Raw genomic sequence first — 144,179 nt, forward strand, 5'->3', positions numbered from 1 at the left:
GACAGGCCTGTGGCTGCCAGATCTGAAACTTCCCAAGAATCCAAAAGTCCAGATTTTAAGCATTTAAGCTCTAACACGTCCTCGTTTAAAATGCTGGTATCCACCTGTTCTGAAAACACCGCATGGACCCAATCTGACCCACTGACCAGGGTACAACCTCTAGGCCATGCATCAGAGACTCCCTTTCATGATGGGCAGTGTACACACCCTTATTTATTCTCAATTAAAGGATGACACAGACACACTCTTTCCATGGAAAAACCCTCTTGTTTATTTGATTAAACAAAAATAAAATAAGCTGCATAGGAACAATTTTAAAGTCCAAAGAGACACCAACTTTGTTTTAAGGCTGCAGTAGCTGATACAGCATCTCCTTGCTACCTTCTCCAGCCTTCTCTGTGGACCAGAGCGATACATTCAGAAGCCTGTTAGCTAACACAGGAGTTTTTGAACACTTTTCCACTGGTTCTTCACCTGCTCATTGCCTGTCATGCCTGAGGCCTGCAGTATATCACTTAAGATTTAAAAGTAAAAATCCAGAGGGTAGGAGAAAAAAAAAAAAAACCCACCCCAAACAAAAACCTACCTTAAAGGTTTGGGGGAAAAACCTTTGTTTCCCCATTCTCCACTTAATTGACGGGATCCGCACCACCACCACGATGCCCATTTTTAAAAGTGTCAAGAGGCAGTCAGCACCCAGGTGGGCTTGCAGCATGGTTCCTGTGGCCCGGGCAGTTAGTCTGGTGGTGCATATCCCTTACATGTCTGCCTTGGACAAATTAAAAAAAAAAACAACTCTGACCTTAGTCATTCTAACATGAAGGCAACATGCCCATGTTAATTTCTCCAATTTTTGCATTTACTTTTCTCACAAAAACAAAAAACCCTCAACCAAGCCATGTATTCTACGCTTTAAAATTAACATTTTGCTGACCGGGCATGACAGCTAATGGACAGTATTAAGCAAGATTCATTTAAAAAAATACAAACGACCTTCCCACCCACCCGAATATACCTAACATGCTAGTTAAAAACAACAGCCCTTACCCTCCCACCCTCTCACCTGCATTGAATTTAGGGGAAAAGAAGAAAAGAAATCTTACTGTCCTAGAAACAAGAACACCCCAGAAATGTGAAAAATCCTCCTCTGAAAAGACAACTACACAGACTGCTAGAAACACAAAGAACTATTCCAGAGCTGGTTATTTAAAGAAAGTAAACACTTTGCTACACACATTAACATTCAGTCAGTGTGCTCTGAGATAGAGCCTTAAGAAAAATACTACCTGAGCTTGTAAGTTAATACAATCATTAAAAGGAGGTCTACGACCATGTGGATACACAAAACTTTTAGAACCATTACTGGTTAAATGATGATGGAAAACATCCCACCAGGCTGGCTTGTTAACCCGTAAGATCGGTTTTTAAAATAGGCATCATTGAGGTATTTCTTCACCATGACATTTATAAACCAAATTCACAATAATGACAGTGGTCTTATGGATGCTCTCTTCCAACCAAAACAAAAATTAAGCGAGGGGGGAAGAGAGGTGGAGAGGCAATACAGTATATCATGGTAATGTGCTTCTCAACTTTATCAAGTATTTAATAAACAAGCAAAGGAAAAGAATAACCCGTCAAAGAACATGTTACCTTTGGTAGGGGAAAAAAAAAAAATCAAACACAAAAGAGCAACACACACACTTCACCATCACTGCTCAGTAAGACAGTGATTGCTGCAATGCCATGGTGAGGGACATCCTGCTGGGTCCAGAAAGGGTACAAATACAATCACGAGGTCTCAAGGATGTTCATTCCTTTCCAATAGGTGATGTTCCCAACTAGACCCTTAGAATTGCTCCTAAAAGGGTGTATTTTCAGACATTCAAAATACAGATATTTTTTCTCTTGAAGAGAAAAAAAAAAAGACCTAAAGGTCTTTATTTGCAGATAAGTCCTCAAAAAGGTCAGATGAACCCGTGGTTTCAGAACACTGAACAACGTGGTAACGGTGTGCATAACTCCTGGTGGGGGGAAAAAGCCAGATTGGTAAGAAATACTTGGATTTATGACTACATTTGTCTGTATAGGACTATTTGGTTTCAAAGTTTCTTTTCCAAGGTCAATCAAACGCTTCTCCTGTGAGAAGTCAGTTCTGAATTTATGAAAACATTTTCTTCTCGAGGTAGCTCTCCACTCCTACCCACTCCCCGGTGGATTAATACTATTCAGAGACCCGTCAGATACTAACATGAGGTAGATGACTTTCACCAAAAGTGAGGTAGAAACTAAACAAAAGCAGATGGTGTGGGATGGAGTGGTTGGTGTGTGTGTCCTGTGCCCTGGCCCACAGGCAGCCCAGCCCAGGGAGGCCAGAGCGCCTCAAGAGGGCCAGGCTCCACGATTCCATCACACGCAAGTACAAGACTATGACTTTTATACAGCCCCAGACTGTTGGAAACTCAGTAAGAGTGATGTTTTAAATAAATACTTTTTGGCACCATTGGATTTCTTCTTTTTTTAAACAGAAAAACAAGCCTATAACTTTGGCATATCTTTCACTATCTACCAGAACACAGCAATCTTAGAATCTTCCAAAGAGGAAGACGACACACATACAACAGTATTCTGCTGCTTCAAGCCCAGAAGACCTCCTGCCTCCGATCATTAAGCTTTGGCTTAACTAGAATAAAGCAGACTGAGCCAATCTCATGCTATTCTCTTACAGCCCCATTACAAAGTGCCTTCCATCTGGCAACTTTTTTTTGGCCCAGCGCGTAATTTAGATTCTGTTTATGGTACCCTTGTAGGTGTTTCCCCGACTCCCCAAATAAGTTAGACTTAAAAGGGCATCCATCAATCAAAGAGTTAGTGCACTTGGGGGTACCGTTTGGGCCACTGGGCTCCAGCCAACTTGCATGCCACCTGCCAGCCACCACACAGCACAGGTTCTCAGACAGCATTGCTTCTCGTGACCAATTTCACAGAGGAATTATTTCAAAAACAAAAACAAAACCACCATAACGAAAAACAGTAACACTTCTGAAACGTTAAGTTGGTATCAACCAAAAGTGGCTTGTATCTGTGGGTTATTTAGATTTCCTTTAGCCATCTCAATATCCAAACCTATACATCCAAATCCAATTGGCATCTCAAACCATATACTGACCTTACACCTCACCCCACCCCCTGACCAGATCAGACATACCTGGGGACTATTGTCTCAATATCACATTTCCTCAAGAGAAACATTTTATCCTCCTCCCTCACAGCACCCAGGACCTTATCTTTTCACCACGTTAAAGACACCCTCTTTGACCCAATTCCTGCTACCTAGCATCACCCCATAATGGGCAGGAGATACGCATTGATAAACACTTGTTATCTCTCACACTAGGGAGGTCCAAATGCTGGCTTTTCTCATCTCTCTTCCACACTGTACAAGAAGCACACTCTGGAGGTGCTTTGCACCAATCCCTGTGGGTCAGGAGTCAATCTGGGGCAGCCACAGATGGCAGTATTTTAAAAACAAAAGCTTCCCAAGTGTGACCATGTTTCTCAAATGGCAGCGATGCACAACTTTGGGTGCAGAAAATGTAAGAAGACGTACCTTTTACAGAGAGTAAAGCGGCAGTTATCACCCAGAGACACGTTCATTTCAAGGAGGGGACCTGGTTGCCTTAAGCAGGCAAATTGAATACTCTATTAAGCCCTAATCATTTTAGCCACATGTGGAAACCCTGGCTTTACAACCAGATCCACAAAAAAATGTTAAATAAGCAGCTCTGGTTGCTGCTACTCACCAAGGAAATTTCTCACTCAGGTTCCAATATTTCCCCACATACGGGGAAACTGGGAAGGAAAGGTTAAGAGTGAAGATGATGAAAATGAAGACAGAATAATCAAAGGTATTGACTACTGGAAATAGCTTAGCCATAATCATGACCTGAGTTTCTGAGAACATTTTAAAGAATTTAAGATACTTTTTTTTTCAATTAAAAAAATTTTTAATCATTTAAAACCAGTTGTCTTTGGTGTTTAAAGGGGGATTATTTAGGGGGCAGGGGGATTGAGAGGAGGAGGTTCAGCACCAAGTTATTCCAAAATAAAAAACAATTAAAAATGTTTAATTACGTGATCTCTTTACCAGTCAAAGAACTTCGAACTTAGGGGCAACATAAAAGGCAACTGAATAGGAATTAGAGATGGATTCACTATTAGAGAGGGAATGACTATTAAATTCTTCAATAAAAGAAGAAATGCTTTTCCATAACAAGATCCCCTGACACCTTCCCACCCTGAAACACAGCAGCTGGGCAACAGCAGTTTGAAACTACTTTCCAGTTTTTGGATCCTTTATTGCATGTGGTTCTCCTTTATGCAACAAGGTTTCCCCCATCTTGGTCACTCAGAAACCCCAGAACTAAAGCAATGGGAAGACACAGGGGACCATGAAGTGGTAAATTAAATGTCCAAAAGAGCTGGATGGGAAAAGCAGTTTGATTGGCTTGCTACACTGGTCCCCATCATCTCCTTCTTTTTTTGGGGGGGGATGACAAAAACAATCTATCCACTTGTTAGTCTGTTCGTTAAAAACTCTATCCATATTGCAAGAGGAATTTCTCTTAAATACAGGGATAGAAACTGATCTGTTAGTCTTCCAGTTTAAACAAGAAGTGTCCTGGAAGCCACTGCCATCTGAGAGCACCTCTTTCTCCTGTGGTGCTCTGGAATTTGGTTCTCATTTCAGTATTTGAAAGACAGTTAACGCCCAGAAGCACAAGGTTCTGCACCCAAGTCCAGCTTACGACAAACCCACCCTGTAAAGTGACGGATGCCATCCCATGTTTCTGCAGTGGGAGCCTGGCTTAATAAATTTTCATTCTTTGGTACCGAGATACAGGTTGAACAAGAGGTTTCAGTTCCTATACGTTTTTCCAGTTGGGGCAACGTGGTTTACAAATCCTTTACATTCAAAGGCCTTTAGGGGGAAAATTCACGTTTACCGTGCTCCGTGGCTTGGGAGCAGACCACTCTGTAAAAGTGACCCGAGAAGAGGGTGTGGGGATGGGCTGTTCCCATAAACTTGACTTTAAAACATTCTATTTCCCTGAACTTCCAAAGCAGGAAAAAATTGTGCTTTTAAAACAAAAGTTCATTCCTTTGCCTACTCTTCTTAGGAAAAGAAATGCCTAACATTAACAGAACAACATTCAACTGCAGTCTGGGGGTCCCTTGCCTGTGTCTCATGCTCTCTGCTGACCAACTCAGCACACGCGTGCCCATCCACCCACTCAATGTCCACACGCCACATGCCTGAAAATCCTCTTTCTGAGAAGGAGGGTAATTTTCTTCTTCTACTTAATTCTTTATAACCAACAGCAAACTAAAAACACAACTTCTGAGAATACTTTTAATCAAAAATCCTGAACTACATCTATTTTTCAGAAACCAAAGTGTGAAAAGAAAAAGTTCTTTGGGAGGTGGTATAGCATTTTTACTATTTTGGTGTAAGGTGGCTTCACACCCACACATACATACACACACACGCACGCACACACACACCCTCCCTTAGAAGAAACAAAGATTGCATACCCTAAGATAGGAATGGTCTGCTTTTCTTGGCTAGCAAGCCACAGCCACTTCTTCTAGGAATAAGAAAAGATACTGATGTTGAACAGGCTGAGAAACACACTGAGGTATAAAAGAACACAGGAAGTTCACTGTTGCAGCATTAAAAAAAAAAAAAAAGATTTTTCCCAAAAAGATCAAGATCACCACACAGCCTAACCCCATAAACACAGTATTCTCAAGAACACAAATACTCTACAATTAAGCATCTTAAATCCCATTTTTCCACGTGTTATAGTTTTTTTTCTTTTTAACTTAGTAGTTTTCTCGTGTTTGCTTGGCTCAATCTACAGAATGCACCCCACCGCACACATCCAGCACCCTCCCAGCCACAGAGATGCTAGGCTTGTGCGTGTCACGCCCCACGGAGGGGAGAGGAAACGTGAACTCCACTGAGCGAGGGTGGGAGGGCAGAGGGCCTGTTGGAGAAGGAAATGTAAAGGTTTCTGAGGTAGATAGAGATCATCACTTCACAGGCTCAATCCCTGCAGAAAAGATACGTACATTCATCTGTAAAAAAATAAAGATGAGGTAGGACATAAGCAATGTTGTACTTTTCTTGTTGTCTTTAAACAAAATTAAAAAAAAAAAAAAAAAAGGAATTTCCCTGAGACGGTTTCTTCTTTGAATTTCAAAAGGGGGAGAGAGAGAGAGACGTACACACGCGCACCCCAAACACAGAAGCCTAGGAATGTGATTAGAAGATGAGGATTCGATTGTTGCCAAAGTCCACCACGACAATCATCCCATCCGGCGTGACAGCGATGCCGGAGGGCCGGTCCATCTGCCCAAAGCCACTGCCCTGAGCGCCAAACTTGCACAGGAAGCTGCCATTGGACTCGAACATCTGCACCCGGTGGTTCCTGGAATCGGCCACGATGATGCGCCCCTCCTGGTCCACGGCCACGCCCTGTGGGCGCAGGAATTGCCCATTGGCGGTGCCCTCTGAGCCCAGGAAGCGGGCCGACTGGCAGTCTGGGTGAATGACCAGGAGCCGGTGGTTGTTGAAGTCGGTGACCACCAAGTGGCCCTCGTGGTTGAAAGCCACCCCCCTCGGGGAGTCAAAGTGCTTCCAGAGAGCCCCCTCGAAGCCATACTTATTCAGGAAGACCCCATCGGGCCCGAACAGCTGGATCCGGTGGTTCCGCGTGTCGGAGACCAGGATCTTGCCCTCGGAATTCACCGCCACATCCCAAGGGTAGTTAAATTGCCCGTTTTTGGTGCCCTTCTCACCGAACTTGAGGAGGAACTGGCCCTCAAAGGTGAAGATCTGGATGCGATGATTGTCCTTGTCGGCCACCACGATCCTGCGGGAGGTGTCACAGGCTACGCCGGCAGGCCGGTCAAACTGCCCGGGCCGGGAGCCCAGAGTGCCGAACTTGTGGTGGAAGGCGCCGCAGGGCTTGAACACCTGGATGCGATTGTTGCTGCGGTCAGCGACCACGATGTAGCCCTCCTTGTCCACGCTCACGCCCCAGGGCCGGCACAGCTTGCCATCGCTGTCGCCCTCACTGCCGAAGCTCAGGCCCGGGAGCCCGATGCCCACGTAGCTGCGGCCGGACTTGACCACCACCTTGAAGGGGCTGTTCTCGATGTGCTGGTTGCACAGGGTGACCGATACCAGGTGCTCGCCCTCCAGCTGCGGCCGGTAGCTCACGACGTATGTCCCGTTCTGCTGGTCGCTCACCTCCGCACCAAACAGGTTGCCGTCAGGGCCCAGGACCACAGCCGACATGAGGTCGCCTCCTGAGAGGCGGGGCTCCCCGTCATGGTCGTAGCCGATGACAGTGAAGGAGGCCACCTTGCCCTGGAGGGCCCGCTTGAGGCCGTCGCCCGTGGCCTTGGTGAGCGGCGCGAAGGCCCCGCTGCTGACAAAGCCGAAGGACTTGATGGCGAGGTAGAGGGCCTGGTCAGGGGGTGTGAACATGACCCGGTCGTCCTCCTGGGGCTGCAGGAGGCTGCGCACGGTCTTGAGCTCCTGCACCTGCGCCAGCATGCGGTCTCGGGCCAGCAGGATGTCCAGCGCCCGCCCCTCCTCCAGGACCTGCTGCACGGCGCTGATGGTGCTCTCCAGCTTGTTGAGGTTTTGCCGCAGCTTCTCCACCTGCAGGTACAGGGACTTGGCTTTCACCTGGCGGATTTTCTCTACCTGGAGGGAAAGGTGAGAGCCGGGAGAGAGGACACAGAGGCTTAGAACCAAGACAGAAAACAACACATTGGCTGACATACTCATAACTGAGGGAAACCTCACACCGAGGGAGGGTCTGCAGAAACGTCTGGTCTGCATTCCCCCAAAGTGGCAAAATCCAAAGACAGAGGAGGCTGGGGAACTGTCCCTGATCACAGGAGATGACTACAGAGACCTGACAACTAAACGCCAACAACTGATCCTGGATTGGGAGGACACTGCCATTAAACACACTATTGGTGGGATGTCCCTGATGGTCCAGTGGTTAGGACTCTGTGCTTCCACTGCAGGGGGTGTGGGTTCGATCCCTGGTCAGGGAACCAAGATCTTACAAGCCGTGCATGGCCAAAAAAAACTCAAAGCAAACCAAACCAAAGCAAACCAAACCAACCAACCAACCAAACAAACAAAAACACCAACCCACTATTGGTGAAATGTGACTACAGACTCAGGATTAGGTACTGGTGTTGTATCAAGATTCGACTTCCTGGTTTTGGTTAACTGTGATTAAGAGAATATCCTTGCTCAGAGGAAATAAACTGAAACATTTAGGTGTAAAGGGGCAGTGTCTCCAACACTCCAACTTACTGTCAAATCACACACACACACTCACCTATTGAAAGAGAATGATGAAAATGGGACAAGATGTAAATAATCAGTGAATCTGGGTAAAGGATACAAGGGGCTCTTTTATTATTCCTGCAAATTTTCTCTCAGTTAGAAATTAAATAGAAGTTAGAAACAGCCGTGTAACAAAGAAACGTTTACTGAGCACCTATACTGTGCCAGGTGCTGGAGATACATGTGGCCCATAGAAAACATGGGCCCCGCCCCACTGAGCTTAGAGTTTAAAGCAACAGATACTAAGCAAGCAAAGAAATACTGCAAGACAATTTCAGACAGTGCTGGGGTTAGAGGGTAGAAAAAGAGTGTGACCCTGATTTAGACAGAGGGTTGTCAGGGACAGGTGGCCTTGAATGTGGAGAGAAAAGTGGCAGAAAGGGGACCAGAGGAAGGATAGACCAACGGACTGTACTACAAGGCTGGTCATGCACTCCCAACACACTGAATCGAAAATGCTCCTACGTACAGAGGGCCTAAAGTCTCCTGAAGGATATTTCTCTCTCAGCCTCTCTCTCAGCATAAACACACACACACACACACACACACACACACACACACACACACACACACACACACGATCAGAGACAGAAAGCCTGTGTGTGGAGAGAATAAAATGAAGGATTTGGCGAGGATCACAAACCCGGCTCTTTCCTTGTCCCGTTTTCTCTCTTCACAGGGGTTAGAAATCTTCATCAGGGAGCCTGAGAGGTCCCACCCCCCAAATTTGGAGACACCAACTTTTTAGCAACTGTTGGCCTGTATTATTTCCAAAGGGGCCTCTAAATCTAAAACACCGTGTATGTAGACACGGGTTCTGACCTGCTTCGGACTCAGATCACACTATTAGGGAACGTGGGATTTCTGTCTGCCTGATCAGTCAGTTCTCCATTCTTTTGCAGGAAATAACTCAGTCCTCTAAGTTTAAGTGGTTTCCTCTGAAAAGAACAGATCAGTCGCCCAGCCAGCGCGTGCTGTTTTGCAGAGAGGACCATGACTTCTGAGCGCTTGACCGATCTGAAAGCCACAGAAAGTCTACTTCAGAATAAGGGTCCACTGTTGGAAGGGCTGGATTTTAATCCGATTTTCCCGTGGGGGGTGGATAACATGATTTTGGACCTGATTCATGTGTATTCATCTGTCCACTCTGGAAGGACGTGTGTGTGTGCAGAGAAGCCCATGTGGGGACAGATCAAAGAGAAGCTCTGTCGTTTGGTTTTGCACTGGGCCAAAACTCTCGGCCTCGATTCTGATCCCTCAACCGGATAGTTGCAGCTACCCGCCAAGAGGCAGCCGTGTCCACTGGAAATGCACAAGCTACAAGAAAGGACATGCATCCAGATACCTATAACTAGGTCACCCAGCACTCAAGTTATCTCCAATAACCAGGATGCAAGAAAAAAAACAACACCACTGTGTAACAAGGAGGTGCCCAGACAGAGCCAGGCAAGAGGGAGCAGAAAAATCAGTGATTAGTGAAGAAGAAGGGGGACTCCCACAGGATCTGGGGCGTGGTACCCCAGCAAAAAAAGCAAGCACAAATGGGACTGAGGCGTGTCCAGAATGAGCAGGCTGATTTTGGATTTATCCAAGAATGAGTTTTTAGGCAAGTAAAAACGAAATTGATAACATGAATAAGAGACTGACTGTCCTTCCCAATTTGCTTCTCCTACGGTAAAAAAAAAACGTGCTCTCTATTCCTCCTGAAAGAGAACTGCCTTGAGAGAGGTCCTCAGCCCCACCGGAGGGAGGGTAACTAAGGTGAGATCTGCAGAAACCCCTGCACACAAAGGCCTTTTCATCAGCAGATCCAGCAGAGCAAGTTTGTGGCAGAGTTCACCACAGAGCTCTCAGGTTGCAAGGAGGGGGCCCCTTTCAGTTATAATTAACATTCGTGGGTGGCATGGGACTGGCAGACCTTGGGGACATCGGAGGGTCTGAAAACTGTGTCAGGCCCACAAAGGTGCCTGAACAAATCATGTGAATTAAATCTTGGACTGTTTCCATCCAAGGACTCTTCTCTTCTGTCAAAAGGCAGTAGAGAGTCAGAAGAAGCAGAAAGCAGCTAGATACAGAGCTAACTCAAAGGAAGAGGCAATGCAAAAGCCCACACAGCCTTCCCAAAGGCCAATACAATTTACTCTTTTAGGGGACAGGAAATTGGCGAGGATCACTTTCAGAAATCGACATGCAGTCCCCACCATCATATAGTTTGCAGTGAGCCAAACAAGCACCACACACTCAAACACACCCGTTCACATCAGCTCTGTATAGTCTTGCTTCTGGGTTCAGAGAAGGTGATCCCAGTTGAACTGGCATGAGGTACTGGCCCCTCTTAGGCACGCTGCCCTCTTCTACCTGAGTGAGAGCTCAAGATCAGAGAAGAAAATGCTGCAGGGGACGTGGGCGGGGCGAGTCATCCCTCCAGCTGATTTTATCTAAACAGCACACCAGCTCAGCGCTCTTTCCGGCTCCAACAGGAAGAAAGGGCACTCGCTCACTGCCCCCACAAGTGGAAAACTGGTTTTCCACAAGGGGTCAGGAAGTCCAAACAGCCGGGACACCAAAACTAAGGACGTGTGTTAGCAGCCTGCTTTCCTAACAGCAGTCTCCATTGTACTCCCTTCTTTCTGCTTCCACCTGAGTGCCTGCAATAGAAAACTTGAGACTCTGTCCAGTCTCGGGGACCTGACCGCTTCTGAAAAGGCTTCTTGTCGTCTTACTGCTCGGAGGGGGACCCCTGCATCTTTCTGCAGACAAACTTAGGAGAAAACTACCAAGTGTTCTAAACTCAGAGCCGGGATCCAGGGTGTGACATCAGCATGCTGTCACCCTGCTGTGGTTCAGAGGCCGTGCCGGCCACCGAGGAGCCCAAGGGTGGGGTGGGCGTGCAACCCCCCCTGCCACGTTACCTTCCACAGCAGCTCACACTCCCGCTCCTCCAAGGCCTTCTTGTGTCTCGCAGTCACGGCTTTGACCTCCGACTGTACCACTTTTGCCTTCATCTCCACCTGCTCTGCCACCGTCTGGGCCTGCTCGATGCTCAGCTGGAAAACCAAAAACAATCTCAGAGCAAGAGAAGTACCTTCCCTCCTCACACGCAGCACTTAAGGCTGCTTTCTTCAGCCCCGAAAAACTAACGCCTTAGGCCCCCAGCCCAGACCTCGAGGTCCACGTCCTTGGAAAGAAAGCAGGCACTGGGGGAGAGAAGGGCATCTGTTTGACATGTAACTGAAGGAGCTGCTTGGCAAGGGCTGCATTTCTTTGTATAAGAAATGGCACCTACAAAGTGAATGTCAGGACTATTAAGAGATAGTCTGACACAGTGAAACCAGTGTAGCTGGGTCACAGCCCAAAACAGACTGGGGATCAGATGTGAAATGTTCTACTGCAGATGCACGAGCAACTTTCCACAGACTTTCCGGCCAGGCTCCCCACCTGGGGGAAATCTCGCAGGCTGGGCACATCCCTCGGGAGAAGGTGTGCAACAGGCTGCAGCCCAGCTCAGAACCAACACCAAGTGCAAACTGGGAAACAGTGTCTGATGCACCTGAGAAGCCCTGCCTATGGCCAGAGACCACCTCTGCACCCCCAGGCCCCAACCCTGTACCATCAGCCCCCGTAAATCAGCCCGTTTAATCAGACGTATGATTGTTCATAAAAAATTAATCCAGACAGAGGCCTGGTGTTTTCATGAATATTACATGATGTGCCTTGAAAAGCCACAAGGATTGGAGACACTGAGGTATTAAATCAGGGAGTTCAAACTGATTGCTAATGCTGCAACAGGCTTCAGAGCAGGTGTCCCAGATCAGGAGGGACCCAGGGAAGCCTCAAGGGTTTAGAACCTGCCTGGGTTCAGGAATCAGCTACAGGTGACCAGTCTTCTGTGTGCCCTGCAGAGAACGGTTTCTGGGACACAAGACACATCTAAAGCGGGCACAGTCCTGGACAAGCCAGGCCGGATGGTCATCCTAGGGCTCAGGAAACCCAGGTTCAAATCCTAGCTCCACCTCCTACCAGTTCAGACAAGCTCCTGCCCTTCTCCAACTTCGGAGTGAAAGTGAGAAAAATGCAGGACAATATATGGGAAGAGCCGAGTCCAGCCCCTGGTCATCCCCTCCCCTCATCCTACTTAGCTCGCATCATACAGATAGGCCTATTCGCACTTCCTACCTTGTTTTGTTTTTAAATTGTAGTAATAAAATACAGGCAGCATAAAATGTCCCACGAGTGACATTCAGCACATGCAATGTGGTGCAGTCACCACCACTATCTGGCTCCAGAACACCTTCTCTACCCAAAACGTAGCTTCCCACGCCTGTGGAGCAGTCATTCTCCATCTCCCCTCCCTCTCCCCCACGGCATGCATAACCTACAGTCTCTACAGACTTGTCCATCCTGTATATTTCACACAAATGGAATCAAACAATACATGACCAGCCTTATTTTCATGAATATGCTCCCGGCTAATCAACTATGACTCATTCAGTCACTTACAACTGGGACCCCTAACTGACCACCTTTCTCGCTCTCAGTCTGATGACACCTGCTCACTGCACTCCCTGCCCCCATCCCCGTGAGGCCTAAGGATCCACTGAGCGGATAGGAGCTGGCACCTGGCCGATCTGGGTGGCTCACAGTTTGGCCTGGGATGCTTTCTCTTCCAAAGTCACCCTAAAACCTCAAAACCTAGCTCAGATGCCACTTCTTCTCAAAAATCGGAAGTAAAGGACACCTATCCACAGTGTTTCCGTTCCATCTTTACTATCCTGTCCCAAGTGTCATTACAGACTGAACTAAGGTGGGCCAGGTACACAGTGCACGGTACTTAGCACTGGGTTCTAGCAGGAACAATCTATACATTTTATACTTGCTCGTGTCTACGGCCATAAACCGTGTCCTATCAAAGCACTACATAACTGCACTGGGTTAAATATCGTCCTGCCAAACTTCAGGCGTGCCTGCAACTTCAGAACGTGGTTAAGATGAGGTCATATTGGACTAGGGTAAGTCCTAAATGCAGTGACTGATATCCCATAGGGCCATGTGAGGATGGAGGCAGAAAATGGAAGTAAGGCAAGTACAAGCCAAGACGTGCAGACCACGACCTGCAAGAAGCAGCAAGGAAAGGTTCTTCCTTAGAGGCTTCACATGGAGCACAGCCCTGCTGACACCTTGATTTCTGACTTCTATCCTCCAGAATCGTGAGAAAACAAATTCCTATTGTTTTAAGTTACCCAGTTTATAGCAGCCCTAGGAAACTAATACAGTAGCCAACAAGTTGAAATAGATGGCTGTATCCAAATTACCCGAAACACAAAAAGTTAGACTGACGGGCTTCCCTGGTGGCGCAGTGGTGGAAAGCCTGCCTGCCGATGCAGGGGACACAGGTTCGTGCCCCGGAGCGGCTGGGCCCGTGAGCCATGGCCGCTGAGCCTGTGCGTCCGGAGCCTGTGCTCCGCAACGGGAGAGGCCACGACAGTGAGAGGCCCGTATACCGCAAAAAAAAAAAAAAAGTTAGACTGACGGATCAAATAAGTGTGCATGTAAGCAGATACCATAACAGGGTGTCTCGGGCTGTCTGTCAGGATTAATTCAGAAGAAGAGAAACCTCACTAGACATTTAAGCAGAGACGATTTAATACAGGGAATTTGGTTAAACGGGAAGCGGGGAACTGCTAATGCAAAGGGCACACTGATGATTAAGACAGACTGCAGTAACTGCAGTCAGTAGCTACCACCCCTTGGGCTCACAGAACAAAGAAAGTAGGGGTTACCAGCACCCAGAAGTATGGGGGAGGGGCACCCCAGGCCCAGCTCATTCTGGGAGTGGCAAAAGCTAGAAACTGGAACCAACTTCTGCTGCCAGGGTAAAAAAATACTGCTGATAAGAACAGGAAGTCAAAAGGAAGAAGCAAGTCCCTTCTCCCCACTTCCAGGCACGTGGTTTGAAGTGAACACTGCAGCCCCAGCCTCACACGGCACGACTGTGAAAGGGTAGGTTGGTAGGTTATTAACCGGTACACCCTGTTTTCAGATGTGTTGGTTATTAATTAGCACAGAGCTGGTATCCACATCAATGTCTGACTGAGGCAACCAAGCCTATGGCCACAACATTTCTTTAGCGCTTCCTCGATGGAAAGCAAAGGCCACAAACTGCCTTCTATTTATATTAACATCATATTACTTAACCAAACTGAATTTCCATTAAAATCAGAAGATATGGAAATAACAGGTACACATTCCTACAGGGCAAGAACTGGCCGGAGAGCAATGACCATCCCTCTGCATTCACAGCCAGTGTCTGCTCGCCGCCTACCCTCCTAGCCAGGCTGCTACTGTTTGCTACTGTTTCCTCCTAGGTCCCTAGCAGGCCCTTGTGTTAACTCCCATCCTATGACAGGAACTATTTCTTCCATTTTCCAAATAGGTCAAAGGGGAGCAAAGCTCTGGCTATAATTTGAGTCATTCCCATTCCTAGAGTCATAGAAGTCCTATGTGAAGAGACCAAATGGAGCTTTCCTCTCCAAATCCTACACAACAGCCCGGCAAGCACTGCATTCCAAGACGTGCAGACCAGGACCTGCTTAACTAGTTCCCATTATCTAAGCAGGGCATTTGAAGGATGCCAAGAGGCAGGTGGGTTGGGGGAAAACGGCAGTGGGTAAAAGGGCTGGGGAAACTCTGAAAACAGAAACATTTGCAAGAAAGAAAGAGAAGGAAAGAAAGGAAGGAAAAAGGGAGGAAGGGAGGGTGGGTCACCTAACAAGCATGGGGGCTTGAGAAAAAATGTTAACTTCAAATGTTAACAGATTCAATCAAACACTCAAAGTTGAGGCAAGTCAGTGATGCCATGTGACTGCTGAGTGGTGGCCACTTAGTACTGAGGAGGAGTCTGAGGCCAAATCTGGGTTTCACAGGGAAGGGTGCAGAAAGTGATTAGTGATGTCTGCCATGGAGAACAATGGTGGCCTGATGACAGGTATTTAAAGTGTCCTGATAGAAGATACTAGAGAATGCAAGTGTCACCCATAAGCTCAAAGGCCACCATACCAGTACCAGATGGGGGAATTACTGTAGTTCACTCTAAAATGTAATTTTTATCACATTTAATATCTTTGAAACTGTGATTCATCTTAACACTGTCAGTGGGCTTTTTCCCTTTGTTAGCTGTATATAAAATAAATGTGCATATCTTACAGTTAATGGCATCTTAAATGTGATGAAAGAAATACAAGTAACGAATCAAGGCTGTCTTACATGGAGAGCAACTATATTCCTGACCCAAACTCTGGATGTCCCCCGGGGAATCTGTGCACCTTTATGAAATCCTCTAATTACATAAGTGACCAAAATGTTGTATTTTCGTCAAGAGTGAAAGTGACTTGGTATCAGATTACTTGACTCATCAGAAAGATCACTTCAGTATCACACATAGGAATGCTGATAGCTGCTGAGAAACTTATTAAAATCCTAAACCACCTGCCCACCCTAGAACACACGATTGATTCTTTACCATTTCCAAGAAGTCTTATGTTAAAAATAATTCATGTATTCAAATACTCGTTCTAAACAGTTTCCTACTCGATTACTTTTTAAAATATTTTTCTATCTATCTATCTATTTATGGCTGTGTTGGATCTTCGTTGCTGTGCGCAGGCTTTCTCTAGTTGTGGCGAGTGGGGGCTATACTTCCTTGCAGTGCGCAGGCTTCTCATTGCAGTGACTTCTCTTTTTGCGGAGCACGGGCTTCAGCAGTTGTGGCACGTGGGCTCAGTAGTTGTGGCTTGCGGGCTCAGTTGCTCCACAGCATGTGGGATCTTCCCGGACCAGGGATCGAACCCGTGTCCCCTATACTGGCAGGAGGATTCTTAACTACCGCACCACCAGGGAAGTCCTCCTATTCAATTGCCACTCGAAGATTAGCAATGTTTCTTTTTTTCCCCCATAAATTTATTTATTTATTATTGGCTGTGGTGGGTTTTCAATGCTGTGCGCGGGCTTTCTCTAGTTGCAGAGAGCAGGGGCTACTCTTGACTGTGGTGTGCGGGCTTCTCATTGCAGTGGCTTCTCTTGTTGCAGAGCACAGGCTCTAGGTGTGCAGACTTCAGTAGTTGTGGCTCGCAGGCTCTAGAGCGCAGGCTCAGTAGTTATGATGCACGGGCTTAGCTGTTCTGCGGCATGTGGGATCTTCCCGGACCAGGGCTTGAACCCGTGTCCCCTGTACTGGCAGGTGGATTCTTAACCATTGCACCACCAGGGAAGTCCTAGCAATGTTTCTTGACTTTCAAGCTTATCCTACCAGATGAGGGAAACAACCTATGATTTTTTTGTCTTCCTAAAACCTTGTCACCTGGATCAGGCAAGAAGATTCAAAAATTAAGGCACACTATTACCTGCCTATGTAAGAGAACTTCACTATATCTCAGAGTTACACGTGTCCCTTCCTAGCCCCAAAGGGATGGGAATTCAACAGAAACAAGGGTCTAAATCACCAGGACGTCTAATGCTTCCAATAGAATAGAATAAAATAGCATGGCATAGCACAGCAATAGCTAATGCTTCCAATAAAATTAAATTAAAAATAAATAAGTAAATAACCATGGCATGACCTTTATATATCACCCAAGAAAGAGTCTGAGATTCAACCTTAAATAAAATTTCCCATGCTCACTTATTTCTCACCTATAAACAAATCTGAGTAGCAAGGTGAGCACCCAGTCTTTCTAGAGTCCTGACTGAACACCCTAATATCCACCTGAATTTGGGGAGGCGGCTGGATGGCAAACAGGCAGCTGATGTGAAGGGGTCCAGCCAGGGTATCTGGAAGAAGCCCTGACCAGCCAGTAACTCCAGCCACATCACTGTCATCTTCACCACACTGTGAGGTCTCCGTGCACTGCCCACCCCCATGTGACTGCTGCTGCGTGGGTGTCACATGGGCTCATGTGGTGATGAGTCCCATGGCCTCCAGACACTGGACTCTGCCCAATAATCTACACATGCCATCTGAAAGGGAGTGGTGGTAAAGGTTTTATATGCAAGAAAGAACCAGGGAAACAGGTGAAGGGTGGGGAGGGACTGACCTGGATGGCCTGGCGGCCCTGCTGGGCATCAGCCAGCAGCTGGATGGTGAGCGCCCGTGAGTCCTGCAGCGCCTCCTGGAGGTAGACGAAGCTGTGGCCGCCGTGCCGGCCCACAGTACACTCTCGGCAGATGGGCACTGAGCACGTGTCACAGTACAGGTGCAGCACCTGGGGACCAGAGAGGGCCAGGTGTTAATGACAAGGGGGTGGGTGGCGGGGTGCTCTGGATCTCAGGACCCCACAATAAACAAGCACACCGCATAGGGAGCGGGATACCCGCAGGCGACTGTGAGGACAACTTGCTCCCCCCATCCCCACCCAAAGAAAAACAACCCACACCCTCGTTCTACTCCAGTTCCATTCACAACCACAACTGAGACACCGCAAAGGCAAAGGTGAAACAAAATGATCCTCCAAGGACTTCCCTGGGGGTCCAGTGCTTAAGACTCTGCGCTTCCACTACAGGGGGCACGGGTTCGATCCCTGCTTGGGGAGCTAAGATTCCGCATGCCGCTCAGTGTGGCCGAAAAAAATAGATTAAAAAAATAAAATGTGCTGCTCATCAATTGACCTTAGTAAATGACAATAATTATACAGTCATACAAATAAAACTATTTAAAACAAAAGAAAACAATCATCCTCCATAAGAGATTTCCCTGTATCTGAGATTAATTACCCAGAAAGGTTCCAAGATTGTGTCCCTGGTCTGAGATTGGTGGCCGGAATGAAAGGATAAATCGACAAGTTCCTCTTGCCACCCCACGCTCTGGGGTGGAAACCAGGCTGGGGGCCAGGATCAATCCCCCTCACACGGCAGTTGGCTGCCACCGTCCCCCCATCAAGGACACGAGCACACCCAAGGCACTCAAGCAAGGTGCGGGCTTAAGCTTCTGGAACAGAGGCCAAAGGCTAATGGTAAAGTCAGCCAGCTTCTTGTCTTTCTTCTTCCTGCCAAGTTGTTCCAAGGAGCTGACCGTGGGAGGCAGCCGGTGCTGACAGCGCTGTTTATATGATGCTCTGTGCCTCCCTGGGGCCCTGCGTGCTGGTGGGGGGGAGCGGCTTGGCACCTCTTCCACCTGCTGATAAACCTGCCTGAGAGCCGAGCTCTCAGGAGCCAAAGCTCCTTGGCACAGAACGGGGCCAGTCCCGTTGCATCCCTCCCCAGAGCCGGCGCGTAGGGCCGCTGTCTATAAATGTTTGCTGGCTTGCTTTCAAGAGCAGAGCTTCAGTTTGCCTCTGGTACACCTGGGGTGAAGGAAAGCGAGCCAACACTCAACAGGCAGGGAAGGGGGCATGTGTGTGTGTGTAGGGGGGGGTGTCTTTCACATACACAAGCACTGAATCTCCAGGGGAGGAGGCTGCACAGGGAACAAGGGCTGGTCCCAACACACGGAAGATGGTTACCCTGTCCAAAGCACAAAGCACAGAGACCCAGAAAGTTCCTATTAGGCTGAAAGTCCCACACAGAAAGGGCCTGGGGCAGAGCGAGAACGCGGCTCCTCTCATTCTCCAGGTTATTTATTTTATTCCAACCAAAGTCTCGGCGTAGTGCGTGTCCACGAGGAAATGACTGTCAGCCAAACAGGCTGCTCCACGTAGGGGGTGTGTGATCCAGCAGGGGTTAGGTTGCTTCTCTGGGAACTCTGGGATCCAGGAATGGAAAAAGGAAAGACTTAGGATATCACGTTCCTACTTTGAAGAAATGGTTGTGATACGGCAAGTTTTCTGGACCCTCTTTTACAGGAGGGAAACGTGATCGGGTTTGTAACTTTAGTGCCGATTTTTGTCCCGTGCTGTACCGTGGGAGACGGAACCCAGGAGGCATCTGCCTTTCTTTGTGAAGGCTAATCACTTTTTGAAGAAGGTCCACCATTTAGAGACTATCTAATCTTTCTCATTTGATAAATCTAAAGTTCCCAAGCCAGCCTTAGATACTAACCGAAAAATGCTAAACTGGGTAAATGTGGGGAAATGCCCGACACTCTCATTTTACGACATGGTGCTAAAGCAATTCTGCGGCCAGTTTCCACGACTCAACCACATCCCTCCCCTCTGCTCCCTCCATTTGTCACGGGAATAAAGGGATCACTCCTGCTAATGTGAAGTGTGAAAATCTCCTGCCACAAGGCTCCCTGTTCTTACCAAACAGCTAAGCAATCTTCTCTTTACCTCTGCTCAGGAGCTACCTTTTCTTGGACAACTATGTGGACTGACTAGTGTCCCCCTGCTTTAGGAGTCTGTGGGGCTCCTGCGAGTGGGGAAGAACCTTAGGCTGCAGGCACCCGCATGTCCAGCCTTGAGAGCCCAGGTACCTCTAAAATGGGCAAACGGGGGTGCTGGGATGTGACCCCACCTGACAGTGTTTCACGTGGGATTGACACAGCTCTAATCGCCTAGAACACCCTGTGATCTTGGAAGCGCCACTGCTTCTGCAGTTCCAGGCTGACTGTAGGACCACGGGTTGGGGCTGGGGGTGACAGTATAAGTGGGTAAAAGCAGAGCCTCAGTGGTGCTTTTAATTAACTGTTTGATTTTTTTAGAAAAAGAACACACTGTCTAAAACCTGAAAATGCGATCACATTTTGTAAAAAAAATTTTTTGGCCACACCATTCAGCATGTGGGACTTTAGTTTCCCCGACCAGGGATCAAACCTGGGCCCCTTGCAGTGGAAGCATGGAGTTTTAACCACTGGACCACCAGGGAAGTCCCACATTTTGGAAACTTTCTAGTGAAATATCAGAGTAAAACTTTGGGAAGATGTCACACTCCATTTAGAAGCTCCACATCTCACTCACCTGGCAATTTCTAAGGTCAAAAACTTACAATTTTATAGCTTATGAAACTCAGTGAATAGGCAAAGGTGCACACGGGTGTGCATGGGTGCAACTCTCTCTGAACCAGCTTACTTAAGGTTACTTTAAAAGAATAAACTGGATGACTGTTCAGAGGGCCCACTGCCAGAAAGAAATGTGGCAGAGGCCATGAACTGTGGCTCTGGGAAGGAGCAGTCCTCTGGCGGCAGGAATTCCAAGGCCTGAGCTGCCTGTTTGGGGCTTCCCGGGCAGATGTGTGGACACGCCCCCTCCCCCCCCCACATGGCGACAATCTGGCTGCCCAGCTGAATGGGGCAGGCCTGACCTCTGACCTTGCAAGTGACCACCCTCTCCCCTGCCCCCAGCTTCCAGAACACGCCCCACCCACTGCCTTCCTCTCCCAAAATTTCTAAAATACCAGCGGAGACAAAGACCTAGGAATGTGAGCCCAGCAGGAGAGGAATGGGGGTGGGGGGGGGCGGGGGTTGGAGGAAATAAATAAATAAATAAAAATACCAAGCAGGCAGGTTTACCTTAGCCAGGGCTTAAATAAAGTGCTCTGTTAATGAACAAGAATGTTCTACATTTTATATTACTGATACATGTGATCCAACAAGGAACACACACACACACACACACACACACACACACACACACACACACACACTCTCTCTCACTCACTCACTCACGTTGGAGCACCAGGTTAAAATACAACTATCCACATCAGTGAGAAGTGTAAACAGAAAAGTATGGAGGGGGCCTCTCATTGTCAAGATCCCCCAACTGAGATAATAAATATTAACTGCTATAAACTTACTTTTTGAGGTTTCTTTGACATCCCTTAAAATGACTGGGGACATGCGGCCTCCCACAAACTCACGCCTAGACACAAGGAGGTCTCCACCCACCACTACAGACACGAAGGGGAGGTGGGCTGGTGACAACCAGAAGCCTTATCTGTATGTAACACTCGGCAGGCTCTCCTATTAAAAAATGGTAAATCAAATTCAAGGAGTAAAGTCCAGCCACACAACTAAGTCTATCCAACAACACCAAAACCAAGCTTTACTTGATTTAGGGAAAATACATTGAATGCCAGTGTTCTCAAACTCGCAGAAGCCCTCCTACATCTCTGGCCAGAGCTGTGGTCTTGGGGGGCCTGCGAAGAGGTGAAAGAAAGGAATCTGGACCCTCCTTCTTACACAATCACCACCAGCTCAAGACAGCAGAGTCCAGCTGTGGACAAGTTACTTCTTTCTGGGGGAAAGGAGTCGGAAACCTTTTAAGACAAGTTAGGGAACACATGCATTTTTAATGCAAGAAGATACACAGGTGCAAGTCGTTTTTTAAAAATCTGCCCCAGGGACTTCCCTGGTGGCACAGTGGTCAAGAATCCGCCTGCCAATGCAGGGGACACAGGTTCTATCCCTGGTCCAGAAAGATCCCACATGCCTCGGAGCAACTAAGCCCGTGCGCCACAACTACTGAGCCCAGGTGCTGCAACTACTGAAGCCCCTGTGCCTAGAGCCCATGCTCCGCAACAAGAGAGGCTACGGCAACGAGAAGCCCGCGGAAGAGTAGCCCCCACTCGCCGCAACTAGACAAAGACCGTGCGCAGCAACAAACACCCAACGCAGCCATAAATAAATTTTTAAAAAATCTGACCCAATTTTTCAGTTGTTTCTACTTTTTTACATAATCATCCAAAAATATGCTATATTCTATGCATAGGTGAACTTTTTAAAGACACAAATAGGAGAGCATTATACTAGACCTTTTCACTTAATTATATTAACTGGGAGAATGTTTTGAGTTGGGCTGCCTGTTTTATGAATGGCTGCATGGTATGTCGCCTGCAGATGATAGGATTTTAGTGTCGTTTCCTGATTTTTGAAAACTCACAAGCAATGCCACAGTGAATATCCTTTTATATTGTTCTTTACAAAGCCCAGAATTGTCAATTTGATAATATATTCAACTGCTACATCATTTGACAAATCAGAAGAAAAAAATCTACTTGCATGTGTGGACAGTAAGGCTTCTCAAATTTAATAACTTGATGTCAGGTCAACCTCCATTCATGTGAAGAACAAAGGTTGTCAAGTGCCAATTTCTGTTCCCAAACAAGATCAGACCTACACGAAAGGCCGGCATGGGGACACCAGGGAGCCGGGCAATGTGGGACTGGGAGTCCAGGTCCACTCTGCTTGGCTGGAAGGTGGAAGGTGGAGGCTGAGACTGAAAAGAAGCCCCAGAGGAGCAGCAAGAAAGCAAGGCTTGTGTTTTGTGTGCTCGGGATTGGCTGCTAGATTTTCCAAAACACAAGGGTAGAGGCGAGTGGGGCTGCTTGTTGGGATGATTCCCGAGGTGGGCAGTGAGGGTGGTCTCAGGCAGTGTAAAGGAAGAGGGCAGTCCCAGTGGGTATCATTCAAACACCCGGTGAAACAAACATGGGTAGCCCCATACAAGCCCAGAACCCCCTTCTGCAATCCCCAAATTCAACAGATCTGGAAAGCAAAAGTTTTTACACAAGCTGTTTGGCAGCAAAACCTAAACTGGTGTGAAAATGATCTCAGATTTTTATCTATACCATTTAGTGTGAGTTCTCATATATTTCACTGAAGAACTGCTAATATTCATTACTTTGTGGTGCTGTTTCACAGTATAAACTTTCCAAAATCATAAACGTTGAATGTCAAGGCACATCTAATCCCAAGGGCTAGGGTAAAAGACCTGCCAGGCCAGCTAGCTGAACAAGAGTCATTCCTGGGCTCAACAGGCAAGAGAAGGAGTTAAGACTACCAGGTGGTAGAGTGGGATGGGGGTGTACAAGTGGGGTCAGAGCAGTTCTAGGCCAAATTTTTTGGCTCCTGTGGACAAGGCAAATTTGAAAAGGAAGGGTTGGAAACAGGAATGCCATCAGCTCGAACAACTTTTCTTGTTTTTGGCTGCGCTGCACCGCGCGGCTTGCAGGATTTTAGTTCCCCGACCAGGGATCGATCCTGGGCCACAGCAGTGACAGCGCCGAGTCCTAACCACTGGACCGCCAGGGAACTCCCAGCTCTTAACAACTTTAGACTCAATGTGGTTGCTGGTACCAAGGGAAGGCATAGTTCAATGATGACTGAACGTCCCATGCTGTTCCCCGGAGGTTTTTGTGCCACTGCAAAAGCCACATCATGATCCCTTTCCTATTTTTCAGAAGAAAATTTTCACACTCCCAATGACCACTGCTTCCCAACACCGACCAACCACCACGTACCACCCAGCAAGACCCAGCTCCTCCAGTGCCTCAACCCATGAGGCTTTCTCCAGGCTCCTGTTCCTCCCTATCACCTGCTCCCCTGCTTGTGGGACCAGGTCCCAACACCCCAGAGCCAGGCACACGGGATCCCCACTTTATATTTCAGCAGTATTTATATCTTATACTTTATATTCCCTGTCTCAGGGCCCTCCTCCAGGAAGAACCCTCCCTGGGCACACAGCTTCTAATATTAACATGTGCAAAAAGCAGAACCATTGCCTTTTTATAAAAAGCCACAGGTAATTGAAGGAGTAAGTTCTGTTTCTACAGTTAAATGACTGAATTTGGCTGAGCTCACTTGCAGATTTGGTAAAAAAAAAAAAAGAGAGAGAAAGAAAAAAAACACCTCCATTTTTGGCTCAGAAAACTGTCAGAATTATTAAAAAGCATGAAAATGAGTTCATCCTAGAAAGGAAACCACTTCCCCTGTAGCACTGAAGCCCCACAGAACAATGACACACACCGCCTTCCTCCAGTGTTGCCAGAGTCATAGACAAAAGAGCCTTACAAATATTTCTTACCTAAAACTGAGGCTGCAGCAGTAAATCTGACTCAAATAGGGCCTTTAGGAGGCGAGGAAGGACATATAACCGTGGTGTGTGTGTTTTTCTGGGATCCTGACGACACTCGGGAACTGTGCAGCTGGGTTTTCGGGGCAGGAGAATCCTCCAAGGGAGCTCTAAGGGCAGAGGTCGAGGTGACAAGGAGGGTAAGAAAAAAAGCAGGCAGAAGACAGCGCTTCCCACGTGGAGCTACAGTCAGCACTTCTTAGAGCCTTTGTAAAGTCCCCCAAAGAAGCATGTTTTATAAAGGTATAATCAGGATGTCACAAAATACTCAGTGGGGGACAATACACATGGGAACTCCAGAGACGAGCTATGCCTCTGTCCCTTCACTTCGAGTACCCGGAGTGCCCTCCCTATGCCAGCCCAGCTATACTCAGGCCCCCGGCAGCTGCGCTGGTATCACTGAGAGCCTCCTCGTGGGCCTGTATCCATTCTGCTTCCTCCCCAGATGCTGATAAACAAGTTCTCCATCCAAACCTCTGGGGGGACCCAACCTGCAAGAGCTCCTTCGCTCTTTGGACTATTCATTTGCCTGCTGGTCGGACTCTGGTTTTCAGGCTGGAGTCTTGGTATCTTTGCCCAACCACACAGCTTTGAGGCACAGTCATGGCTGGCCGCCACCACCAAGGCCAGCAGGGTTGACTGCCCACAGCCTGCAGTCTCTCTCCTTCCTGGAAGGCTTTAACAATGGCCCACACAAAAGAGCAGGTGACACCCCTGTGCTGGGGGGTTTCCTCCAACAGATCCAAGTTACATGACATTCAGTGACACTCTGGAACATACCAGAACTGTGTTTGGGGTTACTGCCTACCAAACGGTTTTTCACAAATAAACTTGTTGACTTAAATAATATGTGGGTGTTTAAAAATTCTTCCAGGGGGCTTCCCTGGTGGCGCAGTGGTTGAGAGTCCGCCTGCCGATGCAGGGGACACAGGTTCATGCCCCGGTCCAAGAAGATCCCACATGCCGCGGAGCGGCTGGGCCTGTGAGCCATGGCCACTGAGCCTGCGCGTCGCAACGGGAGAGGCCACAACAGTGAGAGGCCCGCGGACGGGGGGCGGGGGGGTGGGGGGAATTCTTCCAGTTCAAAAATAAAAACCAAACTTCCCTATCAACAGAGAAACAGACAGGTATATGTCCACACAGTAGAATACTTTTAGCAATGAGAACGAATTACTGATTTTGTGCCATCACACAGATGCCTGATGGAAAAATAAGAATCAAAAAAACATATACTGCATAATTCTATTTCTATGAAGGCAAAACTAAGGTGAGAAAAATCAAAGAAGTTGCAAGTGGAAACAGGTGTGACTGGAAGGAACTCAAGGGAGATGTTCTGGAGCCATGGATGTGTCGTTATGTTGTCTTGGTAGAAGGAGTAGGTACACAAGTGTATAGAATTGTCAAAATGGGGAACTCCCTGGTGGTCCAGTGGTTAAGACTCAGCGCTTCCATGGCGGCAGCAGGGATCTCAGGTTCGATCCCTGGTGGGGGAACCAAGATCCCGCAAGATGTGCAGCGTGACCAAAAAATTTAAAAAGAACTGTCAAAATGTATACTTTTTATTTATGTAAATTATACCTAAAAAATAGTAAGTGAGGGGGAAACCCTCCCAGCGACCACCTAGCGGTGGTGGGGTGAAGCTTGGAGCCCAGCCTCAGCATGGGCTCCTCACAGCTAAAGACCTAATAAATACTCTTTGAGCCCATAAATGAGTTACTCCAATGGCCCCACATAATTTACTTCTAATAGGTCACTACCATTCTTCCCACAATGTTCCCATTAGGTATTATTTTTCCTTTGCCCTCCACTATAAATATTATCTTAAGTTTAATCTCACAAGAGGCAAGTCGGACTAACTCCCTGGAGGTTTTGATAAAAATTAGAACCCCGAGTCCGATTTACAGCCCCACAGGCGGCCAGCGGTCACACAAAGCCCTACGAAATCATTAGTGTGCCAGCCGCCGCCCAGGCTTGCACCTGACCTCTGATGTACTAATGAGTGGTCCAGGCAGCTTCCAGCAGCAAATAAAAGAGATTTGTTCCAACACGGAGATCACCGCCCACGTAAATTATAGACTTTCAAATCAGGCACGAAAAGATGGATTTTGACACAGATACACAGTTTTCCTGTTTCCTGTCGCAAAAGCAAGGCCCAGTTTTAATCTGTTGTGTTCTAGACCAGAATCAGTGGTACTGGGAGGCTGACTGTAAAAAATGGCCAGACTGTAGGTGGCCACGTAACTCAGTCCTCACCTCTTAAACAGTGGGCGACGCCATGCACCCGAAACCTTTCACCACAACTCCCCTGAAGTAGCAAAAAGGGTCTCAATGGCCTGCATGGCTGAGATCATGTGGACAGGTGGATGCAAAGCAAGGGAAAGCACTCACCTCGAGAAGGGAAGCAGAAATAAAGACTCAGGTAAGAAAAGAAAATTCATAACAAAAAAGGTTTTTAAGTATTACTAGCCATATCTTATCCCTCCAATAAGGGATAACAACCCAATATAACTGTTCCTTTCTCTCCCCAATTCGGCAAGTTCTATAATCCGGAGTAGCTGGGCGCCTGTTACTCAGTTGTCCGCTGCCTTGGGCAACACAGGTCCAACATTGGCCTTCCCGACGGCCCCGTGTGACACTGTCACCCCGGTGACAATTTTAAGAGCCAGCTAACTTTACACCAAGCACTGCCTCCAAATCAGGAGGTTAGGGCTTCCCTGGTGGCGCAGTGGTTGAGAGTCTGCCTGCCGATGCAGGAGACACGGGTTCATGCCCCGGTCTGGGAAGATCCCACATGCCGCGGAGCGGCTAGGCCCGTGAGCCATGGCCGCTGAGCCTGCACTTCTGGAGCCTGTGCTCCGCAACGGCAGAGGCCACAACAGTGAGAGGCCCGCGTACGGGGGGGGGGGGGGGAGAATCAGGAGGTTAACCGAATATTTAATGCTGTAGGAATCTTATTCACAGGCAGGAATGATTTAAATTGGGGAGGGGGGCCCCATCAAGAAAGCAGTAGATGGACTCTGTGAATTCTCTCAATGCCAGTAAGGGCCGCCCCTCGACGCGGGGCTGGGGCGAGGGCTCCCCGTGTGTCCGTGGAGCCCTAAGCCTAGGCTCTTTAGCGGCACTCCTCAAAACTGCTCCCATCAAGGAAAGCATCAAATAGAGAGCAGACAGACACACTCCTCTATCCCCTCTGACACCTCAGGAATCACCAGAGGCTTTCTCAACAGTTCCTCTGTGACCAAGAGCAGAGGGGCCTCAAACCACAGCTCCAGTGCAGCAGCTGAGGGTGAAAGGAAAAGCCTCAGTCTTATCAAGAAATGGATTTCTTTTTAAAACCCTTTTCAAGTTAGCACTTTGTTAGGCAATTAATTTAAATCACACCCTCCTTCAACTCCAACAACAGGAAACTTAATCCCTCAGACACCCCTACAAATGAAACAGAGCCAGGCCAGGCCGGGAGACCAGCTTTATTTAAAGAGTCACCTGTCACCCATGCTGGGCTGGGCGACACGGGGAGGAATAGGAGCCCCGGGGCCGGTTCTGTGGTCCAGGCAGTCTACAGGGTGGGTCTTAATCCCTCCCCCATCGCAAGGGGAAAAAATCCAAACTGCAGCGAGCAGTGGAGACCTCAGGCTAGCAATGAAGCCCTGAACCCTTGGAGTTCACCCACCCCTCTTCCCACCAGTGTGCACAGATCCTGATAGCTCGGTCCTAAAGCACTAATTACAGCAGGATTTGGCAAGGAGTCAGGGAACCCCAACACCAGGCCAGCAGCGCGATTTCAGGCAGGGAAATGCCAACTAACCAGGAATAAGATACAATCTGAAAAAAGATCAACATCTGGGGACACTACAGGTAAAACCACTGGAGTCAAACTCCTGTTTAGAGAAGCCTGAATTCCCAGGACCACTCATCATGCATGAACGAAGTTGTAATGAGAAAATAATGGTAATGAGAAAAAATTCAGGTCTCAGATACGGATGGAGCTTCGTCAGAAATCCCACTTCATTCCAACGAAGGAAGCCTGAGCTTCACCTCTTTGCACTGCACCTGGGTGCTGTTCAATAGAACTTGACAGCCCGCTGACCCTGACCCAGCAGGTAATGCAACCAGGAGACACAGGAGGGGAGGGGCAGAACCTCCCCAGCACCCCCCAAGGATAAACTCCAGTTCAAAGGCTAGACCTGACTGGGTGGGGAAAGAAAATCCCCACCTGAGCTGGGAAACAATCAGGTGGAGTGTTATGTAAGCTAAAGTTCAAGGCGGATGATAAAGGAACAGCCCTTAAATTGGTCTCTCCTTGGGTTTTTTAACTTCTGACCTGCTTCGTTTGGCTCTCTGTGGGAGAGCGAGCGGGGAGTCGCCCTTAACTTTGGCTGGCACCTAACCAGGAATGGTGAGACGCAAGGCCAGGGAGATGCAGACGTTTGTCTGTGATGGATCCTCAAATTGCTGTATTTTGAAGTTCTGGCCCCAGGTGGCTCTTCCTCAGCCCTTCTACGCAGGAACCCACTGCTCCTCGAACTCCAAGGGCCTTCCCCAAACAAGAGGCCCACTGGGAGTCTCGGGCTGGCCTGTCCACTTCTGGGTCAGCCGTGGGGAGCCTCCTGGCTCTCCCAACCTTTGCCTCCTGGATGTTAACTTCATCTATTTTAGAGACAGCTTTAATACAGGTTGTGGTCTCTGAGGCCATGATGTCCCTAACAAGTATGCGGTGTTTGCAGATTTTTTGAACAACATTTTCCTTTATTTTCAGAAACTTGTTTTCCTTAGGCACTTGTAGATCTATTGATAAAACATAGAGAATAAACCATAATGGAAAAGAATATAAAAAAAGAATGTATATATGTGTATAACCGAGTCACTTTGCTGCACAGCAGAAATCAGCATAAAACTGTAAATCAACCACACTTCAACAACAAAACCAACATAGAGGGAAAGCTGTCCTAGTAAAGATACATTGCAACATTTGCTGATTTTTTTTAAACCATTTACACTGGACTCAAGGCTTTCAGCTAAGAGCCTTGGGAGGTTTAAAAAACAACTCAAGTTTCCAATCTCCTACAAGTCTTGGGTGGTCAGTTTGGGGAAGTCCAGTCTTGTTTGTGTTGTCTAAGCATAATTATTAACAACACCCTCCTTCACTCTCAAAAATGACCCAGTTTGGAAACCCACTGGACAGGATCAGTAAGACAAATGGGGAACTAACCAAAATACATGAGGGCAGATAGGAAAAACTGCCACCCAGAGAAGTACCAAATCCCTTCATAGGACTTACTGTGGTTGCATGGCCTGGGGGTGGGGCAGACAAGTCAGAAATGGCTTCTTAGAAAGAATGGGATAACGGGATTTTTTTTTTTTTTTTTAAAGGATGGGATGGAAGATTTACAAGTCCAAACAAAAGGAACACCTCCAGCAGAGAAGCACACTGTTCTTGGTCCAAGTGCAGGGAAGAATCTGGAGTAGACTGGAGGGGAAAGTTAGCTGGGAGCTCAAGGGCGGGGGAGGGGGAGGTGAGGGAGTTGGGGGTAGGTGGCCTCGCGGGGACGACATGGAAGGAGGCCAGGGCACAGCCTGGGGTCACCTTTTTTGTTAAGTCAAAAAACCTGGGTTCACATATTGATGTGGTCCTTCCTTCTCCAGCTCTTTTGGTTAAGTGGGCTCACTGAGCTGTTTCCACCCATAAAATGGGGAGAATACACTCCATCTCGTGGGCGGTGGTGAAGAATTCATAAGAGAAGTGCGTGACATGCAAATGCTGACCGGCAGTTCCAGCAGCAAAGAGCAGGGTGGCGGCCTGCCTGTGAGGGCTCCAGCTTGGTAAGTGGCCAGGCAAGTTAAATCAACTCCAGGAACCTGTTTGCAGGGCTGGATATGTTTGCAAGGCAGGACTGATAAGGGCTGTAAAGCCACTCCAGTGGCCTTTGGGGCCGTTGTTCACCAGAGCTGTGACTTTCTTTGCCCACTGAATGGAATGTTGAGAGATTCCATAAATACGCTTGGAAAAGGCATACTGAAAGACCGCCTCTGACTTGCACATGTCTCCAACTTCCTATGCAGCCACCCTGCCTGCTCCTCCACTCTCATCATTCAGATCAGCCTCTTTCAGGCCCTCCCAACAGATGTCATATGTTCAACATGAATCCCCGAGGCAGGCACATTTCCTTACTGCACCCGCTCTGGGCACCAGGCCCTTCCCCTCTAAGAGGTGACAGTCCACCAGGAGGGATGATGAGTAAGGCCAACAAGTTCAGGGCTGAGGGAAGAAAGCTAACACTGGAGCTTCCATGTAAATCTCAGCACATTTCCTGGAGGAAGGGAAGCCCGAGTTTAGTCTAAAAGTGCAAACAGGAATGGGTGGGATAAAAGGTCCAGACAAGGAAGACTCTGGCAGGGAAACGCAAGACACCTTCTCACTCTGCCTGAGATTCCACCGTCGCTGCCCTACAGTCTCTTCTCCACGGGGAGAGCACCTTTTAAAGTCAGAGACAGCACCCCCTCCTTGAAGCCCTCCAGTGGCTCCCATCGTGCCACTGTTTGGATGGGTCATCCTGGACGCCACCTATCCTGGACTCCACCTGCTGTTCCCTCTGCCTGAGAACTGTGCCCACCACCACCACCCCGCCGCCCATCCATATAAGGTTCCCTTCCCCAGTTCATTCAAGTCTCAGTATCACTTCCTCAGGAAGACACTTCCCCTGACCACTGGCTTCCCCTGCTGAATTTTCTTTGTAGCACTTTTCACTACCTGAAAGTATCTATTCACTGGTTCATGGTCTGTCTCCTCACTGGAATTTACGCACTGCAAACGCTGCGAATTCTGTCTTGTTCAACACTTCCTTCCCAGTCCCTACATGTCTGGCACATGGATGCTCAGTGAACAATCGAGTAACTCTACTTAGGTGAGGGGTTGGCACTATATCCACCAGAACACACAGAAAAGGGGTGACGGCCAGCACTTCTGCAGCAGGTCCCCAGATAAACTGAGATGTTCTGGCCACCTGTTTGACCTTGTTTAGCCATCTCACTAACTGCTGATGAAAAACACCTCACTTCAAAACAAAAACAAAGCAAAAAACAAGGAAAGTGGAAGGGGAAGGAGACGGTGGGAGATTTGTTCCAAGGTGTGCAGGTCTAAAATGTGAACAGAAATCTAGGTTATGATAGGGAAATCCAGCTCCCATCACTAGCAGGTAGTATCTGGGTGAATTTATGAACTTTTCCAGGAAAAGCCACTCGTGTGCAACTGCAGATGGTTGCACATATTTTGCTACACCTCTCATCAAAATATAAAATCTACTTCCCCTCTGCTTGAATTGGGGCTGGTCTTGCAACTTCCCTTGCCCAGTCAAAGGCGTGGTGGTCACGCTATAAGCCTTGATGTGCTTGGTTGGAGCACTCACTCTCAGAGCCCAGCAGCCGTGCCCTGAGAAACCCAGGCCACAGGGAGAAACCCAGGCACCCCAGGCTGCCAGCCCTAGCGGACCACCAGCCAGGGGAGCCAGCCCCCGCAGACCTTTCAGACCAGCTGACTTTCCACCTTCAATAACAAGGCCAAAAGGCACACTGCGGAGTCATGAGAAACAATCAATAATCAAAACACCATTTCAATCTTATCCATGAGAAAAGATAGAACAGTTTTTCACTGAAAATAACGCCTTCTTCCCTTCTCGAGTAAGGCCTAGGGTTAGAATAAGATAGTCAAGGTTCTTTCCCAGCTCTGCCCACAGCTAATTCCATCAAAATTCAATTCGTGGGTTCCACCGCAGACCCTGATCAGGCAGCAACCACAGAGGGAGAGCCTGAGGAAAATGCAGATTCTTAAAACCCCAAGAGCTGGTCACAACCTCTCAGAGCCACAACAGCCTACTAAGCCCACCCATAAGCATCTTTCCATGTCTGAGACCAGGTCTATGAACAGGTCGTTCTCCAGAAATAACTACCCAGAACGTGGTAGAAAACCATTAAAGTGGGGGAAAGGAGAGTGTAAATCCCCAGTAAGCTTCCAAAATGATGTTTTTCCAGGGGTCATCCCTAAGCCACTGTCTCCCACACACTTCTGGCAAAACCAAACTCCAGATCTGACACTCCTGTGGGTCTAGAGCTATAGTCCTATTTCTCAACCCCAGCCCACTGTGGATCTCAGGAAAAGCCTTAATCTCCATTTCTTCTCAGGAAAAAGAGAGGGCATACTTATCACTCCTCCAGCAATAAGAACCTTTACAAGCTTTATATTCAAGCCATCCAGCTAGGAATTCGGCACTTCCTTGAAAAAAAGATGATTTATAGCACCATGTTTGTGATTGGAAGCAAGCTAAATGTCCACCAATAGGAGACTAATTAAACAACTGTTAAATAGACTGATTACTGGGGCAACCATGAAAAAGAATATGACCCATGGAATGAACTCCAAAATACACTACTGAGGAGAAAATAAGGAAGGAGTAGTGTGCTGCTATTCGAGCAAAGGTAGAAAATAGGTTCAAGAATTCAGGAGTACCTGAATGTGCTTAGATGCCATAGGATACTATTGTGTAGTATTTTTCACCCCACGCCCAACTGCAGTGTGTTGATGTAGTTATTTATTTTTAATTAATTAATTTATTTTTGGCAGCGTTGGATCTTCGTTGTCGCACGTGGGCTTTCTCTAGTTGCAGTGAGCGGGGGCTACTCTTCGATGCAGTGCACAGGCTTCTCATTGCGGTGGCTTCTCTTGTTGCAGAGCACTGGGTCTAGGCACGCAGGCTTCCGTAGCCTGTGGCATGCAGGGTCACTAGCTGTGGCACACAGGCTTAGTTGCTCAGCGGCATGTGGAATCTTCCCGGACCAGGGCTTGAACCTGTGTCCCCTGCATTGGCAGGTGGACGCTTAACCACTGTGCCACCAGGGAAGTCCCAATGTAGTTATTTAGAACCTAATGAAATTGTAAATACTTTTTGCTATTCCCTCACATTCCTAAAATATTTGCTGAGATAAGCTACATGTTTAATTACTGTTTACACTAAATAACTAACTAATATCAGATATTAACATGACATAATGTGAAGTGAAAAACAGAATACAAATCGTATGCACAGTATGATCTTCATAGGGGAATGGAGGGGTGCCCACTTTCTTTTAAGCCATGAAATCAAGAATGATATAAACCAGGGTATTCCCTAGTGGTCCAGTGGTGAAGACTGTCACCGCCGTGGGCCTGGGTTCAATCCCTGGTCAGGGAACTAAGATCCCACAAGCCACACGGCATGGCAGAAAAAGAATGATATAAACCAAACTGCTAACTATGGGTTAGGATGACCAGCCACTCAGTTTACTATATTTTTTCGTTTCCACATAGGGCATCTATTAGGGGGCTCGAATGAAGCATAGGGCTCCTCCCCTGAGGTTCATTTACCCAAGCACCGTCAGAGCCAGAAGGAATTTAATAATGGCAAACACGTCTCGAAGTGTTTACTGGGGTCAGTCCCTAGACCAGATGCTGTACACACATAAACTTGTTTAAGCCTCATCACAGCCGTATTGGTTAGCGAGTATTATTAGTATCCATTTTACAGATGAAGAAACTGAGGCGTAGATAGTGACTTGCCCAAGGACACAAGTAGAAAGTGGCAGAGCCTGGCTCCAGAGTCAATGTAGAAACCACAGGGGTTTGCCGCCTCTATTAACGGCGACAACACTCCCTCCCCCACAGCCTTGGAAAACTCACCTCTGTAATCTCCCACCACCCATCTAGGGTTTAGTAATACTGTGGCACAGGCAACCTGCGTGCCAACAACCACTGCTAACATCAATCCTCCGACTCAATTTTTTTTTTTTCATGAATCCCCAACTCAACAAAACCCTCGATGGCTCCACACTGCCTATGGGTCAAGAATAAACTCAAGTTGAAAACGTCTTACTTTAAGAGCATATTCCCCAGGCACCCTAAAATGAACTCAGGATGATGAAACCTCTCTGGGCAGAGGTTTTTGTCTTGCTTTGGCCTCTGCTCCTAACCGCTCGCCTCTGGGTAATGGAGCCCCTTACCCTCTACAGAGGGTTTATCCCAACCACTCATCAAATTTCTACACAACCCCCCCCCGCCACGCATAACCTAGTGAACAGGCGGCAGAGCTGGAAGAACCTATTTATCTATCTCCCAGCCCTCACAGCCCTGTGGTCCGAGGGAAGGAGCACGGCTCAACGTCCTTCTCCAGGATGTGCCCCAGGGCTCCAGTTCAGGCCACAACACTGCCCCTAATTTCACTCAGGCCCCACAATACAAAAGGCTACCCGCCCCCCAAGGGGATCTGTGATCAATTTGGTCCAAGGCTTACGGCCAATCATAAAATAGCTGGGTCCAAGATGGCGGCTGGTCCAATACGGAGCCTTTGTTCCTAGCGACTCCCTCCGCGTCACAATCTCCCTCCCGCCCTGCAAGAGGGAAGTTGACAGAAAATTCCTTCCCCACCTCCCCCCCCAAGAGACAGTTGTTTATGCCTGGATGGTGAAACGAGGTTTCCTTTCTTTCTCTTTTGCAACTTCAGTACTTGCCACCCTGAAATCGTTAAGCTCCAAAAAGGGAATTTCTAGGATTGTCCCACAGGAGGTAATTACTTTTAAACCCGAATCGCCCCATCCCTCTCAAAGCTGCCAGCTCTAACATCATTACCAGTCAGAAGAAAAGGTGTAGGTAAGAGCGACTAAGAGAATTCAAACAACTCTCTGCTGGCCGAGTGAATTCAGTTGAGGAGGAGGAAGGCCTACAAAGTCAACTCTGCACACGCTTCTTATTTATGGACTCAGCTCTTCTGCTAATTGTTTGCATTCAACTTAGTACCGACTGCGTTCACCTATCAACTGAATTCACTTTCTTTGCTCACTGTAGGCTGAAATTTAAATTTCAGGATTTGGGAATTTTTTTTAAAGTAGGAGCGGGGGTGGGGATGGAATTAAAACCAACGCCTATCAAAAAGAGAACACACTTTTCCCAATTCCCCTGAAGAAACACTGTCAAACAGGTTTTAAAATGCAATAGTTGAATTAGGGACGTTTCCAGTCACATTTCGGGAAAGGGAGCTTTTTTAATGGCCTGTTCATGAAAGTCCTAAAACAACAGGAAGGTGGAGAAGGTTGTTTTAAAAAACTAATAATGTTTTTCTCATCTTGTGTATTTTGACAAGTAACTTTTTCTACTCAAACCCCTCCCCCTCTCTCCCCCTCAGGTTTTCTAATGTGAATGGGGTTGCTGGTGGGGGTGGAGAAATGACTTGAGATTTCGGGATTTGATCAATGCAACATGTTAGGGGCAGAGCACAAGGTCAAAAGGAAATGATTAATCCCACAAGAGAAACAGGCGGATGGGGCAGGGAATGGCTCCCCTACAAAAGCCTCACTAATAAATAGGTCAAAAGATTAAAAAAAAAAAAAAAAAAAAACCTCTGGTGAGCAAGGTTTCCTCCCCAACCCAGACTCAGCAGTTCATCCTAAAATAGTTTCTAGAATCCAAAGAACATTAGTCGACACAAGCCAGTTTTCCTTCGGGTTATTTTTATTGGCTGATTACATTCCAGCTGTTGCCAAAGGGGGTCCAGAATCGGGGGAGAATAACCCCAGTCATCTGGATGACTAGACACTCTATGACAATTTCCATTACTGGAGAGAACCATGCTGTCATTAATGGAGACGGGGATATTTCAGGCCTACTTAAAAGAAGTTAGCAGTCCAGACATACAATATCCCTTTGAAATGCTATGACATCAACACTCTGAAAGTACATAAATAGGTCAAACCCAAGGAGTGGGGAGGGAAATGCCTTACAAAAATCCTCTGGGAGACAATTTTCCTCTTAGCTTTTTTCACCCTCCCTAATGCTTTTTTGCTTTTAGAGCATCACATGCAAAAATTCATATTTCTAATTAATGATGCACATTTTCCCGCTCTAATCACCACATTCTCCTGTTCAAACAAACCCCAGATTGGCCACAGGGCTGGCACTGTAAACAAGCTCAGTCTGGCCTCAACACCCTTCTGCTCCCTTTACCTACCTCATCCCCCAAAGAACCCAGAGACTGGAAGGCTTCCTCACCAAGGGCCTCAGGGGCTCAATCCTGACACTGTCCAGGCTGGGTGGGGTTCTGTTCCACTTTTAAAATTTCATGGTAACAGATGACTATCTCGATTGAAAGGCACTCAAGACATCCGCCAAGAATGCTTTGAGCCACAAAATCTTTTTTTTTTTTTTTTGGTTTGTTTTGTTTTGTTTCTGGCCGCGTGGCATGTGGGATCTTAGTTCCCCGACTAGGGATCGAACCCTCACCCCCTGCATTGGCAGCACAGAGTCTTAACCACTGGACCACCAGGGAAGTCCCTGAGCCACAAAATCTTACACATTACAGGGGAGGAGCCCTCAATTTGCGTCCACAATTGTGAGGGTGCATGGGTGTCAGATTCTCAGAAGTCCCCGACTATTAAAAAGAAAAAGGTAGGATTCCCCTGGTGGCGCAGTGGTTAATTAAGAATCGGCCTGCCAACACAGGGGGCACGCACTCGAGCCCTGATCTGGGAAGATCATATATGCAGCGGAGCAACTAAGCCCGTGCACCACAACTACTGAGCCTGCGAGCCACAACTACTGAGCCCTCGTGCCACAACTACTAGAGCCCATGCTCCACAACACGAGAAGCCACCGCAATGAGAAGCCTGCGCACCGCAATGAAGAGTAGCCCCCGCTCGCTGCAACTAGAGAAAGCCCGTGCGCAGCAACAAAGACCCAATGCAGCCAAAAATATAAATAAATTTATAGAAAAAGGTAAAGAATCCAGTTAATGCGCTCAACTCTGCCCCTTCCATGAGACAAAAAAAGCGGAGTGGAAGGAGGCTTGTTTATCCAGGTAAACAAGCATGGCTAATATAGGAATAAGGATCAGAACTCGGTCCTCCAGGGCCCGCGATCCAGGCTCCTTTCTCTAGCCAGGATGTTTACAAATCCGTCCTAGTAGGGGATCCCAATGCCAGGTTTATAGTCCAAAGCCAACCAGAGGACTCAGCTCTACCTTCCCTCAGCCCCACAAGAAAAGATCTGCTTGCTCCCTTCTGACCTTATCCGTCCAAACTGAGGCCCATTTCCCAAAGCACAGCTTTTAACTTTAAATTGCAGTCACTGTGCCCATCCCCCCAGCTCTCTGCTTAAGGTCCCCCCTGACCTCCCAGGGCCAGGATCCCCAGGATCCCATTTCCTAAAACAAGAGAATCCTTGAAATTTTTAAAAGTGTCTTAACCCTCCCCCAACCCCAGACACCGAGGCTGCAGGGAGCCCGCTGGCCGAGGTGGAGGTGGGGGGCGTTGGGGGGTGTGGGTCCCGGGTGGCAGGGCCCGGAGGGAGGTCGGCCAGGGTCAGGGAAGGAACAGCAACCCATCCACCAATGCGAGCTGCAGCCACAGGAGGCTTTGCTTGGCTTCCTGGGTCTTCCTGCCACCTTGGGTCCCAGCTGCTCCTCCACTGGCTCCACCGCAGCCTGGCTACTGGCCCAGGCTTCAGCCAGCTGCCAGGACTGGTGGCCAAAGGGTAAAAATGAAGAACACACAGCATTGTTTAAATGCCCGGCAAAGGGAAAGTAACCTCATACTCCTGTTCACGGACGCAGTGTAGTGTGTTTCTGAGCCTCATTTCCCAGAAGGAGCACGAAAAGAAGCAATCCTTAGGAATATGAAATGATGAAGAGGGGGCAAAGCATCAGCAAAAACCACCTCCGTGTGTCTTCAGAGACATTTCCAACAATCCGATGCCCCGATGACTCAGGGCCCCATGCCCCCCCGGGGCAGAGGGGTAGTACCAGGATAGCAGTGAGGAAACCAGCTGACTTCTGCAGAAACGTAACAGCAGATGGGCCAGACCTGTGAACTCCCTTGGCAGGATTCCTCGCCCTGTAAGACCAAGAGGGCAGAGAGAAATGCACCCTACCCCGAGGTGCACAACTGTCAAAACTCAAACATTTCGGAGTGTGCATATAGGAATGCACCTACCCTGATCCCTACTCAACAAATAAGGAAACCGGGGCAAAAGGAGAGAGGAACGACCCTGCACAAGGTCACACAGTTGTAGGTGGCGCATAAAGGACACCCCAACACATTCCTTTCACAATGTGTCCTATCACAACGAAAACGAAAAGACCAGAGCCCCATATGGAGAGCCACCTGAGCTGAGACTCAAGAGGCTGTGGGGAAGGGGCAGACCCTAAGTCAGATCTGTCTGGTTATTAAAACATTCCTCTGGGGCTTCCCTGGTGGCGCAGTGGTTAAGAATCCGCCTGCCAATGCAGGGCACACGGGTTTGAGCCCTGGTCTGGGAAGATCCCACATGCTGCGGAGCAACTAAGCCCGTTCGCCACAACTACTGAGCCCGCGCACCTAGAGCCTGTGCTCCGCAACAAGAGAAGCCACCGCAATGAGAAGCCCGAGCACCGCAACGAAGAGTAGCCCCCACTCTACGCAGCTAAAAAAAAAAGCCCACGTGCAGCAACGAAGACCCAACGCAGCCAAAAATAAATAAATAAATAAATTTATTAAAAAAAAAAAAAAACATTCCTCTGCCACATGAGGAAGGGGCTGCATTTAACAGAGCACAGATACTCGGTGGATACTTGCCAATTCGATGGACATAGTAAGTCAGGCTCTGGGCTGGATGCTGCCCTGCCTCAACAGGTTTAAAAAGCACAACTCAAAAAAAAAAAAAGCACAACTCATGAACCATAGCCCCATCTCCATTTTACAGATGGTGGAAACTGACGTTTGGCCCGGGTCAGAGGGCTGGTACACGATGTGACCCAGAAATTGCATGAAAGACACCAAGGGGCTTTATTTTTATTCCCTCACGGGGCTAGGCACGTTAATATTATTAATCCACAATGTGCACAACTGGTTTGTGATGGCATGTAAAGCTCAAGTTACCTAGTGCCCACTGCTTCAAGGTCTGTATGTCTATCCCTAAACAAGTGCCTACAACACTGCTAGAGTGCGCCAGAGGCACAAATATCGGTCTATAAAAGAGCTAACTGCTTTGTAGGCAAGACTTAAAGAGAAAGGAATGATGAAATGAAGGAAGGAGGGAGGGAGGGAGGGAGGGAGGAAGCCACCCCTGGAGTAGTAGCAGGAGCTGCTCAGCCAGATGAAGGACATGGGGACGGAAAACTAGCTGTGAGCAGAGCAGCCAGCAGCTGCATTCTTCCATCCTCTGTGCCCCTAGGGAATCCCAGGTTTTTCGCAAGGTCTTTGTAGGTCTAGTTCTGTATCAGGAGCAGGGTATGGGCCACTATCTCCGAGTCTCCACCCAAGCAGTGGAATTCACCGTGGGCAATAAATGGCAGCCCTGGGGGCGGGTCTGGGGGACACATCCACAAGCTCACTGTTTCAGCCTTGTCTTAAAAATCACTGTACCCCCTCCATGACATAGCGGTGGCTGCTTTAATACAATCTTCAAATGAAAGGGACACTTGGGGAAGATGTGTCCTGTTTGGCACATTCCTCCCTGCACTCGTCTAAGACTCCTCTCCTGGGGGTGGGCGGCAGTGGATGAATTCAAGGTGGCCTTCGCCACTGTAAAGAGTCTGGATGGAACAACTAGACAGAAGAGGGAAAAAAGAGAAAGAGCTTTACTTACTGACTTAGTCTTTCAACGAAACATGGAATTTTTAAAAATTGGGATATAGTATAATATTAACAGATCAATTTCCCAAGGAAGAGCAGTGCAGCTCTAAAAGAATGATTATTTCTTAACCCAAAATGAAAGCTGAATGTGCAGCACCCCCCGCAAGGGGGGCGGGGAGGGGGGAGGCCCGGGCTTCCTCGGAGCTGCTACATGGTCTCCCCGACTGGGCATGGTGTGATGGCCCTTACTCTCTCTGACAAGCCACCCTGAGATGCTCCTGCGGCCTCCTCGCAGTCTAAGTGCCTGCCAGGCCCCGCGGGCCCCGTGCCTGTCAGACAGGTACCTGGAAGGCCTCCAGGTGGCTCCCATGTGGCTCTATTTAGACAGAGGAGGTGCCAACTGGCAGCAGGAGCAGCAGCTGAAGACCTGGCAACAGACGCAGCCTCACCCCGGACAGCTGCGCGGACACCGGGACTCTGGCCCTGGCGCCCCGTCCCAGAGGGGCTAACCTAGTTCCAGCTGCTTTTGTCCGTAGCAGTTCCGCAGTTCTGCGGGCAGCAACTGTGGGGCATTTCACTCCAACACAGGCCAAAGCACTTCGTTAACCTGCTGAAATTGGATTTTCATCCCGATGTCAGTATACTGGAGAACTTTGGGGATATGAAGTAACGGACCCCTTGACCCTCTTTTCAAAAGTGGCTCAGAGGAGGGGACAATAATCTTATAGCTTGAAGTGAAACACCAAATAGTATGTTAAAGCATCATTTTTATCAAGGACTGCTGAAATCAGGGCATCCTTTGATTAACAGGTGTATTGACAATTGGGGTTAAAATGCTAATGCAAAAAACAAAAGTGTGCCTGGGGCTCTGCTGTGACCTTAAATCTCCTCTCCTAGGGCACCACTTAAAACCTCTCTCTCAAAGGGGCCACCTGCATTAGAACCCCAAGGTGCTAGCTAAAAATGCAAATTGGAACCCCACCCCAGTTTTAAAGAATCAGAATCTCTGTGGGGTAGGTAGGGAGCCCTGGGGTTAATCAACTCCAGTCGTTGTTAAACTAGAAAAGGCTGATTTAAACAAGAATGAAATGAAAAATATAAGCGAGTTCATAGTAGGCACTCACTAAAAATGCTCTTTGCATAAAATATTTTAATTCTTCTGCTCCAATAGTTTAGGACACTTTATTTCACCTCCAGGCACCTTAACAGAAAAAGTACATTATCTGATGTTATTTGCATAACATTAAATCCAGGAGCTCCTCCACAAAGGAGGGCTGGTGTTCTGTGTTACTGTGGGCAGAGTCCACACCCTGGTTGCTTTCTGGTTTGGCTCTGCACCTTCCCAGGAGGGAGCAAGACAGTTTTCAGGGAGGTTCTAACCGCCCTTGGGAAAAAGGAGTCCTTCCCTGAATGTTACTTGTCCTTGGCTAGGCTGGAACAGAAAATCCAGCAGGTAACAGAATAAACATGCAGGCGGTAGCCTGCTTCCCGGGGAAGTTTAAACACAGTTAATTAAAACCCTGCAGAATGGGAGGCAGGGGATTAGGGAGGCAGGGGATTAGTTCGTAGGGGGAAAGGGGGGGGCCTGCTAGCAGGAGAGGTGATGCCTGCCTACCCAGAGCTCTCTCCCTAATCAAGATCCAATGTGCACCCCACCAGCCATCACTCCATTTGACAAGACCCCAGCATCCCCTACTTAAGGGCCACTCTGTAAAGCCTGTCCCAAGAGCTGGGCAACCTCAAATGCCTTCTTCATCAAAAATGAAGCTTACTGAGGAGTTTACTGCTTTATCTTAAAATGCGGAAGAATGAAAATAAGGGAGGGAACTAGGTGAGGAAGGATCCTCTGAAGGGCAATAATCACTCAGCCCTTCCCATCTCTCCCCGCCCCACCCTGTCCCGCCCACCAGGATTCCCCTGCTGTCCCGGCCAGTCACAGCTAGCTCCAGCACCCAGGGGGCCCTTGCTCGGTCACAAACTTTCCAGCCCAGGCCCCGCTGGGAAGGGCTCAAGCCACCACCCCAGTAATCCTAAAAGGTTCTCCACTCCACCTCCCAATTACAGAAAACCAAGGGCATCACCATCAATTAAGCACCTAACTGCCTAAAGCCCGGGCAAAGATGCACAGGAGCCTGGCCCCTGCCCTGGGAGAGGGTCATTTATGAGCATTAAGCCCAGAGTAAGGCAGGCTCCCAGAGGCCCGTAAAACTCCCAGGGGAGGAAGTGGGGATTAACCACTTCCTCCCAACCCTCAAGAAGGGGTTCCAAGCTCTACCAAATTGCAGAATAGAAGGGTTCCCAGGGCAGGAGAAACGGGGGACGTGGGTCAAAAGATCCCATAGCCGGGCCACGGCCTCTACCAGGGGACACCACTAACCCTGGGGTCTCTCAAGTTGCTTTGATTTTTACAGATGAGGGCGTCTGGGGTCCTGTTGCCCCTGCAGTTCAGTGGGGCACATTCTAGCAAGTCTCCTCACCGCCCCTGGCACGGGTCTGGACTCTGTCCAGGGAGGGACAGGGCGTACACGAGGATTACATGTTTATTTGACAAGTACTATGCTGGTACAATGGCTTAATTCTTTTACATATACATCAGCCAGATTTATTGGGTTGAAAACTGTCCCTATCCTGGGCAGTTTACAACCCCCTCATCTTTCACTCAATTTTTATTGAAACTTATTTCAGCAGCTCTTACCCAAATCTAAGAAGAGCAGCTTACAAAGAAAGCCAACAACATGCAGAACCAAGCTTGAGTCAGCAAAGGAGAAGCATGTCGATGAGCCGTCCTGGACTGAAACCAGGAGTTTGGCTCTGAGCTTCCTGGCAGTCAGAGCAAAACGGGCAATACGCCACAACTATGTCATTGTCATACCATCCGCTTGAGAGGGCCAATAGTTCTCCTGGCAGCAGATTCAGACACAGCAGCGAACCTGTAAATCCCCTCCTCCGGGAAACACTTTAAGGTCTGTACGTGAAACAAATACACAGCTGGAAACACACTCCTGTAACCTGCTCTCTGGGCTTCCCTTCCCGAGTTACAGAAATCCCTGCTGAAATCCTCCAGGGACAGTCTTTCTTTTTCTTGCTAGAGAAAAGTAGGTACAGGAGAGCTTCCCCAAAAATCCTCTTCTAGAAATCTCAAAAACTACTCTTCCCAAACTACTGCCCTAACCCTTCAAACAGCAGTGCAATCTACCCCACCCCCATGAGGGCCTAGGGGGGCGGTCACTGACCCCAGAGTGTTTGGCAGCAATGGACCAGGAGTGCGGGAAAGAGCTAAGCTTTTTCCCACCTCTGAGCTGGCATTTGGTTTCCAAGCTAACTTTCCATCTCCAGGACCCCCTTCCTTTGCCAGAACCTGCAGTGATTGGGGTGGGGGTGAGGAGGTCAGAGGGGTCCTGTTCTAGGTATTCTGTCCTGTGAAAAACTAGTCACCTACGAGGAACTCTGCAACAAAAGGGTCTGTAGGACCCAAATGCAGAGTGGGGGAGGGGTGGATCCTGCAGGGGGTGGGGGGAGCCTTTCAGGTTGGGGATTTCAGCCCGTCCAATAGCTTTAAGGAGTGGCAGGAGAACTGCCATATATACTACAGCACTACAGCCCAGTTAAATTTTAAATTCTAACAGACAATTTTTTGTATAAGTGTGTCCCAAATATTGTATGAGACATACTTGTACTAAAAAATTGCTTACTGTTTATGAACTAGGCATCCTGTGGGGGGGTCTAGGAGGGAGCTAGAGCTGGCAATCCTGGTCAGGAGGCTTCCTGCTGAGTTATGGGGGGGGTTTCCAGTGGAGTGAGGCAAATCTCTTGCCAGAACTTTTGAGATTACTCCTCATTGGCTTTGTGACAAGGTTTGTTGGTTTGTTTTTATTTTATTTTATTTTTTAATGAGGGGAGGGGTCTTTAGTGTGACTGTGGTCAGGACTAAAGCTGGGGCACTTAATCCAGCCCAGGGGTGACTAAGCTGGGAGATGCAAACCTCACCCCACCCCACCCCCCGCCCAAGAGCAGAGAAAGAGGCTTCAATGGTGCTGGCCACTCAGCCAAAGCATCAACATTCCAGGAGGCAGCATTCCCGCCCTTCAGGAGGAACAAAGGGCCTGGGGAGGAATTCCTGCTGCCCCAAGCATGGGGGTGGGGTAGTATCCAAAGAAAACTGGGCAGAAAAGAGTACCCCCAGCAAGAGGCGCTAGGAAGAAGCCCATTCCCTCCAAGAGGAATGAGAAGGTCCAAGGAAAGCCTCCAGCACGGATATTAAAATTCAGCCCTACAAACACGAAATGCAATCTGGGGGCTAAGTCTCTATCCGCGATGGAGTAAAGTTCAAGAGAGAAAAAAATCTAAAGGAAACAGGCCAAAAGTTCCGAATTTAATCATTAACTTTACCTTGAGGGTCTTCTTTGTATTCTTGCTACCGGCTGGCTTTTACTTAAAGTAACCAATGCGAACATTTCACTGTCCTTCAGAGAGGGTGGGATTCGCGGGCTTGTTTTTTAAACTACAGCTCCCGCGTCACCACAGATGATCTCCCAGGCAGATTCTAATCGCAGATCCCCAGCACAAAGGAACTTCGGAAGGAGGGGAGCAGGTGCGGGTGAGAACTGGGGGAATCAGCCTTGTCTCTGACCCACGTACGGGGGGCACCCACCTCTGGGGACCCCAGTGGACAGAATCTTCAAACAGCTTGAGGGGAGATGAGAGACTTGGGCACTCCAGGGCCTCGGTAACGAAGTCTGAGGACAGACTGACGACTGCGAGGTTCTCTTTTGCTTTGAGGGCAGAGGTTTTCCAAGGGTGACACCGCTCCCGTGGAAGTCCCCTTTCACCATCCCCAACCACAGGTTTTAAAGGGGGCCCAACAGCTCCCTGGAGCCTGTCTGAATTAACTCCGTAAACATTGGTTGAACATTTGCTTTGCAGATAAAGTTGTAATCACCAAGGGGTCCTCAGCAAAGTGCTTTCCAGTTTTTCAGATGCCCTCAAACGCTCCCAGGCCTTTCTTCCTGGAGACCACGACCAGTCCTTGCCCTCCACCTGAGTCCCCTCCCCACCCTCACTTCACTCTCGCTGCAAAAAAAAAAAAAAAAATCATTTTCACGCCTTGTAGCCGGTTCTCGCAGTATCCTATCCTTACTCCGTCCCAGCTCGGCAACCTACTACTTCCTTCAGCAGCCCAGTTCTCACTGGGGGCAGACGCCAAACACCAGGAAAGAGGAGGAAGAGGGCAGAAACCAACTCTGGATCCTGACAGAGTCAGGGCAGTTGAGGACCCCTCCCCCCACAGCAGCACTCAACGATCAAAGGACTCAACAGTTCTGCACACGGGATACAGCCTTAAAACCAGGGGAAGGTGGTTCTGAATGACACTTAAAACAGCTGGTTCAGGGCAAGGAACTGCCCCCACCCCTAACCCCTAAGTGAAGCATCCTCTGGTAACAACTCAAAAGTTTCTAAGAAGCTCAAAACCAAAATTTTCTGAAAAGGAAGGGTCTTTGGGAATGGAAGCCACCAACCTGTCACCTCCAGTTGAGTTGGCAGACCTGGGAAGCCATGAAGTTTCTCAGAAACGCTCAGGACCACAAGCCTAGACTCAAGGATAAGAACCCCCTGAAGGACACCCAGGACGCTGGCACTCTGCTCGTAGGACTTCACTCCTCTACCGAGTTACCCTTTCCTGAGCCCTGGAAATTTTTTTTTTTTTTACACATAAGCATGTAATACCTAATCAAAAACAATTTAGTACTTTACATGTACATCATTCACCAGAATACCCCCAAATCCCCGGGCACTCTATTTCCCTGTATAGTGATGTAAGGGTCCCCAGAAGGCAACCTCTGTTCTGGTCCTTTGTGTCCTCAAACACCCGGAGAGAGCAGGCACATGGCCGGTGTTCAATGAGAAGTGTGTTGATTGAACGGAATTCACTTCCACATTTTCCGAGCAATCCTTGAGGAATTTGCCTCCCAGCAGGCAAGTGCTTGCTGGAAAACAATGTTCCCTGACCATTTGCATTGTGGCCCTGAAACAGCAAATGTTTAAAACAGGAAAAGAAAGGGGGGGGGGGCTGGTGAAATCTGGGCCTTTGCAGAGGCCAAAATGCCTCAAAGGTAAAGATTTTAGGGCGTTTTACAGCTACCTCCACCTCAGCAATAAACCAGGACATCAGACATGGCAACTTTCCGTCATCAGAGACTCATTCACATCCAAAGGCCCATGTCTCACTCTAGTTTCCATAAATCCTCCCCAACACCCATGACCAGAGCAGCAGACCAAATTCTCCAGAGATTAGCACTGAAAGGTACTACTGCAAGGGAACTTTCTAGGGTGTCTTGATTATGATGGTGGTAGTATAGATGTATAACTTTGTCAGAAGTCACCATCAAAATGCATGCATAAAAATGAGTGCATTTGGTTGTGCCTACACTACACTGCAATAAAGATGATAATGAATGAACAAACTGTATATTGTCATGCAAGGATGTGCTAGACTATTAGATCTAAAAAAACAAAGCAAGATGTAGAACTACAGATGCAGTATACAAATATTTTCCCAACAAGTTCATTAACATCAGTGTGTGCACAATTAAAGATTAAATAATAGGGACTTCCCTGGTGGTCCAGTGGCTAAGACTCCGCGCTCCCAATGCAGGGGACCTGGGTCCAATCCCTGGTCAGGGAACTAGATCCCGCACGCAGCAATGAAGACCCCACGTGCCACAACTAAGACCCGGTGCAGCCAAATAAATATTTTTTTAATGTAAAAAAAAAGATTATTAAATGATAAATACAGTCATAAAGGTAATGTTGCAGAAGCATAGGAAATGAGACCAATGATACACTCCAACCTCTTACCAGTAGTTACATCTGGGGAGTGGAATCAGCAAGTTGTGTATTTTTAGGCTACTTAGCACTTGCCTGTGTTAAAATGACTACTTACTTCTCTTCCAGTTAAAAAGCCCAATGAAGATAAAAACCAAGCGGAGAAACGGCAGGTCTGTAGGGCCCTGCCCAGTAATTGGTACACAGTAGGCAACAGAGCAACACATGCTTAAACACTGACTGATGTGTAACAGGCCTACACCAAATCAAGCATTGCCACTTATCTGTTATCTATTTCCTTAGTAGCCACCAAACATCAAAGAGATTTTTCAGAGATCACCGGTATATGACCACAAAGCATGAACACTCAATATACATACATTAAACTGCAACCCAGTCGGCGTTCACTGAGTACAGGCCTTAACACACCCTTCTCTTCACCCCCAGCTAACAGCTATATTCATAACTGTTTCCCAGAATTGTACGGGTTCAGAGAAAAAGGGGAAATGAGACCATTCACTAACAGTCAGGACACCAGGCTCATCATTTGTTCTAGATAAAATTAGACCCCACCTCCTATAATACACTAAGAATGTATTCTAAGGTAGGATTAAAGACAAAATATGTAGAGACAGTAGAAGACGATCGTAAGTGGCAGTAAAATTTAAAATGTATAACAAGTTAAACTAAACTGAGGCAAGCCCAGGACTCTTAGAAATCCACTGCAACAAAGAGCCAGTACTCAATATTTTGGATAAAATGCCTACAAATTGATTTTTTAAAAACCCAGGAGGGGGCTTCCCTGGTGGCGCAGTGGTTGAGAGTCTGCCTGCCGATGCAGGAGACACGGGTTCGTGCCCCTGTCCGGGAGGATCCCACATGCCGCAGAGCGGCTGGGCCCGTGAGCCATGGCCGCTGAGCCTGCGCGTCCGGAGCCTGTGCTCTACAACGGGAGAGGCCACAGCAGTGAGAGGCCCGCGTACCGCAAAAAAAAAAAAAAAACCAGGAGGGAGAGGCCCGGGAACCAAGGCAATTTGAGGAGGAAACCCAAATGGTCAATAAACAAAAAGACGCCCACCCCACAGTCATCGCAGAAATGCAAAGTAAGCCAACAGGACGAGCCATTTTTCTCCCATTAGATTGATGGCAACAGGGCCGGGTGGGGTGGGAGGAAATGTGGCTGGCGAGGAGGCAAATTAACATTTCAAATGTGCCTCTCCAGCATCTTAGCAAGTCCCCGGCGGGGGGAGAAGGGGGAGCCAGGGGGATCTTCCCTCCGGAAGCAACAAGTACACAAATTGATGGCAATGGCCGATGTAGAGAAAATCCCACATAAGGGAACAGCTAAATTAATTTCACACCATGAATGCCAAGTTTGGAGCAGTAATGACTAGCAAAGTAAGTACAGGAAAAAGTACTACATGTTTTTAAAGACTGTATGTCTATACTCTATGTGTGTGTGAATGGCTGTTAAGGTTTGGAAGAAAACACACTCAGATCACACACTTTGGGAAGAAGTAGGACTGGGGGTACACTTAAAAATTTTTTTTACAGATAATCTGAACAAAGATATTTATTACTTGCATAATTAAATAAGGATTAGAGTTAAGCGGTCCAAGTTACTTCCTGGGAGGGAATACAGGTAGCCCTGAGAAAAATCTCAATTTTCCATTCATCCAGCAACTACAAACTGAAGATGGTGAAGGAAGGAAGGAAAGGTCAAATAAATAAAGTCACAGAGACATACATATTCAGAAAAATTACCACCCAAAATGACAAGTGCTGTGAAGTCTAAACAAGTCAGTTAAGGAAAAAACAAAAGTCAGTTAAGAAAAAAAAAACTTCTCAATGTTGTTAAAAGAACACAAATTTAAAACAAAATTGCTACCTCTTCCCCCTTTATAGCCCCTGTCAAGTGTTTGCAAATGTTCTATGGTTTGTATTAAGCACTCATTCATCCGTGTTCCTCTTTTGTGTTCACTGTGGCAAACCTATCCGCATTTAGCACCAAGAAGGGGTGAGACCCTCCCACAGTGAGTGACAACATTTACAAGTGCCAACTGAAAGTCGAGGAGCTGAAATAAGAAGGGCCAGGCAGACAGGACAGGGATACCTCCCCCAGTTAGTTTTTTAGATTTTTTTTTTCTTAATCTGCTGAAACCACAGAATGTTATGCTCTGGATACTCTGGGCTCCCCCCATGCAACAACCCCTCCATCATGTTATACAAGCCAACATCGAGGACTCAACAGAGCCTGAAACTCAATCCTTTCTCCCAAACTAAGGCCCAATATCCCCTCCTCATCTTCATCATCTGATCTTACATGCTTTTAGATTTTATTCCCATTTATTTATCTATTGCTTTTCATGCGGTTTTTTTGGTTGTTGTTGTTTTGTTTTTGGTGGAGAGGAAGAGAATTGGTTTTGCATCCCAACAAGCAAAGAAATGGAAAAAAACTTGAAAATAAATTCTGTGGGGCTAGAACAAATAGGCACTGATGAACATTAACTTCAGACAAATTCTGTGCTTGGTTCTGCAGTAAACACGATACAACCAATACAGGAAAAAAAAAAAGGACCACTGATATGAATGCTGAAAACAGCAAATGTGAAACACCATCCGTCCTTTTATGAGCAAGGAAAATGTTTGCTTTCCAACTTCAAAACTAGCTGCACTAGAAGCATTTTCACAGTCTGAGATGCCCAGATATATTCAGTGCTTTTCTTTGCATGTTTCTGTATGTTAGTTACTAACATTTCAATACAATTAACAACTATACCTCAGTTCTTGGATCTCAAGGTACGTCTGTCTTTTTACTGCACAATATACTTAAGGATGAATAAGATTATAAAATTAATAGATGTTGTGAACCCCAAATGTTGTCCACAATTAACCGCTATCTCTTGCTGAGAGGATTTTGCTATGCCTTCATAACTTGGTTTCCACTCATCACCATAAATATAAACTCAAACACAAAACCCCCTTTTCCCCAACTAACCTTCAGTTTAAAGTGGAGACACAAACCTAACTTCATTTACACTCCCTGGAGGTGATTCTTTCCAAAATTCCCTCAAAGTTCCAGATATTTGGGTTGGTCCATCGCTGATGAGAGCTATGCTTTTTTTATTTGCACCCATGTGGCTTTTAAAAAATCTGGTTAAATTGGTAAAATAAATTTTCCTCTTCGCATATTCCTCTAAATCTCTGAAAGCTCTGATAAAGCTAACAACAACAACAAAAAGGGAAATAAAAACCAAAGGGGGGCTTCCCTGGTGGCACAGTGATTGGTTAAGAATCCACCTGCCAGTGCAGGGGATACGGTTTCGAGCCCTGGTCTGCAAGGATCCCACATGCTGCGGAGCAACTAAGCCCGTGCGCCACAACTGCGGAGCCTGCGCACCACAACTACTGAAGCCTGTGCGCCTAGAGCCCATGCTCAGCAACAGGGGAGGCTGCCGCAATGAGAAGCCCGCGCACCGCAACGAAGACGAGCCCCCCCTCACCGCAACTAGAGAAGGCCCATGCGCAGCAACGAAGACCCAACGCAGTCAAAAATAAATGTAAATAAATAAATTTATAAAAGAAAGAAAAAACCAAAGGGAATTTTTCTGAGAAGTTATTAAAAATAAAGGGCAAGACTGGTGGGTGACTGGCAGGTGCTTCCACTGCCCCCTGCAGCACTGTCCCCAAAGCAATTCCTTCCCTTTGAATTTCTGTCTTCACTTATATTTATTACTTTAGAAATTCTTTTATTGAAGTGGAGTTGATTTACAGTATCATGTTAGTTTCAGGTATTCAGCACAAGGATTCAGTTATATATGTATATATACTCCTTTTCAGATTCTTTTCCCTTATAGGTTATTACAAAATATTGAGTGCTATACAGTAGGTCCTTGTTGTTCACTTATATTTATATACAGCACACATTGCAATTTTTCATCAGAAAATACCTCATTTGATTCTCAAAAAAAGACAGCCCTAGGCAGACGAATGCACATGTTACCATCCTACAGAGTGATGAGGAAACAGGAGGCACAAAGCCACACACTTTTGCTGACAAATGTTCCTGATCAAAATGGAGGCTCCAGCAGAAGACAGTGACCGCCAACACTCAACACTGCACTGCTCATATTCCAGGCATTAACATAAACAGTCACCATCGCCAAAAACAGGAAACACGAGTGCCCTCCAACTGGCGAATGTATAAACTGTGGTACATTTATACAATGGAAAACTACTCAGCAACAAATAGGGAGGCACCACTGATTCCAGCGAATGCAGCTTGGCAAGTGGAAAAAGCCCGACTCAAGGAGTCAACACTGTCAGATTCATGATCTTCTGGAGAAGACAAAACCATAGGACTGGAGAACAGGTAGAGGGCTACCTGAGGCTGGGGGTCGGAGCATTTGAGGTGATGGGATGCTCTGTACTGAGCATGGTGGTGACTGCACTCTATGCTCTTATCAAAAGGTGCAGAATTGTACACGAAAAAAAGGTGAATCTTACAATGTGCGTATCTACCTCAATACACAAAAACGAATACCAAAAAATCAAAATAGGAAATCACCAGACTTAGTAAGAAGTGAGGCCTTCCCTCTCGGCCTAAGGTTCTGCAGCACAAACTGCCCCCTGAACTGCAGGACAAAGCCAGGGGGGTGGGGTGGGGGCAGGTCGTCCCAAAGGCCGAGGAGAGGAAGGGGAAGCAGGGAACGGAGCTCCTTCCTGCAGGGCCGAGGCTCCTCCCCTCACTCAAGATTATAACCATAATGGGCTGCACGGGTCTAGCTCACACCAGGGAGGTACCCACGGATGCCCCGGTGCACCAGCCTTTGGGGAAGGCAAGGAGAATCCCCCAATCCCAAAATGGTTGTGTAAGCTCCACAAAGAAAGGGATTCGGGGCTATTTTGCTCACCGCTCTTTCCCCAGGGCCTCCTGCTTTACACCAAATCCGATTTCATAGAAATTCAGGTCTGCTTACCTAGAAATTCTCTGCACTTGTTTCCTTTTTATTTAAACTGTGTTAATTACACAAACAAGTACGAAGAACATACATAGGTCTGGGAACAAAAGCAGCAGCCTCTCGTGGTAAGCACATACATGACTCAGAGAGCTGGAAGCAGGGCGTGGGCTATCCGTGGCTGGTGCAGCCTGCTGGCAAGTCAACAGCAAGCTGGGTTAGTCGAAGACTGGAAACACACTGACAGGAACGGCACTGCTAACTTTGGACACGTTCTGGTCCTCCTTAGCCTGAGGTCTCCCCCCGTATTTTCATGAAATTTTCAAATGGAATCAAGCACCAAGTGGTGCTGCCGGAGGAGTGGCCCAAGTGCGATTCCATCTTCCCAGCTGTGCTGCTTACTGAATTCTTATTGTCTCTCAGCTCGAACCCACCCTCCCGAGTAAACCACATCTCTGCTTTGCCCGCTGAATCCCTGTGACTCAGACAATAGGGGATGTGAGGGGGAGAAAGGCTTCGCTCTCCGCTGTCCTGCTTCCTGGGTGGTACCCTCAACAGACTTCTTACTCCAGCGTCATGGGTCCCTGGCCAGACCCACAGGTACCCTCCTATGTCTTAACAACTCCAAACTTTTCTCTTCCGATCTCCCAGCCCTTGGGTGGTAGCCGCTTCCCACAGCTGCTACTTCCCAGGTACCCGAGTGCTCTGCTCTCTCCTTGCACTGCAGCTTCTCAGTTAACTCAAATAACACTAACAATTCTTTACATTAAATGACCTGTTAAAGTAACTAAAGTGGCTCTGGCTCCAGACTGATATTTATTTCTTCTACGTATCAGTAACCACCCCCGCTAAGAAGGATAAAAAAGGAGGGGATCCCTAAAAAACAGAACTACGAAATGACCCTGCAATTCCACTCCTGGGTAGATATTTGGAAAAAATGAAAATGCTAATTCGAAAAGATATGTCCACCCTTATGTTCACAGCAGCACTATTTACAATACCCAAGATATGGAAGCAACCTAAGTGTCTGTGAACAGATGAATGGATAAAGATGTGGAATAAATATACAATGGAATACTACTCTGCCACAAAAAAGGAAATGTTGCCACTTGCAGCAATGTAGATGGACCTAGAGAATACTATGCTTAGTGAAATAAGTAAAAGACATCCGTTATTCGTGGAATCTAAAATATAAAAACAAGTGAATAGCAAAACAGAAAAAGACTTACAGACATAGAACACAAACTAGGGACTTCCCTGGCCAGTCCAATGGTTAGAGACTTCATGCTTCCACTGCAAGGGGCACAAGTTCGATCCCTGGTGGGGCAACTAAGATCCCTCCCACAGCAGTGAGGCAAAAAAAAAAAAAAAAAAAAGAACACAAACTAGTGGTTATCTGTGGGGAGAGGGAAGTGGGTAGGGGCAAGATAGGGGCATGGGATTAAGAGGTACAAAGTACTATGTATAAAATAGATAAGCAACAAGGATATACTGTACAGTAGAGAGAATTATAGCCTTTATTTTGCAATAACTTTTAATGGAATATAACCTAAAATACTGAATCACTATGCTATACACCTGAAACTAATATAATATTGTAAATCAACTATCCTTCAATTTAAAAGGGGGTGAGGGGACCCTAACACCTTTCTTAGGGATGCTGAAAGGAAAAACTAGATAAAAGATCAAGACTGCACACCCTCCTCTAGAGTCAATCCAATGCAGGCTCCTTGAAACCACTCCTGCCTTTCTTCCATCTTCTACCTAAAATCCCACCATTCTCCAAGATTCATCTTAAACTCCTCTCTTTCAACCCAAACTCATCTCCCAGTCAGAACCTCTGTTTAGATGCCACAAACTTTTAACACTTATATTTCCTCTGGTAATGTAAATGCGACCATATATAAAGTAGCCACCCAGGAAGGTAAGAATCCCCCTTCCCCATCAACTACTTTCTTCCAGTTCTGTCTTCCCAGTAGACTAACCACAAGGCTCCAGCATCCTCAGCAAGGAGCATAATTCCTAGCAGAAAACAGACATTCAAATATTTTGATGACAAATCTTAACACATCAAGTCCTGTCAGCAATGAGAAACCGCCCAAATTATTTCATGGTATCAACTATCGCTTGGCCATCAACCAGGAAGTATTTTTTTAAGAAGGATAAGCAACATATTTAATTTCAGGAAGAAGGAATTTTACCCGTTTGGCTGCAACTTGCGGGAAAAATTGAAGCCAAATTTTTTTTTTCAGGAGACTCACACAGTTATGTACACGTATATTGAAACAAATTTTTCTAACTCCTTCTTCCAAGCATCTTCGTATAAATCATAACTCCCCTCCACAAATAGGTCTCTAATACTACTCCTACCATTTCCACCTGAAAGGTTAAGTGACTTGTCCAAGGTCACACAACTACTTCCGCGTAACACCAGGCTGTGAACCCAGGTCTTCTTACTCTAAAGCTCATGCTCTTGTCTTTACATCAAGAAGCTACAAGCATTTTCCCACTTACTGTTCCCCTTTTAATCCCCCAACTACATAATGTGAGAGAGAACATTTTCAGGGCATTCTGTGGCTTGAAAAGGAAGAGATCTCCTTTGTTTCTGGCAAAGGGATCAAGGCAGCATCACGAGCATATTCTAATTAAACCCAACTTGCATCACCACTGAGAACCAGCAACCTGGCAACATCTTTCTCGAACTGGTCCTTAAGTCCACTAACATCAACCAAGGCCAGATCTGGTGTAAGAGCCCCATCAGTGCCAGAGTAGCTTCTCTGAAGTGCTGGGGCCACAGGGCAAGAGTACTGGGGCAAGGGCGGGTGGGAGTCTCCAGTGCCTGAGATCACGGAAGAACAGGCCTACGTTAGAGGTTGGCTGACAGAGGAAGTACCCTTCTCACTTTGATACTGTAGAGATCTGCTATGAGACAGACATTATTTCAAGAGACTAATTAAAACTCAAGGCCTCGGACTTCTCCCTGGTGGCGCAGTGGTGAAGAATCCACCTGCTGATGCAGGGGACACAGGTTCAAGCCCTGGTCCGGGAAGATCCCACATGCCATGGAGCAACTAAGCCCATGAGCCGCAACTACTGAGCCTGTGCTCTAGAGCCCGCGGGCCACAACTACTGAAGCCAGCGCCCCTGGGAGCCCATGCTCTGCAACAAGAGAAGCCACCACAATAAGAAGCCCGTGCACTGCAACAAAGAGTAGCCCCTGCTCACAACCAGAGAAAGCCCGCGCGCAGCAACAAAGACCCAATGCAGCCAAATAAATAAATATATATATATATATATCCAAAAAAAAAAAAACAAACCTCAAGGCCTCTTCCTTGCTAAATCATTGTTCTGATAATACTTCGCATTAAGTTCATTCTGGAAGGAGAAGTAGTCACGGTAATGACGGTCACACTCACTTTTGCCAAGAGACCATACTGTGGTCCATTTGTAATTACCTGTGTGCTATTTAATTTTCTCAATAACTTAAAAAGACCAAAAACAAGATAAAACACAAGAAGCTAAAGATTCAAGCAAGAAATTTAATATTAAACATCAGACTTGGGCTTCCGTGGTGGCGCGGTGGTTAAGAATCTGCCTGCCAATGCAAGGGACACAGCTTCAAGCCCTGGTCCGGGAAGTTCCCACATGCCGCAGAGCAACAAAGCCCGTGTACCACAACTACTGAAGCCCGCGTGACTAGAGTCCATGCTCCACAACGAGAAGCCCGCGCACCGCAATGAAGAGTAGCCCCCGCTCGCCTCAACTAGAGAAAGCCTGCGTGCAGCAAGGAAGACCCAACGCAATCAAAAATAAATTAATAAAAATAAATTAATTAATTTTTTAAAATCAGACTTCTATGAACTAGTTTCAAAAAAAATAATAAATTTGCCAAATATTGTATATAAATAGTAGTGTAGGGAGTTCCCTGGTGCTCTAGTGATTAGGATTCCAGGCTTTCACTGCCATGGCCTGGGTTCAATCCCTGGTCGGGGAACTGAGATTCCACAAGCTGCACAGCACAGCCAAAAAAAAATTTTTTGTTTTAATTAAAAATTTTAAAAAATATAAAATAACTAGCAGTGTGAAAAGAGTGCTAGACTAGGCAAGTTCCTGCTTAAGTCATTTCATCACCCCAGCCTGTCTCCCCATTTGTAAAGTAGCAGTTTTTCTATGATGATTTAAAGCCTTTCTTGTGATAACTGAAGTTTCCTCTTCAGGAACACCTAAACACACACCTGACAACACCGTGAAATTAAAGCTTATAAAATATTCCAGTCCCTGAAATCAGACTGTTCCCTTGAGCAAGTTGATCCATTTCCTTGAAATGTCATGGTGCCAAAAAAAGATCAAGTCTTTAAAGATTAATGGTTGTCAAATACATCATATAAAATGTGAACAGAAACAGTGGCCTTCCATCTCTTAAAAAAAAAAAAAAAAAGCCGAGGGCATTGATGTAGCCTCTAAACACAGTTGTGCCCATCTTTTCCCATAGGCTCGGGGAGCCCTATAACCCTAAGATGGTCTAGACCAGAAGTTAAAGTTGAGGTCCAGTTTTTCTAAGGTGAAACAAGTTTTATGCATGTTTCTCCAGTTCACTTTGCATCACCTGAAAGAATCACTACATCCTTCCGTTTAGATCATAGTAAACTGACAGAAGCCACAATTTCCAACACTGACATTAGTTTTCTTCTACAGCATCCCCTCTGGAGGGAAGAGGGGTGGGGTGAGGAGTCTGCTGCAATACTCAACAGTTTATTAATAAAAGCTATTACAAACCACAAGGTCCTACTGTATAGCACAGAGAACCATATTCAGTATCCTATGATAAACCATAATGGAAAATATATTTTAAAAAGAATATATAGGGCTTCCCTGGTGCCGCAGTGGTTAAGAATCCGCCTGCCAATGTAGGAGACACGGGTTCGAGACCTGGTCCCGGAAGATGTCACATGCCACGGAGCAACTAAGCCCGTGCGCCACAACTACTGAAGCCGGTGCGCCTAGAGCCTGTGCTCCGCAACAAGAGAAGCCACCGCAATGAGAAAACTGCACACCACAACAAAGAGTAGCCCCTGCTCGATGCAACGAGAGCCCAACACAGCCAAAGATAAATAAATAAATTTATAATAAAACAAAGCAAAGCTATTATAAGTGCTTACAATTGGCTTCTACTGTGCTACAGACTCTTTAAATATGTTAACTGGAATCCTTAACAATGCAAAGTGTTACAGATGAGAAAACTAACACAGAGCAAGAAATCTCAACCTAAAACCACACTGCCTAAATGCTTAAGTAAAAATAAAGCTATATAAACAGACAGCTTTAATAAGAAATATCACAAAAACATTATCCCAACTCCTACTAAAACTTCCTTTACCATATCCACTTTTCTGCTCAACACTTACCCAGTACAAGCCTACAGATGATCCTAAGAGAAAGATCTCCCTCTGACATTGATCTCAGAGAGGCTGACGGCACAGAACAAAATCTGCGGATGTGGTCTATATAAACACACCATAATCATGAGTGTTGACACAACCTATTCACAATTCTCATTTTTTAAACACCTGTGCTGAAGATGTTCTATCAGATCCATATTTAGCAGCAAAATCTCCATGTGCAGACTTTTTAGTAGAAGAACATCTTTATAACTATCCCAATTAGCCAAAGACATTAAAGAAATCTGCAAACTCCACTGGCATTTCAACAAGGCTAGATAGAAGGAAATGGCTGCCCGAAATTTCCAGAAGCAACAATAACAACTAAGGATACAGTTGCTGACAGATGTTTGACAGAGGCTGGGCAGGGGGGTTTCCAAAGCCCACACAGGGACCCTCAAAATTCACAAGATGTGGGAGCCATGAGGGGAGCCCTCAGTTGACACAACTGACCTGACCCACTTCATTGTCTTGTGCCCACTGCTCGGTTTCATTCAAATCCCATTAATATATATATTAAAAAAATCCCATTAACGATGACAGAATGTGCAATTTTGCACAAGCCTGTTGGATAAACAATCACAATCAAGAAAAGCCTGTCAGATAAATAATCACAATCAAGAATTGCACCCTTGGGACTTCCCTGGTGGCGCAGTGGTTAAGAATCTGCCTGCCAATGCAGGGACACGGGTTCAAGCCCTGGTCCGGGAAGATCCCAAATGCCACGGAGCAACTAAACCCGTGCGCCACAACTACTGAGTCTGCCGCTCTAGAGCCCGCGAGCCACAACTACTGAGGCCACATGACACAACTACTGAAGCCCACGCACCTAGAGCCCATGCTTGCAACAAGAGAAGCCACTGCAATGAGAAGCCCACGCACCACAACAGAGTAGCCCCCGCTCACCACAACTAGAAAAAGCCCACTCGCAGCAAGGAAGACCCAACGCAGCCAAAAATAAATTAATTAATTAGTTTTTAAAAATTGGCCTGATGTCTTCGGATTAAATATGAATCTCTCAAAATTTCAGGTGGGTGTTAGTGGGAGATTAAACCCAGGCATTAGGGGTCTTCCCCTGTTTCATTCCACCATACCTTCAAAGCCAACTGTAAGCCAACTATCTAAAACATGAAGGAAACTGGAGATGCAATCTGAAGAGGCAAGGAATTACACTGGAATAGGGTTTAAGCCGAAGTTTCAGATGTAAATTGCCCACGCTCACCCCCCCACCCCTCCCAATTTTTCTGTTAACAAGCCAGAGTCTTGTCAATCAAAACAGTCAATCTGGTTTCAGTCAACTAGGTTTGTGGGTACAGACAAAACCTCAAAGGGAGAAGAATAATTTAGTATTGAAGAAGCAGGAGGTCACATCAACTGAAGAGGAAAGATGGCTCAAGCCTCCTCCTGTAAGTCACAAAGCTTGAAAGGTCAAAGAACGAGGAACAGAGTGGGCTGCAGTGGTGGCACCTTTTGCTCCCTTCAGGCAACTGTAATTCTTTATCCGCTCTCTTCCAAAATAAGAGAGATGGCACAAACAGCCTTAGTGAGTCAAGCCTTCAACTCTTTGTCAGTGTTATGGGGAGAAGGGGGAGGAAACGCTACTTTGAAACTGCCTGCATGGTAGAATTCTTCTCAACCTTTCGCTTAAGTGTCAAGAAGAATGACATCGAAATGGTCCTTTATTAGCTAAGAATGAATACATCTGAAATAAACCTTGCCCTGTGTGAGGAGCTGGCGAGTAAGCAACCCATGTGACTTCAGTTAGCACCAAAGGAAATAAAATTTGGAAGGGATTAAATTTCAGAGCTATATAGAATTATCAAGTAAATTAAAATTCCTCATAATTAGAAAAACTTATAAAACCCTTTCTTCTGGCAAACTACCTCAACAACAAAAGCATTTTAACCATTTCACCTCCTCATTTAAGGCTTCCTCCAAAACTAACTCCCTTTCTATATATGCACAGAACTTTTTAAATGAAAACATAAAAAGCCAAACAGCTGTGTTCAAAATTTTACATGTTAGGAGAAATTAGAAAACTACACATTTTAATGTTGGTTTTAGTGACCTGAAATATGTTTTAAAATTACATACGTGTGCATTTTCTTCTTTTTTTTTAATTGGCTATGCCTCGCAGCTTGTGGGATCTTAGTTCCCCAACCAGGGATTGAACCTGGGCCCTCAACAGTGAGAGCATGGAGTCCTAACCACTGGACTGCCAGGGAATTCCCCATTCATCAAGCATTTTCTTAATTCAACAGATTTCAATCTACAAACATCCACCTGCTGAACTAGATTCAAAGCAGGAACCTCCAATTATTTCCAAGGTATGGAAAATTTGGTTTTCTGGTGAATAGGTGAGATGTGTGTGCTACGCAGACACACATCTACCTAGTCCTACAGAACGGGTTGAAGATGGGGCACAGAAACAACTAGAATGCACATTTCTACTCACTTTTTCTCTCTTGTCCTTAAAAAAAAAGGCTCTTGCTATAAATTTTACAATGTACAAAACACACACCTATTATTTTAAAACATACACTGAGTATGCATGCCCGAAAAAGCTTAGACTCTGGGGATGCAAAATAAAATACATTGGTGCCAATACTGGTACAATCCCCATTTACAGGAACTTATTCAAAATAAGATACAAGAATTCATTCCACAACCAATTATTTTAGGCAGCAAACCGTCTTCCTCAGTGGTTTGAGGCTGATTTTTTGAGAGTGGTTTCCTGGGGAAAGATAGTCTCCCCCGCAAGCCTAGGATGGCTCAATACTTAGGGTCACACTGGATTGGAATTCTAGAACCTATATTTCCAGGGAGTGAAAATAAATTGTATCAGCACCTACACCCCATTTTCCATACAGGACACTCAGGAAAATCCACCCCCACCCCCGCCTTCATAACGGGGAACAATACTGCCATCCTCGAGCTACAAAATATCCCTCGGCTCAAGATGGCAACTGGGTCACCACCGCCCCCCTCGGCCACCCCCGCCAGTTGACAGGGCCTTTCCCGGGGACCAGAACAGGCTCAGACCCCACTCGGCTTCTCGCCATTTACAGAATCCTACCGCCCGACCTCTAAACACACTCACACACCCTTTCTGCTTCCAGTGTCGCCTCCAAGGCAGCCAAGGGCTCACATCCCACGTGCAATTAACACATTAAATCGTGAAGGTGGGAGCAGCGCGCTCCAGTTCCACTCAACTACCTAACTCTCCCCCCAAGATGTGTGCAGACCCCGTCTCGGCCCCGCCGCCTCCCGCTCGCCGAGGCGGGCTCCGGGCCGGCCGGGCTGGGGCTGACCCACCGCCGCGGCGCCTCCGTCCGCCTCTCCCAGGCCCCGCGGGAGGCGCGCGGCCAGCGGTCAGGAGCGCGGGCCCCCAATTCCCGGCCTGGCTAACCGCCGGCCTCGGCGCCTGCAGGCCTTTCGGACTGACCACCAAAGCGAAAAACCCAAACTCTGTTTTTTAAATGGACCAAATACAGAGTGGCAGCAAACAACCCTCACCATTCCGTTGGAAAACCCTCCTTTTAGATTTTAAAATTAAGTTTTAAACCAGTGCTCAGAACACCACCTTGTCAGTCCTGAGGGGCCATTTCCGGGGGGGTGCGGGGAATGCTTAGGAAAGCAGTCTGGGAAGAGACCCTACCGGCTGCTTCCCGGACCCCTAGGTGGCCAACTGTCGGAGGCACCCTCCTTAAAATTAAAGGGGAAGAGCCAGGCGTCGGGGCCCTCTTCCCAAGGTCAGGTGGCATTAGTCACCATCAGGCAAGGGCTCCCTGAATTATTTAATTGAGCCTGTTGACCCGGGAGGCAACTCAGTGAAGGAGCACGTTTCAAAAACTGAAGTAGTGTACCTACTGTAAAACACATGGATTTAGGCATCCAGTCCGTCACAATCGAATAGAGGACAGGACGATAGTCCTCCACATTGCCCTCAGTCTCCTTTTCCCAATCCGAAGAATGGTTTTTTAAAAGAACAATATTACTAAACTGTGAAGGATCACTCCCTTTGAAGGAAACGAAGAATTTAGGCCGTGGGTGGGATCACTTCTGTGAACCTGGTGCTTTCCCTCCCAACACTTGACTTCTCCATTCACAGCATTGGTTTGTCCCTTTAAACTTAAATTCCCTAACATTCCAAATGCAGGAACGATTAAAGAGATCTAACAACTGTTTTCCAAGTTTTCTTCTTTTAATGAAAAACCAAGAAGGGGAAGTAGAATTTTGCTCAAAACTGAGCAAATGTCATGTTTTAAAAGGATAGTTGGTCTAACAGTGTAATATCTTAGTGCCTTTGCCAAACAACTTCAACCTAGTATTGCACACGTTAAAAAAAATCTAAATGTTCAGGGCATCCAGGTACCTCCCAGGGTGAGGGGTGCGACACTTCACACGCTCCCATACCGTTTGAATGGTTTAATAATTTAAAAAGTGTATAAACCTTTTACAAGTGTGGCAACACTGAGCATCTACTGTTTTAACCCAAATAAAACGTATGTGGATCTTTAACTGGGAATATAAATAAAACCTGACATTTAAACTCAACTGCTGGGAGGGAGGGTTCAATCAACGCCCCTGCCAGGAGGGAAATTGTGGCGGATTCAAGCCGCCCTCTCCCTCCCCCCTTCCCCTCCCCCTCGACGCTAATCTTCCCGGCGAATTGGCTCCCTCTTTCCATCCCCGGGATTCGGATCAGTATTTAACTCAATCCATTTTTGAAAGAGCCTACTAGACACATTCAGCCATGAATGTGGGAAAACTTTAAAGATGAGTCCATTCAAAGCTTAAAAAAGGAAGGAAAAGAATAGCTGCCCCTTAGGCTTCATACCGAGAAAGAAACTTTTAAAATGAGGCGTCCACAGCAAGTAGATTAGAATTTCAACTTTTTTCCAATAGGAGAAGCCGGCTTAAGGCCAGCAGGCAATAGCTCCGCCCTCCTCCCCAAATAACAGGTTAGGCGTGGAAAAGGCTGCGCTCGGCAAGCCTCAGCCGCGTTCGGAACCAGCACGCCCACTCCACCTAGCACGCAGCCAACTCGCACCAGGAGCCGTCTCCTGCCCGCGCCCTGAGCAAGGCTAGCACCAAGTCTCACAAAGGGGCTACAGGTAGATCGCATTAAGTCACCGACCCTCTCAGCAGAGGCTGCGCCTCAAAGCTTCTGGCCCCGTCCTCCAGTGGGTTCGGGTGAGTGGAAGGTGGCACAAGATGTGAAAAATAAGCAAGAACGGTTTATTCAACAAACAGCCAAAAGAGCCAAATAAGCTCAAAGGCTGCCGTGCAGCCCGCGGACTCTGCGCACCCGGTTCGAGCCGCGTGCAGCTTGGGTCGGCTTGTTTTCCATGAAAAGTCGAGCCCCAGGTTGAACGGGGTGGGAACACCTCCCAACCAGGGAAACCGGTTCCCGCAGAGATCGAAGCCGGGGCAGGCGGGGGCGGCCCAAGGACTTCCAGCTGGGTGAGGGCAATGGGCAAGGCCCCCCGATTCCGCTGCTCCCGGTGCAGCGGTGGGCCCACGAGGCCGAAGAGCGATTCCATACAAGGGAGGTTCAGGGGCCAGAACACGCTTTTTCCACGGTGCGGGAGTAGAACCGCGGAAGGCTGTTCTTACTCCATACAAGGAGGCAACAACTGCCACGGTGTCCCAACAAAAAGCACAGTCGTCCCCTCACAAGCGCGCACGTGGAAACCAGGTCTACACGCGCAAGCGCACCCCACACTCACCCACACGACCACCTCCTCCTGGCTCATACCCTACTTAAAAGCAACAATCGACGAGTTTTACAAACAAAAATAAGGTTGGGAAAAAAAACTAAAGGAGAACCCTCAGCATGCTGGGAGGCCTCTGGTGTGCCCGCACAAGGAGACCACGTCTACACATACACACGTTTCCATCTCATGTCTTACTTAAAACAATAGCCTGCACGCTTTGTCAAACAGGAATGAGGAAATCAAAGTCCCTAAAGAAGAGGGGGTGTCTCCAACCTCGGGAGCCGTCGGAGGGCAGCGGAGGGACCCTCGCACACGGAGGCCAAGTCTACACAGTCGCACACAACTACCTCTTCCCAGCTCATGCCTAACTGGAGACAGCGGCTGCCACATTTTGCCGAACAGAAAATTGGATACGGAAGCGGGGGACTCTGCGTTTTGGGACCCCTCGCAGCCCGCACAGAGGCCAGGTCTTCTCCACACACACTTTCCGGGTCAGGATCTGCTTGGGGCAGCGGCTGCCGCGTAGCCAAAAGAAAAACGAGAAATCCGGAAGGGAGAGGACCCCCTCCCCTTGCTGGGGGGCCTGCCCGGATGCCCGCACGAGCACCCACGCGGCTCCCCGGGTGCCAGACCCGCGCCCCACGCCGCCCGGCCGCAGCCCCCGCGGGAGCGGCCCCCGAACTCACCTCGTCGTCGTGGTGCTGGCAGAAGCCGAGGCGCTCGGGGAAGACCGAGAGGATGGAGAAGGGCGCGCCGGGGAAGGGCGGCCCGAGCCCGAGCTGCTGCGCCGCGGCGGCGGCGGCGGCTGTGGGGCCAGGCGGGCCGCGTTCGATGTAGTGGTCCTTGGTAAGGCGCACGCGCTGGTGCGCGCGGACGCAGTTGTCGCACAGGTGCTCCTGGCAGTCGAGGCAGCGCGACGAGGCCGCGTTGCCCTCGTCGCAGGAGCTGCAGCCGTGAGGCCGGCGCAGCAGCAGCGCCGACGGGGAGGCCGCGGGGCCGCCGGGCGCTGAGCGGGGCGGCGCGGGCGGCTGCGGCGCTGGCGGGAGTGGCGGCGGCGCCGAGGCAGAAGCGCGCGGGTGCGCGTGGTGCGCGTGGTGTCGGTGGTTGCTGTGACCGCCCGCGCCCGCCGCGGCGCCGGCCCGCCCGTTCTTGGGCGGCGGCTCGTCAGCCGTGGCCACCACGGCGTCGAGCAAGTTACTGAGCAGGAAGGCGGACGAGGGCAGCGCGTCCATGCCCGCCGCCTCGGCCAGCACGACCTTCTGGTCGCACACAGGGCAGCGCAACTTGAGCGGCTCTCCCGGCGCGCCGCCGCCCGCCGCCGGCAGCCGGTGCGCCTCGAGGCACGGGCGGCAGAAGGCGTGCAGGCAGGGCAGGACGTGTAGGCGGCGCGCCGCAGCCCCGGGGCCCCCGCCGCCGCCCCCCGACGACGTGGACGTCTGCGAGGACGACGACGACGCCGACGAGTTGGAGGAGAGCGGCGCCGGCGAGCCGCACATCTCCTTGCACAGCAGGCAGATCTGGAAGTCGGTCTCGGAGAACGAAGCCATTTGCAACCAAGCCCGGAGGAGGGAGGAGACCAGAGAGGAAGAGGAGGAGGAGAGGAGAGCGCGGACAAGGAGGGTGGGGGAGCCGCCGACTCACTCAGAAAAAGGCATCAATTAGGCCTGCGATCCAGGAGCCGGCACCAGAGCGGCGCGGCCCGCTCGGCCTCGCCGCGTCCGGCCCGCGCGCTGCCACCCCCGACGCTGCGGGCATTAAATGCCACTCTCCGGAGGCGACACAGATTCCTCCCGGAAAAGGACGCGGGGGCCGCGTGCTTTCCCGAAGCGGGAGCGCCGGAACAAGTCCCGACACGCGAGGGGCGAGCGGGGGCAGGGAGGTCAGAGGACTCCCTGGAGCAGCTGTAGCTTAGCTTCTCGCCAGCCGAGGGGAGTCCCCCCCAAGTCGAGTCCGCTGTGCAATCCCAGTCCCGGCGGGAGAAGCAGAATTTGGTTCGACGAGTATTTGGTGCGTGGCTTTTCTTTAAACGGATTTAGTCTCTTCTTGGGACAGGAAAGCTCCCCAAACTAGTAAAGGCGGGAGCGGCGCGATGCCGAGCCCGTGTCCCCCCGCGCGACGCCGACCGCCCCGCCGCATGACGCGGCGGCCAGGGGCTCCTGGGTGGCCCGGCGTGCGGCGCTCCGGGCTTGCGCAGGGCCCGGCGCGGCCTCCCTGCAGGGCGGTCGGCCCCGCCGCAGCTGCAGCTAGTGGGAGCCCGCTGCGGCCGCACGCGTGTAGTACGCACGCGCGCCCCACGCGCCTCGAGTCTCCCGCGCGCCCGCCGAGCCCGGCCGCGCTGCCGGCGCTTAACACGCACGCGCGCCCCACGCGGCCCTGGGCCCTCTTGCCCCCGCCTCGCCGGGCCTGGGCGCCTCCAGCGAGCTCCTTCTCCGGTTTAGCCGCGCCGTAACGCGGGACCACAGGTCCCCGCGGGCCGTCGTGAATTATTCATCGGCAGGAAGATATTAGATGTACCCGCTGCCCGCTCCGCGCGAGCCGTCGTGCAATGCTATCCGAGCTCCGCGCGCGCCCCGCGCCCCTCCTCCTCCTCGCGTCCGTCCTCTCTGAAACCTTGGCAGCGAAGGGGGATCACATTTCCTTTGTCATCGGGCCATTTCGCCCTCGCGTTGGTCCCCCCCCTCCGATCCCGAGCCGCGGGGACGGAGCCTCCACCGGGGCGCGCCGGAATCAGTGGAACCGGCAATGGCCCAGCGCGGTGAGCTCGGGAGCCGCGTGGTCAACGCCGCCGGCCCGCTCCCGCGTCATCTTCTTTCTGAAACGAGTCGCCGAGCAAGACTCGGGTGGCCCCGGCAGCGCTGCTGCGCCTACCGGGCTTTGCTCGCGCCTTGCGCCCTGGCCTCCTGGGGCTTTGAACAACTCCCCAATTCGGGTTGCCTGCGTGCACGCGCGCGCGTGCCCCCTCTTTCTCTGCTTTGCCGCCTCTTCCTCCTCCTCCTCTCAGTACGCTGGATATTGGGACTGATCGGAATTCGGAATCCTTTTAATCTCCAAAGGAGCAAACTCACTTCCGCCCGAGTGCTGGGAGGGGGCTGGGGGAGGGGACACAGGGGAGGGGGTTCCAGGCAAACAGGAAACATTAGCCCTCTCGGCACGGCTCGCTTTTGTGTGCTCCCTCCCTCCTCCCTCCAACCTCCTCCCTTCTCCGGGCCGCAGGGGAGATGAACGCCCCCGGGCTTCAGTGTGACGACCTTTGAAACCTTCCGAGCGAGGAGTGGAGAGCGACTCTTCCGTTTATTTAAAAAAGAAAAGATTTCATTCTGAATCCCGGTTCTGCAGAGGCTGCCCGTGAGATCTGGGGTCCCCCCACCAAGACCTTTTTTTTTTTTTTTCCTTTTTACGTTTTTTTAAAGACTGCATATCTGTCATCAACACCAAAACATCACGCAGTTGGAATTAAACGAATCTGAATTTTGATCTGCGGAGGGGCCGGTTTCTTTTTTGAGTTTTACTGGGGGGAAGTGGGGGGCAGAGGGCAGCTGTTCTGGGGAGGTTCCCGGTGAAGGCCCCGCGGCCATCTGGGTGGTGCCCGAGGCTGCCTGGGCGGTTCTGGGAAAGGAACTCGCTGGGCCCTGGAGAGAGACTAACTTGGAGGAGTGGAGAGGGCCACATACCAGGAATTAGAGGGTATTTGGTGTGGAGGCCAGCGGGTGGAACAATTGTCGCTGTCTTAACACCATCAAGCTGTGACTGACATCTTGGGTCCCACTTCTACAAGCAACAACCTGGATGAATCTCAAAAACATCATGTTAGAAGAAAGAAGCCAAACACAAGTTCGTAGTGTGTGATTCCAGATACAGGAAATTCTAGAACAGGCAAAACTAAGCTTTGAGGATAGGAAAAGAACCCTTGCGGGTGAGGGAGTATTGACTGGGAAGGGGAATAGGAGAGAACCTTCAAGGGTCGTGAAGTAGAAATATGTTTGTGTGTACATTTGTCAAAACTTATAGATCTGCCATTTAAGATCTGTGCAAAATTTCACTATGTAAAGTATACTTAAATTGAAAAAAAATAATTTGGTGTCCAGACTAATAATCATGCCTGTATCATAAAAGTGAAATAAAAAAGAAAAAACACTTTATACACAATTCCAGCTCCTTCTCTGAACTTGCTCACCAGAATTCAGGGAGGTTTCTGGGGGAAATATCAACCGGGAAAGAACCCTTAGATCAACCTGCTGGACAAACATGCTGAAGGCCGCAGGCTGCAGAAACACCACCCTAAAGGGAGAAAGCCATTGTGGGGCCCGGTGCTGTCCTGAGATGGGAAGAATTCTAGGACAAGCTAGCAGCCAAAGTCCTCAGCTGCTGTCAGGAGGGCTCTCCTCAGCACCTGGAGCAAATCTAAGCTCAGTGAACATTCACCGAAATGTGTGAGGAGTGCAAAAATTATTATCAAATAAACCCAGAACATGGCAATTGTATCTCAATAAAACCGGGGGGAAAAAGAACAGATTTCCTTCTTTGACCAATGAAAGAGAAGTAAACACTTTATACTTTAAATATTAGAACTAACACAACATTGTACGTCAACTGTACTCCAAAATTAAAATTTAAATAAATATTAGGAGCTTTTCACGCAACTATCTATTGCCAATATGTGTTTGTGTTTCTTCCATAGTTTGAGACCAGCGTGTAAACAGGTACATGCTCACACATGAATTTTCCTACAGAATTTTGTACCGTGCTGGCCTTGCTTCAGCAGAGGTGTTGTATGTAGTCTTTGGTTTTGTTTCTTTTCCTTTCTTTGATTGTTTTTAATTTCTTTCCTTTTCTTTCTTTCTTTTTTTTTTTTTTTTTTTTAAACAAAAACAAGAGGAAAACAGATGGGGGAAGAGAATTGCCAGAAGGAAGATGGCCCCAGAGGGTCAGAAAAGGGATGGGCCAGACCTGCTGTCTCCCTCATGGTTGGCCCCACCCACCAGCATCTAAAAAGGTTTAAAAAAGATGACCAGAGAGGGGGAGGGGAGAATTAGCAGTCCTCCTGGTCCTATGACTCTAAATATCTTGCAAGTGGATGGCAGAGATGGAAAGTCAGCTGAGACCTTGTGGAGGAGCAGGAAGGCTGTAACTCCAGAAAGAGGAATCAAACTCGACAGCAGTTGGTGGGTTAGTTTCCTGGGGACAATTGCTCAGAATAAGCCAAAAAGAAAAGAAAAAAAGAAAGAGGAGGAGAAAAAAAGGTCTTGATTTCTATTCATGAAGTAGCTTCCCCTTCCTTTCTTGAATTGACAGGACATTGCCAGGAAACAGGGCTGCAGTGTAAATTGTTAAATTAGCACTTTTCTAATTTCCATTAAGACTTAATTTACCATAGGTGGGAAAGAGGGAAATTTTTAAAGCAACTAATTTAATCCCAATTGTATAGAAATACAGTTATGATTTTTAAAAATATGGTATAGTGATAAAGAACAAATTAGGATGAGATTTTAATAAGACTATAGCTTATCCATGAGAGGAACAGGAGCCGTATATCCAGATGAAAGGCCAAAGACAGTCCCCTGCTGTAAACTAGTATTAAATTTTTCACTGCCATCCTAGCTAATAAACACCCATTTTTAGCAAAGGGAGGAGCAAGCAGCCGTCCAGTTTTCCCTAACATTAGAAAGAGAGTATGTGTATATCTTTCCTAATCCTGAAAATAAATCATTTGTATTTTAATCAGTAACTACTTATTAAAAGAAACCAGCCCTAAAATGATGTAGGCAGTGAATTTGCAGTCTTTCTCGAATTCATCCATAACCATATTTTGTTTTCAAAGATGACACTGGCCCCTGCTGCTCTCTCAGGCCTGGGGTTGAGGTTCCACCACATTTCCATCGAAGTCAATCTGCATCTGCTTTTTGCATCTGATCCTTTAATTAAATATTTGATGCACCCGCTTGTTTTGATGTCAAAGTTGCACCTTTCACCACCATCCTAAGGGTGCTTTCACATAATTTTTAAATACATAAATCACCAGAGTATTCCTTTTAAACATTAAACAAACATTACACCACAATAACTCTTTTAAACCAGTGGGGGTTAGGGCCGGGGGTGGGGTGGGTACCAGCCGAATAGACTACCCGTGAATCATTGTCTGCATTCTGCCAGCTGAAGGGGAATGGCATTCGACACACCAGGCCAACTCTTAACTCTGCCCTGACTCCAGCCTTGGGGTCATTATGAGAAGTGTGTCAGCTGCTTTCAACAACCCAGAGTTCAGAATAGCAACAAGTAAGAGGATATCATATAAGCTCTAGTCACCTAGAACTTCAGAGACTATAGTAAAGAAGCTTGAATTGCACATAGGAGTGGTAAAAGTCAACATCCAGCTTGGTTAGTTAAATTAGTTCAGAGCTCAGCCAGGCTTATATCCCAGCTCAACACTCTTAACTGTGTGACCTTGGGCAAGTTACTTAACCTCTCTGTGCCTCCGATTTCTCATGCGTATAGCAGGGGACTGGTGCAAGTACCTAGCCAATCAGGGTTAAATGAGCTACTAAATGTACAGGGCTTAATATAGTACAGATCACGTGTAAGTGCTCAAGCACACAGTTAAATATTAGCTTTTTGTTTTCGTTATGGTTATTCAGCAGAGTGGTTTACTGCCTGCCTACCCCTTAAATTTGTCATTGCCTAATCACTACCCTCCCCTGGACCTCAGCATTTCAGGCAACCAATCATGTCCTCTTTCCCCTCCATAATAGAGAGTTGTGGTCTCATCTCCTGTCACTCACAGCTCAAGACCTCGTAGTGGCTGCCTGTGGCCTGCCACGTTAAAGCTAAGCTCTCAGCCTACATTTTTTTTTTTTTTTTTTTGGCCTCACCATGTGGCATGTGGGATCTTAGTTCCCCTACCAGGGATTGAACCTGTGCTCCCTGCATTGGAAGTGCAGAGTCTTAATCTCTGGACTGCCAGGGAAGTCCCTCAGCCTACATTTTCTAAAGTGAAATGTGTATCTTTCATAATAAAGGGCAAAAAAACTATAAAAGTTGTTTTTTAAATAAATATAGCAGAAAATCAAAAGATACATAAATCGGTACATACTGTTAAGCCTGACCAGCTTCTCATTCCCTCTGGAGAGACCCCGTGGGGGGGTCCTGAGTCTACATGGAAAGGGAAAGGGGCCCATTTTAGCCCAGCCTCCCAGCCATCCCCATCAAGGTACCAGGCATGTGGGTGAAGCCACCTTGGATCCCCTAGACAATCCCAGCCTGAATATAACCCAGTTGGTTCCACAAGGCTTCACTCAACTGAGCCAGTCTAAATTCCTGACCCACAAAATTGTGAAATATAATAAAATGCTTGTTGTTATAAGCCACTAAATTTTGGGGTCATTTGTTACACAGCAGTAGATAATTGGGACACTCCACCCCCACCTGCCCCATATTTTCTGCCAGATTAACATCCCTAAATTTCTTCCCTCTCTCTCTCTCTCTCTCTCTCTCTCTCTCTCTCTGTCTCTCTCCCCTTCCTCCCTCCCTCCCTTACTTCTCTCCTTCCTTTCTTTCATAACAGCTTTAGGGAATTCCCAGGCAATACGGTGGTTAGCACTCTGCACTTACACTGCCGAGGGCCTGGCTTCGATCCCTGTCGGGGAACTAAGATCACACAAGCCCCACGGCAAAAAAATTAAAAATAAAATAAAAAAAACAGCTTTGGACTTCCCTGGTGGCGCAGTGGTTAAAGTGGTTAAGAATCCACCTGCCAATGCAGGAGACACGGTTCGATCCCTGGTCTGGGAAGATCCCACATGGCATGGAGCAACTAGACCCATGCGCCACAACTACTGAGCCCATGCACCACAGCTACTGAAGCCTGCGTGCTGTAGTGCCCGCATGCCACAACTACTGAGCCCACGTGCTGCAACAACTGAAGCCCGCGCACCGAGAGCCTGTGCTCCACAAGAGGAGCCACCACAATGAGAAGCCTGCGCACCGCAACAAAGAGTAGCCCCCACTCACTGCAACTAGAGAAAGCCCGCACGCAGCAATGAAGACCCAATGCAGCCAAAATAAATAAGACAGTTTTATTGAGGTACAATTGACATACAATAAATAAGCTACACACATTTAAAGTATACAGTTTGAGGACTTCCCTGGTGGTTCAGTGGTTAAGAATCCGCCTGCCAATGCAGGGGACACGGGTTCGAGCTCTGGTCCGGGAAGATCCCACATGCCACAGAGCAACAAAGCCCACGCACCACAACTACTGAGCTGTGCTCTAGAGCCCGCGAGCCGCAACTACTGAGCCCACGTGCCGCAACTACTGAAGCCCACACGCCTAGAGCTCCTGCTCTGCAACAAGAGAAGCCATCGCAACGAGAAGCCTGCGCACCACAATGAAGAGTAGCCCCCGCTCGCCACAACTAGAGAAAGCCCGCGCGCAGCAACGAAGATCCAGTGCAGCCAAAAATAAATAAATAAATAAATAAATAATAAAATATACAGTTTGATAAGTTTGGATATATGAATATCACCACACCAAGAGAATGAATACATCTCACCCCCAAAATTTTCCTGGACCCCTTGATAAACCCTCCATGTAACCTCTCCCCAGGCAACCGCCCATTGCTTTCCGTCACTATAGATCAGTTTTCATTTTCTAGAGTTTTGCATAAATGGAACCATATAATACGTATTCTTTTGTACAATATGTACTTTTTTTCGGGTGGTGGGGCTCTGGCTTCTTTCACTCAGCATAATTACTTTGTGATTAATCCATGGTGTTGCGTAGAGCAGTAATTCCTTTCTTCATATTGCTGAGTAGTATTCCATGGTATGGATATATGCAATTTGCTGATTTACCTGTTTGAGGGATCATTTGGGTTGATGGGTCATTTGGGTTTGTTTTCAAGTTTTGGCTATTACAAATAAGGTTGCTCTGGAACTTCCCTGGCAGTCTAGTGGTTAAGACTTTGCCTTCCAATGCAGCGGGTACAGGTTTGATCCCTGGTCGGGGAGCTAAGATTCCACATGCCTTGCAGCCGAAAAACCAAAACATAAAACAGAAGCAATATTGTAACAAATCCAATAAAGATTTTATAAATTTATTTATTTATTTATTTTTGGCTGTGTTGGGTCTTCGTTTCTGTGTGAGGGCTTTCTCCAGTTGCGGAGAGCGGGGGCCACTCTTCATCGCCATGCGCAGGCCTCTTACTGTCGTGGCCTCTCTTGTTGCAGACCACAGGCTCCAGACGCGCAGGCTCAGCAGTTGTGGCTCACGGGCCCAGTTGCTCCGCGGCATGTGGGATCTTCCCAGACCAGGGCTCGAACCCGTGTCCCCCGCATTAGCAGGCGGATTCTCAACCACTGCGCCACCAGGGAAGCCCCAATAAAGATTTTAAAAAAGAAAAATAAGGTTGCTCTGACCATTCATGTACAAATCTTTCCTTGGACACGTATATCTTTTCTCTTGGAAAAATACCTATTCATGAAATGGCTGGATCACATGGCAGGTGTGGTTTTATATAGTGGTTGTACCATTTTACATTCCTACTAGCAGCGTATGAGAGTTCAGTTTTGTCTACATCCTCACCAAACTTTGTATAGACAGTTATTTTTTTTATTTAATTTTAGCCATTCTTATAGGTGCATGGTGGTATCTCATTGTGTTTTGTTTGTTTGTTTGTTTGTTTTGCGGTACGCGGGCCTCTCACTGTTGTGGCCTCTCCCGCCATGGAGCACAGGCTCCGGACGCACAGGCTCAGCGGCCATGGCTCATGGGCCTAGCCGCTCCGCGGCATGTGGGATCTTCCCGGACCGGGGCACGAACCCATTGTCCCCTGCATCGGCAGGCGGACTCTCAACCACTGCGCCACCAGGGAAGCCCTCTCATCGTGGTTTTAATTTTCATTTCTCTGATGTCTAACCTTCTTTTCACATGTTTATTTACAAATCATAGATCTTCTTTGATGTAGTGTCTTTTTTAAAAATATTTATTTATTTGGCTGCATCGGGTCTTAGTTGCAGCAGGCGGGGTGTTTCTTGCAGTGCACGGGCTTCTCTCTAGTTGTGACACGTGGGCTCCAGAGTGCCTGGGCTTAGTTACCCTGCGGCATGTGGGATCTTAGTTCCCTGACCAGGGATCGAACTTGTATCCCTTGCATTGGAAGGAGGATTCTTAACCACTGGACCACCAGGGAAGTCCCTGGTGCAGTGTCTGTTCATAGATTTTGCCTTTTTTAAATTGGGTTGTTTGCTGTCTTACTATTTGAGAGTTCTTTATATATTTTGGATATGAGTCCTTTTTCAGATACATGCTTTGCGAAGATTTTTCTCTCAGTCTGTAGCCTGTGTTTTCATTTCCTTTCGAATGAATTTTATATTTTGATGAAGTTCAGTTTATCAATTTATTGTTTTTTTAACAGTTTTCACAGCAAAATTTATTAAAAGAAGAGTGGTTCTGAAAAGTCTAGCATCCGGTGAGAACTACCATCCACAACATTACAGCTGGGAATTTTTCTCCAAAATGTCACGGTCAAGTAACACAATGGAACCATTAAATCTTACACATGCACCAAAGAACTAGCATGTTTGACATACAGAGCAAAAAATGGGACCTCATGGATTAAAGTTTCATGTGTTCATCACATACATTAAGACACAGCTTATTTTATTTATTTTTTTTAAAATAAATTTATTTATTTATTTATTTTTGGCTGTGTTGCGTCTTCGTTGCTGTGCGCGGGCTTTCTTTTAGTTGCGATGTGTGGGGGCTACTCTTCGTTGTGGTGCGCGGGCTTCTCATTGTCATGGCTTCTCTTGTTGCAGAGCATGGGCTCTAGGTGCGCAGGCTTCAGTAGCTGTGGCTTGTGGGTTCAGTAGTTGTGGCGCACGGGCTTAGTTGCTCCACAGCATGTGAGATCTTCCCGGACCAGGGCTTGAACCCATGTCCCCTGCACTGGCAGGCGGATTCTACTTTTTTTTTGCGCTATGTGGGCCTCTCACTGTTGTGGCCTCTCCTGTTGTGGAGCACAGGCTCCGGACACGCAGGACCAGCGGCCATGGCTCACGGGCCCAGCCGCTCTGCGGCATGTGGGATCTTCCCAAACCAGAGCACGAACCCGTGTCCCCTGCATCGGCAGGCGGACTCTCAACCACTGTGCCACCAGGGAAGCCTGAAAATTCCCTTTAGATGTAAGCTATCAAATATTAAAGCGGAAGAAGTATCTGTTTTGTAAACCACAGATAGTTCTGCAGAAAACAAAAGGAGTTTTAAAGAATAAAGCCCTCTAGCAGACAAGTCTTAACATTAAAGATGCAAAGGGTTAAAACACTGGAATTAGAACACATCAGAAGAAACTTGCCACTGAGGAGTTCAAGGCTACAAAATATGCTGACAAAACTGTCTGCGATATGTAGACTAAGACTTTTGCTAATTTTTTGACATTTACATACTCATGTTACAGCATCACCTTTGGCAGAATCACTACTAATAAACTCAGAGCATTCCTGGCCCAATGGTTGCATCACAGTGGCCAGTGCACAGAATTCTCTAAAGACACTGTGTAAACTAGAACGTCGAGGTCAGACACCCAAGGACCAGTGCTTGAATTTAGTAGTAGAATGCTGAAGAAGCTATAGCCATGTCAGTTTATTCTTCTAGGGATTGTGCTTTTGTTATTGTATCTAAAAAGTCTTTCTCACAAAAAAAAAAAAAAAAAAAAAGTCTTTCTCTAGGCCTTGTTTTCCTTTTCTATAAAATTGGGATAAAAATAGATGCTAGTAAATTTATATTCAATATCTTGTAATAACCTATAATGGAAATGAATCTGAAAAAGAATATGTGTGTGTGTGTATATATATATATATATATATATATATATATATATATATATGACTGAATTACTTTGCTGTACACCTGAAACTAACACAACATTGTGACAAGACCTTGCTCAGTGGGACACTCACCCCGGAAACCCTGAGCTGCTGTAATAGAGGGGCCATGTGGAGAGGTCCTGAACATTTATAATGATGGATGGAGAGACAGACAGATAGGTAGACAAATGGTAGATGATAGATAGATGGATGGATAGATAGATAGATAGAAATCCAGAGAGCTCCAACTATTCGTATCATCCCAGCCAAGGAACCAGACACGTGTGTGAAGTCATCTCTAGATGATTCTACCCTCAAACCCTTAGAGTCACCCCAGCCATTCAGGTCTTCCCAGCTGAGATTTCAGACATCGTGAAGCTGACACAAACAACCTCTGCTGTACCTTGTCTGAATTCCAGACCTATGTAATCTGTGAGCATAGTAAAATTGTTGTTGTTTACACAACTACATTTTGGAATCATTTGTAAAGCAGCAGTGGATAACTGGAGCATATACCATTATTACCATATGAAAAAATGTGCCTATTCAAATTAATGAAATACACTGTATTTTGAAAGTAGAGCCAGTAAGATGTGCTGATGGCTTGGATGAGAGAATGATAAAAATCAAGGGGTGGGATTGGGGATGGTTCCAAAATTTTTGGCCTGGGCAGTTGGATACATGGTGAAACCATTTCTTGAGCTACAGAATGCTGGGGGATTGAATGAGTTTAAGCTGATCATGGCACTAAAAATGTACAACTTACGTGTAGGACAGAAAACAATTCCTGGAGAAGTCCTGACCGGGCTGCTTTGGGACCTGTGTGCCCTCAGATCTGTTCCCTGCCCTTCCCAGCTCCGTTCTGAGTCTCAGAGGGCCTGATCCTTGCAGCCCTACTCCCCAGGTTCCTGAGTCAGCTGGCTTCTGGCTGGGTTTGGCCAATAGGAGGCTGGCAGCTGATTAGAGAACTGGAAGAAGGGAAAGGCCAGGGGTTTCTCCCAATCACGCTCTCTGCCTTGGGTGGCAACTCCAGTCTCCAGCCATGATTGCATCTCTTCCTCGCTCCATCTCCAGGCCTGCTGTGATTTCAGCTTCCAGCAGGGGACTCCTGGGTTCTGATAACTCCATCCCCTCCTTTGATCCTCCACCCAGCCGAGGTGTGGTAGCAGCTTCCTGCTCTAGCTGACCTCTGGGTTCTATCACCTGTCCAATCAAAACTCTCCATTCAATTCCCTCTGTTATAAATAGGTAAAGTCATTTCTGTTTTGCTGGGTTGCCCCTGACCGTGGCACTCTAGGCTGAGGACTCAAGTGCAAGTGTGCAGGCTCCAGTGAGCGGCAAACACCTTGCCCAGCCCCACCTGGGGCAGACTCCCAGGCTCCAAGGTGTTTACCAGACCTTCACCTTGGGATTTGCTCATTCCTGACCTCTGCACTTTTGTACCAGACATTCCCTCCATCTGTGTGCAAAATGCGGTTTCTGCATATCCGAGGCAATCCCTGCTCCAACCCCAGCTCAGAACCCGTGGCCTCCTCTAAGCCTTTCACCAATGACTCACCTGTCCAGCCTCCAGCCTGTGGCCTTGGCTCAATAAAAAATCACTTGCTGACAAATCGCTCAGTATTGCATCCTGTCTCCCACCTCTGTGCTCAGCAGAATGGCCCCTCTACCATTGCTCACAATTTCCCTTTACTGAAAAATTCTTACTCAGTCTTCAAAACCTACTTCAAGTGTCCCACCTGGGGAGTAAGTAATTTCTGGCTGGTTTCCTCCCCAGACCGAGAAGAGAAGCAAACTCCCACATTCCTGCTGCTGTCCCGGTTCCTGGCAAACCACACTGCAGTCATTTTACATGTCTGTCTCCCATATACAACTGCTAGCTCCTTGGAGGCGAGGCTAAGTCATCAGCTCTGGTCTGGGCACCGGTGGCCCTCAGGGACTCTTGGTTTAAATGCTGGCTCTGGATGCATGGATGACCATGGATTTTCAGTGATTGTAGGCAAATGCCTTCAGTCTTCCCAGTCTAGTTACAAGCCTCTCTTAGGAGGTTCCTATTTCTTGTGCAGCCTGTTGGTACCTATTTTAGGGCTTTTTTCAGGCAGGAGGAAACCAATAAATGTTGCCATCAGACATGAACATTTTGTCTATTTCCTTTAGTACCACACCTTTTCTTCTTTCCTTCCTTCTTTTCCTCTCTCCCTTCCTTTTTCCTTCCTTCCTTCCTTCCTTTCTTTCTTAGCTTTTTTTTTTTTTTTTTTTTTTTCCGGTACACGGGCCTCTCACTACTGTGGCCTCTCCCGCCGCGGAGCACAGGCTCCGGACGCACAGGCTCAGCGGCCATGGCTCACGGGCCCAGCCGCTCCACGGCATGTGGGAATCTTCCCGGACCGGGGCATGAACCCGTGTCCCCTGCATCGGCAGGCGGACTCTCAACCGCTGTGCCACCAGGGAAGCCCCAGATATCTATTAAATAAAATACGTATATAGATTAAAAATTGTTTTTCTGAACCATTTGGGAGGGGGTACAATGCCCTTCTCTATTCCTAATCACTTCCTGTGCCTTTCCTAAGAATACAAACATTATCTTATGTAACCAAAGTACAGTATCTAAATCAGGAAGTTTAGCATTGCTACAAGACTACTATCTAATCCACAGACTGTATTCACATTTCACCAGTTGTCTCAATTATGTCCTTTGCAGGCACATTTGTTTTTCCCTTCCCAGGACCCAGTCTGGGATCACAGGCCGCCGTCCATGGTCCTGTCTCTCCAATCCTCTTTAATCAGGGCAGACCCCTAGCCCTCCTTTGTTTTTCGGGACCTGACTTTTTTTCTTTTTCTTTTTTTTGGCCACGCCGTGCAGCATGGGGGATCTTAGTTCCCAGACCAGGGATCGAACCCATACCCCCTGCAATGGAAACCTGGAGTCCTAACCAATGGACTGCCAGGTATTCCTAGGACCTGACATTTTTGAAGCATTCAGGCCAGTTGTTTGGTTTCCTCACAGGTTTCAAAATGCCCCCTAAGTTTCACCTCTCACCACATTGTTACCAAACCCTCTTCTTGTCCAGACTCAGGGGAGGACTCTTTGCAGGGCCTTGTAAAACCTTAAATAAACGACACGAACAAATTCCACTTTGACCGCTATCTTGTTAAAATTCCTCCAAAAAGTTAACTCATTGGCCCCAAAGTATCTTAACAAAAGCCAGGCTGTACTTGTATTTCCCCTTCCTCAAAAGGTTTTATGTGCTGTTTAGTGATTTTTCACAAATCGTCCTTCTTGCCCTTAAAGTTGGATTAATTGAATTTTAATTCAGTAGGATCACCCTCTAAAAAGGGCGACACTGGCTCTGCAGGTCAAGTTAGGGCCGCTCGACCTAATTAAGACCTTTCTTGAGCGGAGTGGGATTCTGAAGGTTAGAAAGTCCAGCCATGCAGCACCCTAAACTCATCTCTATTTTGGATCATAATGAAGAAATCCCTTAAGAATTCCCGGGCAGTCCAGTGGTTAGGACTCCGTGCTTCCACAGCTGGGGGGGCATGGATTGGATCCCTGGTTGGGGAAACAAGATCCTGTATGCTGTGCAGTGCGGCCAAGAAAAAAAAAAAGGAAAGACAAAGAAAATGAAATTCCCTTTTCCTTCTCAGCTAAGGAAAACCTGGATGGCCTACGAAGGGAAGCCAACCACCAGGGCTTTCTGGGCTCCATCTGGTTGCCTCTCATATTTAAGGCTCCCGCCTTCAATGGGCGGGGTGGGGGTGGGGGGCTCCTCTTTTTTTTTTTTTTTTTTGGTACGCAGGCCTCTCACTGTTGCAGCCTCTCCCATTGCGGAGCACAGGCTCTGGACGCACAGGCTCAGTGGCCATGGCTCACGGGCCCAGCCGCTCCGCGGTATGTGGGATCCTCCCAGACCGGGGCAAGAACCCGTGTCCCCTGCATCAGCAGGCGGACTCCCAACCACTGCGCCACCAGGGAAGCCCCGGGGCTCCTCTTATAAGTCCCCTTGTTTCCTTTAAAATTTTTTTTGAACAACTAAACATAGTTGAAATTCCCAAAATACAAAAGACCATAACAAGAAAAGTCTAGACTTTCTCTCCCGAATTCTGGCCTCAATCCCAACCGTCCATAGCTGTTTCTGGCTTAAGCCAGTTTCCAGAGGACTTGAACCCGTTTGCTGTATGAATTTTACTGCATGAATCCATGGATGAGGGACCAAAGCTTGTTATTTCTTCCCAGAAGAATCCTGCCTATTATTTTCCTCATCAGCCTGGTCTGGACTTGAGTTAAAGATAGATAGATACATAGATAGATGAATAGACAGAGAGACAGATGGGTAAGACAACCCATACTCAGAGTTCTGTAAAACATTGTGACATCAAGTGGAGAGGACAATTATCACAGAAGTACGAGGCTAGCCAACAGCCACTCTGCTTCTATGGTCTCTGAGGGGCTGACTGAGGCCAAATGAGGGGCTGCTAGTGACCTCAGATTCCTGATCCACAAAGCCACTCTATTCTTTTTGTATTTGTTTTATCTTTTTTTTTTTTTTTTTGGTACGCGGGCCTCTCACTGTTGTGATTTCTCCCGTTGCGGAGCACAGGCTCTGGACACACAGGCTCAGCGGCCATGGCTCACGGGCCCAGTCGCTCCGCGGCATGTGGGATCTTCCCGCATCGGGACACGAACCTGTGTCCCCTGCATCGGCAGGTGGACTCTCAACCACTGCGCCACCAGGGAAGCCCTGTTTTTGTTTTTTGCCATGCCATGCAGCTTGTGGGATCTTAGGTCCCTGACCAGGGATCCAACCCAGGAAACAGCAGTGAAAGCACTGAGTCCTAACCACTGGACCACCAGGGAATTCCTAGCCACTGTTGGGTTTTTCAGGGGTTTTCACACTGTTCTTGGGAAAGGCCAGAAAGGAAGAAAACACCTATTTCCTTCTCTGAGAGAGAAGGCCTGGAAAAGTCAGAGGCTCCAAGCAAGGGGCAGCCAGGTGAGGTCCTTTCCCCGAAAGGACGGTCCTAAACCAGAGCAGGACCCTATGATCCTTGCCCCCCATGTCCTCAGGCTGCCTTTTTTTTTTTTGGCTGCACTGCACAGCGTGTGGGATCTTAGTTCCCCGACCAGTGACTGAAACTGCGCCCCCTGCATTGGAAGCATGGAGGCCTTACCACTGGACTGCCAGGGAATTCCCCCGCCTGCCTTTTGTCTATGGAAAAACTTTAGCCAAAGAATAAGTTTAATCTGAGAAGTGAGAAAATGCAGAAACAAAGGAAAACAGTCCAGCAAGTCTAAATAATAAGATTAGTCATTAAGCAGAGTCAAGGACCTTTAGTTCCTTCTCAAGGAGCTATAGATATGGCTCAGAATATTATCTATAGCTGCCTTATAGATACTGAAACCCCCACCAGGTGGAAGAAGCTAACTACATGATGACCAGACTGTAGCCATGACATAAGCTGCCACAATTCCAAGAATTGGCCTCAAGGAAATGGCAACAAACAGACCCTGGAGCTGAAAATTAACTGTACTTAAAACAATCAAGATGATGGTGGTCAACGCACCTATGGTCAACTAATCTATGACAAAGGAGGCAAGGATATACAATGGAGAAAAGACAGTCTCTTTAATAAGTGGTGCTGGGAGAACTGGACAGCTACATGTAAAAGAACGAAATTAGAACACTCCCTAACACCATACACAAAAATAAACTCAAAATGGATTAACGACCTAAATATAAGACCAGATACTATAAAACTCTTAGAGGAAAACATAGTCAGAACACTCTTTGACATAAATCACAGCAAGATCTTTTTTGACCCACCTCCTAGAATAATGAAAATAAAAACAAAAATAAACAAATGGGACCTAAGTAAACTTAAAAGCTACTGCACAGCAAAGGAAACCATAAACAAGATGAAAAGACAACCCTCAGAATGGGAGAAAATATTTGCAAACGAATCAACAGACAAAGGATTAATCTCCAAAATATGTAAACAGCTCAGGCAGCTCAATATTAAAAAAACAAACAACCCAATCCAAAAATGGGCAGAAGACTTAAATAGACATTTCTCCAAAGAAGATATATAGATGGCCAAGAAGCACATGAAAAGCTGCTCAACATCACTAATTATTAGAGAAATGCAAATCAAAACTGCCATGAGGTATCACCTCACACCCATCAGAGTGGCCATCATCAGAAAATCTACAAACAATAAATGCTGGAGAGGGTGTGGAGAAAAGGGAACCCTCTGGCACTGTTGGTGGGAATGTAAATTGATACAGCCACTATGGAGAACAGTATGGAGGTTCCTTAAAAAACTAAAAATAGAATTACCATATGACCCAGCAATCCCACTACTGGGCATATACCCTGAGAAAACCATAATTCAAAGACACAGGCACCCCAATGTTCATTGCAGCACTATTTACAATAGCCAGGTCGTGGAAGCCACCTAAATGCCCATCAGCAGGTGAATGGATAAAGAAGATGTGGTACGTATATACAGTGGAATATTACTCAGTCATAAAAAGGAACGAAACTGGGTCATTTGTAGAGACATGGATGGATCTAGAGACTGTCACACAGAGTGAAGTAAGTCAGAAAGAGAAAAACAAATATCGTATATTAACGCATATATGTGGAAGCTAGAAAAATGGTACAGATGAACCGGTTTGCAGGGCAGAAATAGAGACACAGGTGTAGAGAACAAATGTATGGATACCAAGGGGGGAGAGTGGTGGTGGTGGGGTGGTGGTGGTTGTGGTGGGATGAATTGGGAGATTGGGATTGACATATATACACTAATATATATAAAACAGATAACTAATAAGAACCTGCTGTATTAAAAATAAATAAAATTCAAAAAAAAAAAAAGATGATGGTGTTCAGACCACCGATGACCAATTTCAAGATGATGGTCAGAGCTGACTGTGCTGTTTCTGCATGTAGCCCCCTCCCTCACTCTATAAAAGCTCTTGCCCACTGATTGTCAGTGGGGGGAGTGGCCTTTGGACAGGAGTCCGCCTATCCCCCTAGGTTTCCGGCCTCCAAAATAAAGCAAGCTTTCCTTTCCACCAGCCTTGTCTATTTGCTTTTGAGCAGCGGGCAGCTGGACCTACTTTTGCTAACAGATTTTGGTTCCCAGCCTGAGACTGGGCTCTCGCGATATCTGGCTCCCGCGTTTTCCTGGGTAGGGCGGCCGCCATGAAGACGCGTTGGGATGGCTGAGAGGAGACTCCTGGTCGTGGCTCCCTGGCCCTGCCCTGAAAGGGGTTTGGCGGGGACATCCCTAGCGGCTGCCCAAACCATTTGTTTTGGGGCTCCTCCCTGTTTCTCCCCTGCTTGGCACTGGCTGCCAATGTACGCTTTTCCTTGGTGAAACGGAAAGATGCCTCCGAACGAGCTGACGAGCTCCAAGACCAAGTAAGTCCAGTGGTGCGCACCCGGCAAACTTCTCTTTTGAGCACGAAGTGCTATTTGGGCATTTTGCCAGTTGGTTCTGATGTGTGTCTGACGTTGAGGACCGTTTGTGTTGGGAAGTACACTTAGAGAAAGCTAGTTTGATAAAATACTGTTTTCAGAATTCTGACCCTGAGAGAACAAAAATATGCCTAGGAGAAAGCTTGAAGTTAACTCTCATCATGTCCTTAAAATATAAACAAAGCCCACTTTGACTGATACTTCAGCCTTGGGTTAGTTAGTAGAATTTCAAAAGATGTTTGGGTTTATTAAATATGTATCTTGTACCACATTAAAGAGAAATTATGATACGAGAAAAATGTGAGTTTTTAGAGGTTATAGAATATATTCATAAGTTTGCCAGTCAGTAAATGCTGGTATAATACTTCAATTACTTGTTTCTTGGTTTTGTTAAGGCTTTTAAGGGTTAAAAATTGTAATATGTAATTAAAGCTACTAAAAATGATAAGGGAAGCATTTCAGTGTGTAAAGCAAGTAGGATATATGTCTTCGGCGAGGGAAGGTATAAAGAAAGGAGATACTTTTGTTGAGGAAAAATGATGATAATAATTTTGTCCTAGAGCTGTTTGTTTCTGGATGGGGGAAAAATAAGGGATAAATCATACGGACACAAAAAGTGATAAAACGTTTGTGAAAAAATGGAACTTTGAGAAAAGAATTTTGTAAGTTGTCAGGAGCGATTAAGATTAGATTGGATTTAATTAGGTAAATAAACTTTGTTACTAATAGTAAGCTGGTACAAGACTGGAATTTGTGTTTGTTTGTTTGTTTTTTCTTGTCCACGCAGGCCCCTTGGCCCTACTACTGACTGTGGCAACGGGAGCCACGAGGTCCAAGGGCTGAAAGGAGGCTTCTTTCTTTCTGCCCCTCCCACCCATGCCAGTTCTAAAAGCCGTATGTGAGTGGAGGTCCCCAAAGACCTGTTCTCACCTGCAGATGGATTAACCCCCAACTCAGGACTGCTGTCCACCCTGTGTTTCACCATATGCGGGTCAGGCATGAATAGCCATGGCCAACCCCTTCTTTTTTTTTCTCTTTTCAACTTATTTATTTGTTTATTATTTTTGGCCGCGTTGGGTCTTTGTTGCTGCATGCGGGCTTTCTCTAGTTGCGGCGAGCAGGGGCTACCCTTCGTCGTGGTGTGCGGGCTTCTCATTGCAGTGGCTTCTTGTTGCAGAGCACGGGCTCTAGAGCACAGGCTCAGTAGTTGTGGCTCACGGGCTTAGTTGCTCCGTGGCATGTGGGATCTTCCCAGACCAGGGCTCGAACCTGTGTCCCCTGCACTGGCAGGCGGATTCTTAACCATTGTGGGAAGCCGGGCCAACCCCTTCTTACCACTGTGGTACTTCTTCTGATTCCAGTAGGTTTCCTCCAACCAGCGTCTTGGCCACGGCTCTGGGTCTGCAACCACTTCCCATACCTCCCAGATCCTTCCCTTTCCAGTGCTCAGTGCTCATGAAAGCCACAATCATTAAACAGCAATACAAAGTTGAGTTTCTCAATCCAGGAAGAGTGCCATTTTTAGAAAGGGAAACTTGGATGTCTTGGTGCTTTCCTTTTTGGGTTGTTTTGGGCGTGGTGTAAGAATAGGGGTATTGGAATCTCAACAGACAGGGTAGCAAGAGCAGAACATTAAGAAACCAGGGTCTAGGCTTCTGAGGAGACGTCCTTCAGCTGGGGGGAGGAGGTGTCAGGAACGGAAGCAATGGGCCCCCTCCTCATAAAGATGCATGTAGTCATCAACAAATAATCAGATAAATCCAGATGGAGGAATCTTCTCCAAGACCGTGCATGGCCTGGAACCCTCAAAGCCATCAATGTCATGAGTGACCATAAAGGTTGGGGGAATGTTCTGAATTAAAGAGGACTTAGGTCAACCAAATGAAATGCAGGATCCTGACGTGGAAAAACAGCAACAAAGGGCATTTTGAGGACAACTGAGAAAATTGAAATATGTACTGTGTCTTATTAAAGACGATTATTATAATAAAATTATTATGGTTTTGCAGAGAATGGCCCTCTTCTTAGAGATACAGGCTTAAGTATTCAGTGGTGAAGTATCATCATGTCTGCAGTTTACTCTCAAAAGTTCATTTGAAAAATAGAGAGAGAGGGAGACAGACAGAGAGAGAGAGAGGGGAGAGGTGTATGTGTGTGTAGTGTGTGTAGGGGAGAGAGAGTAAGAGAGGAAGAAAGGTAAAGCAAATGTTAGCAAAGTGCTAACTGGTGGATCTAGGGTATAAAGGTGTTCACAGAACCACTTTTTCATCTTTTCCATAAATTTAATCTTTTTCAGAATAAAAGGTTGAGGGATGATAAGGTGAAAATTCAGAAATGCAATTCGTAGTGCTTTCCAGACAATTAATAGCAAATAAATAGTGACTCATTCTCCCCTTCTCTGAAATTACATACACCATATGCACAGGGTCTTTGGGGGTGGGTGGGTCACAAGCGCTATGGCCTCCATGGAACCCAAAGAACCATAGCGTCTGAGAGCTGAGACTTCCTTGACAAATGACCCCTTGCCTACCTCAAATTACAGACCACTCTCCCTCTAGTAGCTGAGACCCACCGCAGTGTGACAGGAAAAAAAAAAACAAAAAAACACCACAGGAACTTCTTTCCTAGTTTTATCTGTAACATGCCCCCTATGGTCCAGTCACCTGTAGTTGTCTCCTGCCCCCTCTACCTGCCCACCTGAAGTGACACTTCCTCCATGAAGTTTGTTCGAATTCTTGGGTCCTTGTCTCCCATCCTCATGTGGGCTTGGAGCTCTAGAGGCAGCTATCCAGAGAAGGTACCTTGATGGAGTTTAAATATCTGATTGACTGGACATGCAACGAGCGTTTCACATTGTGTCAACTGGAGAAATATTTATTAATGGCTTTTGGTGAACACATTTCCCTGGTCCAATTATGACATCAAACCTTGCCCCTGACTTTCAGGTGCTTCCAATTTAGTTGTGGAGATTAGGCAAACACCCTGAATAATTAGCTGAGATTGTATTCATTTTCACTATTTCTCAAAACTCAGAGGCAGGAAAATACATAAACCTTAGAATAGGATGAAAAAGGTATCCATCTTTTCCCTTCAACCACAAATAAAGTAAAATAAGAGAAAATAAAAACAAATGAAATGAATCAATGAGATAAAATGAATAAAATAATACAGAATATAAAAACAAAGCAAAATAAACGAAATTAAGTAATGAAATAAAAGTAGTAAAACAAAATGAATATGAAATGAAATAATCAAGTAAAATAACGAAGTGGAATAAGCGAAATAAAAACGAAATAAAAGGAAATAACTAAAATAAAAATAAATAAAGCTAATACAATAAATATAAGAAAATTAGTAAAATGAAAAGGAATGTAATTAAAGAAACACCGTAGCGATCGGAGGAAACAGTATGTTGAGCCAGATCTCGTTTTTCTGCCTGCATCTCTGGGGCCCTGGGTGTCAGCCAGAGCTAACGCGCGGCGCCCTCGGGTGGGGTGGCTTTACGAGGTGGTAAACGTGGAGTCTCGCCGGGAACGAGGGGTCCCCCGGGTTGGCACTGTCTCAGCTCCTTGGGGGCTGGTTCACTGCGCCGACACTGCTACCGGCAGGTGGCGCTCCGGGCCCCGAGGCCGGTCCGCGGGACCACCGGCCCTGCTTAACCCTTTGGACTCTTCCCTCCCCCAGCCACCTGAGGGCTCTCGGCTGCTCCCTCGGAGGATGAGCCGCACAGTGGTTACTTTGGAGCCCATGCAGTGTCACATCAAACGCAGGGTTCTTGCCACAAGAACATTAGTGTGAAACGGGACTGCAGGATGGTTCATGCAACCCCTTGATCTTCCTCGATGGAATAAATTGTGTCATATAACTTAAAGTGTAAAATAACATCTTGAAATTGGAGTAAAAAAATTCACCTGCCTGGTGCCTCAGGGGAAAGGATATTCATTCAGAGAATTCCAGAATAGCTACCTGTGGCTTTAGCGGGGACTCAGTGATGGCAGAGGACATTTGCAGGCGGCCTTCCCTCACCCTCAGTCTCAGAAGCCCCCAGGAAAGTCGTGCTGGGGGGAGGGGAGGGAAGCGTTGGGGGTGGGGACTGGACCGGGGCGCCCACATGCAAATGCAGCAGTGACAATCCGGTCGGGCGCCTCGGTACCTCCGGGAGGCCGAGGCTGGAACAAAGCGTTAGCATTTTCTACACGTGAAAAGCCCGCATTCCTGGGCGGGGAGGCCGCGAGGGCGCCGCCCCCCTCTCCCCATTCACCCTCCGGACCACACAGAGCGGCTCTCGCGCCAATTGCTCGAAGGTTCGCTCCAGCTTTTCTTTTGACTAGGGCGATGCATACGAAATGTAGATATTTCCCTAAACGCTGGCTTTGACATTTAATGCGATCCTAAGTAGCCAGAAATGTGGACGGGATTAGGATGAGGCTTGGGGCCCACAGGGACACTTGGCCAAATCCGCCTAAATCCTCCAGGACGATTGTTTGTCACCACACGGATCCCCTTTGCCCCAAATGAGGGGACTAATGAACTTCGCTGCCTCCCCCCCCCCGGGGCACTCCCACTCCCACCCCAGGGCCTGCATTTCGGCCCGGTTCTTCCCAGGGAGGAAGGGAAGCCGAGTGTGTAAACTGCTTGCTGTGTGTAGGTATAGGTTTGGTTACTTTAGGCTGGGCCAGCTGAGTTTCACCAGTAACCCACCCATCCTGGGTCAGTATTTAACTCACTTGATGAGGCTCAGAGGGTCAAGGATGCTGAGGCCCCGTGAACCCTGGGATTATGTTAATAAGCCATCCCACCTTGAAAGAAGTAGTTCCTGTGACACTGCCAGACCTAGAAAGCAAGCACCCAAAGTTCTGTTCTGCAGACTTTATTGTTTATCTAGAACAATCCACACACTGTATAATGCACAGCCCTGTCTTCAAAGTACTCACAGTCCAGGAAGGGGAAGGAAACAGATGACAAAGAACAGAACATAGACTGAGCCTGAAGACCTGCCAGGTTACCACAGGGCTCTGTGAAAAGCTCACCAACCCGGAACACGCCTCCAGTAAGCACATGTGGAATGAATGAAGACTTGGTTTGTGACAGGTATCTCCTTGGGAGTTAGTGTGAGACAGCCAGGATGTGTACACACTGAAACTGGAACGAAGTTCTAGGGAGTGGAGGAGACTGAAGCAAAGTCCTAGGGATGGGAAATGGTGACCACTTTTGGGAGACAGCAGATTCCAGTTTGGATAACACATGGGGTGTAAGGGAGGGATCAACAGAAGCTCAGTAGGAAAAGGGGAGCAGTTACCATGAAGAGGCCCCCAGCGGGAGTCAGGGCTGTGCTGCAGGCAGTCACAGGCCACAGGCCGAGGTGAGGAGGAAAGGGTGGGGAAGAGACCTCTTGTCATCCAAGGATGAGGGCCTGGGTGAGGCAGGTAAGAATGGGATGAGAACACAGGATGCCAGTATCTACTGAACAACAACTACAGCCCAGACACTGGATGTATCCAGAGTGAAGGAGATAGCCATTTACCTGGAGGAGTCCCCCTGCTCTCTACCACCCAACTCCACAGTGTCAGTGGCTCAGAAAACAGTTTCTGCTTTGGTTATCCCTTTTATTATACAGTAAAAAATTATAGAGTTCCCCTTTGTACATTTGGAGTTCATATCCAGCAACAATGTCCAGGACCTTAAACCTCACTCCAAGCCTGTGAGGTAGGTACTGTCAGTGTCCTCCTTTTACAGATGAAGAAACTGAGGCACAAAGAAGCAAAATAACTTGTTGCAGATCAAGCTTGTCCCAGTGAGAGAGCTGAGATTTGAAGCCAGTCCAAGAACCTGGCTCCAGGGTCCACAATGTCGTCGGTCACCTTTCTCCAGGTGGCTTCCAAGTAGGGGGCTGGATGGGAGCCTGAGAGAGGCAAGGCTGAAAGGAAGGCAGTGTCGAGGGTGACTGGGCTAAGCAGGTCCTCTGGGCAACAGGAGGGTAAGTGAACTCACCTGTAGTGAATGCCCACCCAGTGCCCTTTGCATTCATCATCTCATCTTAATCTTCACACGAGGCCCTGAGGAAAGTTAGCCTCGTTGTGCAAACCCATCAAAAGCCTCGAGAGTAATCAAGTCATTTGGGTTGGGTGAGGGGCAGAGCTCCCAGCTTTAGTCGATAAGGGGTTCTGCGTGGTGAGAACAGCAGTTGTGTTGTTCTGAGAGTGGGGTTGCGGTGCAGGCGGGGCAGGAGAGGCCCCTGAAGGCGCTGGCTCCGCAGGGGTGTTGTCTTGTGGAGTAAGGGCCTGGGCAAAATGAAAGACTACTCCAGCTCTTCTGAGAGTTCATGGCTTGCAGTTCTGGGGACACTCACAATCACGTTCTCTCTGGGTCTGTGAAGGGACCCATGCAGTGAATTTTGCCCCATTTTGCTGGTGATCGAGCCTGAACAGAAGCTAACGAGGCTCGTCTCAGAATTCACAACCCCATCAGATATGACACCACCCTTTGAGCACCTGCACCTGTTAAACTACAGAATACCCTATACCATAGAAAAAAAGGTATGATCAAGGGACACAAAGGCGGGGGAGAAACTGGGACAGCTAGGAAAAACTTCAGGGACGTGGAACCTAAACCTTCTCAGCACAGTGAGGATTATCTTTGTTAGCAGACGTGGTGCTAAAGGATTGGGGCAGGAAAAACAGGTGGGAGAAGCCAGCTGGCTGATGGACTCCATATGACAAGTCACAGAGGTGAAGAGCTTACATGTACTGTGTTCAGATCTGCCAAGGGCCACCGTGGAAGGCAAAGCTGGGCTGCTGGGATCATAATTTGACAACACATCATATATAGAGTTCTCCAGTTGGGAAAACACTTCACTGGCTTCCCCGTAAGATGTGCAGGGCTGTCCCAGCAGCGGCAGCTAAGGATAGCTACATGACTTGCCCTACAAAGGAGAGGGAAGCCGAGGTCTGCTGGGGGTTTCTGGGAAAACTTTGTTCCTGATGGTCTCCTGTCACGATAGGCTGCCTTTGCCCTCTTCTTCTTGCCCTCAGTGCAGATGTAATGCTGGAACATCCTGTGACCACGGGGACAAAAGCCCAAATGCTAAAGACAGTGGTGTGAGAAAAACAGGGCTGAGTCCCTGATGGCATCACTGAGCACTAGAGCAAAGGCCACCAGCTGCCTACGTACCACCTTCTCAAGTGAGAGAAAAACTACCTTTGTTTAAATCATGGATCCATTTTGTGCTACTTGCAGCCAAGAGTATTATTTAACACAGCAACGTGGGGCCTAATCTGCCTCCTAGCTATTACTGCTTTCCCCCCAAAACCAACCTGCAAGCAGGGAAAGTTCTAATTTTTTTGAGATTTCTCCAAAGATGTACTGCCCTCGAGTACAATTACAGGCCTTCTACCACCATACACTACGCAAGACCCTGTGGGTTCCCAGCAGTTTATGAAGCATGTGGACTCTGTCCAGGAAATGCCCTGGCTAAGCAACGCTACCACCCTGCAGCACACAAGGGGGTCTCACGGTGCTGCTGCTTGTCTGGGGCTTGGGAAAGCAGCACCTGCAGACTTGGACCAGCACCAGTACAGCTTACGGGTCCTACTCCCATCCCATTTGGAAAAGCCTTCGAGAGGCCCAAGGGAGCTAGGCCACCTCTGTTTCCTGCATCCTCCTGGAAGGAATCTGCTCTGTATATAAACAACTGCAATGTGGCAAAAGAGCAGTCGAGCCCTTGTGCACATCCATCCCGTGTTCAAGTGAAAGAAGAATTGCTCCCTTTCTCTGAGTCATCTGTGGGCAATGTCTAGTCACATCACAAATACTCAGTTCTTGTGTAGATCCCTAACTAAACTGATATCAGCAACAGAATAATTCAGATAAAGTTTCAGATAAATTCATGTGCTTATCCAAACACTCCCCTCTCCAGTTGTGAAACCGAGTAACCATGTAGATTCAGCTAGTATGTTTCCCTATCTGAACTTGTTCTCCAAAGTTGGGAACTGAAGAGATGTTGACAGCAAGGGACGATCCTAAACGGCAAGCTCTGATGAATCTACCAAATGTGCTCTTGACTAGGGGTCACCCAGTTTTTCTAAAGCAAGCCTGTATGTAGTGTGTTTTGTTTTTCCTACTTACAGTTAGTGTATCGACCCTATGGACAAATTTTGGCCATGTCAATCCTGCAACACATACCTGTCTTGGAAAGAAGCTTTTAAGTTCCTGTTTGCATTTCCAAAGGGGTTAGCAATGAACCTTGAACTCCCTGCTAACAGGGTCCAGAACCGGTGCTTCTGCCTATGGGTACAGGAGGGTGAACGAGACCAGTGCCCTCAACTCTGTTTGTCTTCATCTGTAGTTTTTAAGCAAATGATTGATTCCTATCAGATCAGTCATCTCTTCTTAACCCAATTTGACTAGCCCATGAGTTTTATTATGCATTTTCTGGCCCTTTTAGTCCTAACTAGGTGTACAACACACCAATCTCCCCTCCCCTCCCCTCTGATCGGCTTCTGGACTGGCTACTCATCTGCTCATACTGTTCTCTCCATTTTTAAAACTTTAACACTAAATCTCAGATGCCAAAATACTCTAACCGTTGCAAGAAAGACAAAATGTATTATACGAGACTGTTCTGGTAAGACTGTGTTTTAATTGCCTATGACACATATATATCACATAATGGCTCAAAAATAGTAGTCTAGCAAAGATTAAAGGAAAACCGATGAAAATGAGCTGTGAATCCTTAATTTGATGTAAGCTTCCGGCAAAAAAATTCAGGGATTAGAATCATTTCAAAATTGTGTCTTCAAAACTAGTATCCTTTACCATCTGTCTTTTATTCATTTTGCTGTGATACAACTAAAAAGGCCTGCAAATACTCCCCTGGGTCTCAGGTAACAGTTTTCCAAGCGCAAAATATCACTTTCTCTGTACAGTGAACGCCGGCATTTGGATGGGCTGGATCGGGTGGACAGGCTGGAACACTGGCTTCTTTCTCATTTCAGAGAGTGTTTTCACTGCAGGGAGCAGCTGATTCCTTTTGATGATCTGTAAGGCCAGCTGGGTATTACCTATAAAAACACTTCCCATCACAAAAAAAGCATATAACAATACCACCACATACAAAGCAAGCCATCAGAATCCCGCAAGGGGGTAAAAGGTGAGGGAGAAGAGCAGTGGTCTGCAACCTTTGCTGTACACTGGAATCATGTAATGCCCGCTGCACCATTCCCAGAAATTCTGATTTAAGAAATTTCGTGTGTGACCTGGGTGATGGGATTTTTAAAAGCTTTGCACTGATTCTAAGGTGGAGCCCAGTTTGAGAACTTGTCTACAGGTGGACTGCGCAAAAGAAGGGCTCTAAGACCATGCACTAACCCTACTACAGCTTTTAGGAGGACAAGGCCTGCTGGGTGCCAGGCACTTAATGCTCCTTCTTCAGCTATAAAAAGAGGGGAGCCTTGGAAGGATTTCAGCAAGGGGATATGACTAAGAACTCTTAAAACTTTGGTCCCCTCTCATTTCCCCCATTCAGCTCTCCTTTTCTACTTCATGCCTTCTCTTATGTAGGGCCCACAGCCTTTCTTCCAGTAAGCTACATCCTGGAGGTTGTATATGCCCCAGAGGCATGACCTGGATTTAGGTCTGAATAAAAAATTCTCAGCAGGAACTGGCTTACTGTAAAACTCATTAACGACACCTATGTTTAAAACACCAAGGTATACAACTCAAACCCACTGCATTCTGACTCAGGTTCTCAATTAGAGTCATTTGGATGCCTAAGAGAAAGGTTAATTAGTAGAGATTAATTATAATTGTCAGAAGTTATGCTATTCTCCATTTTCACAGATAAAAGGAAATATGCTTAACCTGCAAGAAGTAGGAATTTGCAAGATACCAAAAACTCCCTCGCTATATTTTTGTCTAGAAGAACTTGATGGGTAATACCCCTTAAATTTCAAAGAGAAAAAGCAGACACCAAAAATCTTGGGCTCTTTGCAGGGCTCCAGTCCTAACTCAAGAGAAGAATCACTCACCATTCTGCAGCTCAAGGTAGACAGCCAGCAGGATGGCTTCAGGGGGCACCTCTTTAGGATGGATCATTGAGGCCGCCTTTGCTCAAAACAAAAAAGAGACCCATGAGAAACTGACAGCGTAAGATAACTCCAAGTAATGTCAAAAAAAAAAAAAAAGGAATGTCAACCTACCAATGACAAATTAGCAAACTTACTCAACCTCACTGGGACACTACAGTTCTGCTTGGATGGTCCTCAGCTGTCTTTGTCTTTTTTTTTTTTAAAGCTACTTCATTATAACTCTTATTTTTTATGTAATCTAATTTAAATATTTATGTTTTCGGCTGCGCTGGGTCTTCATTGCTGCAAGCGGTCTTTCTCTGGTTGTGGCGAGTGGGGGCTACTCTTCGTTGCAATGCATGGGCTTCTTATTGCAGTGGCTTCTCTTGTGGCAGAGCATGGGCTGTAGGCACACAGGCTTCAGTAGTTGCGGAACGCGGGCCTTAGAGCACAGGCTCAGTAGTTGTGGCGCAGGCTCAGTAGTTGCCCTGCGGCATGTGGGATCTTCCCAGACCAGGGATCGAACCTGTATCCCCTGCACTGGCAGGTGGATTCTTAACCACTAGACCACCAGGGAAGTCCAGCTGTCTTTGTCTTGATCCCTCCCCATTAAACTAGACATGTTATTTTTAGTTAAATATTTATCTTCCCTTGCCTAATCCATAATGAGTTCTTAATAGGAGAAAGCTTTCCTTCCCTCTTGGTTTTCTTCTATCTCTTGGCTGTATTTGGTTTTGAGATGGGTGATCAGACACTCCTGACTCTACACTCCAGTCACCCATCCAGGTCTGCTGGTAGTTCTTCACCAGACACACAGTTGCACCTCTATCCAAATCTGCATGTCTATTTTTTTCCCCTAAGTAACAGCTTAGTATTGTAAGCTGCAAACTCCCAATGTCAGGAATAAGAATTCAAACTTAAAATGCTGGAAATATAAAAAAAATATACCACTAAGCATGTTCAGGACATCCCTGGTGGCGCAGTGGTTAAGAATCCGCCTGCCAATGCAGGGAATGCGGGTTCGATCCCTGGTCCGGAAAGATCCCACATGCCGCGGAGCAGCCCGCGCACCACAACGAAGAACAGCCCCCGCTCTCCACAACTAGAGAAAGCCCGCGTGCAGCAACGAAGACCCATCGCAGCCAAAAAAAAGCATGTTCAATGTCTCCATTCTTAAGGACTGAAATAGTACAATTTAGTCAAATAAAATTATTTGTTTAGGCAACATGCTGTCCTTTCCTAGATCTGAGAGCCATAACACCAGCCTGCAGTTTTCTGATTTAGTCCTGTTCTGGTTGAAGGTGCTGAGATTGTAGGTTTATTCCCTCATTCTGGGCCCCTCTGGGCCGCAGCCTCTTCCTCGTCTTACCATCAACTGGTATTCCCTCATCCAGGTTCAGGTGCTCATGCTTCCAGACCGCTTTGCGTCTTCCCTTAATCTAATCAGAAAGTGTCCTTTACAAATATTTATTGACCAGAGGTGGATGTAAGACAGGGATTTACCCTGATAATAAACAGCATGCAAATAACTAACAGTAATCCAAACAAATTTACTGTTAGGGAGAGGAAAGTGAACGTAGTATGAATATGAAGAGAGAAGAGTTTCTTCGAGTGCAGAGCTTTTGGGCAAGGGAAGCCTCTCTGTCCTCCAAGGGTGGATACCTGAGAGGCAGAAAGCGGGGAGGCACGGCAGTGCAGGCCACGGGGTGAGTGTGGGAGACATCTGGGGGACCAGAAACGGGCACAAGGTCGGGTCCAGGCAGCATTAGAAGAAATCTCAGACTAGTGGGGGTTCTCGTCCAGAGCACATGCTCCCAGGTTCCTCGTGAATGAAGCAAGGAGGCTTTTCATTCCTCCTACCACATCACTGATGTACCACAGCTCAGTTCAGAAAATGAGATTTTATACTTTTGGCCTAGCTTTAAATAGGCAAGACCACCTTTACATCATTTTGTGGATATTAAAATCTCCATTTTCCTTCCAACTGGCTAGTTAACACAGGTCATCTATTGTCCTTTGCACTGACTACAGCCTTTTCTAAAATACAAGAACTCATGGCAACAACTTTATGAGAGAATGGTATTTTGCTTACTGGCTGTTCATAATAGTTAGTGGTGGGCAGGCAACCTCGGAAACCTCTACTTGAGCCCTTTCCAACTCTTCACACATCATTGTTCTCCCTCCCAGGCGCGGTGGGCCTCCCCATTAACAAGGTCCAGCCACTGGATTAACCTAAAAACCAAGGGACCAAAACAAAACTCCCTTCAGACCCCAAACCAGGCCTGACACCATCTGTCTCTCCCAGCGTGGCTGCCGCCATGGCCACCTGCTGCACAAGAACCTGAGCTAGAGTGTACACACTGCAACTTCACATCCAAAGCCTGTGTGCTGCAGGCCTTGAGGTCCACGGGCACTTTCCAAAGGGCTGTTCAATAGCCCAGCCTTGCCACGGAGAACAGCACAACATTTTAACTCTTCCCGTTTAACTCCTGCACTCAACTCCTAGATAAGATCAAACGTGTTCCCTGGACAGTCCATCACTTCACTTTGCTGATTTTGGATCAGAAATGCTGACCAGATGCCACTAAGTCGACTAAATATCACTCATGGTTATTTTCCACATGGTAAATCTTCACTTCTAGACACAACAAGGTCACCTTCATAGGAAGCTGCCTTACCTTCTGAGAATAGGTTTAATTTCAGTTTCAGTTACTCTGGCAAACATATGGGGATGTGGGTTCTCTTATGTGCTGCTGGTGAATACACCATCTGGCACAAACTTTCTTTTTTTTCCCTTCATTTTTAATAAATTTATTTATTTATGGCTGCGTTGGGTCTTCATTGCTGCATGCAGGCTTTCTCTAGTTATGGCGAGTGGGGGCTACTCTTCGTTGCGGTGTGCAGGCTTCTCACTGCCGTGGCTTCTCTTGTGGCGGAGCACAGGCTCTAGGCACACGGGCTTCAGTAGTTGTGGCTCATGGGCTCTAGAGTGCAGGCTCAGCAGTTGTGGCACATGAACTTAGTTGCTCCGCGGCATGTGGGATCTTCCCAGACCAGGGCTCGAACCTGTGTCCCCTGCATTGGCAGGTGGATTCTTAACCACTGTGCCACCAGAGAAGTCCCTGGCACAAACTTTCTATATTAGAAGTCTGAAAATTCTGCATAACCCCTGATCTTGTAATTCCCTTTTTAGGAAGACATCTCCTAACTGTAAGGTCCACGGGGGCAAGGTTGTATCATGTCCACTTATTTACTACTGTCTTATTCCCTTGGCTTAGCCCAGAAGCACATGTGCTGAATTAATACCCTTTTCTTCCCCCTAATTTTTTTTTTTTTTTATAACTCTTTTGGCTGTGCTGCACAGCATGTGGGATCTTAGTTCCCCTACCAGGGATCAAGCCCACGCCCCTTGCATTGGAAGCATGGAGTCTTAACCACTGGACTGCCAGGGAGGTCCTGAATTAATATCCTTCTGAGGAATTACCCCTTTCCAATTCTGGGAAACTCCTCTGGGGCTGCCAATGGCAGTACCTGTTCTCCTACTACAGGTATGGTTCCCTGCCCATGATCAGTCCAGGGATGGGCAGGTGACCTAAAGAGGCCCAATCAGAACCTTCCTTGAGACCTGCTGATGAGGCCCCTCTCAGTGGTAGAAGTCAGAGGTCTGTTTTAGTTACACATTGCCAGGAGCTTTCTTTATTGTATATAGAGTTTCTTTGGTACTGACTTTGTGAACCCTTCTTCTTAAAAGACGTATTTGTAATTTAACTTTTTGAGTGGACAGAGATTTATACAATTCAAAGCTAAAAAAAGCCTATGAGTATCCAGTGAAAAGTCTCCCAGTTCAGTGCTCCATCTACACAGTACTTATCTTGCCAGCCCTGCAGCCAGTGTTAACAGTTTGTGGCGTGTTCATTTGGAGATCTTTTCTGCATATACAGGATTATATAAAAACTGTTTTGCATCTTGTTCTTTTCACTTAATATGTCTTGGATATGTTACCATTTTAGTATATAGGGTTTACAGCTGCATTGTGTTCAACTATATGGACACACCATTATTGATTTTTGTGAGCCCTTATTTAGATGGTTTCCAATCTTTTGAAATTTCAATGATTAAAATCTTCAGGAAAACTCTCCATTAGGTGCCTAGGTTCATTTGCAACAACAATCAGTTGTGTACCTTCCAAGAATATGTCTGGAGGAGTAATATTCCAATGTTTAACAAACTGATCAGAAGCCTCAAACAAAATAACAGAGCCTAGAAACTCCAAACCCTCTGCTGGCTGCCTCACAAGATGGTCTGGCACTGGCCCAGCCTCACCTGGTGGAGACACTTCCGTGCTTTGTCATACTCGCTCCTCAGGCAGTAGGCGCTGCCCAGGTTGAACAGCATCACGGTCCGGGCTGAGTTGACGGAACTGGGGTAGCATTGAGGTGCCCGCTTCCCAGCTGGGGAGAAGACCAGACACATGTGAAGAGGCCAGGCCAAGGGCCAGGGAGCAACCCCCTCTACTGCCTGAAGAGCTGCTCAGAATAAAGCCTAGCTCTACTCCTCAGGCGGACAAAGGAAGGACACAGAGGCTCGAGGGTGAGTCTTTGGGAAGCAGGCCAGGCTACTTAAGTCTTTACAAAACGTCTTACTTACAGGATTCCATTGCTTCATTTTCACCTTTGTCTGATCCTACAAAGACATGAAAGTAAATCTGAGGGGGTCGGACAACAGAGTATATTTTCTAAAAACCTAATTTTCTTTATGAAATGGAAATCTAATATTAAAGCAATCGACCACAGTATTTCCTTTTCATGTAGTAGAGGTTCTAATAAAAGATATGAGAATGCTACCTACCACCACCACCACGGCCTGAGAAATAACCCTGAATAAAGTGAAAACTAGTCTCACTCCCTCAAAAACTTAGCCATGATTTAAAACTGACTTTTGAATGCGATACTTTTACTCTCCCCTGGATTGTGGAATCCCTCTGAAGAGAAAAATATAAGAATCAAAACAAACTGTACTAACACTATCAGCCTTTCAAAAGTTAGAATTTAGACCATGTGATAATCAACTCCTAGGTCTCCTCAGCAAACAATTAGTATAAAGTAAGTACAGCCAAAACCGTACAGTGCCGACCTAAAACCCCCTTCCCTTTACAACCGTGCCGTTAAATTTCCACACATCCTGAGTTACAACGGAAAGGCAGTGGAAATGGTGAAGAGTTCTGATCAAATGTGTCCTCATTAACCTTGGTCCTGCTCATTTGAAGAGATCCCTAAGGAGACATCAGTGACATTCTCCGGGTTCAAATGAGTAATAGCATCAGAGATTCTGTCCAGAGAGATGAGGGCTTCTGCAGCATATAAATGGCCCAGAAACCTAAAATGAAAAAAAAAAACCAACCAGATTCCAAACTGAAAAGTAGGTCATCACAAAAATACTCAAGTATAATAGAATTTGGTGTATGTGTGTTTCACATATTTCAAGTCTTTGAATTGAAATCTAAGTTTATAAATGGGTTGATTAAGAGTCATTTAAATTTTATCTCTTTAAAAATATCTTAAATATACAATAATTTTTATGTTCGCTAAGTAGGAACAAATGACATATCAATTAAGAGAGCAGTTTAGGGGCTTCCCTAGTGGCACAGCAGTTAAGAATCTGCCTGCCAATACAAGGGACACAGGTTTGAGCCCTGGCCTGGGAAGATCCCACATGCTGTGGAGCAACTAAGCCTGTGTGCCACAACTACTGAGCCTGAGCTCTAGAGCCCCAAAGCCACAACTACTGAGCCCACGTGCCACAACTACTGAAGCCTGCGCGCCTAGAGCCTGTGCTCCGCAACAAGAGAAGCCACGACAATAAGAAGCCCGCGCACCGCAACGAAGAGTAGCCCCCGCTCACTGCAACTAGAGAAAGCCCGCACACAGCAACAAAGACCGAACACAGCCAAAATAAATTAATTAAAAAAAAAAAAGAGAGCAGTTTAAAGTTGGCAGTAAATCAACTATATTTCAATAAAAATTTAAAATAAAATAAAGTTGGCAAATTTACGCTGTTCTGTTTATACAGAAAATAACATAAGAAGGTAATGAAGTTCTAAAGTAAGAGGCAGATCCGAGGATGGATTCCCTGGGAGCGGAGGATCAGAATTAGGGTCCTCCAGGGAGTTCCCTGGTGGCCTAGTGGTTAGGATTCTGGGCTTTCACTGCTATACCAGGGTTCAATCCCTGGTCGGCGAACTGAGATCCCGAAAGCTGTGCAGCACAGCAAAAGAAAAGAAAGAGGGAAAGAAAAAAAAAAGAATTAGGGTCCTCCAGCCTCTGCTGCTGGAACAGTCAAAAGGCACCAGGACGCCAGACCAGATCTGGGTTGGATCAGCTTTACTTCTATTCCAAAGGTGTCCTCCTTTTCACATCATCTATTTTATGTCCACTGATGTTGGGCAGATGTGCTTTCCCCAGGTTTACAACAGCCTGCTTCTTCAGTCTTACTCTGAGCCATTTTCCCCATGATCATCTGATTGATTTTTCAAAATTAAAACAGCCTCAGCCATATTACACCTTGCTCAAAATCTTAATGACTTTTTCTACTTGAGAACAAAATAAGACAAACAAAGCTAAACTTATAGATTTAAAGCTCTCCACAATTTGGTCCCAGTTTCCTGTATTCAGTCAACATTCTCACTCCCCCAAAGATTCTTCTGTTCCCACCAGACACAGCGTCCTGGGCGGGACACCCCACTGTGCTCCCTGTGGCCTTGCCTCCTGGGGTGCAAAGCCAGGCCAAAATCCAACTCCTTTTAAAGGCCAGCTCAGTTCTCACCTCCTTTAGTTGGCCTGTCCCAACTGACTCTGTCCACATGGATCTTGGGTCCTCAAATCTTAGGCTCTTTTCAGTTTGACCATTTTCTGGGATTTATGCACATTAATCACTCAAGAGCTATTTCTTTATTAAGCAATTTCTTTCTTCTAACTAGCAGGAGCTGTAATGCCCTTCTATTTTGCTTCCCCACCAAATACCCTAAAAGAAATGACAGCTTTTAAAATAATCAGTAACCTCAAATGTATTTTGAAATAAGATATTTTAAAAAACGTCATTAAAGCAGTATCTATAAGCCAATAATCATTATAAAACACAAACACAAATTCAAAGAACGACTTCAAATTGTTTTCTGTGAATTTACTTAAAATTTTTTTTAAATCAAATTAAATGCCTTCATGACACTCAGAGCCCAGAACTCCAGATGAGGTGTATGGAAGGCAACAAGCAGCTGGGTAAAGGTGCTGTAGTATCTGGGCTGCCACGGGCAGAAAATGCTCATCCTCACTGGAAAGATAGTGGTCTGGCCAGTAATTAGAAACCAATGCTTAGGATAGAATAGTTAAGAGAATTAAAGATGAAGTTATCAGACATGGCTTGGCCAACCCCTCAGGGTTGGCTAAGAAATCATAAAATCTAAGAATTTTATTGTTTTGACGTTCAGAGGGAAGAAGTTGATAAATGAGGTTAAAAACCTTCCAGTAAATGCCAAGTAAAGAATCTAATTGGGATTGTTTTAGAATAGTGATCACAATGTCAGCCAGAGAATTAAAAGAAGCAGAGAGGATTCGTGTTTCATTTTTGTTAAAAAGAAAAAACACACACACAACTCTGCTCTACTGACGGCCACACACACATCTGAGCAGCGCATGTCCAGTGGGGCGGCGCAGGCCGACGTTCCTGACTGGTATTTCACGGGGCTGGGCCACGGGAAGGAGGGAAGGCGCCTTAGAGGTAACGCGACCGCCCTGACCTCGAGCTCAGGACCCTCCAGGCCTGGATATTAGATAAGGTTTTCTCACAGGCAAGCAGGAACGCTCACACTTGAATTGTGACAAATTCTCCTATGTTCCTGGATGCTCTTTTAATTTTGTTTTTTTTTTTAACACAAAGCATGAAAAACAACAAAAAATAATAAAACACAAGGCATGTTTGGGGAACACTGACCTGAAACAACCTTAATCAATGTAAATTTTAGATGATTATATAAAGTAATACTTTTTTAAAAGACAAAAATAATTAAACATTTATAGAATTGTTCCTCAGAGTACGATCTCACAGTTCTAAATGTTGCATGTTACAAACAAAGGGCGCTGAAAGGCAAAAGAACATATTTTGGAAATTATAACTATATACCCACAGGATGAATGAAAAACAACTGTCCTAATGCTATGCAGAGTACTTGTGGTCTTGGGTAAAATTTCTAGCATCAGCATCATACAAAGATTCAAAGAATGCTGCATCTTCCTCAATTTCCATAAAAGAAAAGATGATGTGCTTTAGAAAAATTTTAGCATGACAATGACACTAATATTGAAGAGGCATCTGAAGAGTTTAAATAAAACTCATGTACTCAGGAAATGGTACAGTAGTCTGGAAAAATATTTTAAAATTCTTATTTGTCTACTTTAATTTAATTCTTCAAAGCAGATTTATCCTGTTGACCAAACTCCTTTTTGTGTGGGTCTTCTGCCTGAGGACTAAGCTTGTTTGGGAGCTAATATATGATAACATGCTCCAGTCAGACCCAGCAGTGGTAACTACAGAGCCCAAAGATTCTGCTTCCTAATGCTCAGAACGGCAAATGCCATTTCCAATAACCCTTGAGGTGCAACAAGTGAAAAACATTTCACTACCAAACACACAATTACCAAATTAAGAAAGAAACTTTTTGCTTTCCCTAAGATAATTTTCCACTGGGGGAGTAAAAGAAGCAATATGCACCACAAACTAACTGAAACCCTCCAAAGAAAACAAACCAGGGACACACAGGGCAAGTCACACTTACTTCAGGGATCCTGACAGCTTGGGCTGCTGAAGAAGTTTATCTGCATGATTCAAAGCCATAAGGTTATCACCCAAAGCCAGAGCCACGTAAGCACTACAGGCGAGTATGGAGCACCTGGAACACAAAAGGCAAGGGCTGAAGACCTGAGTTACAAAGTGACAATGATGATATTTGTTAAACAGGAAAGAGCTCCCTAATTATAGCTGTGGCAATCTGGACACCAGGAAAGGAGAGAGGAAGCCACGGTACTAATGGTAAGAATTAGAATGATGTGTAAACTACCGTCTGAGGTTCAGTTTAGCTATTTACCTAGATCATCTTTAGCTTCCATCCCATCTCCAACAAAATAACCAAATGGAGTTACAATATATATTTAGCCTGTAAAAAAATAATATAGTTAATGGCCTAGTGAGAACTTACTTCCATAGAACATTTCTTTTAATATCCTAGAAACGCTATGGAAGCACATTTGCGACTCTGCTAAGAAACACAATTAACTTACTAAAAAAATCCATTTAGCTCAGCTTACTGTAAAGTGTTCTCCTCTGAAACTATTAAGAAGTCTATAGGTCTTGCTAAGCAACAGTATCAAGAGTAACTAAAAGAATTTCATTCACATTGGTACTATTATCCTAAATGAATATTCAAGAAAAAAACAGGCTGAATAAATTCATGTGAAGGTAAAAAATTTAAGTTACACCGATTTTGCTAGGTTGGGTTGGAAACCTAAATTTCTGTTTTGTTTTCTACTTAAGGGGCAGCTCATTTAAAACAAGTCTAGCCAAAGACTTGACACTAATAGATCATTTGAATGTTAAACAACCGCTCCACAAAGCAATCTTAAAATAAACCCTTGTCAAATAGAAATGAGGTCTGAATGGCCGACCACAAATGACCTGACTTAGATACAGGGTTTTGAGTTATGTTTACAAATTACAATGCATATGTATATCATGAAGTGCACTTGGGTTGTAATTTTAGTCTAAGGACGAATGTAACCATCCTGGCAACACAGAGTTGTCTAACACTCTGAAATCCTCTGACCAGAAATGCCCCTCTGGTAAAAGCAGAGCCAGGCAAATTCAGAAGCAGCCTGCCGTTTCCTCCTTACTGGCTCACTCCTGGTTGCTGGAACCTTATAAAATTATCTACTAAACGAAAAGCAGCCCCTCAACTCCTAACAACACAGAAAAGTAGACTGGCACAAGGAAATTGGTATTTATGGCCTTAGGTTATGATGATAAGGGCTAGAAGATTGCCCACTGTGGGTCCTTGTTTTATATCAGTGTAGAAACTGAGATCCAAAGTGATTAAATATATTCACTAGCTTAGAGTATGTGATTAAAGTCTGGACTAACTAACGGGCAACACTGTGGACTCTCAATTCACAGTTCTTCCCATCCTATCATACTGCTTCTCTGTCAATTCATAAGATTGCCCTAAAAATAAAGCAGAAAGAAAAGATTACATTATGATTTTCCTAATGCATACATAACTATGCACGCATATGTAATCTGTCTTTTTAAAAAGGAAGAAAACAGAATTTAATTGAAACATTACAAGTTTAAATTTTGTTACTGAGCACCTAATGTAAAATCTGAACCCTGTTCATAGAAGAGAGTAATTTAAGAGCAGGCAAGTAGTGTTATTTCCAAAGGGATTTTCCTAACAAGCCGACTGTCATCCTTGTGTCTCCAAGAGTTGTCTTCACTTAGCAAGGCTACCCTGTAGCCACGGCCCCTGGGGGAAGTCCTCTCCCTGATGGAAGACTCCAGGGCCCACAGGACGGAGGCCCTGGCTAATTATCTCCCATTTTCAGGAGCACTTCAGTGGTTAAGCTCTGTGTGGTAAGATTAGGTGACTTAATTTCCTCTTTTGGTTTATTTGTAGTTTTATTTTTAAATGGCAATAAACATTCATTCATCAGCCAGATATGCATTATGAAGACAAAGAATGACGTTTAAAGGCCTAAGTCTCCAGAGGCCCAAGACCACCATCAGCTCATGGCAGTCATACAATTTAATATCCGTTTTCATCTGTGACTTTGCCAAAGGCCAGGGTAAAACACAGCTCCTTAAAAGCAGAAGCCTGCATCTTTTGTTTCCTACACAAAGACGAGAGCAATTTCTCACCATCTGCAGTAGGTGTTTAATAGGTAATCACTGAAGACCACAGCTTTCAACATTTTAGATTTACTTCTCCAGGCACCCAGACCCCCACCTGTCCTGCTGGCAGGCCACCTTGCTGACCAGGCCAGCTCCTTCCCGGCTCCCAAACACAGGGGAGTCACCCTGCACGCTCTAGGTCCTAGAGTCTAGGACAGGCCTCACCTCAGGCAGGCTTGCTGGGAAAAGCCTGCCCTGGCCTCTCCTGACAGTAGGGGGGCTATTACTGCTCCAGCCCACTGTCAAGCCCACTTTGGGTCCAGAAATCAGTCATGTAAGATTTGCAGCAGGATTCTGTTTCCCAAACTATAATTATGTATAAGGTAAAAATCTTGTTTTCCTTAGCTTTTACCTCTTTCCCCATAAGATACCATATCAAATTAGAACAGGGTGAAAGATTTATACTAATAATACAAGCCTCCTATTAAAAAATACTTGAATATGTGAATGCAAAACTTAGGGGCATTTATGCTCCTCTTCTCAGAGTGCCTTCCAACCCACCCTAACTCATCTCTCACCACCCTCTCACTCATCCTCCGTTTCCTCTTAGAAAACAACACTCAATTCTACATAATTCCTGCAGACCAGTCACACTAGAAACACGCACAGCTCTCTCTACTGAGCCTCTGGAGAAATCACTTTACTTCTGATAGCTGCTACTTAAAATATTGACCCCCACCCACCAGCCTGCCCCACTACTTTCTTACTTCCTTGAGTCACTGTCCAATCTGCTTTACCAGCCACTCAGTGGATCTGACAGTTCATTAGACTGGAAGAACTATACCTCAAGGGAAAGGACACGCTAGCCTCTCCCCCCCACTGTGGCGGATCTGACACAGCCCCACCCTCTCCTCCACATGCTGGAGGAGCTGGCTTTAGGTCTACAGAATGCCAACCCTTGGAAAAGAAAGGAACAAAAAGATGAAGAAGAAGAAAGAGAAATGGGGAAATAATTTTCCTTAAAGGACCAAACTACAGCAACAAGCTATGTTAAGACAGGGCATTAAAATTTGTCAAGCCATATATTCTGTGAGTAAAATGAACCAAGTGTCTGAAATAGCTCAACCCATATCAAAAGAGGCTAAAATGGGGTAAATCCAGTCAGTCACCATCGGTCAAAGGAAAATAAATTCACAAAGTAACTTCATGGCAAATGTTATTTGAAAAACTGGCTTAAAAAATCCTATAAAGAATTTCTTCCAATAAACTGAACATGGTACTGGATTTTAAAATTTAAAAAAATATACAAGCTGTTCCCATTTAGCTACAAAAATCTAGAAAATGTTAAACCTGTCAACTTCCCATTCAAGAAAATTAAAAAGTTAAATTAGATAAGTTTTTCACTTCATGTCTTCTGTAAACACTTTGCTTTCTTTCTTTCTTTTTTTTTTTTTAACATTTTGCTTTCTAATAACAGTTCTGTGCAAAAAGAATCTTACTGACAAACACACCCCAAATCCAACACTAATATAAGCCCAGCTCAAAGAAGCTGAAGAAGTTTTCCTCCTCAACCAAATCTAGCATCTCAAGGAACCCAGTCTTACCCCTGGTGGCAAATAAAATGCAACAGTCACAGACATTGCATTTTATACATGGACAGGACCTTAAGACAATGCAATCCAATTTGACAGAAGAGGAATGAAAGGCCCAAAGGGGTTAAATGATTTGTTTAATGTCAGCAGGAGCCCTGTGGGGTTTCTCCAGAGTGGGAGACCACTGAAGAATTATTCTAACCCCCGCTTGTGATCAATGTGATCATCAGTTCAGCTGAATGGGGTCCTGGGACTCAGGTGTGAATCATGCCGATGTGAACACAAACTGCTGATAAGGTGAAGGATATGTCACACAGGCAGGTTCCCGCTTTGGCAGAGTTTATTAGATAAAAAAGTTTCAGTAGGACCAGACACAGCTGTAAGATTGAAATGGGGTCAAGTCTCTAGCAAGAGCAATATGAGATTCAAAAGATTATTAGCTATAAACCTGTTTTAGGAATGTCTCATGAGCTATAACAGAACCACTTGTGTAAGACCAAAAGAAATATGATTCCTTAAGTACACTAAAACTGCCTGTAATATTAATGTTATCAACCATTTGTTTGACTCATCTTCTTTTATAAACACTGGCCCAAGGGAGGTCCCTTTTAACTGAATGGGAAATAATTCACTGAGTGTCACATCAGAGTCTAAAAGAACTAATTAAGGTTCCATAATTTATACCTGTGGAATAACTGGGCCTAATTAAATTTGGTCTGAACATTTCCTTTTATCCATTTTGAGCCTCTTATTAAAAAAAAAGACAAATTGAAATTTCATTTTTATCTTGTATGCTTTAAGTCTGGCCTCAGTGTTATTTGCTACCCTTTTCTAGTTGTTATACTCTTTTCCAGGTTCTAGAGAAGCCTCCGATTTAGTTTTAGAAACTAAAAGTTCGCTAATATCACAATCTCAGAATGAATAACAAAGATGTCCTATTATTATGCAACATATAAGACTTCGTACATATCCATGACAGTTATTAAAACACTATGCGACAATGAAATTTTTTTTTTTTTGGTTGCGCCACTTGGCTTGCAGGGTCATAGTTCCCCAACTGGGGATTGAACCCGGGCCACGCAGTGAAAGCACCGAGTCCTAAGCACTGGACCACCAGGGAATTCCCTAAAATGTTAATACGTGACTAATCCTATGAACTTTTTTCTTTATCATAAGATACCACTAGTATGCAAAAGAATTAATAAGTTGAACTCTTACCTCATACTGTATACAAAAATTAACTCAAAATGAATCAAAGACCTCAACTTAAGTGCTAAAATTATAAAACTCTTAGATGAAAATATAGGGGTAAACCTCATGACCTTGAATTTGGCAGAGGATTCTCAGATATGACACAAAAAGCACGACCAATAAAAGAATAAAACATAAATTGAACTTCATCAAAATGAAAAATATTTGCGATTCAAGGACACCTCCAAAAAAGTGAAAAGACAACCGACAGAATGGGAGAAAATATTTGCAAGTCATATATCTGATAAGGGTCTTGGATCTCAATACACATTTCTCTAAAGGAAGAGATACAAATGTCCAATAAGCACAGGAAAAGATGCTTGACATCATTAGTCTTCAGGGAAATGCAAATCAAAGCCACAGTGAGATACCACTTCATATCCACTACAATGTATATTCAAAAAGATGAATAACAAGTGTTGGTGAGGATGTGAAGAAACTGCAACCCTCCTACACTGCTGGTGGGACTGTAAAATGGTGCAGCCACTTTACAAAACAGCCTGGTAATTCCTCAAATGATTGAACAGTTACCATAGGACCCAGCAATTCTACTTCTAGGTATACACCCAAGAAAAAGAAAAACATATGTCTACACAAAAACTTGTACATGAATGTTTATAGCAGCATTATTCTTAATAGCCTAAGGATGGAAACAATCCAGATGTCTATCAATGAATGGATAGACAAAATGTAGTATATACATACAATGGAATATTATTCAGCAATAAAAAGGAACGGAGTACTGATACAGACTACAACTTGGGTAAATCTTGAAAACACTATCCTAAGTGGAAGAGGTCAGTCATAAAAGCCCATGTATTGTATGACCCCATTCATAGGAAAGTCCCAAACAGTGAAATCTATAGAGAAAGAAAGTAGATTAAGGCTGGCGAGTAGATTGGGGATAAAGGGGTCACAGCTAAAGGGTGCAGGGTTTCATTTTGAGGTGATGAAAATGTTCTAAAATTGACTGTGCTGATGACTGCACAATGCTGTGAATATACTAAAAAACACTGGATGGTACACTTTAAATGGGTGAATTGTATGGTATGTGTGAATTATATCTCAATAAAGCTGTTTTAAAAATATAAGATATGAGTGATACAGTCAATAAATGTTTGACTTAAAAAAAAATTAAAAGTACATCCTTGGGACTTCCCTGGTGGCACAGTGGTTAAGAATCCACCTGCTAATGCAGGAGACATGGGTTTGATCCCTGGTCCGGGAAGATCCCACATGCCGTGGAGCAACTAAAGCCCGTGCGCTATAACTACTGAGCCTGCGCTCTAGAGCCCATGAGCCACAACTACTGAGCCTGCGTGCCACAACTACTGAAGCTCACGTGCCTAGAGCCCATGCTCCACAACAAGAGAAGCCACTGCAATGAGAAGCCTGCACACTGCAACGAAGAGTAGCCCCCGCTCGCCGCAACTAGAGAAAGCCCGGGTGCAGCAACGAAGACCCAATGCAGCCAAAAATAAATAAATTTATTTAAAAAAGTACATCCTTATAACCAATCACTATATGACAATCATTATCTCCCAAATGCACGTGGCAACATTAATATTTAAATCAAAGCAAATGGCCAACATATCAATCCCACACATGCTTCTACATTCTAAGATTCATTTGGACCTTAGGCCTTTTAAAGACAAATTTTTCAGAAGAGATATTCAGCTAAATTTTGTGGCATGTGAGAAAACTGGCATAGGAACAATATTATACATTTGTAGAAACCATGTATCAACAAATATAAACACTTCAAACAGTTCTAAAACCTTAGAGGCAGCATTGTCCAACAGAAATATAATTGGGGCCATGAGTGTAATTTTATATTTTCTAGTAGACACATTAAAAAAAGCAGAAACAGGTGAAATTAATTTTAATAGATTTAAATTAATCCAATATATCATTTCAACATACAGTCAATATAAAAAATTACTGACATATATTACATTTTTTAAAGTTTTGAAATCCAGTGTGTGTCCTACATCTGACCTTTCACCAGCCACATCTCATGTGCTCAGGGGCCACATGTGATGAGTGGTTCTGGTACCGGACACTGCAGTCTTAGGGTCTAAGGAATACACGTAAAATACAAAGAAAGGGTTTTTTTGCTGTTGTCAAGAAACCAAGTTTTCCATGTCATATCACCCCATAAGTGATATATATGTAAGAGAAACTGACCATTTATCAGTCATTAGTGGTTAAATTATATTTCCCCAAATAATATATTTAAAATTATATTAATTTTGAAAATTTTCAAAATACCTTAAAAATTTTAAGTTAGGTATAATTTTTATACCTTAAAATACATCATTTTAACTGCACAGTTTGATAAGTTTGAATATACACAAGTAGCCACCAGCCCAATTAAGATACAGAATATTTCTTTCACCCGAGAAAGATTCCTTCCAGTCAGTTCCCTAACCACTGTTCTGATTTCTATGAACATAAGTTAGTTTTGTATAGTTTTGCCTGTCGTATAAATAGTATAAATAAAATCATACAGCATGTGCCTTATATTGAGTAAAAGAAGAAACACGAAATGTTGAGTTTCATATCATGTTGACTTGTGCATCAGCAGCTTGTTCCTATTTACAGCTGAGTAGCATTCCAATACACAGAGTTGCCTGCAATATATTTTTTATTTTTTTAAACTCTTTTTAAAAAAATTTTGGTTGCACTGTGGGGCATGCGGGATTTAGTTCCCTGACCAGGGATTGAACTCGTGCCTCCTGCAGTGGAAGCGTGAAGTCCTGACCACTGGACTGCCAGGGAATTCCTGGCCTGTAATTTAGTTATCCATTCTCCCACTGATGCATGACTGGGCTATTTCTACTTTTTGTCTATCACAAGTAAAGCTGCTATGGAATTTTTGCATGGACAAGTTCTCATTTCTCTCAGACAGAACCTAGAAATAGAATCTTCTATTTTAAAAATTTAAAGTCATCGCATTTATTTAACTCAAGGCTACAGAGTGTGTGTGTGTTTTCTTTTTTAAAAAAATAAATTAATTAATTTATTTAATTTTTGGCTGTGTTGGGTCTTCGTTGCTGTGCACAGCCTTTAGTTATGGTGCGCGGGGGCTACTCTTTGTTGTAGTGCGTGGGCTTCTCATTGCAGTGGCTTCTCTTGTTGCAGAGCACAGGCTCTAGGCACGTGGGCTCCCGTAGTTGTGGCACGCAAGCTCAGTAGTTGTGGCACACGGGCTTAGTTGCTCCGCGGCATGTGGGATCTTCCTGGACCAGGGCTCAAACCCGTGTCCCCTGCATCGGCAGGCGGATTCTTAACCACTGCGCCACCAGGCAAGTCCCTGTGTGTGTTTTCTTAACTGAATGAAACCAATGGCTTTGCAGAGCTTTAGGTGGTTAAGGAACTGAAGCAATATTCTCACAGTGTCATTATATATATGCTTTTCTTCATCCATTATATTGGTATCTCTAAGTTCATCTGAGCCTCACAATTAAACTATTTAGTTGATTTCTGAGACATTTTCCTGTTTGGAGGACAAATTTCTGTTTTAATTGTGAGAATATTTTTCTGAAAGCTACCTTGATTTTATTTTATTTTTTATTTTTAATTTTTTTGCGGTACACGGGCCTCTCACCGCCACGGCCTCTCCCCTTGCGGAGCACAGGCTCCGGACACGCAGGCCCAGCGGCCATGGCTCACGGGCCCAGCCACTCCGCGGCACGCGGGATCCTCCCGGACCGGGGCACGAACCCGCACCCCCTGCATCGGCAGGCGGACTCCCAACCACTGCGCCACCAGGGAAGCCCTGAAAGCTACCTTGATTTTAATATGGAATCTCACAATTGCTTCAGGTGTCCTATGCCTTCTGAAAACATACTTGTAACTCGGTTAGAATAAATTTTTTTGGCCCCATCTTCTTTTACATACAATTGCAAAAAAAGAGAAAATAGTCAAGAAGCTCTGAACCATATGCTAAGAAGTGGCCATTAGAACAGTCATGATAATTTACAGCATATTAGTTATGCTGGAAATAGGAAATGAGGTTTTGCACTGGTGTCTTGGGTATTATAGAACAGAGGGGTCAAATATAATAGTCCATAAAAACTAAACTATACACTAGTCACACACATTTCCAATCACATAAAAGAATTCAGGTCAGAAATGGATGAAATCTCTAAGAATTCCAGGATCTCAACGGAGAACCACTGTGCTCAGACCCCTTTCTGTAGAAGACAGCTGGCTCCTGCCACGGAACTGCCCTTTAACACACCCAACTGCGCTGGGAGCTTTTATAGCTTTGAAAATTACCACACAAATCTTTTACGACTCCTTCCCCCACACCATTTGTCTCCACATTACCGTTACTACTGTCCTGTGGAGCGGTTCTTTTTATAAATCTACCCTAAGGCTCCTTCTGTCTTGTTCCATTTCCCTTCTCCCATCTGCTCCATAAGAAAAAAAGGTTAATATATATCAGCAAACCCCTCTTTACCTCACTTTATGATGACGGAATTCCCTATGGAGACCCTTTGCCCCTTTCCACAAAAATAGGGAAGTAGTTTTCTCTGAAAACCACCAATCCTCCTACTAGGGTGTGTGGAAAGAAAACAGTTGTGAAAGGCACAAAACTCTTTGAGAGGAGGTATGCCACCCTGCACATACCCTTCTCTTTAATGCCACTTACAGAAGGTAAAGTTAAATTACACAACTCTGCAGCTGTTCAACCAGTGTGGAATCATAAACTTCTTAAATTGCATATGCATACATAAAGCAACCCTAAGATTAGTATTCATTCAAATATATTTGTAAAAATTAAGTTAAACTTAAATATCGTTTCAAATACCTTCATCATTAAGGATTCCCCTTAAAAACTGTGCACAATGATATTCACTGCAGCATTATTTGTAATAGCAGAGACTGAAAACATTATAAATAGCTAAATATAAATCAGTGTTAAATAAACTGTCATATCCATATAATGCAATTCTATGCACCCATTAGAAAGAATGAAACAGAGCTCTGTACTGATATAGAACAATCTCTAGAGACATATTGTCAAGTGCAAAAAGTAAGGTATAGAGCAGTGTGGAACTCTGCAGCTGTAGTGTAAAATTCCCATATATACATATACTGGGATGATAATGAGAAATCTCACTGGAAGGATACATAGGAAACTGGTCAGCAGTTGCCCCTCAAGGGAGAGGAAGCAGAGGACTGGGATTGGCCAATATTCACTTTACACTGCAGAACCTTTTGTCTTACTTGTATTTTTACCATATAAAATAACCTATTAAAGATAGATGAACCTTGAGATAGCTATAAAATGCAGGTGGCTCCATAAACAGAGAAATGTATAGAAAATATTAGGCATATTGGGGAAGAAATGGTACATTTTTTGGGCAAATTAAAGCATTTTCCCAAATATGGTCCTGGCTGAAATTTACAATCCACCCCTTCTCATCAGCTCACTATACCAAACCCAGTTTAGCTTTACTTAACTTGCTCTGTTTTTACACATTTCCACTCGGATGAAAATCTAGCATAGTGAGTTTATTTTAGTTATATGGTTGGAATTTGATTTTTTTTTTTTTTTGGCCGCGCCATGTGGGATGTTAGTCCCATGACCAGGGATCGAACCTGTGCCCCCTGCAGTGGAAGGGCAGATACCTAATCACTGGACAGCCAGGGAATCCCCAAATTTGACTGTTTTTTTTCTTTTTTAAAATTCCATTTTAGGGACTTCCCCTGTGGTGCAGTGGTTTAGAATCCTCCTGCCAATGCAGGGGACACGGGTTCAAGCTATGGTCCGGGAAGATCCCACATGCCGCAGAGCAACTAAGCTCGTGCGCCACAACTACTGCGCTTATGCTATACAGCCCACGAGCCACAGCTACTGAGCCCACGTGCCACAACTACTGAAGCCCGCGCACCCTAGAGCCCTCATGCCGCAACTACTGAAGCCTGCACGCCTAAAGCCCGTGCTCCGCAACAAGAGAAGCTACCACGAGAAGTCTGTGCACCGCAACAAAGAGTAGCCCCCACTCGCCACAACTAGAGAAAGCCTGTGGGCAGCAATGAGGACCCAATGCAGCCAAAAAAAAAAAAAAGAAAAAAAAATATTGCTGTGGAGTGAAATAAAATGGAATTAAAAATTTTTTTTTTATTTTTGGCCGCATTGGGTCTTCGTTGCTGTATGCAGGCTTTCTCTAGTTGTGGCGAGTGGGGGCTACTCCTTGTTGCCGTGCGCAAGCTTCTCATTGTGGTGGCTTCTCTTGTTGCAGAGCACCAGCTCTAGGCACCCAGGCTTCAGTAGTTGCAGCATGTGGGCTCAGAAGTTGCGGTGCGCAGGCTCTAGGGCGTGTGGGCTTCAGTAGTTGTGGCTCGCGGGCTCTAGAACACAGGCTCAGTAGTTGTGGTGCATGGGTTTAGTTGCTCTGTGGCATGTGGGATCTTTCTGGACCAGGGATTGAACCTGCGTCCCCTGCATTGGCAGGCGGATTCATAACCACTGTGTCACCAGGGAAGTCCCACAATATTCTTTTGTATGTTTTGTTTTTGCCATTGTTTCACCAGTAATTTGTCATAGTATTTTTTTATTTTCTTGCTATCTTATGACTCATACAAGAAATAAGAATTCAAGAAATTTTAATGTAACTGAAGATTACTGAAAAAAACAATTACCGTTGTCAAGTTTTAAAAAATCAAAACACTGCTTTCAAAACCTTATATTACCAACTCCTCATTTCTAACTAAATTTGAGATTTTAGATTTCCCTCTATATAATCAGAAGATTAATGCTTTCCTCCTGACAATAGGATACAGGGGGAATATACACATACATAAAACCCAGGAAAGAAAGGTTATTACTGCAAAGTAGGAATCTGACAGAATAAAATAAAGAGATTAAAAAGCTGCTGTTTTGTTGAACAGGGTGCGTGGAGCCCTGAGCTCGTTGACAGTAATGCAGTGCCATGAACACACTGACCTGACAATACATGACCAGAAAAGGGCACATCTGCTGGCCAGTCTTTTCTCCAAAGGGATTCACTAAGATTAATGAAGTAACTTCATTTTTTAAAAGTTGGAAGAAACAGATATCCAGTAAGAAGATAAAAATCATCAGTTATCCCACTACTAGGAAGGTTCTGACATAGATCCCTCCAGACTTTTTTTATGCAAACAGACGTTAAAAAATATATTACGTTATTTTATAAAAATGTAATTTAAAACTGTTTAGACACAAATCTTAGCATTTTATAGCTCTGTTCCAAGACTTATTTGGAAAGTTAAATGACGTTAATCAAATGTACTATTATGAAAAATTACACAATTATGGATAGAGCCATACCTTATTTGTTTATATAAAATAAATTCTAGATGAAACAAAAATTTAGATTGGTGGTTGTGATAGTGTATCAGTAAAAGTGCTAGAAAACATGGCTAAATTTTTTTAAATCTTGGAGGCAAGAAGGCCTTTCCAAACATTGCACAAAATGGAAAAAAAAAGTAAAGAAGATTGATAATAAATGAAACTCTGCTTTACAAAATACCGGAGGGACTTCCCTGGTGGTCCAGTGGTTAAGACTCTGTGCTCCCAATGCGGGGGGGCCCAGGTTCAATCCCTGGTCAGGGAACTAAGATCCTATATACTGCAACTAAGCCTGTGCACTGCAACTACTGAGCCCGTGTGCCGCAATGAAGATCCAGTGCAGCCAAAACAAAACAAAACTAAATACCAGAAACAATGTTACAAGACAAATGATAAAGGCCAATTTCTTTAATATAGAAAAACTCTTATAAAAACAAAAAGGATGAAAAACCCAATACGAAAATGGTAAATCCTACAAACAGAAGGTTCACAGAAAAAGTAATATAGGTGATCAATAAACCTTGGCATCAGACTAAGCACCTTGAATGGACTGAAAGAAATGCAAAATTTTAAAGTGAGGTTGTTTTCCACTTATCAGGGTGATCAAATTATCATAAGAAGAAAAGATGCCCCGATCTTACCACCTAGTAGCTAATCTACTAATATAATTTTCTCCTAAGTGTTTGCCATCTGCTTTTGAGGGCAGTGCTTTTTCTTTTACCTCTGAATCCCCTGCAACTAGCACAAGAATGTTTGTTGGAAAAAACGTGAATGAACTACCTGCAATGCTACCTGCAATATATAAATGTCTTAACTATACTCTTCTCACTTTTTGCAACTTAATAGGTGAAAAAATAAGCAATGATGGTTTTCTTTCCATTTTAATTTGCAGTCCCATTATTGAAATCATTCTTAAAAGTAATGCTGAACCAATCAATCCTACTTCCAATATATGAAAAAATCATGGTCAAAATATTCCAAATTTGTTGAAAGATAAATTTATAGACTTAAGAAAGATAACCCCAAGGAAGAGTAAAAACAAAGAAAATCACACTTAGACTCATCATAGTCTAACTGCTGAAAAACAAAGACAATCTATGTTGACAGAAAAATGGCACCTACAATACAATGGCTGTGATCAGACAGTGGAGGCCAGAAGATAATGCAGTGACATCCTGAAAGAGCTGACTAAAAAGAAAACAAAAACAAAACCTAAAATACTGTATTCAGTGAAAACATCCTGCAAGAATGAAGATGAAATAAAGACAATTCTAGATTTAAAAAAGAAAAAACAAACAAACAAAAAAACACAAAACCTTAGAAAAACAAAGACCTGTACTATTAGAAATGCAGAAGGGAGATCTTCAGACTGAAGGGAAATGCTTGCTATCTTATATGTAAACTAGAATCATCAGGAAATGGTACTCATGTGGCTAAACATAAAAGACTACTCTGTTCCTTTTAACATATATATGACTGTTCAAAGCAAAAATAATGGGGCTTATAATCTACACAGACAAAAATATAACTTAACCAAACTGACACAGATGAAATAGAAAATCTGAAGAGCACTCATCGATTGAAGAACTTGAATTCATTATCGAAACTTTCCCGCAAAGAAAACCTATGCCCGATGGTTTCACTGATGAATTCTATCAAACGTTTGAGGAAGGAGCAATACCTATCTTATATAAACTCTTTCAGAAAACAGAGGAAGCACTTCCCAACTCACTCATATGTTCAGCATAACTCTGAAACTAAAACCTAACCAAGACACCTTAAGAAAGAAAAGCATGGACCACCCTTCCTTGTGAACATGGAAGCAAATATTCCTCACAAAATATTAACAGATCCAATCTAACAATTTATAAAAAAGGTAATAAATCCTGACTAGTATGGTTTAGTCACAAGATTGAAAGGTTGGTTTAATATTTGACATTTAATCAGCATAATTCATAACATTAACAAAATAAAGGAGATAAACAATGTGCTTACTTAGTAGGTACAATGCTAATTTTGTTTAGATACTCACTTTAAGTTTTCTAATTCCTGTTTTCTCAATGGGGAAGAAGGTGGAGCTGGAATGCATTTATCTCCATCGTGGCTTTTACTGCTAAAATAAAGATAGACTGCTAATTATGAAGCACATGAATAAACAATTAAATGTAAAATTTTGTTTCCCTATACCCACTCCCATGCAACTTTTTATGAAAAAAGTGTAAAAGAACCAAAACATTGAAAAATGCGTAGTAACTTGGTATCACTAACATGTTAAAGCTACACTGCATATTGAGTTTCTTTTTCCCAGTACATGATACCGCTTTAAAAAGTCTCTAACAGGGCTTCCCTGGTAGCGCAGTGGTTGAGAGTCCGCCTGCCGATGCAGGGGACACGGGTTTGTGCCCCAGTCCGGGAAGATCCCACATGCTGCGGAGCGGCTGGGCCCGTGAGCCATGGCCGTTGAGCCTGCGCGTCCGGAGCCTGCACTTCTGGAGCCTGTGCTCCGCAACGGGAGAGGCCACAACAGTGAGAGGCCCGCGTACCACAAAAAAAAAAAAAAAAGTCTCTTAACAGAAAAAATATCTCTACTATACAAAGGAAACCACTCCAGTATTTTCACACATTTCTCATTCTTCTGTCTTTTACTAAGTATAGTAAAGCATAACCCCTTGATGGAGGAAAAACCATTCCACAATTTTGCTTCAAATTTTCTATAATAAACATGTTTTTCTACTATAATCAAGAAAAAATGCTGAGATGGAAGACTTGAGTTTAAAGGTGCCATGTGAAAAAAGAACTCTCTACATATAATGGTGTTTGTTTTATTACTAGATAAACTCTCCCTATTTCTATAGATTGGCATAATATTTAATTGATAGTAGGAAACCAGAAATGTATAGAAATGTTCTGGAGGTCAGTGGTTTACAGTATGTTAAGAGAAAAGGCAGAAGATAGTAAGAAAAGAGAAGTTTTAGGGACTTAAGTATTTATTTTAATAAAAGTTAAAGAAAAAAAAGCCATTTCTGACAGCAACCGGATTTCTTGCAGTGATTCCTCCTGGCAGTGAAAAGCTGTGACTTTCAACTTGTCTCGTTTAAGGTTCTTTCCTCACTTAGGCTTCACCTTATTTCTCTCTTCCAGAAATACTTAAACATTCATACTTTCCTTTCTTATTACTCAAAACAGAGAACTTTGGAAATTCAGGCTGCAGATTTCAGGAATTCAACTACAAGACAGAGGCTGACTAATGAAGTCCTAAAGATTTCACCAAGGGAGGTCAAAGGGGTCAGAATACCTGCAAGTGTCACTGCTTTCGCTGCTCTCTGTGTTGCCACCTAATTGATTACTATTTTTAGACCCATTTTCCTGCTTTGGATCTTGCTGTTCTTCAGGTAACAGCAACAAGGCATTTCTGAGACAAATGGCTGCAAACTCCATACTGGCTACAGGAATGGCTGAAGACTGTCCATCACTAAAAGAACAAAACCAAGTTAGCTAAGAAAACAAAAACAATAAATAAAACTTTTCTATTATCAGGAATAAAACCAATATAACTGTAAATAAAAACTTTGCCATCTAAGAGGTAGAAATTTGAATATAAGCAGTTATAAGAGAATGCTAAAGAACCCAAATCCTAAATATTATACGGGCATACCTTGGAGATATCACAGGTTCGGTTCCAGACCACCACAATAAAGCAAAGATTGCAATAAAACAATAAAGCAAAGATTGCAATAAAACAATAAAGCAAAGATTGCAATAAAACACTACCCTGTGGTCTATTAAGTCTGCAATAGCATTATGTCTAAAAAAACAATGTACATACCTTAAAAAAACTTGTTAAAAAAAATGCTAACCATCATGAGCCTTCAGCGAGTCATAATATTTTTTTTTGCAATAGTACCATTGATGACCACTGATCACAGATTACCATAACAAATAATTATGAAAATGTTTGAAATATTCCAAGAATTACCAGAATGTGACACAGAGACACAAAGTGAGCAGTTGTTGTTGGAAAAATGGCACCAACAGACTTGCTCTATGCAGGGTTGCCACAAACCTTCAGTTTGTAAAACACAAAAAAAGCAACATCTGCAAAGCTCAATACAGCAAAGTGCAGTAAAAGGAGGTATGTCTGTGTATAAGATATAAAAAGTATAAATAATAGATTGCAAGTATATACATTAGACACCACATTGTGTCTATAGGAATGGGACTGAGGCTAGGAGACAACCTGAAGGATATCTGCAACATCAACGTTAAACTAACAAAGGAGTTATAGACAAGGAAAATTGTAGTGAAGGCCAGGACAGGTACAGTCAGAACTGGAAAGAAGGGAAAAAAGTAGATTTGTCACATTTGAGCCTTGTTTTGGTTGATGTTTGCTTTTGGAAATACCTTATTTACACATTTTGAAAAAGCAGCGTTATTTGTCTTATAACTTTGTTGAGATTTTATATAACTTCCTGTTGGTTTTATATATCAAACTAAGTCAGCTTTATTAGGGGGAAAAAAGTGAAAAGTAGTAACAATTTTGAAACTGTAGGAAAGTGATGCTTTAACTTGTCTTTTGAACGAAATCTGCATTATTGTTGAAATAAATTAAGAGCAAAATATTGTGTGCCAGATACTTTTTTAAAACTTTGGGAAAACTTTTAAATGGTAGTGAACAATTTTATTTTTGGGAAAAGGAGCAAGTTTCTTACAAAGCCTACTCCTTTAGAAATAAGAGCAACGCCAAATTGGAATCTATGTAAAAGATAAAGATGCTCATATTTAAAAGTTGTTCAATTGAAAAGTAGTTCTACAAGTGACAGCTTTATAATACTTTTGTTTATATATGTGTTAGTACTTTTTTATCCTGATATTAAGAATTAGCTTTAGGGACTATGAGAAAATAAAAATAACTAAATGAAAAGTATCAATGATAAACGATATAAAAAGGAAAGATGCCCTCTTCTGGACATTCTGAATAATGGCACTGAATAGACCAGCGTTTCTTAGGGCGTCAACAATTTCAGCACCCATGGATGTAATAAACCAAAATCATATGTCAAATAACATTCACCACATACCTACGTATAGGAGTCTATTTCTTGAAGTAGCAATAAAATCTAATTACAAAGTGGCTCCTCCTATGAAGTAATTCCTAAGCATATTTTTTATACATAACATTACTATGAAATATTATTATACACTTTCTCTTAGCAAAATACTTACTTATATACAGTATTTTGTATGGACTGTGACGCCAGAACTATTTTACGATGATAGCCTTGACCAACAATAGACTGTACAATTCCTTTTTTACTAGGAAGACCTTTAGTTTCTTGTTCAGAAGTCTACAAAATACAAATAATTTCCAATTAATTTAATGGAATTGTAAGATGGGGTATGAAAAATAATCCAGTACCTTTTATAATTACTCTAAGAAAATTCTTAAGATCCTTAAGATTCTTAAGATCAATGTGGAGTTTTGGGTGATACAGGAAATGTCTGGTAGTGAAGAGACGAGTACATGAGTCTGAAAATCTGCAATATACACTCCACTTTATTAGTATAAGGTCTGAGGTAATTCTGAGGAAAAAAAGCAATTCAAGAATGACTCAAGGGCTTCCCTGGTGGCACAGTGGTTGGGAGTCCGCCTGTCGATGCAGGGGACGCGGGTTCGTGCCCCGGTCCGGGAGGATCCCGCATGCCGCGGAGCAGCTGGGCCCGTGAGCCATGGCTGCTGGGCCTGCCCGTCCGGAGCCTGTGCTCTGCGATGGGAGAGGCCACAGCAGTGAGGGGCCCGTTACAGCAAAAAAAAAAAAAAAAGAATGACTCAAGTGGGACTCTGTGCTTCCACTGCAGGGGGTGCGGGTTTGATCCCTTGTCAGGGAACTAAGATCCCACATGCCACAAGGTGCGTCCAAAAAAAAAAAGAATGACTCAACTAACAAGGTCCTACTATATAGCACAGCACAGAGAACTACATTCAGTATCCTATGATAAACCATAATGGAAAAGAATATATATAAAAAAAGAATGTATTAAAGAAAAAAAAGAATGACTCAAGCATTTATTTAGAATCATTTATTTGGACCATTCTGTGCCCCAGGCACCATGCTGCATGTGATGGGCACGTCGATGTCAGAGTAAGGAAAATAAAAGCCACAAAAACACAGTGAACAAGAGAAGGGAAACAGCTACACTTCCTAAAACACAGATCTTTTCTTTCTTAATTGAAAGTTTTAATTATAAGTGTCAACAACATATACATACTAACAAGCTATATATGTCAAAATTTACGTGGGCACAATTCTTACCTTCTAGAAAATTAAAATTCTAAAGCCCTGTAAACATTAAACTGAAAATAGTAAAAGCTACTTATACATATAGTTTTTTTTTTTTTTTTTTTTTGGATATTTCACTACAGTACATCATCTCACTACAGGAGCCTGGTGATGCCAATTTCCTTTATCTTCCCCCTTCACTCTAAGTCTCTGATTTACCTGCATTTTGTAAAGTCCTGCAGATTCTCATACACAGGAACAAAATGGAGCCAATTCATAGGAACTTGCAGAGATAAACTCTGCCCTGCAAAAAGTCCATCTCTAAACACAAATGTTTCTGTACTACTTATTACTTCTTGCTCCGTAACCGAACTTTCTTATAGTTGTACTTCCATATATGTATGACTTTAAGCAAAACAAGGATTCACTTGTAGATTCATTTTAGAAAGAAAGTATTACGTAACACAAAAAATACAATAAAACTGACTGTCTTGAGGAGGCGGCTAAGGAACATTAGTGAAAAATAAGAAAGAGTGGATATTCTGAACCATGATTGGAAGGCCTTCTCTTCTGACCTTTTTTCCTGGTGGGGTGATAAATTTGTGATGGTTTGTCCATACTCTCTTCCCTGATCCTTAAGGCTGTAGAAGCTGATCAGATGGCTAGATCTGGATGGAACTAAAATTCCACAATAATATACCATAGCTTCAACAATAGATCAGTAGCCAAAAAAGTGTGCCAGAACAGTCTTTATTTATTTATCTATCTATCTATTTATTTATTTATTGTTGCGTTGGGTCTTCGTTGAGGCGCGTGGGCTTCTCATTGTCGTGGCTTCTCTTGTTGCAGAGCATGGGCTCTAGGCGCGCAGGCTTCAGTAGTTGTGGCATGTGGGCTCAGTAGTTGTGGCTCGTGGGCTCTAGAGCTCAGGCTCAGTAGTTGTGGCACATAGGCTTAGTTGCTCCGCAGCATGTGGGATCTTCCAGGGCCAGGGCTCGAACCCGTGTCCCTTGTATTGGCAGGCAGATTCTTAACCACTGCGCCACCAGGGAAGCCCCCAGAACAGTCTTAATGTAAAATAATGATATGTAATTAAAGTATTTGCAATTTTATAGTGTCTTGGCAGTAGGAACTGCACTCAAGAAATACGAGTTTCAGAACTCAGAAAAATAAACGGCACAGTTTCAGAAAAGTAAATGGTTCATGGTGATTTTTTAAGTAGCCTTCTCTCTTTTTTTTTTAGAAAGAAGGAAATTCTACCATTTTGAATGAATGAATGAATGAATTTGGCTGCATCGGGTCTTAGCTGTGGCACGTGGGATTTCTGCTGCGGCGTAGTTGCGGCACGTGGGCTTAGTTGCCCTGCATGTGAGATCTTATTTCCCCGACCAGGAACTGAACCTGTGTTCCCTGCATTGGAAGGTGGATTCTTAACCACTGGACCACCAGGGAAGTCCTAAGTAGCCTTGCGTTGGGTCTTCGTTGCTGCGTGTAGGCTTCCTCTAGTTGCGGCGAGCAGGGGTTACTCTTCATTGCAGTATGCGAGCTTCTCATTGTGGTGGCTTCTCTTGCTGTGGAGCACGGGCCCTAGGCATGTGGGCTTCAGTAGCTGTGGTGTGCGGACTCAGTAGCTGTGGCTCGCGGGCTCGAGAGCACAGGCTTAGTAGTTGTGGCACACGGGCTTAAATGCTCTGCGGCACGTGGGATCTTCCCCGACCAGGGATTGAACCCGTGGTCCCCTGCATTGGTAGATGGATTCTTCACCACTGCGCCACCAGGGAAGTCCCTGAGTCTATGTTTTTTATCTAGCAAATCTTTTCTTATATATCATACACTGCCCAGGTAAACATAAACTCTGCATCTGCCAGAAGAGGTCTGAAACAACATGCATCAGATAATGAGGACAAAATGACCTCTTTGGCATCACCAATTTAATAATTAAATTGGTTCTGTTTATTAAAAAATGAATTTATTTTGGAAGGTACAAAGTGCTCTGTTCAGCATCCCTTTTGTCCTGAGTAAATAAATGTTATGAAATTTTATTTGGAGTTCATAATTTCTCCTGTTGGGATTTTCCTCAAGTGTATTTTGGGGTTGTTTTTACTGTCTTTTCGGTCACCTCAGGTTTTATTTTACTTTATTTTTCTGTCCTTTTTTTGTTTTTGGCCGTGCTGTGCGCAGCTTGCAGGATCTTAGTTTCCCAACCAGGGACTGAAAGTGGGCCCTTGGTAGTGAAAGCACTGGACAGCCAGGGAGTTCCCCACCTCAGGTTTTAGAAAGAGGAGAAGCACAAAGATAAACATAATTGTTTATAGCAAATTTCCTATTAGTAGCACAGACTGTGAGTGTTCTGGTATCCACCAAGCTATGGCAACCAAGTCATCTTTACCATTGTTTAAAAGTTACAAATTTAGGGCTTCCCTGGTGGCGCAGTGGTTGAGAGTCCGCCTGCCGATGCAGGGGACACGGGTTCGTGCCCCGGTCCGGGAAGATCCCACATGCCGCGGAGCGGCTGGGCCCGTAAGCCATGGCCACTGAGCTTGTGCGTCTGGAGCCTGTGCTCCACAACAGGAGAAGCCACAACAGTGAGAGGCCCGCGCACCGCAAAAAAAGAAAAAAAAGTTACAAATTTAGAACTTTCCAGAAAAAATGGGAGGAAAAAACCATCAGAATGAAATCCATAGAAGAAAGACAATCCTAAAAGTACTATTTCTAAAAATAAGTAATTTTAAAAGAAAATGTTAAACCTTACTAAGGCCTCCAACACTGATTAAATTCATCACATTAAAGAGAATAAGCAATTTCTACAGATTCTTTTGTTTTAAAAAAGTGTAAATTCTGCCTTGAGTTGTTTATCAGCTAATTTAAGAATTATCTAATAAGAATGTTGTCCCTTAAAAGAGACAATGAAATAAACCATTAAAGCCTCAAAGACAACATTCATCTCTTCCCCCAGTGGCATACTCAAATCATAAGCTACTTTAAGTATCAAGTGTGAAAACTGCCAGGCAAACACACCTCTTTAATCCCTTTAGTTCCTGTAGTTGCTTTTCAGGAAGCGTTATCACCTATGGCAAGCATGCCAAGCAAAACCTCAGGATGCCATACCCCCCACCTCCACAGACCTGATGAGCCTGAGCCCAGCAACGGCGGGGGGTAGGGGGTGGCTAGGAAATGGGGTGTCTGGTGATTCTGATACAACCTGTCTTTCCCCTACCTCCCACTGACCCCTCCCCACTTGAGATTCAAAAGGCTTTCACCAACTGCCGTTTGGAGATAATCTAGGCATGGACATTAGTGTAAACTGGCCTATTTCTCACGGCCACCGTGGATGAACACGTGTCAGAGAGAAACAGCCTGGTAATCCACTAACTCGACAACATTTACTGAATCAAAAGTAAACCCTGCAGGCACTGGAGGAAGCACAGCATAATGCGGTTCTTTCCACACTCACTGTGTTATCAGCAGCCCTCCTTTAATCACTGGGCGCACACACCACTCTCACGCCAGCTGATGGCGTGGCCCCTGCCCCAGCAGCTCGCAGACCACTGTTTCAACAGATATGACCTTCTTAATGGCTTCAACTTTTCAACATGACTGCTGACACATGTTGCCGTGCTCACCAAGAGTCAGAAACTGAACACATGACTTCATGAAACTAAATTTTGTCCAACTGATAAAGAACAGAAGACTATCTTTACAAATTCCCTGAGAGTTAAAAAGGGGAGGAGGTCTTTATGTTACCAAGTATTTATTGCTCTCTATGCAACAAGTGGGGGTGGGGTGGGGGTTCAAAAAGACAGAGACTCACCCCCTTATTGGCAGCAATGCAGCACTCAGCCAGCCTCAGCCAGAGGCGGGGGTTTGCATGGTAAACCTGAACAGCTTCAATCAGACACTCAAATGCAGCAAGAGGCCTTCCAATGTGAAGCAGCTGAATCCCACAGTTATACAGCAACTCATACCTCTTGTTGGTTAGTAATGTACACATGGGTCTTCCTGAAAATTTTTTGCCTGATGATAAAAAGCAGATGAGAATCATCAGATTTAAAATAACCGCTCCACTGAAAACATTTATTCCACTAAGTACTCAACTACTGCCTTTTTGACACCAATGACCCCAATCCCCAATCTGAAGTTGTAAACAGCTCTCACCACAGTGATGATCTCCATCCCCAACCCCACAAATATCCTCCAGAGGCATCTCAGTTGTCTGTGCTTGTGGGGCCAGAGATGTGTCTTCTCATTACCAGCTCCTCAGGCAACAATGTTCCAGGAAGGCAAAGATCCACTCTCACTCCACTGAACCTTACACTACCTTTGCACACTTTTAGAGCCTGCAAGAAGATTCCACTCCTTTTCACTTTCAGTTCAGTTAGCCATGTTATCATTATGTGTTTTCTTAACCAGAAGCATTCAGTTAATCTTAGGTGTTAGGGAACTTTACCACGGAAATAAAAAATTAATGTACTATATACCTACAGTGACTATCGTTCACTCATTCTTTTTTTTTTTTAATTAATTATTTATTTTTGGCTGCGTTGGGTCTTGGTTGCTGCACACGGGCTTTCCCTAGTTGCGGCGAGCAGGGGCTACTCTTCGTTGCGGCGCGCGGGCTTCTCACTGCGGTGGCTTCTCTTGTTAAGGAGCACAGGCTCTAGGTGCACGGACTCAGTTGTTGTGGCTCGTAGGCTCAGTAGTTGTGGCTCGCGGGCTCTAGAGTGCAGGCTCAGTAGTTGTGGTGCACGGGCTTAGTTGATCTGCCGCATGTGGGATCTTCCCGGACCAGGGATTGAACCCGTGTCCCCTGCATTGGCAGGCAGGTTCTTAACCACTGTACCACCAGGGAAGTCCCACTCACTTATTCTAACTTTTGCAGGCCATAATAAAATGAGACTAGGGAATTCCCTGGCAGTCCAGTGGTTAGGACCTGGCACTTTCACTGTCAGGGCCCAGGTTTGATCCCTGGTTGGGGAACTAAGATCCCACAAGCCGAGTGGCGTGGCCACAAAAAATAAAAAAAAAGAAAAGAAAAAAAGAGACTGTGATTTTTGGGATACATTTTCCATCAATTAAATAGTCTTTAAAATATTTTAAAAAGCGGGACTTCCCTGGTGGTCCAGTGGTTAAGACTCCACGCTCCCAATGCAGGGGGCCTGGGTTCGATCCCTGGGCAGGGAACTAGGTCCTGCATGCTGCAACTGAGAGCCCACACGAGGCAGCAAAGATCCCGTGTGCTGCAACTAAGACCAGGTGCAGCCAAATAAATAAATACATAAATATTTTAAAAAATAATTTTTTAAAAATTAAAAAAATTTTAAATATTTTAAAAAGCTAAATAATTGCCTGATTTTAAGCATTTCAGATCAAGGATCCACATCCTATGAATATTAAAGGAATAAACTCTAGGAATTTGCTTAAAGATTGTCAGGTGCTGTCAACAGTATCACATTTGAAACTCTGAAAGGAAGCTAGAATAAAACTAGTTTGGCACAGTCAAGAAATCTTAGCAAAATATTTTGCTTTATAGCATTACCATATGGGATTACTGACTTTCAAATCCATGAAAAAATGAATGTAGCTTAAACTTCTTTAATTATTACTCAAAGGAGCAACATCTACTAAAAATCCCGAGTCAAATTTTTGGGCAGGATCGGTGTTAAGTGTATGTAAGAACACATGGCATGCATTTTATAACCAGATGCTTGCTCTTTAAAATCATATTTTCCTCAAGTAGTAAAATATAAACTGTCCCCCTTTAATGGGCTTACCTGGATCAGTGCTACCTGCACTGAGCTGTGCACAGACGTTGTCGTTCTCCTGCAGAGCCTTTTTAAAGTAGAAAATTCCCAAATTGTGCTTGCTCATGGCAAAATGGATACAACCAAGATTATTCCAGAACATGCACCTCAAGCATTCACCTGAGAAAAACATACATAAGTTTATCCACAAATTTTACTGCTCCTACATATCATACAAGAATCAGGCTTAGCAAGCAAGAGTTAATTATATATGCAATTCTACTCAGTCCTTACAGAACAGTTTACAAGGCATTTGAAATTTAGGAAACATGAAAATTTTGTAAATTCCTTTTCTCTTAAAATCTCTTATTAAAGGTGATAAATCAATCCTGCATATTGATTTTGTTAGCCTGTTTAGTTTTTTCTTCTGATTTAACTTTTAATAATCATAGGCAAATAATACAAAAATGCAAGGACAAGAAGTATTTATTAGTAACATATGTATGCACTGCATCCGCACAACAAAATATTATGTACAAACTGGAAGGAATGCAGCAAGCTACAGAAACAGTCAAAATATATTAAATGAAGAATAGCAAGTGTATATAAACAGAACATGGAAAATCCTGCTTTGCTTTGTTCAACTCTTAAGTCTCCACTCTTCTTTCCATTCACACTCCTTTAAATATGACTATGGCTGAGCATCTATCTTCCCATGTGTGTTGGGCATTTGTATTTCTTATCCTGTACACTTGGCTCTTCCTGCTCTTTACCCGTTTAAAAAATTTGGTTACAGATGTTTTTCCTATTGGTTACCTGCTAGTGTGTATGTTATAGAAACCTTCTGTCACATCTGTTTCAATTATTTCCCTCCACTGCCAGTTTGTCATCTGTCTTGTGACTTGGTTCAGAGTGTGTGTGTATGCTTATGTTTTCAATCATAAGAAGTTTTACATTTTTATGTGGTCAAATTTGGTAATCTTTTCTAAATTGTATGGTTCTTAGATTTTGGATAGTGTTTAATCGAGGCTTCCCCACCACAAAAACAAAATATTCATCCAAGTTTTCTTTTGCTGTTTTTATGATTTTATTTTTACATTATAATCCTGCATCTCTCTAGATTTTATTTTGGTGTAATGAAAGCAATCCAGGTTTTTATAAAATGTTTTTTTTTGGTTTTTTTTGGTATGTGGGCCTCTCACTGTTGTGGCCTCTCCCGTTGCAGAGCACAGGCTCCAGACACGCAGGCTCAACGGCCATGGCTCACGGGCCCAGCTGCTCTGCAGCATGTGGGATCTTCCCAGACTGGGGCACGAACCCGTGTCCCCTGCATCGGCAGGCGGACTCTCAACCACTGTGCCACCAGGGAAGCCCTCTAAATTGTTTTTTTCTAAATGGTTTCCCAAACATTCCAAAACAATTTACTGATAGTCTGTCTTTTCCTCAATGATATAAAACACCCAACTAGATTGATAAAATTAATAATCAGAATATTCATTGAATGCTAAAAATTAAAGGTTGGCCTCTGATATGTTTTAAAATTAAACAATGAGAATATTTAAGAAAGAAAAAAAAACTAGGCGGAGGAAAAAAGAGTAAGAAATACATTAATATGTTTTAAAGGAGGTTGCTTCTGGCGAGTGGCATTATGAACAATTTAGGAGAAATTCTATTCCCAAATCTTCTCTAATAAGCCTATTTTATCAGCAGCAAACACTGAATTTTATGTGTGGGAAGCAAATTAAAGATTTTAAAATTAATACTATGAAAAATATCAATACATTAAAGTATATAACTATATATAAAATCTATCTTATTAGATTATCATAACTGTTGACTAGTCGACTACATGTCCTGCTCCATTTTAAAGACTGACAATATCTGAAATTCTGAAATCTGTGTCAAGACAATTCTAAGTAAAATTTCTGCAATGTATATTACCTTTTTAGTCTGAGAGACCGTTCCAGTTTGGGTATTACAGGGTCTCTGAGGAGAAACTATGACAATAAAAACATGAAAAATAAAAATTTAACAGAATCAGAAATGGGTACTCAGAACAAATGGAGTACCCAAGAGAATTATAATGGAAAAAACTGACTTTCTCCATCCTCTATGACTCCACTGAACTGAAGGGGTGAATGCAGGAAGGTTTGAGTATGTTTGCATGTGTGTTCTGTGCATTGGTCTGAATAGAATCTCAAACGAAACAAACACTATATTCATCCTTTGCATTCTGAACTTGGTACAAAATATTTTCAATAGTTTAACCTTGGGGACTTCCCTGGTGGTCCAGTGGTTAAAGACTTCGCCTTCTAATGCAGGGGGTGTGGGTTCGATCCCTGGTTGGGGAGCTAAGATCCCACATGCCTCGTGGCCAAAAACCAAAACATAAAACAGAAGCAATACTGTAGCAAATTCAATAGAGACTTTAATTAGATTTCTTTTTTTAAAAAAATAAATTTATTTATTTATGTCTTTTTAAAATTTTTATTTATTTATTTTTGGCTGTGTTGGGTCTTTGTTGCTGTGTGCGGGCTTTCTCTAGTTGCGGCGAGCGAGGGTTACTCTTCATTGTGGTGCGCGGGCTTTTCATTGTGGTGGCTTCTCTTGTTGCAGAGCACAGGCTCTAGGGCACGCGGACTTCAGTAGTTGTGGCACGCGGGCTCTAGAGCGCAGGCTCAATATTTGTGGCACACGGGCTTAGCTGCTCTGCGGCATGTGGGATCTTCCCAGACTAGGGCTTGAACCCGTGTCCCCTGAATTGGCAGGCAGATTCCTAACGACTGTGCCACCAGGGAAGTCCCAATAGAGATTTTTAAAATGGGCCCCATTAAAAAAAAAAATCTTAAAAAAATAGTTTAACCTCATTTCTTGAATAAACTGATTTTCCTTCTTCCCCATAAAACAGCAATGATATGAACTTAAATGACAGCTACAAATTCTACCTTTCATTTTAGTATCATATTATTCACTGCTTTTATGGGAGAGAAGGGAAAAGTAAAAACATTATGATCTCATTTCCTTAAAAGGACTCATTTCACAAAGCAAAAGACCAAGGACCTTATGCCCTGGACAGAATTTCTAAGCTGGTATTAAAACCAAAATGATATAAAGAGCATATGAAGTGAAAGAAAAGTAAAATAAGAAGGGAGGTTTCTTTTAAAATGGAAATGAGTAATAAAATACCAGGAATTTTCTGAAGCAGCAATAATAAAACATTTTCATTTAAAAAATTAGCAAAAATCACTCTGAACAGCAGTCTAGGGAAAAAAACCAAGAAACAAGGCATAAGAGTCAGGAAGAAAATACCCAAACTTCACAATTTTCTTTTACCTGTTTTCATGAATCCTGGATGCTCAGCAATGTTTGAACTATTCAACAGCTTCACAGCTTTTCGATAATTGCCTCTTAAGTACTCAAAATTGCTTTTAAGAAACAGGGAGGGTGCAGACTGTAAAGAAAACATAAGTTTCTTACAGTTTGTACTCAGATGCCTAATGTGAGATCATAATCAGACTGTTGCACTGGCATGTGGTCAAGGGCATACATGAGTCACTTAAGCCACGGTCACAAAAACTATGGTCTCTGAGCTTTCCATCGCTCTCACAATCTAAAACAATGAAACCTGGCAGAGAGCACTTTACAAACTGAATTATTAAAGGTCTACCTAAAAAAATACATATAACATATATGAGTAAGAATACAGTCTGCAAAATATCCACTGACTGTCTTCATCTATTACACTATTAATTGAAAGCCAATGTAACAGCAGAAACTAAGTCCTTCATTTTAATGTTTATTACAGAGACTGGTGATCTCCCTTATTTTTTAGGATATAAATACACCTCCATTAGAACCCAAAGAAGTACAAATAATCAAATGCTTTTCCAAGTGGGGGAAAAAAGTGTCATTTTATGAATGGAAAAATTCCCTAACAGAATTCCTTATTTTCAAGGGCTAATCTTGCTGTTACAAAAATCATGCTTTAGATCACAGACCACCTTTTGCTTCTCCTAAAACTTCCTCCTGAAGTTTTCCCTGATTTGGGTATGACTAACCATTATTTATTTTCCTGTTTGTCTCTCCCCTCTGATGATGGTATACTTTAAGGAAGGGAATCATGTATTTTCTCCCAAAAAAGGTTTGATAACGGCTGGCTGGCTACTTATACTTAAGCCTTTCCCTCTTAGCCTCAAGTCTACCCTTCAGGTCTAGGCTACAAGTGTTCTCAAAAATCACCTGAGTAAAACTGACCCAGTGGCCAATCTAGATCCTGCCTGAGATTTCTAGAGTCAATTTTCCTGAACTATTCCTTCTATAAACCGTATCTCTTTATGATTTCACACTTTTAATTAACAGTTTTCCTAAACTTTCCCTCTACTGTCTTTAAAAAAATTACTTATTAGTGGAGGGATGGGGTGGAGGGAAATGAAGGAGTAATTATAACTCAAGTACTCTGGCACTAATCAAACTGAAGGTATTGTCAAGCCAAAGATCATTTGGAAGGGGCAGGTTTGGGCTACAACCAAACTGTTTATCTTTAATAAATGTTTTGAGTATAATCTAAAAAAATCCTAAAGTGTCTAATAACAGTAAATGTTTAAGTGAATTGTGATAAACCACTCAAAGAATTCTGGACAGCTATTCAAAATGGTGGTTTTGAAGGCTACATACCAAAGGGAAATGCTTGTTATAATTTTAAGTGAGAAAAGTATGATGTTAAATTATAGACACAGTATGATCACTACTTCACAACTCAGTATAAAGGGTTACAGCTGGCAGTATATATACACTATAATAGACTGTGATAAATTATTTAAAACTGATAATACCTATTGTCCAAATAAGAAAATTTACGACATAAAAGCTGCTAATTGAAAAAAAAAAGAGAAAACTTAAGAAGAAACTTACATTCCCAGCTGTGTTCATGACAGACTTGATTTCCCTTTTGCATGCCTTCAGGGACTTCATTTGGATATACGCTCTTACTTTATACTGTCAAAGGAAAAACGCTAGTATGTAGGAACTGTAGTGGATTTACAGGTGCTGAAGCAATTTTACTTTCTAGTCAAGAAAATTAAGCCCAATCTGTTCACAACAGTTATACCAGTTACTTGCAAAAGCGAGTTTAAAATTATCTTAAATAATCTATTTTTATTGTACTCTTGGAATATACTTTTAAAAACTAAAACATGGCAGGATGAAATTTATAACTAAGTTCCAAGCAAAAATCCTATTAATTCTTAACTGCATATGGCTAACTAACAATGAATTTTAAAATTCTACAAACTGATTTTTATCATCCAATACATTCCCAGGCCATTTCTCTCAATTTTCTATAGAGAAGTAAAAGAAATAACATTGCATTATCATCTTGAGCAAAATATATTTAGAAGGATAAACATGCTTCTAAACTGTAATACTTCAAAGCCAAATAAGCATACATGCCTTGAATTATTTACTGCTCTCAATGATCTATCACATTCTTCATCATTCATAACTACTAGTAAATACATGTCACATATAACTTCTCTTAAAATTTATGCTACCTGATGTATCTTTGACTTCGCAGCTTCTATTAGAGCTCCACTTTCAGCTTTATGATTAGACCCATCTTTGTTGCTGTTATTACCAGTCTGTAGGGTGGTGAAACAAAGTTAACCAAAATTAAATATTTTTAACCATAACTGAAATCACTGATTTCCAAGTGAGCTAATCTGAATCACCTAGAGAACATTTTCAAAATTCTGAATCCCAGGTCCCAGAGATTCAGGTTTAATTGTTTGGAGTGGGTCACAGGTGTAGAGAACAAATTTATGGTTACCAAGCAGGGAAGGGGGGAGGGGTTGGGACGAATTGGGAGACTGGGATTGACATATATACACCACTATATATAAAATAGATAACTAATGAGAACCTACTGTTTAGCACGGGGAACGCTACTCAGTGCTCTGTGGTGACCTAAATGGGAAGGAAATCTAAAAAAGAGTGGATATATGTACACGTATAACTGATTCACTTTACGGTACAGCAGAAACTAACACAACACTGTAAAGCAACTATACTCCAATAAAAATTAAAAAACAAAAATAGTTTGGAGTGGATGACAAGAAACTCTACTTATAAGAAGCTCATAGTTTAGTATAGTGATGGGCTAGGTTTAAAAAGCCTGGATAGGGCTTCCCTGGTGGCGAAGTGGTTGAGAGTCCGCCTGCCGATGCAGGGGACACAGGTTCGATCCCTGGTCTGGGAAGATCCCACATGCGGTGGAGCAACTAAGCCTGTGTGCCACAACTGCTGAGCCTGTGCCCTAGAGCCTGCATGCCACAACTACTGAAGCCCACGTGCTCTACGGCCCGTGCTCCGCAACGAGAGAAGCCACCTCAGTGAGAAGGCCAAGCACTGCAACGAAGACCCAATGCAGCCAAAAATAAATAAATAAATTTATTAAAAAGAAAAAAAAAAGCCTGGATATTACTTGGTCAGAACTCAGATTGTCTTTCTGCAACCCACAATAGATCATGTCATTCCCTCTTTAAAAACATTCTCTGGGGACTTCCCTGCTGGTCCAGTGGCTAAGACTCCACGCTCCCAATGCAGGGTGCCTGGGTTCGATCCCTGGTCAGGGAACTAGATCCCACATGCTACAACTAGGAATTCGCACGCAGCAACGAAGATAATGCGTGCTGCAACTAAGACCCAGTGCAGCCAAATAAGTAAATAAATTAAAAAAACAAAACAAAACAAAACTTTCTCTGGTATCAACACTGCCAACATCATACCCTAAATACCTAGCAAAGTATTCAAAGTCCTTCACGATCTGACCCATATTTGAGATGCCAATCTCACCCCAATGATCTCCATCACATCCCTCAGGTACTCCCCAGGTCAGATGACCAGAAATCCTCCCACACACCACTCTCACTCCTTCTGTACTCTCTACTCTGCCAGGATGGTCATCCTGCTCCATCTTTCCTCTTCTGATTTGTTGAACTGTTACATCTTTCAAGGCTCAAATCAAACATCCAAACTGCTCTGAAACGTTCCCTAACCTCCTTGCTCCTTGTCATGAACAGATTTTGCTCCATCTTTCTCTTCCCACAGACGTGAGTTCCTTGAAAAGCAACAACTGCAGTGTTTTCATTTTTGTCACCTTAGTACCACCTCATAGAGGACACAGCATCTGCTGAAATGAGTTATATTTCATCAACTATTACAAGTACTGAATATAAAAATGAAATGTTTTACTACACGACAGACAGTGTTTGGGAATAATGCTAAAATTATTTAACTGAACTCTCAGATATACACGCCTGTAAAAAGTAACGCTAAATGTTTATTTTTAAACCTCAAGAACTTATACAGGCAGAAAGAAATGTATTGATAATCTGTTTTCTACAAACACTCCTTTTTCAACAAAGAAGCAGGAAGAGAAAGAAAGAAGGATCATCCCTTGGCAGCCAGAAGCACAAGCAAAATGAAAAACACAAGAACGAAGATGTGTTCTTAATTTACACCAAGTGTCTCCAGAACGTGGTGAAGCTTAATTGTCATAAGTATGTCCTCTTTTTGAAGAACTTTAATGATGAAATTTTCCCAGATAATGGAATTTTGTGGTCTTCATTCTAATCTTCACATTCTGTAAAACTAATATCTCACACATGAAAAGATGTGAACATATATCCTTGGTCATTAGGGAAATCAAAACTATTATGAGATACTACTTCATACCCATTAGGATGGTTACAATTTTTAAAAGACGGGTAAGAGCTAGTGAGAATGTGGAGAAACTGGAACCCTCAAAAGTTGCTGGTAGGAATATAAAATAGTGCAGCTACTTTGGAAAACAGTCTGGTAGTTCCTCCGAAAGTTAAACATAGAGTTACCAAATGATCCAGCAATTCCACTCTTAAATACACACCCAAGAGAATTGAAAACATGCCCCCACAAAAATTTGTACATCAGTGTTCATAGAAGCATTACTTATAACAGCCAAAAGAGGAAAACAACCCAACGTTCATCAGCTGATGAATGGATTAAAAAATGTGGCATATCTACATAACGGAATACTATTTGGCCATAAAAAGGAATGAAATACATGAAAAAGGAATGCTACAGGCTACACATGGTAAACTGAAAATAATATACCAGAGGCCAATCACAAAAGGTCACATAGTGTATGACTGCATTTATAGGAAACGTCCACAAGAGGCAAATCCACAGAGATAGAAAAGTAAACTAGTGGTGACCAGAGGCCGAGGGAAGGAGGGAAAGGGAATCACTGCTAACAGGTACAGGGTTTCTTTCCAGAGTGATGAAATTATATAGTGGTAATGGTTGCACAATTCTGTGAGTATACTAAAAACCACTGAATGGTACACTTTAAAACGATAAATTTTGTGTATGTAAATTATATTTTAATAAAGCTGTTAAAATGTTTAATAACCATAAATATTAATCATACTTTACATTTTAGTCTGATCACCTCAGAACACTCACCTCATTCTTTCCATTTTTGTTATTGTTGCCCTGTGAAATCATTTTTTCTAGAACAGCAAGAAGATGTAAAGCTTTCTCAGCTTGGTAGGTTAATATATACAGGTCTACGAGCAAAAAACACACTGCTTGGGCAAATTTTTCTTCTGGGGGGAAAAAAAACATGAAAAGAAAAGTCACAATCCAAAGTGAAGCAAGTATCTCAGACCATTCCCCACAGAAAAAGCTCTAAAAGCAAAGCCTGAGTCTTGACTTAAAGGAATATTTATTACCTAGAGCTGTGGATGGAAGCCACAGCGTCATTCTATTAGGCAGCTCAAGGCCTCTCATATCAGGGATTCTACTGTCTGAAATTCCTTTGGCAAAATATCTACCAAATACCAGCACATGAAATGAGGAGTATTACTTTAGGTGGAAGGAAACCCTAGTTCCAGTGCCTGCTTGGCTACTTAATAGATGTGCAGCCTCTGCACATCACTGAACTACTTAGACCTCAGCTGGCTGACCTGTAAAATGGGGAGAATACTTCACATGCCTGAAGGCAGGGGGTGGACCAGGCGATCCCGAGGTTCCTTCTAACTCTAAAAAGGTCTATGACTCTAGGAAAAAGACTTCCTTTCTAGGCACAGAGATGGGGAAAAGAAACAGGGCGATTACAGACACAAAAGAAACAAGGTGTGGACTGGAGTATACCAGAAAATTGAAACAGCCAAGAGGAAAATATAAAGACAAGAACTTCAAAGGAAGAAGAGCCCAGCGAAGAGAGGAGGGTTAATCTGGTATATGACATAACACTATTTTCCTTTCCTTTCAAAAGAGAAGATAAATGGAAAGCGTCTAAAAGAAGGCTGCTATAATCAAGAACTGAACATTTCAAAAGCCCTTAAGAGCCTCCTAACAAGTCTTCCTGATTCCATTCTTGCTCTTACACAGCGGCCAGAGTAGAATCCATTTAGAACTAAAGTCAGTGCAGTTGACGTGCAAAGGTCACACATCTCCAAGGGCTGCCCACCACACCTGAAAAAGAGTGAGTCCTTCCCTAGGCTAAAATGCTAACCCTGTGCTCCTACCTCGCTCCAGTCACCACGGCGCTCCTGCTGCTTCTCTCACTTGCCAGGACCATGCTCACCGCAGGGCCTCTGCACACACTATTACCTCTGGCTGTGATGCTTTCCCCCAGCTGCATGGCTCACCTCTTCTCTTCATTCAAGCGTCTCTCAAATACTGTCTTATCCCAGGCCTTCCTCAATTATCTTATCTAAAAATAACATCCCCAGTCAATCCTCTTACCCAATTTTAGCCTTTCTTTGCAGCATTTAACTACCTCGCCAGATGTATTTATCGTATTGCCTCTCTCTGCCATTAGAACATAAGCTTAATGATGGTAAAGACTTCCTCTCTTTCATTCACTGTATTATCTTCAGACCCTAGAATACTGTCTGCTCCATTGGGTATGCTCAATAATTTATGTTGTATGAAGAGCCAAGTAATAAAGTTAAAAAAAAAAAGTTTTCAAAGAAGGAGGAAAAGTGGATCTAAAAACTGACTAGTTGGTTGCTATATTCTGCTCAGCCATAGTAAAGATGAACATCATTTCATTAACTGTTCTGGAAATTCTAAAAACCAGCTTTCTAGCAAAAGCACATCTGTGCCATCCTAGAAGTATAACTGATTTCCAGCTTTACAGGGGAAAGGAACTGGTCCCTAGCACACAATCCTTCACCACTGATGTCTCCTGCCTAGTCTGTCAACCACTGCATCTTCAGGGCTGAGGGGCAGAAGAGCACCTGGAAAAGGCCTCCCTGGAGCCACAGTGAGAGCTCTTCAGCCAGCCGTCAGCACAAGGGACCCTGGAACCTTCCCAAAGTACCAGAGCAAGTACAGACCACCACCCGTCCTGTAGTGACCATAACAGCAATAAGGGGTTTATAAATCAGGAATTCGCCCCAGTGTTTTGAATTTAAAAGAAAGGAGCCATGGAGAAAAAGACAATTGAAATCTGATTGCTTGCAGGCTGGAAACTAACGGCTCTCTCAAACATTTCCTGGGTCCAGCTTTGCTGCTTTATTTGCTCCCTCTTCTTTCTTTGCCCTTACTTGTCTCACTACTCTCACTTGAGGCTAGTAATTGTAAGCTAGTTAACAAAAAAGCTAATTGTGTTCTATACTATCTACTCTATGATTACCCACAGAAATTTCAATTAGGCAATATACAAAATAAAATACTACATTGTCCCCTAACATTCCAAAACACTCCTTCCTTAATATACTACTTAAGAAAGAAAGGATCAGGTACACTGAGGTGGTGTTTAAACATCAAAGAAAAAAAAATCAGTAAATCTTTTCAATTAGAAATAGCATTTCTAACAGTTATCATCAAAAACTGGGGTGGGGGTAACTGGGATATTAAAGGAAAACCTGGATTCATCTAAAAGTGATATAATTTTTATTTTTTCTAACCATTAAGAAAACTCGACACAGTTTTTTTTCTTTCTTTAAACACTCACATGTAATTCTGATTCAGGTTATTATCTAGATGAAAGTATCAGAAACCTTCACAGGTATGAGAAGATAGGCAAATTTCTGATTTGACAGATAACATACCAAAAGGTTCTATGAACTGATAAAGTTTTTCACCAACGGATATGGCTTCTGTATACTGCCGGAGATGATACAGGATGACTGCTTGATTGTAATACAACATACTGTTTTCAACATCATCTAATCCATCCATTTCTTCAACAGCCGAGTGCACCTATTAAACAATCAATAGGGATTATGTTCTAACAGTACTAAAGAGCAAAAGTGAAAGACTCTAAATGAATAAACAGGAACACAGACCAACATTTCTTACTCTAAAATTTTCCACATTTTTAATAGGACCTCTAGATTTTAATTACTCTCACATACTAAAAATTATTTCATTCATATAAAATTCTGCTAAGTAAAACATTCTGATGGGACTTTATTAAGTACCTTGCCCAAGGCAAGGCGAGTCTCTTCCTTGCCACTGTGAAGGTATCCTCAATTCTTTCTAAAAGCCAGTGTGGCTTCCGAGTTAGATTCCCACTTTCCAGCCTCAGGTAGCAAGAGGCTACATAGGGAGTGGGCAAAACTCAAAACGACCTTTCCTATGAGGATGTTATGAGGTACATATACATAAACTTGATTCCATTTTGTAAAAACCAAAGTAAATTTAAACATTAACAAATAATACTATTTAACTATGTGCCAGGCCTGCTACATTAAACCCTTTACAGAGAATACCTCATTTAATCCTTCTCATACCTCAAGGACACAGATATTATCATTTCCTTTTTATAAATAAGGAAACAAACGAAAAAAAGCTTAATTATCTTGCCTGAGGTCATATGACTAGAAAGTATATTTTCTGATTTTCCTATTATGTTCCGGTTTTATTCTCACAATTAAAAAAAAAAGATTTTTCAAAGTAATGAACAACAAAAATACACTTTGTCACACATGGTGGTGAAAATCGGCTTTTAATGGCTTTACTAGAACCCTAACATCCACATCTGATACCAAAAGAAGAAAAGTCACAACACTTAGCATTTTAAAGCTAATGACGATCTGTATACCCACTTTCTGTAATAGGCTTTTAAATTTTTATCAAGTTTTACAACCATTCTATAATCCCATGGAACACATTAAAATGGAATTCTACCTGTATTAAAATTTATCTTTCTTTGCCACCACAACGACTGCAATAAATTACTGAGGAATGTTAAGTAATTAATTCTAAGACTGACATTTTCCTAAATTAAGCAGTGGAATTTTGACATACAGTTGGCCCTCTGTATCCACAGGTTCCACATCTGTGGATTCAACCAACCACAGATTGAAAACACTTGGGGGAAAAAATTCCATAAAGTTCCTAAAAGCAAAATTTGAATTTGCTGTGCGCTGGCATCTATTTACATAGCATTTACATTGTATTAGGTATTATAAATAATCTAGAGATGATTTAAAGTATACAGGAAGGGCTTCCCTGGTGGCGCAGTGGCTGAGAGTCTGCCTGCCGATGCAGGGGACATGGGTTCGTGCCCCAGTCCGGGAAGATCCCACATGCTGCGGAGCGGCTGGGCCCGTGAGCCATGGCCACTGGGCCTGCGCTTCCGGAGCTTGTGCTCCGCAACAGGAGAGGCCACAACAGTGAGAGGCCCGCGTAACGCAAAAAAAATATAAATGAATAAAGTATACAGGAAGATAGGAAGATGTGTGTAGGTTATATCAAAATATTATGCCATTTTATATAAGGGACTTGAACTGTGGATTTTGCTACTGCGGTTGTGGGGGGCGGTCCCTGGAATCAAACCCCCGTGGACCTCCAGGTTCAACTGTACAGGGACTTAACAACCTTGGTCTAGCTAATGATAAGAAACAGAAAGTTCATGATACATAGTGATTTGTAATCAGACTTCTGCAGATTTCAATCACCCATGTGGTGAGCCTGACAGGAGGATTCAATTGTTAACAATTGGTCCTAGCTAGCTAATAGCATGTGCATCTCAATGAGTTTGGGGTCTTTATAATGTTCACTTATCAAGTCTCTATCTTCAAGTGATTAAAAGTAGTCTCTTTAAATAGAGAAAACTCAATTTCCAAAGAAAGGTAACACTTCTAGGTAGTTATGCAATGAAGAGAGAATAAGCTAAGAAGGGATAATTCTCAGCCAGAAAAAGGGGTTTTGGACAAATTAAGGAGTTTTGGTTTCAGCAAAGGTTGAACTTACGATATGAATAACTTTGCCACATTTTCTATGATTCACCAAAATAATCTAGTAATTGCTCCAGCCAGAACAAAAACTACTCACTAAATGAGATAAAAAGTCACTGAAAGTGGAATAGACTGACAAGGTGTGTCACTATGCCCAGGACATGTGACTGAACAGAAGTATGATTTAGAGAAAGCAAGGAGACACAAGTACAAACACTTGTAGGAAACTCAAGAGTTGGAAGGCACTGGGTGTGTGTGTGTCTGTGTGTTAGTTACTGAACCAATCTTATTAACTACTACTGAGTTAATTAACTACTGAGGCCACACGCCTAGAGCACGTGCTCCACAACAAGGGAAGCCACTGCAGTGAGAAGCCCGCACACCACAACAAAGAGTAGCCCCTGCCTGGTGCAACTGGAGAAAGCCCACAAGCAGCAACAAATGCAGCCAAAAATTAAATTACAGGAAGTTTGCAGGAGCCTCTTATTCTTTTTTTTTTTAATTAATTAATTATTTTATTTATTTTTGGACGCACTGGGTCTCCATTGCTGCGTGCGGGGTTTCTCTAGTTGTGGCAAGTGGGGGCTACTCTTTGTTGTGGTGCATGGGCTTCTCATTGCGGTGGCTTCTCTTATAGTGGAGCATGGGCTCTAGGCGCATGGGCTTCAGTAGTTGTGGCACACAGGCTTAGTAAGTTGTGGCTCTCGGGCTCTAGAGAGCAGGCTCAGTAGTTGTGGCACACGGGCTTAGTTGCTCTGTGGGATGTGGGATCTTCCTGGACCAGGGATTGAACCCGTGTCCCCTACACTGGCAGGTGGATTCTTAACCACTGTGCCACCAGGGAAGTCCCCAGGAGCCTCTTATTCTAAAAAAAGTTTTCAGGATGAACTTGTACTCAAAAGCCCAAATTAATGTTCCCTGCAAGAAACTGTCTATGGGGTTGTAGGGCACAAGTACTAGACATCAGCAAACATCATCTTTCCTCTGATTCTGGAGCTCCAGATAAATCATGGTTAATAAGACTAGAGCAATGATGTAACGTGATGACATACACATTTACAAAGACTGAGGCAGTTATGAGAACAGGCTCAAGAGTCAGAGGGTCTGGTTCAAATCCTGCTTCTTCCCTTCCTAGCTGTAAAAATTAAAATTAGTAGGTCCTCTAAACCTCAATTTAAAATTGAGATAGGGGACTTCCCTGCTGGTCCAGTGGTTAAGAATCAGCCTTCCAGCGCAAGGGAAACGGGTTCGATCCCTGGTCGGGGAACTAAGATCCCACATGCCGAGGGGCAACTAAGACTTCACGCTGCAACTACTGAGGCCGCGTGCTCTGGAGCCTGTGCACCACAACGAGAGAGCCCATGTGCTGCAAGTAGAAAGCCTGTGTGCCGCAAGGAAAGATCCCACATACTGCAATGAAGATCCTGCATGCCACAACTAAGACCCAGTGCAGCCCAATAAATAAATAAAATATAAAAAAAATTAAAAATTGAGATAACAAATACCTACCACAAGGGTTGAATGTGAGGATTATATGAGATATGACATAAAAAACACTTAATATGAAATATGGAATCAAGTAATAACCATTTAATAAATGTTGGCTATTATTCTCCTTTTCATTGACGAATTTTAATAGGGTTGAATAATTACTTTACTCCTATAAAGTCATGAAAAGCCTGAAGGGGTCTCTTATTTCTAACCATGTCACATTTTAGGTGATGCTTCCACAGTATGGTGGTACTCATGAATCCAGGACGGGGGCTCAAAAAGGTCTCAAGACCTTGTACAGCATGAAGCAGTAACTAAAAACACAAACAGAACTGGGTTCATATAGCTCTTATTACTTAAAAGCTTTGTGTCTTTTGACAATTTATCCAAGCCATCTGTACCTCAGCTTTCCCATCTGTAAAATGAGAAAAAATATAGTAGCTACTTCACAGGACTACTGGGAAGAATAAGTGAGATGTCCTATATGAGGTTCTTAGTTACGTAAGGTCTTGTTACACAGTAAGCACTAAAGGTCTGCTATTAGCCCTCTTGAATATCAAAGGTCTACCCTTGTGACTGTTATGCCTAATGACCAAGGCAAGTCCCAAACCATATATAAATCAGAATATCTTCTATTTGATCAGTTAATCATCTCCTAATCCAAAATGCTAAAACAGTTTGACATTATTATTAATAATCAGATCTTTGCAGTTATAAATAAGATAAAATCTCGGCAGCTACTCTTCTCACATATTTCTATTTTAATTCTTTCTCAAAACTCCAAAGCTCATTCAAATTTTGTGTATTAGCTTATTCTGTTCAAGTTCAAAACCCCATAGAAAGACTTCCCGGGTGGTGCAGTGGTTAAGAATCCGCCTGCCAATGCAGGGGACATGGGTTCGAGCCCTGGTCTGGGAAGATCCCACATGCCACGGAGCAACTAAGCCCGTGCGCCACAACTATTGAGCCTGCGTTCTAGAGCCCGCAAACCACAACTACTGAGCCCGTGTGCCACAACTACTGAAGGCTGAGCGCCTAGAGCCTGTGCTCTGCAACAAGAGAAGCCACGACAATGAGAAGAAGCCTGCACTGCAACGAAGAGTAGCCCCCACTCGCCGCAACTAGAGAAAGCCTGTGCGCAGCAACGAAGACCCAATGCAGCCAAAAAAAAAAACCAATACAAAATAAAATCACACAACATACCTTTCATTTCCTGGAATAAGAATTTTATACAAATAAAATTAATACCAACAAATGTTTTATATTAGAAATTATGCTATTAATATCAGATAGGAAGTGAAATTAATTTTACTTAACTAACTTTATTTCACAATCTAGAGAGCACCACAATATTTTTATAATGAAATTCATTTATGTATCACCTGATTCTTCAGCTGGTTAAGTGTCTGTCTTAAACTATCTGTTGTTGTCTGGTTACTTTTGAAAAACTCAGCTACTGCTGTATTCAAAATTATTTTATAATCGTCTTTGTTTATATCTTGTAGGCAGGCAAGATGTTGCAGACAGACATCATAATTTCCAGCCTAAAACAAAAACAAACAAAATTACATACCAACTTTAAGAACTATACATTCATTTCCAAATATATTTCAGTGATCTTTACTTAAAAATTCTTACAAAGACAGATATAATTCCCCTAAATATACTAATTAAAGTCACTAGTTGAAGTAAGAGTCATGCCAATTAAGAAACTGTGATATGTCAATTATATCTCAATAAAACTGAAAAAAAAATGTGGATATTTATTTCCAAAGAATGAAACTCTAACAGTGATACATGTGCATTATATCTAAAAGACACACACACATATATGGGTATGTAATATACCTATATATAGTATATATTATAATCAGATATAATATATATTAGTACATATTGCTAGCAAGGTATAATAGCCAAGGCTAGCCAAGAAAAGTAATATGATTAATTACTCCAAATTTTAATTTCTAGTATACTTGGAATACCCAAGTATCAAGTTCTTCCACTTACATGTATGTAACTTGATAATCAAATAATGTTTTCTTTCATATCGTTTAATGTCAGAAAAGTTAAAATTCTGACAATAAACTTTTGGGGTTCCACTTTAAAGTACAGTCAAGGAAGAGAACTGAAGAGAGTAGTAAAATGAAAAGACTGACTCACATACTACAAATCTAAATTTAAGAGACTTAAAAACAACATTGACAGTTAAAATATGTTTATGGAAACACAAAAATTTGGGAATGGCTCAAATTACTCTCATTCCTTTCACCATATTTAAACTCTAAAATTAAAAAAAAAATTTTAAACCTAAACCTACTCTATAAACTTAAACTCTTGAATTAGTACAGAACAAAAATTATAAATTAAAAAATTCACTGTGAAAATATTCATGCTTGACAGTTACTAAAAATGGAACAGATTAAGAGAAACCACTTCTTACTGTGAAAGCCTGGAAAGCACTGGTGGACAACTCCTTCTCTTGATCAGTAATCCCAGAGGACTGACCTGTCCCTTCATGTTTCTCTGCTCCCTGATCTGCAAACACACAAGTTTTATAGTTCTTTAGAAACAACAGTAATGCAGTGAATGTATCCCTAGTTTTCTTCTTAATTGTCTTCTTTCTAATGAAGTTGCCAAAGTTAGACCTCTCTCAACCACAATGGCTATTAGTGTCATAAGTGAGGAAGAAGCCATTCCTTCGAAAACTTAAGAAATGTTTCCTTTTGCTGTGGAAATCCTTATGTAAGGATTACAGTTCTGTCTGTCAGGTCATTCAGGCTGAGAATATTGTGTTCTCTTAAAAATATTAGATCTGTCCCCCAGCCATATACCAAAAATCCCACATATTCAAGAAAATATGCCAGGCCCTGCAGACACAAGGAGATTATAAATACATATACAATGCCTTCAAAAAGTTTATAATCCAGTTGGAACACAGCAACATTTAACAATAAGAAAACTACATTGATAAGAACTCATAGGTAATTTCCAGGCAAAGAAATCCAAAAGCCAAGATTAATACATTTAAAAAGCCTCGTTGGGACTTCCCTGGTGGTCCAGTGGTTAAGAAACCACCTTCCAATGCAGGGGACGTGGGTTCAATCCCTGGTTCGGGAACTAAGATCTCACATGCCGCAGGGCAACTAAGCCTGCACCCCACAACTAGAGATCCCGTACGCTGCAACTACTGAACCCACGTGCTCTGGAGCCTGTGTGCCACAACTAGAGAAGCCTGCGTGCCACAACTAGAGAGAAGCCCATGCGCCCAACGAAGAGCCCGGTGCACCACAATGAAAAGATCCTGTGTGCTACAACTAAGACCTGACACAGCCAAAAAAAAATTTTTTTTAAAAAGCTTCCTTAACAGAACTGTCCATGTACATTCTAATATTCACAATTTCTACCCAATTTACTCTTTTAAAAATTAGATTTTTTTAATTTAAAAAATAAACATAAAAATCTCAGCTGAACCAAGTCTTAAACTACTCAAGGACAACACCTGTTGGGTCTGAGCGTAAACTGGTTAAGACCTCCTGGTAAGGAATTGCCAATACCTGTCTATGTACATAGCCTTGACCAAACAATCCCACTTCTAGGTATTCACTCTACAAATACACAAAGATGCTCACTGCAGCACTATTTATAAAAGTGAATGTCTAGAAATAACACAACTAGAGATATCCTTAAATATCCCTCAGTTAAGAAATTGCTAACTATATATTCCAATTAAAAACAAATTGCTAACTGAAGCATGGTATAGGAATACAATGGCACACTAAACAACTGTTAAAGAAGTTGAGTCTACTTGTGTTGACATGGAAAAATATCTTCAACATCTTAAAGGAACAGATTGCAAACAGTTTTTTTTAAAAAATTAATTAATTTTTGTCTGCATTGGGTCTTCGTTGCTGCAGGCAGGCTTTCTCTAGTTGTGGGAAGCGGGGGCTACTCTTCATTGCGGTGCGCGGGCTTCTCATTGCAGTGGCTTCTCTTGTTGTGGGGCATGGGCTCTAGGAGTGTGGGCTCAGTAGTTGTGGCTAGTGGGCTCAGTAGCTGTGGTGCACGGGCTTAGTTGCTCCGTGGCATGTGGGATCTTCCCGGACCAGGGATCGAACCCGTGTCCCCTGCA

The 144,179-nt window shown here is 44.6% G+C and overlaps 3 protein-coding genes across 7 annotated transcripts in view; 1 reads left to right on the plus strand and 2 right to left on the minus strand.

Annotated features, from left to right (window-relative positions):
* Positions 1-247: 247 nt before the first annotated feature.
* Positions 248-64,385, minus strand: TRIM71 (tripartite motif containing 71). Its single transcript, XM_004279694.3, has 4 exons — positions 63,465-64,385; positions 17,530-17,697; positions 11,353-11,487; positions 248-7,780 (listed from the first exon to the last, which is right to left on the minus strand). The coding sequence occupies exons 1-4, from the start codon at positions 64,323-64,325 to the stop codon at positions 6,329-6,331; spliced, it is 2,616 nt and encodes an 871-aa protein (XP_004279742.1). The 5' UTR covers positions 64,326-64,385; the 3' UTR covers positions 248-6,328.
* A 693-nt stretch (positions 64,386-65,078) lies between these two features.
* On the plus strand, positions 65,079-65,846 carry LOC101278101 (uncharacterized). Its single transcript, XM_049715956.1, has one exon. The coding sequence runs from the start codon at positions 65,324-65,326 to the stop codon at positions 65,798-65,800; it is 477 nt and encodes a 158-aa protein (XP_049571913.1). The 5' UTR covers positions 65,079-65,323; the 3' UTR covers positions 65,801-65,846.
* A 24,893-nt stretch (positions 65,847-90,739) lies between these two features.
* Positions 90,740-144,179, minus strand: part of CNOT10 (CCR4-NOT transcription complex subunit 10) — a 63,016-nt gene continuing 9,576 nt past the window's right edge. For 3 of the 5 annotated variants that reach the window (XM_033405474.2, XM_004279692.3, XM_049715902.1), the window contains exons 2-19: positions 142,491-142,585; positions 141,430-141,591; positions 136,424-136,574; positions 133,824-133,966; positions 130,874-130,960; positions 130,236-130,319; positions 128,658-128,775; positions 125,355-125,504; positions 123,395-123,597; positions 118,529-118,650; positions 116,601-116,777; positions 115,338-115,418; positions 101,013-101,126; positions 97,431-97,561; positions 96,833-96,868; positions 96,509-96,636; positions 92,147-92,222; positions 90,740-91,180 (exon numbers count right to left, since the gene is read on the minus strand). In XM_033405474.2, coding sequence (XP_033261365.1) covers positions 91,029-91,180; positions 92,147-92,222; positions 96,509-96,636; positions 96,833-96,868; positions 97,431-97,561; positions 101,013-101,126; positions 115,338-115,418; positions 116,601-116,777; positions 118,529-118,650; positions 123,395-123,597; positions 125,355-125,504; positions 128,658-128,775; positions 130,236-130,319; positions 130,874-130,960; positions 133,824-133,966; positions 136,424-136,574; positions 141,430-141,591; positions 142,491-142,585 — 2,210 coding nt within the window. In that variant the 3' untranslated portion in view covers positions 90,740-91,028. The remainder of the gene's footprint in view (positions 91,181-92,146; positions 92,223-96,508; positions 96,637-96,832; positions 96,869-97,430; positions 97,562-101,012; positions 101,127-115,337; positions 115,419-116,600; positions 116,778-118,528; positions 118,651-123,394; positions 123,598-125,354; positions 125,505-128,657; positions 128,776-130,235; positions 130,320-130,873; positions 130,961-133,823; positions 133,967-136,423; positions 136,575-141,429; positions 141,592-142,490; positions 142,586-144,179) is intronic. The other 2 variants (XM_033405475.2, XM_049715901.1) reach the window with 1 other exon arrangement.

This window comes from Orcinus orca, chromosome 10, assembly GCF_937001465.1.
Source record: "Orcinus orca chromosome 10, mOrcOrc1.1, whole genome shotgun sequence".
NCBI classification, from domain to species: domain Eukaryota; kingdom Metazoa; phylum Chordata; class Mammalia; order Artiodactyla; family Delphinidae; genus Orcinus; species Orcinus orca.

Bases quoted from the DNA above. Each gene is read 5' to 3' on its own strand.
- TRIM71 (XM_004279694.3), bottom strand. From the start codon at position 64,325: ATGGCTTCGTTCTCCGAGACCGACTTCCAGATCTGCCTGCTGTGCAAG. The intron at 17,698-63,464 runs GTGAGTTCGGGG...TCTGGTCCCCAG, and splicing joins GCCAGCACCACGACGACGAG to GTGCTGCACCTGTACTGTGA. The intron at 7,781-11,352 runs GTAACGTGGCAG...CTTTCCCTCCAG, and splicing joins AGTGTGAGCTGCTGTGGAAG to GTAGAGAAAATCCGCCAGGT.
- LOC101278101 (XM_049715956.1), top strand. From the start codon at position 65,324: ATGCTATCCGAGCTCCGCGCGCGCCCCGCGCCCCTCCTCCTCCTCGCG.